The sequence below is a fragment of the Mus caroli genome, unplaced genomic scaffold (genome assembly GCF_978045245.1).
Source record: "Mus caroli unplaced genomic scaffold, Mus_caroli_1 scaffold_13, whole genome shotgun sequence".
Classification (NCBI taxonomy): domain Eukaryota; kingdom Metazoa; phylum Chordata; class Mammalia; order Rodentia; family Muridae; genus Mus; species Mus caroli.
In genome coordinates this window covers 38,589,013-38,726,203 of record NW_028227268.1, presented here as the reverse complement: position 1 = coordinate 38,726,203, position 137,191 = coordinate 38,589,013, and the positions used below count along the sequence as shown (strand labels likewise).

The 137,191-nt window shown below is 46.9% G+C and overlaps 1 protein-coding gene, 1 long non-coding RNA gene and 1 pseudogene across 8 annotated transcripts; 2 read left to right on the top strand and 1 right to left on the bottom strand.

Moving 5' to 3' along the window:
* The first annotated feature begins 10,327 nt into the window (after nucleotides 1-10,327).
* LOC110304537 (COMM domain-containing protein 9-like) lies at nucleotides 10,328-19,065 on the top strand (annotated as a pseudogene).
* A 50,797-nt stretch (nucleotides 19,066-69,862) lies between these two features.
* On the bottom strand, nucleotides 69,863-70,484 carry LOC147001435 (uncharacterized). Its single transcript, XR_015045010.1, has 2 exons — nucleotides 70,401-70,484; nucleotides 69,863-70,172 (listed from the first exon to the last, which is right to left on the bottom strand). It is a non-coding gene; the product is annotated as an uncharacterized LOC147001435 (long non-coding RNA).
* On the top strand, nucleotides 70,123-125,401 carry Hnf1b (HNF1 homeobox B). 7 transcript variants are annotated; one of them, XM_085829734.1, is made up of 10 exons: nucleotides 70,123-70,191; nucleotides 70,954-71,285; nucleotides 75,794-75,993; nucleotides 81,396-81,660; nucleotides 83,409-83,644; nucleotides 102,290-102,450; nucleotides 108,740-108,875; nucleotides 112,984-113,178; nucleotides 115,835-115,953; nucleotides 124,493-125,401. In XM_085829734.1, the coding sequence occupies exons 2-10, from the start codon at nucleotides 71,278-71,280 to the stop codon at nucleotides 124,511-124,513; spliced, it is 1,341 nt and encodes a 446-aa protein (XP_085685860.1). In that variant the 5' UTR covers nucleotides 70,123-70,191; nucleotides 70,954-71,277; the 3' UTR covers nucleotides 124,514-125,401. The 7 variants fall into 7 exon arrangements, with proteins under 7 accessions (XP_085685860.1, XP_021032240.1, XP_021032239.1 ...); XM_021176581.3 differs by lacking the exon at nucleotides 70,123-70,191 and having other exon boundaries at nucleotides 70,612-71,285; nucleotides 81,474-81,660; nucleotides 108,743-108,875; XM_021176580.3 differs by lacking the exon at nucleotides 70,123-70,191 and having other exon boundaries at nucleotides 70,612-71,285; nucleotides 81,474-81,660.
* Nucleotides 125,402-137,191: the final 11,790 nt, after the last annotated feature.

Genomic DNA, 137,191 nt, shown 5'->3' with positions numbered 1-137,191 from the left:
GCATGGCTTCCACACCCTCCTCTGTGCATCCTCAGCTATGGCTTCTTTCACACACTTCCCTAGGCCAGAGGATCTGACAGGCTCTGGTTCTTTGAATTTTCGCCAGTTTGTATCTTGGTGAAATACTTGCAAAACCAGATCTGATGGTTCATTTGCCGATCGGCTCCTGTCCTTTGCTTACCTTGAATAAAACCTGACATTTCTTTGTAACCGTTGGTTTCTGGGTCTCTGGTATGGATGTCAGGGTTCACCTAAAGGGGAAAATACAGAAACACCTCTAGATACTGTAGGTGTCCTGGTCCCCACTTCTGACTTGAGGGGACAGATTCTCATTGAGGCATTCTGGACCTTGCTTTTCTCAGGCTGCCTGGTCAGCAGGGCTACATCTGTAGATTCGCTGTGATATAAAAAACAGCGGAAAGGCGTTGGAGTCAGAATCCTGTTCATGGCACTAAACTCGACTGTGTGCCTGTGTGTATGTGTGTGTGAACATGTGTGTGTCTGTGTGTGTGTGCCTTGGTGTGTATGTGTGTCTGTGTGCATGTGTGTGGTGTCTGTGCATCCATGAGTGTGTGCCTGTGTGTATGTATGTGTGCAAGTGTGTCTGTCTGTGTGCATGTGTGTGGTATCTGCATCTGTGGGTATGTACCTGCAGAGTTCGTTCAGCGAAGGGCATCCACTGTTCTTCTCTCACTTGCTGCATTATTCCTTTGAGACTGGGTCTGTTGCTGAACCTAGAGCTAGGCTGGCTACCAGCAAGCCCCAGTGAACTATCCTTTCTCCAGTCTGAATAGTAATGGGGTTACACGCCCATTATACCCAGCTGTTTTGTTTTGTTTTTTCAAGACAAGGTTTCTCTGTATAGCCCTAGCTGTCCTGGAACTCACTTTGTAGACCAGGCTGGCCTCAAACTCAGAAATCTGCCTGCCTCTGCCTCCCAAGTGCTGGGATTAAAGGCATGTGCCACCACCGCCCGGCATACCCAGCTGTTTTATGTGGGTGCTGGGGATCTGAGCTCAGGTCCTCAAGATAGCATAGGAAGTGTTCTTATTCACTGAGCTATCTCTCCACCACCAAATTAGTTTTTTTTTTTTTCCATTTTACTTTTTACATGTATGGGTGTTCTGCCTATCTATGCCTGTGACCAGTTTTGCAGTACCTGCAGAGGCCAGAAGAGGGCATCAAATTTCTTCCCCCTGGAGCAGAAGTTACAAGGGGTTGCGAGCTGCTTTGGATGGACTAAACCTGGGTCCTCTGCAAGAGCAGCAGGTGCTTTTAACCACTAAGCCATCTCTTCCTGCCCGAAGGCCTGTATTTCCCACCAACCCTCACCACTAAGTGCCCATAGTCAACATCAGGAAAATAGGACTAAATATACTTTGACTAAGTTAAAACAATTCTTTGACAATGAGTCACTGGTACAAAACAGAGGGGTTATAGCTTGTGTTTAGTTATAACAGCAGTAAGTAACACTGGCTGTGTTTTATTTTGCAAATACCCCCCAGGCTCTCACACGCTTTATCCTAATGTATTTAAAACTCTTAGACAACCTCGTCATAGGAAAGGGTATGATTTTTTTAAAAAGATTTACTTATTGCTATATGTACGTACACTGTAGCTGTCCTCAGACACACCAGAAGAGGGCGTCAGATCTCATACGGATGGTTGTGAGCCACCATGTGGTTGCTGGGATTTGAACTTGGGACCTTTGGAAGAGCAGTCAGTGCTTTTACCCACCGAGCCATCTCTCCAGCAGAATATTATTTTTACATGCTCTAACTACTTAATATTTTCATCTCATTGATTCTTTTTTATCCATTTAGCAAACTTTTTTTTTTTTTTTTTTTTTTTGGTTTTTCGAGACAGGGTTTCTCTGTGTAGCCTTGGCTGTCCTGGCACTCACTTTGTAGACCAGGCTGGCCTCGAACTCAGAAATCCGCCTGCCTGTGCCTCCCGAGTGCTGGGATTAAAGGCGTGCGCCACCGCCCGGCTCCATTTAGCAAACTTTAAAAAAAAAAAAAAAAAAAAAAAAAAAAAAAAAGTTGCAAGGTCTTGGATCTACAGATAGCACCGTTGAACTCCTGCAGTTTAGTATAATGGCCAGAAGGTGGAGACAGAGATCACAAAGTCATTTAGACTGGACATGAGTAGGGTGGGGTGAGGTGGGGGTGTATATCCAGTTCTTATTAGAAACAAGGGTGAGGAGCAGGCTTAACGTTGAAGTCACCTGGGACAACTCCAATGATGTATGGCAGTTCACAGATTCTGAGTTAAGTGGTCTGAGGTGTGCTGCCTTTGGGAGTTTTATAATAGTTGTATTACTGTCTCTACTTCCAGCGAAGTCTCAGACGTCAGAACACGCCACAAGGGTTGGTTAGTGTTGCAGAACCTTCTGGAGAATTTATGAACCCCTGATGTAGTCTTTGTTCTGGAAAATCAATATATATCTGCCTGCTTGTATGTACACATGTGTGCAGACACCCGAGGTCAGAAGAGGGTCTTAGATCCCCTGAAACTGGGGATAGCATTGGGACCTATCTGATGTGGGTGCTGGAAACCAAGCCCAGGTTCTCTGTAAGAACAGCAAATGCTCTTAACTGCTGAGCCTCTTCTCTAGCTCCGTTATTTGTGTCTCTTGTTTTTTGTTTGTTTTTAGGGGGGTAGGTTTTGTTTTGAGATGAGCTGTCACCAAATGCACAGGCTGGAGTTCTGTTCTCAACCCTCCTGCCTTAGCCTCCACAGTACTGGGATCACAGGCTCCACACCCAGCATGTAATTCTTCAGTAGGCATTTGGATCTTCCAGCACATGAACTGAGGTTGAAATGGAAGGGAAGCCCTAAGAACTTCACCGATTGTCCGTGGTATTCAAACCATCCTTCCGTCTCCGGAATGCCCCTTGTTCCTAGGTTGCAGCCTTTTCTTCCTGGAGCCTTTTCTGCTTGGCACCATTTGCTGGGGTAGTTACCACTGGATGCTCAGTACTGGCTTGAAAACTCCCAATGGAGGGAAAACGTACTCTCCTTGCTAGCCCCATCTTTCAGAGCACGCTTTATCACTCTGGTATGGTCACCTGCCTGCTTATCTGTGGCCCTCCCTGCTGGATATAAGTCACTTCCTGTCTTGTTGGCCTTTCCTCGCCTGAACAGGTCCTGGCAAGAGTCTGTTGAGTGAATTGGAAAGGAATAAAACACCCCCTTGTATCGACGAACACTGAGGCCTCGGAGGGGAGATGGTAGCCCTCATGACCAAGTTCACCGAGGGGACAGCGGGAATGGAATTCAGGTCTCGGAGGCTTCTCTATCTTATACTGTCTCCTACATGGCTTTGCTACTGTACATATGTGAAACCCAGAAGTGGGGGAAATTAACATATAAAGAACACTCTTTCCAAGCTTGGGACTTTATTTTTGCTTTTACCACATTTGAAATTCCAAACATGGCTATCACTCATAACCCGAGATAAAACTGTCATAAAGGTTAGTACTGAGATAAAGCCCGTGAAGTGGACCACAGCCTTGTCGGTCATCCAATGAGAGGGACTCTCTCTCTCTCTCTCTCTCTCTCTCTCTCTCTCTCTCACACACACACACACACACACACACACACACACACACACATTTTACTTTGTATGTATGGGTGTTTTGCCCATATGCAGTGCAAGGGCATTAGGTCTCCTGGAACTTGAGTTACAGATGGTTGTAAGCTGACAGTCAGTGCTGGGAGCCCAGGCCCTCAGAGATCAGTGGTGAAAGCAGGGAGCCTTCCACTCACAGGTTGGAGCTTTCACCCTGAACTTCAAGAACTGTCCTACCCTGACTTTGCAACACATGCTTGGCACTTGTGCTAATGGCAGGAGTAGTGACAGAGGTACACTCCAGCCCGGGGAAATGCAGGTAGGTGTCTCTGTGGCAGGAAAAAAAGTACAGCTCACAGTCAAGGGAGTGCCTGCCCCACCCTCCCATTATCTTATCACTGAGATTTGGGGCAGCTGGCAAGGTGGCTCTGACGCCCCCTCATCCTCCTTCATCCCTTCATTTATCACCCCACCCCCAACTCACAGCAAGAGTAACCTAAAAACCGGGCAGGTCCAAGTTTTGCAGATTCAAAGGTGAACGTTAAGCCAGTTCAAGCCAAGAGGCGCTCCCAGATGAGGGTGGTGAGGGCTGGACCCAGGCCAGCACGAGAGGAGAGCCAGTCAGGCGGTGTTTCCTGACTAGGGTGGGAAGGGAGGAAATCACATTTGAAGAGGGAGTGGCCTAACCCAAGGCAGGGTGATTTAGCCAAGCAGATGGCCTCTGGTGGGTTAGCTTGTGGCGCTCAGCATGGTGAGCCCATAGAGAGGTCGTGGGCGGTGTGGTAGGCTTACTAGACTTGTAGGTATCTCGGATAGATTTGCTTTAGGGAGCACTCAGGTAGCAGATGGAGCGTGAACAGAAGGGAGGAGGTCAGGATTATCACTCGAGGCTTCATTGTAGTTGCTGCACCTGTAACCTGAGCTATGGGGTATTGAAACTCCTTTCCTTGTGACTGAGGTGTTGGCCAGAGAGGGTGCCCCCTCAGGAGGCACAGAAGCCTCCCAGGTATGCCATGCAGAGGAGGTTAGGTAGAGCCTAAGGTAGCGTGGACCGAAGAAGCTCGGCATAACTCGAGGAAAGACAATGCTGGGTGTGAATCCACAAAGCCAGGAAGAAAGCGCAGCAGGCAGTCCCTCCAAAATTTCCACACAGTCACCACGTGACTCAGCAACTCCAGGTGACACCCCAAACAAATGATGTGAGCAAGTACAGCAGTGCCCACAGCGGCAGCATGCGGGATAGCCCCAAACTAGCAACGGCGGCTCTGCTGGCGACCAGAGAATGGCGTGATGTGTGTCTACTCGGTGGATAATATTGGGCTGTAGAAAAGGTGAAATATCAATATACTCCACATTGTGGGTGAGCCACTAAATGCTATGCTAAGTCAAAGAAGACAGCCATGTATACTGTAGGTTTTCATTTACATGAGATGCTCAGAATAACATTTAAGTGTTTGCCTGAACAGGTGTTGGGGATAATAAGGGAAAGTACCTGAGTTGGGTTCCCAGGACCCACGTCCAATGGCTCACAGCCATCTGTCACTCCAGGGGATCGAGCGCCCTCTTCTGGTCTATGAGGGCAACTGCACTCACATGACACAAGTGTCAGGTCAGCTTGATTTCATAAGAATGGAACAGCTATGGAACAGTAGGATTTTCATTCATTTATTCATTCATCCACTCACTGGAGAAGATACCTGGAGAACTTATCAAATATATAAGATATAATATATAAGAATCAGGCAAGTGCCGGGCGTGGTGGTGCACGCCTTTAATTCCAGCACTTAGGAGACAATGACAGGCAGATTTCTGAGTTCAAAGCCATCCTGGTCTACAGAGTGAGTTTCAGGACAGCCAGAGCTATACAAAGAAATCCTGTTTAAAAAAAAAAAAAAAAAAAAAGAATCAAGCAGAAGAAAATATCAGGGAACAAGAAAAAAGTCCTCCAGATGTCACACTTGATCAGGACGGTAAGCTAATACAGTCAGTGACCTGGGGTCTGGGGGGCCAGAGGCAAGGAAAAACAGATCATGGCCGACAGAAAGCTCTGGTCAGATTATAGCTTGGCACGAGGTGTGAGGGAAGTTCTCCCTGGGAAGACAACCTTTGAGCAGAGGCAGGCAGGGGTGACCCTTGGGGTGACCACAGAAGAGCTCTACAGCAGGTGGCACGTAGGGCACACGGGCTATCTTAGAGGGGCAGGAGGTAACAGAGCAGAACATCAGGTGGGAACAGGAGGAGGGTGAGCATGGTAACTGGGATGTGGGGCCCTCCTGGCCTTGTCCCCCCACCATAAAGAGGAGAGGCTTAGGAGCCATGGGTGGGGAGGGCTGTGAGCAGAGCTTTGCCCTGACCTTATGGAAGGGCCCCTCTAAGTCAAGGTTTTCAACCATGGCACTGTTATTCCTCGGGCAGGCTGGTTCCTTGTAGGTGCACTGCGGGATGTTTGTCAACATCTCAAACCTCTTACCAGATGCCAGGAAGAATCAATCCCTCCCCCTAACTATGACAACCTAACGTATCTCATGCTTTGGAAAATGTGCCCTGGAGGGCTAAGAAGCCCAAAGTGGAGACACATCGCTCTTCTCTGGGCCCTAGCTTGTAGGGGGCATGCGTTCAGGGAGCTCTGGTTCTGAAAGGCTGGATTTGGAGGTGGTCGCGAGACCTGTAGGATAACATGTCTCTCAAGCAGTGAGACAACTTCCACCCTGGAATTTAAAAAAAAAAAAAAAAAAAAAAGCAACACCCTTGGTTACGCTTAATGCTTTGAACAAGAATGGTATGTGAGGTGCCAGAGAAGGTACCAGAAGAATCTCTTGAGCTTTTGGCCCCGCCTCACAAGCATGGCAAGGCAAGAGTATAGAGAAGGGGAGTGGCAAGGGGCTGGAGACAAGGGGACGCGAGCCCCAGTCATCTGGGAAGGGCTCATCGATTCTTGATGCATTTCCTGAGTATCTTCTATACATGAGGCAGTTTCGCTAACATCGTGTCATCTGAGAACAATATTTAACAGTGAGGCAAATGTTATCCTTCCTGTTTTGTGACTCACAGATTACGAAACTTCTGAGTAACATTCTCAGATCACGGTCGGGACGCATGCGCATTCCTGTCAATGCCAGATGCTGGCTCCCTGAAGCATCTAAGTGCAGTTTATGCTAGCTAGCATTGAAGGCAGCACAGATTCAAGTGGGGTTGGGAAGCGGAGCAGATGACACAGCCGCTTGCTGCTTGAATGGAGCTTGGATGGAGAGTAAATTACAGGGATTTGGGACAGGGCTATTTCTTAAAGCATAGAGCTTGTTAATATCAGTTTTGCTTGCGGGAGGGAGAGCTTAAAAGTACGCTTGCGCAGGTCAGAGGACAATGTATAGAGGATAGCTCTCTCCTACCTTGTGAATCCCAGGGATCTAACTCAGGTCATTAGGCTTGGCACAGTTTACCCACAAACTTTTCCAAACAACTCTCTCTCTCTCTCTCTCTCTCTCTCTCTCTCTCTCTCTCTCTCTCTCTCTCTCTCTCTTTCACACACACACACACACACACACACACACACACACACACTGTCTCTCCCTGTGTCTCTGTCTCTCTCTCTCTGCTCTCTCTGCCTCTCTCTCTCTCTCTTCTCCGCCCCCCCCCCCATCCCCCGTGTCCTGTGTAATGGTGCTCTCTGTAACACAGGGCAGGCATGATGCTTGGGGTCTGATATGCTAAGTAGACTGCTGGTAGCATAGTGGGCACCACCTTTTTCCCCAAGCCAGGAAGCTTTTCCAAACCTTCCCTCAATCAGCTGACCCAGAATCATCTTGGGCAATGACAAGTGCTTTTCCGGAAGTCTCTCTTGACCCCTTTACATAAAGGGAAAGTCTCCCAGAATGTGTCTGATGACAGACACTCTCCAAGCCGTAACAGGAGACAAGATAGGACTTCTGAGATGGTTGGTTTTGTGTTGTTGCTTTGTTTTGCGTTGTTTTGCTTTGTGTCAGCATAAAATGATGAAGGTGATGAACTAGCCAAAGCCCTGGAGTCTGAGCCATTTCCAGCCCCAGCCCCAGCCCCAGCCCCAGCCCCAGCCCCAGCCCCAGCCCCAGCCCAACATGAATACAGAATGTATCCTGCCACAACCTTTAGATATGAAGAAACTCAGGTTCCATCCTTCTGAGAAAAGCCTGCCAGCATCCCAATGCAAAATAAATAAATAAATAAATAAATAAATAAATAAATAAAGCCTCCAACCCAGAAATACTTTGTCCAGCCTTCTCCAGGAATGGAGACCAAGACATGTGGGTGAACACACACTTCATTGTGTTTGACAAAATGAAATCAAAGGCAGACCAACAGCTGGGTTAAACTCTTTATATAGGTTTCTCTACTTTAACAATGTTAGAGAATGGTTTAGATATAAAAAACTTTTAAATTGCCAGGCATGATAGTGCACACCTTTAATCCCAGTACTCTGTAGGCAGGAGCAGGCAGGATCTCTGTGAGTTCAAGGCTAGCCTGATTTACATAGAGGGTTCCAGGACTATACAGTGAGATACTGTTTATAAACTTTAAAAAGGGGGGGGAGGAACTATGCTTGGACTATAGTGTTAAGGAAAAAATAATATATATATAATATATATATGTGCGTGTATTAATATAATATAATAATGTATATATACACACATTTATATACATATATATTATAACAACAATTGACAGTTTGCAAAGAGATTTTTTCCATTGTATTAGAAGGTTATTTCTGCAAGCTGAGACAATGGATAATTTTGTCTTTTTTTCTTTTTAATTTTTACATGTCTGGGTGTTCTGAATGTGTATCTATGTGCAAGGCCAGGAAGGCCAGAAGAGGGCATCAGGTCCCCTGGGCTGTGAACCACCATGTGGAAGCTGGGTCCTCTGCAAGAGCAGCCGATGCTCTTGTTTGTCTGTTTGTCCAGACAGGGTCTCACTATGCAGCCTTGGCTGGCCTGGAACTCTATGTGGTGACTTCTTTCAGTCTTCTTTCTTTCTTTCTTTCTTTATTTATTTATTTATTTATTTATTTATTTATTTATTATTATATGTAAGTACACTGTAGCTGTCTTCAGACAGACCAGAAGAGAGTGTCAGATTTCATTACGGATGGTTGTGAGCCACCATGTGGTTGCTGGGATTTGAACTCCAGACCTCCGGAAGAGCAGTCAGGTGCTCTTACCCACTGAGCCATCTCACCAGCCCCCTTTCAGTCTTCTTAACCACCGAGCCAACGCGCCAGCCCCTGCATTTTTTCCCTTACACTAATGTTTTTCTGAATTCCTAAGTGATAAGGAAAAGGTAATTATCTTAAAGGAGCAAGAGCTGAGTTGCTGGGAAGGGTCAGAGCCCGGTGGATCTCACTGCACTACCCATGTCGGGAGGGGCACCACTGGTGTCTTCTACATCCAGGAAGCATCTGCAGGATATTACCAACACTGTGCAGAACCCACATTATTAATATTTTTACATAGAGTCTTCAGGGTTTTTGTTTGTTTGGTTGGTTGGTTGGTTTTGGTTTGGTTTGGTTTGGTTTGGTTTGGTTTGGTTTGGTTTGGTTTGGTTTGGAGGGGCTTGGCAGCAAGTTTTTTTTTCTTTTCTTTTCTTTTTTTCTTTTCTTTTCTTTCTTTCTCCCCCCCCCCTTTTTTTTTTTCTTTTTCTTCTTTTTTGGGACAGGGTTTCTCTATATAGTCGTAGCTGTCCTGGAATTCAGGACACCTATAGACTAGGCTGGCCTCGAAATCTGCCTACCTCTGCCTTCCACGTACTGGGATTAAAGGCGTGTGCCACCACTGCCCAGTCCATTTTAATTTTTTTTACTTTATGTGTATGGGTGTTTTTCCTGCATGTATGTGTGTGTACTAAGTCATGCTGGTGCCTGCAGAGTCTAGCAGAAGGCATTGAATCTCCTGGACCTGGAGTTATAGACCATTGTGAGCCACCATGTGGGTGGCTGGGAATCAAACCTGGGTCCTCTGGAAGAGCAACCAATGTTCTTAACCACTGCGCCATCTCTCCAGCCCCCTTGTCCAATTTTTAACATGTCACAAAATAAATTTTGAGGTCAGGTTATAGTGACCTCTACTTCACTTGAGCAGTTTTAGACTCAGAACTGGCACAGGCCCAGTAATTCCGTAGTTGTACAGGTGTTCACATGTGACCATCACTTGTGCAAGAAAGCTGTCTCTGTGACCTTTGCTGGGCTGTGTCCTCTTAACATGCTGCTGAGCCAGCACTCAACACAAGAGCCTAGACTCCTCCTTCCTCCAGAAGGAGCCTCTGGAACGTGTCAGGGGTCAGTCCAAGGCTCAAGAGCCACTTCTCCGTTTATGCAGCCTTTTTATAGCATCCAGAGCATATGTAAATATCCAGCTTCCTATTTAGATAAAAGCTTTGTTTGTTTTCAAGGCCACCCTGAGTCTTCTCACCCTCTAGGATGGTGAAAAGCACGCTTCTGCTTCCTGCAGGGGTTTTGAAATAGCCAGGGCCATTTGCAACCTTTAACCATGAAAGATGATTGCAGGGGAGGCTGCGATTCACAAGCCACACGGCTTCCCCAGCCTCTGCCCCATCACTTACTCAGAATCTGGCCTTCTTTCCACTCATTGTGGACCCTACGCAGAGGACATGTATCCCTTACTTTTCATTGATGTCAGCAGGGTAGTGGTTAGGACTAGGTGGGAAACACTCTGTCCCATTCAGAGCACCACTGAGAATCCAAGGACCGTGGGCCCCGCTGATATGGATCGTGCTACGGCCATGTCATTTGGATTGTCTACTGGCTCCTCCTCCCTACATGGTGCCTACCGTCGGGAAAGCCCAGAGCAGGTATCTCACCAGATAGCTATGAACGTGAAGACACAGTTGAACCAGAAATATATACATAGCGGGCCAGTGGCCTCCCTGCACAACCCGAATGTCCCTGGCTGGAGGGGCAAAGGATGCGGGAGGCAGCACAGCCAGCACTGCCCCCGCTCCCTGCTGTAAACGGAGGCCCTAAGAGCTTGGTTTACATTTTCAGTTTAACACACATCTTCGAATAGCGCTCTGGATGCCTGATTTGCATTTCCTGAAACCACCAGGTGAGCAGCTGCGGAGCAGATTCCGACGGGATGCTCAAGGCTGACTGCACACAGAGGCTTCCATGTGCCTCGCTCAGCAGGTTCAGGTGTGACCCCTATGGAGGGTGGACTCCGGACCGAACTGGCATTCTCTGAGCTCAGTGACCATTTCGCACACCGAATTCATCTGCGCAATTGTGCTTAGCTGTCCCCGGGTTAACTCCACGTTTGCATGAAGATCAAAATGCTTACTTTTGAAAAGTTTGGTTGTCTTCGTCGTCTGTCTTATCTGGGAAGACATTCCTGCTTGGAATTTCCTGGGCTTTTCTTTTAAATGGAGAACATGGAGAATGTGAGGGCAGGGCTGGGGTGCCTTCTCTCTTATTGGTTTTTGTTTGTTTGCTTGTTTGGTTTTTGTTTTTTGGTTTTTTTTTCTTTTTCCAGAAACAACAGTTGACAAATATTCTTCACTCTCTTGGTCCTCTCTGGACAGTTAGGATCTTACTGTGGCCATTGCTTTCTTGCCTGACCTAACCCAAATCCTATAGATGGCCGTGATTCTGCCTTATTGAATGTTTTTCTTTTCTTTCTTTCTTTCTTCCTTTCTTTCTTTCTTTCGTTCTTTCTCTTTTTCTTTCTTTCTTTCTTTCTTTCTTTGAATTACAGTTTACACACATAAGGAGCTCATGCACACAGCACTCACGTGGATCTCAGAAGGCAACCTTTGGGGGTCAGTTCCTGCCTTCCACCATGCGGGTCCTGAGGATTGAACTCAGGCAGGCCCTAGGGCTCTTTTATTGTCTGATCTACAAAGCAAGTTCCAGGGCACATAGTGAGACCCTGCCCTAAACAAACAAACAAACAAACATACAAAACAAAACAAAATTAAGAAAGATTCTAAGCATACCTGAAATGTATGAAGCTTGGTATCACAAAGGAACTGGACTATGGAAAAGATTCTATCAGCATTCGTAGCCTAGGTCTGTCTGTATAAGAAGAATCTTTAACAGGGACTTGGGCCCAGAGAAGCTAAGCAACCTACTGAATCAAACCCCTTATGCAAGTTTCCTCCCTCCTAGGCTGGAATGCTCCTGCCTGTGCCCTTCAATGTTACACCTCTGCATGTCCATGTCTATGTAGACACTTCAGTAGACTGGAAATATTGCATGCTGGGCTTTAGGGTTCCTTGCTGAAATGAGCCTTGCCTCTTCTCTCAGACCGCTTTGCTGAAAAGAATGTTAGTGGTCTTCACTTGAAGTTGTCCCTCCCTGGGACATACAGTAACCAGGAGACAAGGGAAAGAAGAGGCCCTGGCTACAAGAGACAGGGTCACTGACAGGAAGCAGCCTCACAGAAGAGCCTATGCTGACCCAGTGGTTGTTGTGTGTGGTGCTGGATTGGACTCAGGACCCTGTGCATACAGACAAGAACTCTACCACCAAGCCACTCCCCCAGTCTCTGCACTGACTTCAAAGCATGGCTTACGAAAGGTCCTGGCTCACCAATGGAGCTCAGGCCTACAAAAACAGGATGGTACTGGTGTAAAATAGATGCCTGCATCGATGCTGTCTGACAATACTCCCAGATCACACTGCTTTAGGAAAGCCATTCCCATGTTCAGCATCCTCAAATACTGGAGCCACCTGGGTAACTGTCTCCCTGATCCACACTCCTATCCAAATGCATGCAGGTCCTCTGGGGAGTGGGAAACAGAAGTTGAATCTAAAAGACACTGGCTTGTCCCTGAAGAAATGGCACAGAACCAGGAGAGGCAGGTTGACTTTGGACAGGGGAGACATCCTGTGTGCTCCCCTGTGAGATACGGAAAATAATACTTTTTAAAGCACCTTTGGGAGGATTATTGTTTGTAGCTTCTGCAGCTCCTCTGTCTCTTTCCTTAACAGGGTTTCTGTGGAGAGAGGCTGCTGATAACAAAGCACCCACAGGTGCCGGGTGCTAGTTCATCACTGTAGATGCTTCTCCATACATGATTGGGCTCATGGGTAGGTGCCATCGTGACTCCTCCAAGCCTCCAGCATCCCAGAATCAACCATTACAGTCTCTTGGGAAATGGGGATGGGTGTATCATAGAACTTACAGAATGGGGATGGCTGTATTGCTTAATTCACAGAAGGGGGTTGGGTATATCATAGAACTCACAGACGCTCTTGTGTCTGTGAGAGTAGCCTCTGTCTTCCTCCCCCTCCTTCCCAGAGGGCACTCTGTCCCTGATGTCACAATGAGATTGACAAGCCATCAGTCTGAGCGCCCACCACCCCCATGATGGACAGATATGATGGCCTCTCTCTGAAGAAGCCACCAGCACCTGGTTCAGGTGTAGGAGCAAACACCTGCTAGGCACCAACCTGGTTCTGCCACTCACCCTGTGACCCAAGCCAAGCCCTGTCTCTCTGGGCCACAGATTCTCCACTGTTAGATGGATGGATCTGGAAGAAGTCACTTTAGCAAAGCCTCAGATTTGGTGACAATCTGAAGAGTGTCATCTTTCTCCAGAAAGTGTTTCCTTCTCCATCCCTCCCAAACAGCAACGCCTCTTCTATGCTTTCTGGGTACCATGTTTTAGGTTCTTTTTAACAAAATCTGGTTTTACAAGATCTTTCTTCCCCAGCCCTGTACCTACCACAGAGACCAAGCTGGTCCTAATGCTGGTGACCAAAAGCAACCCTCTTCCTCATCTGAACTCCATTTCCACTTTGAACCTTATGCCAAGTCTAAGGCTTATCAGCCACGGGTGTATGAATTACCATATGAAAGAACTTAGTTGGACCCCATTTAAAAGAATCACCATTTCGACTTAGTGAAGAAAAAAAAAAAAAAACTAGTTCTTCGGAAAAATACATATAAATGCCTCTCTAAATAGCCAAATCAATTTAGGACCATAGAAGACGTAATTATGTCTGTGTAAGATAAAAGCACTCTCCAGTAGTGGCAAAGGGCCAAGAGACAACATGTTATGCAGGGCCACCCCAGAAGCTGGTGCCTGGCCAATGGGAGACCATGAATAGGGTGTGCGATCCACTAGCCAAGCCCTGCACCTAGTAGTTCTGTGCATTCAGAGGGAGGGACTGGTAGAACTCAGCAGGGGCGCTTGTGTGTGCTAGCAGACTGCTCCAGCAAGAAGAAATATGTCTTTGCTTACTAATGTATATGCTGTTTCCCAAAGGCTGAAACCAGAAGCCCAGGCAAAGTGGGGTGTATACGAGATGCTGTTGTAAAAGTAGTCTTGGTTGCCGTGAGATACTTACTCTTCCCAGATGCCTCCAAAAATAGACCCCAAATGGGTCCCTCTCACTCAAAGCTCAGCCTAGCCCTCTGGCCCAGCCTAACTTGGGGTCCTCATTACCGGTTCAAGCCTGACTTAAAAATCCCAAACCCACCAGATGTGATGGCATGCCCTTTTAATCCCAGCACTCAGAAGGCAGACAGAGACAGGCAGATCTCTGTGAGTTCAAGGCCAGCCTGGACTGTATGGTAATGAATCTGAGATGGCCAGTGCTGGCAGTATGGTGGCGGCCATCCCTGACACCCACAGCCTCACAGCTCCAGTGTGGCACGAAGAGTCATTTTATTCAACATGAGAGCAGGCCACAGACAGACCTGCCCATCTGTTCTCACTTCTGTCTTTGGGGAAGCCAGCATAAAACAGACTGGGAGAGAGAGCAGGGAGACCCATGGAAGGGGACACATGGCCTCAGAGACCTGCTGTCCTGGGGAACCCACAAGCTGTCTGCCTCCCATCCCTCCCGCCACATCTTCTAGTCACCTCCTTTCTCTCCACACTCAGTCCCACACAGGTGACCCCTATGTCTGACTAGGCTAGCATGCCAACCTAGCAGTACTGACTGCTGCCTGGACAGGTTTTCTAAGACAAAACAGCTACACTGGGGAGAGGAAGGGAGAGGCCTCAGCAGGTGCCCGTGAGGAAACAGTGAGGACCTGGGAGTTCCCAGCCTCAGCACCGAGCTGCACACCCAGGTGTCTCCTGAGCCATGCCCCGCCACAGTTCAGTGCCGCCCGCTGAGACCTGAACTATCTTGTCTGCTGTCCAGTTATAAATTAATCTTGTGTCATCAGTGATTAACTTACTTGAGCCCCAGGAGTTGCTGAACCAAAACAGCCCCTTAGGGCGAAAGAGTCTCCACTGTGGTGCCCTGTGTGCGTGGATCTGTCTGTGACCCAAGGCACACTGCCCTTTGTGCTCTGTCAGCAGGGGTGTTGGGGACAGCCAAGACACGGGTCCTAATCTGGGTGCTGTTGCCCTGGGATGCTCACTGGGTCCCTGGAGGTGGGGAGCCACATTCTGGGGGTCGTTTCTCTTGTGAAATGAGGGTAGGGTGAAGTTGGAGTCACCTGAATACAACAGCCTGGGTTAACACGGAAGGAAAGGGAACCCCAGCTGTGGTAGCCTCTAGACATGGAAGGGACCTGGGGACATTTCGTAGTACATAAGCTGCATGGTGTGGAAGGGGAATAGGCCTACCTTGAAGGCAACTTCCCAGTTCTATAGAAGACAAGAGAGAGACCTGGACTGGCCTAATATCACCCCAAAGAGACAATGAGAGGAACAAGAATGAATATCAAGTCACATTTGTATGTCAACTAAAGGCTTAGTTGTTTATCTAGTCCACAGCTAGGACTACATAGAAAGACCCCATCTCAAGAAAGAGAGATGGGCAGAGGGAGGGAGGGAGGGGGGGGAGGGAGGGAGGGAGGGAGGGAGGGAGGGAGGGAGGGAGGGAGGGAGGGAGGGAGGGAGGGAGGGGATGTATAAAAACCATCCTGATTGATGTCAGCCAAGTAGGAGACTCAATCTGCTAAGGGTATATTTCTCATCATCATTGCAATTAAAAGGCACATTGTAAGTTTGAATCATTTAAAAACGCATGTCCATGCTGGGTGTTGTGGTACACACCTATAGAAAGATTCTGCATTCAAGATCAGCCTGGGCTGCATAGACTGTCCCAGGTCGGTCTCAGTCACATAGTAAAGTCCTGTTTCCAAACCCAAACCCAAAATAAAAATAAAAATAAATCTTCATCAAAGGAACCCTCCCTGGGGCTGTTGAGACGGCTCAGCAGGCAAGGGCATTGGCCTCCAAGCCTGAGTTCAACCACCAGGACCCACACGCAGGAGAGAGAACTCCCCCAAGTTCTCCTCTGCCCTCCACACAAGCACTGTGACATGTGCATCACACACTCACATGCACATGCACACACACAACCACACACACAAAACTTAAATGAAAACATGGCTTAAAAATTAATTCCCCTCTCCAATTTATTATAAAATCTATTCACATACAGAGAAACCCTGTCTCAAAAAACCAAACCAAAACAAAACAAAACAAAAAAACCTATTCATAGAAGCAATTGAGTTGTTGTGTTTTGTTTTTTGTTGTTTTTTGTTTTTTTTAATTATAAACTAAATGGCAGAGAAGTTTCTGGACTATTAGTACCGAATACATTGAAAGAAAAGCCTAAAACTATCAGCTGAATTTTAGGTGCTAAAACCCCTCTGCCTTTCCCCCTTGTCTATAAAACAAAAGAAGACTGGGAGTGTGGCTCAGTGGGAAGGGTTTGTCCAGTATTCATGAAGACCTGGGTTGGTTCCCACCGCTTCATAAATGAAGGAGTGAACTAGCCGGATAGCTAAGGATGGCTTTGAACTTCTGATCCTCCGCTGCATGGCCAGTTCCAGGGCTACAAGAGACTGTCTCAAAAATTAAATAACTAAGCAAATAAAACAACCCCTGCTGCTCTTGGTAGATATGGTTGGAGTGAGTTATTTTGACCCTCAAATATTTCAAGTTTTAAAGCATAATCTGATATCTATGTTCATTTCTTTTTAAAGTGATTTTTTTAATGATTGATTTATTTTTATTTTATCTGCATCGGTGTTTTGCTTGCATGTATGCCTGTGTGAAGGTGTCAGATGCCCCGGAACTGGAGCTACGGGTAGTGGTGAGCTGCCGTATGGGTGCTGAAATTGAACCCTGGTCCCTGGAAGAGCAGCCAGTGCTCTTCATCACTGAGCCATCTCTCCCGCTCCTCAATGTCCAATTCTTATGTCTTCAACGTTGCATGAAACAACACCTTAAATATGTGGAAATGCACATGGTTTGAACAGAAAGAGAAAGCAAAGAGATGAGTGAGGGCAAGCCCTGGCCTTCCTTTGTGAAGAACATCTATATAATATTGGATGTTCCCAGAAAAATCAAGGGTGATGAGTCACAGGCAGAATTCCAGGAACCAGGTTTGCCAGCTTGGTTTTACCCAAGTCAACCAATTAGCATGCACTTCTCCACAAATCGCCACAGGTTTGAAGTTGTCTTCTGCCTGCCTTCTGGATCTGAGCCATCCTTAAGGAAAAACCCTGTCTTCCCTCATTCTATAGCGGCAGAATACCCATCATGCTTTGGCTTTGCCTAACTCACTCGACAAACCTTGAGGCTAAACTCGGGGAGTAGATGGTTGGTTGTTGTTTCTAACCCACCCTCGTATTTTGCAGAATTCCCACCCCACCTGTGGTCTGCTGCTGAACTGCCCCGTGGTAACTGGGAATGGGTTCCTTAGCAGACTGTTCGCAGATTCTGTTGTTGGCTGGAGAGACCCGCAGGCAAACTCAGTTTCCATGTTACGTCCCCTCTGTCCCAGTTCAGCCTCTTCGCTGCTGCTGCTGCCCTGAAGGCAGATCTCACTTCCGCCTCAGGATGGGGTGGCTTCCTGGAGGAATCTATCCCTCCACTCTTGCGAGTGAAGAGCACAGCCACACTTTCTGAGAATTTGCCCTGTGCTCCGGCTAAACACTGAGCACAGTTTTCACACCAAGGCAGGCTGAGCACCCTGTTCAAAGATCACACCTGTTTTCCAGTCCGTGACACTTCAACTGGTAGAACTGTTCAACCTCGGCTTCATTTTAAAGGCTTCTAGGAAACCCGTTTAAAGAGAAAGACGGAGACGTGGTGGTGAATGGCCGTCATGCAGCATGCCAAGGCAGGCAGGTTTCTGTGAATTTTAGGCAAACTCTGATCTATTGGTTGAGTTTCAGGACAACTGGGGCTGCATAGGGAGACGCTGCCTCAAGGAACAAAACAAAACAAAAAGAGAAAAAGGAAGGAAAAAAAGTAATTTCGGGGCTCCCGCTGTCACGTGACTCCAGAAAGATGGCGGGAGCATTTCGTGGCGCTCCAGAGCCTTCTGAAGGCCTCCTCAAAAGATGCCATCAGACAACTGTGCCAAGAAAGCTTCTCCAGTTCATCCGTTGACTCAAAAAAAACCTCCTAGATAATACATGTTCCAGCTTGTCTTGAAAGACCCACAACGTGAGGACTCCCTCACGTTCTGACTCAGGAGAGGCGACACCCCAAAATCACCCACAAGAAACGATCTTGCTGCAACTGCAAGAGGATTTTTATTCGAGAGCGTTCTCGGGCCCATGGTCATACACCACGCAGGGGTAGAGGACCATGGCGCCCTGAGTAGCTGAGTAAGGGGGTATTTAAAGGAAGAAACCACAATTCATGGAGGTGGGGAGGGCGTTGTTGGAAAATACCAAAAATACCAGTTAAGAGTCACAAGGAAGTATAAAGTCACAAGTGTCAGGTTATCTCTCAAGACAGTTTCTAAGAGCCCCTAACAATCTAAGAGCCCCTAAAGATAGCACATTTGCATTGCAGGTTCCAGTAATGGTCAGGGTGCCATTCTTTGAATTGAACCCAGGAAGCGGGTAGGTGGAGGAATGTCGCTATCTGTTTTATGACCAGTACCTGGAGCACTAAGCCACAAAGGCTACACTCCCAAGCCTGGGCCCAAAAGCCTCGAATTTTGTTTTTACTTTGCTATACTTTTTTAATACTTCTTCAGTCTGTGACCCAGGAGGCAGATCAACTGCTCCAGGCTCTGCACCACTTCACTAGGCTGGTGGCCTTCGGTGACCTGACCTCTGCTGAGGCGATTCTGGCTCTTTTTCCGGAAAATTTCCACCAAAACCTCAAAAACCTGCTGACAAAAATCATCCTGGAGCACATATCGACTTGGAGAGCTGAAGCCCAAGCAAACCAGATCTCTCTGCCACGCCTGGTGGACCTGAACTGGAAAGTGGATATCAAAACCTCCTCTGACAACATCAGCCGCATGGCTGTCCCCACCTGCCTGCTCCAGATGAAGATCCAGGAGGATCCTAGTCTGTGTGGAGAGAAACCCTCCATCTTGGCTATGACCATGGAGCTGAGCAAAGAGACGCTGGACACCATGTTAGGTGGTCTGGGTCGCATTCGGGACCAGCTTCCTGCTGTAGCTAATGAATAAGGCAACCAGCTATTGGCCAGCGAAGGTGTGGTTGTCCGCACAGAGGCTGACCGTGGGCAGACAGTGGGATGGAGGGGCTGCTGCTACTCAGAAGGCTCAGTGGAGAAACGGAAGCCCACGCCCAGCGTTCCTCTCTTCTCTTCCTCCTGTTTTTCCTAAAGATGAGCAGAAGCCTCCATCTCTGAGAAGGCCCTGTGTGGCGCTAAGCTGCCCAGCCATGGCAGTGAGAGGGAATGTGTTCTTTCTCAGCCTGTTCGTGCTGCTGTGGAGAGCTCAGGCCAGCACTGTGGCCTGAGATTACCTCCATCATTAGCTCGGGTGAGCTCACTTCCAGCCCTGGAATACATGGAGGGAATTAGGGATGAGGCCTGCAGCGCCTGCTCCCCGTCAGAGGGAAGTCAGCAGACAGATAGCAGCACGGTCCCCTTAGACCCTTCTCTGAGCTTGCAACCCTGCTGGGCCATAGCTCCAGTTCGGAAAACTGGAACACACCATTTGCCACTATTCCTGGGCTAGAAAGTAGAAAGGATTGGAAATAAATAACAGTGATGATTCTGGAAAAAAAAAAAAAAAAAGGAATTTCGCTCTTACAGTGTGAAGATCAATAATGTCACCACACACCAGGGCTAATTGCCAGCACTTGTTTCCCACTCCAGGTGACAATAACTAGGAGCCAGAGACAAGGCGTTTGACCCCAAACCCCAGCACAGGATAGCAAGACAGTGTACTGGATAGACTTGCTTCTCTGTCTTCCTCCTCACCTCCACAGCTTTAATAAAATCACACCTGCCTGACACTGTATATGACAGCTACATCGGGGATGGCTTGTTCTTCCTGCAAGATAATCGCTAAGAGCCCTAGTAGAACATGGCCCAAGACTGTGTGCCACCCTTTATATGCCAACGGAAGAGCCCAAGGCCTTTGGCTGTTCAAATACTTGGCCCATAACGGATTGACATATTCACTGCTTGAGCTAAGCTGTTGATCTAATCAGCCAAAGCCAGATAAGGAGGTGCATGCCTTTAATCTCAGCTCTCTCAGGAGCCAGAGGCCTCTGAATTCAAGCCCTGCCTGGTCTACCTAGAAAGTTCTAGGCCATATGAAATAAAGAAAGAAAAATATAAATCCAAAGAAGAAAGTAAGGAAAAGTGTTTAGACTTGTTTTCAATTAAGGAGTGTTTTTGTTTTTGTTTTTTTGTTGTTGTTGTTTTCCTGTCATCTTTCTGTTGCTGTTTATAGTTGGGTTTTGATCTCTTGATCAGCTCCTTGCTCCTATAACCTCTAGGTGGCGCACGTTCCAAAAGTTAGCCTTTTGTAGGCCTCCTTTTATCTCTACTAGAAGTCAATCCAAGGGAATGTGGTGGGGGCTGTGCATCAGATTTAGCAAATTAAAGAATACGGCTCCCAGTTAAACTAGAATCTCAAATAGGCAAAATGTAACTTGGAACTTACGTATACTAAAAAATGTACTAGATGTTCACCTGAAATTCGAATTCAGCTGACAACTTATGGCTGAGTGTAAATCGCTATCGGTTTCTCCTACTGCTAGGATTTGAGGATGGTGTGCTTGGAAAAAAAAAGCATTCAGAGTGACATGGGTGAGCCAGCAATTATGACAATATAGTCTCAACTCTTGTGTGACATCTCAAGTGTCCCAAAGCCTTAACACACCCTAACCCTCTACTACCGCCTCATCTCCTGTCACGGTGCTCCCGCCCTGACTCTTGTATAATCAAGGCAAAGGTCTGGAATGCTCCACTGACCTCCTTTGCTTTCTTTGGCAACAGCTTGGTGTAGTTTACCTCACACCTCTTGCACTAGTGTGAGGCCCACAACCTTGCAGTTCAGTCTGACAGAGGACAGCATAGATAGGTCTTGTGTAAGAAAGAGTCTATGTTGATCAAAATGGAAATGGCACCCGAAGTAAATCCTTGTAGCCCATACCTGCCCTTAGCCAGCCTCTTGACCAGCCTCACATTTAACACTTCATGGGGGGAGGGGGAGTAGATAAAGCAGGAAATTGACCTGAAGCCTGGGTTTTTTTCTCCACATGCATTGGCTACTCTCCCTCCTTGACCACAGGATCTCTGCAGCGTCATTAGAAAAGACCAATGCTACAACACAGCCTCATATGCACAGCATCCCACCCAACCCAGGGTCACTCACACTATACTGCCCACACAACCATGTGTCACAAGTGCAACTCTAGCAGGCTCTACCTGTGTGAACCCTGTGTGGCAGGAGAGAAGAGAAGACAGAAGAAGCAAGCTGAGAAAATTCCCCGGGAAGGGGCCCATGGGAAGTCACCCAGTCACGCCAGCTCTGCTACAGGACTACTCTCCTTTAAAGAGGAGGAAAGCTGGAGGGTCAGAAGCCTCAGTCTTAAGCTTCTATGCCTGCCTTCTTACAGGATTCGTGGCAGAACACCCATCCCTTACTGCACACATCTGCTGACACGTTGAGAGTAATCCACTTGCTTGTGTCCTGAAACCCATTCAAAGTAGAACAGCCCTGTAGGACTCTGCTTTCAATATTGGGACAAAAAAGAAAGATAAGCTTCATTTGACAAGGGAGTGGGGCTCTGGTGGCGCAGGGGCCTCTTGGTCGAGTGCTGACAAGCTGTGTAAGGTTTCAGGCTCTCAGGAGTTTAGAGAAGATCACGAGGTTGCCGTCTGTGGAACAGGCACACATTCCTGTGCCTCCCCTGGTTCTTGTTTCCCTTTCCTTATAGAGCTGGGAACCAAACCCAGGGCCTTTCACATGCTGGACAAATGCTCTCCCATTGAGCTATATACTAATCTCCTCTTGGGGGCTGATAATTAATTAGACTCACACTTAGAAAACTTTGGGACCTAAAGGAATATGTTGCTTGCCAGCCTTATAAGAAGGGTCTCTGAGGGAGCCAGCAGGATGTCTCTGCTGCCAAGCCTGAGGACCTGAGGTCAATCCCTAGGACCTATATGGTGGAAGGCGAGAACTGACTCCTCTTGCAAGTTGTCCTCTGACCTTAACAAACACTCTGTGGCAGGCCCCCTCCATACACAAAGACAAATAAACAAATGTAATTAAAAAAAAATAAAATAAAAATCTAAGAATGATCAGTGAGTGTCTGAAGGCCTTAGGGTCAGTAGTTCTCAACCTGTGGGCCGCAACCCCTTCACAGAGGTGTCACCTGAGATAGTCAGAAAACCGGTATTTGCATTTCAATTCATAACAATAGCGAAATTAAAATGAAGTAACAAAAAAATGTATGGTTGAGGGGATTACCACAACGTGAGGAATTAGAGGGTCGCAGCATTTGAACCACTGCCTTAGATGAACACGTGGATCATGAGAGGGAAAACAGCGAGACATTTTCAGACCATCCTCACAACTCTCAAGGCACACAGACGGAGCGGAAGGACCGGACCCCTGCTCCGGAAGTGAATTGAACATCCTGACAGACTGGAGCAGGCTATCCTCACTCCCCTCTGGGAAGTTCCTTCCCTGATCTGCATGGAATCACTCTGCACACATTGTTTGAGGACCTTTTCTATGCCATGTGCCACAGATAAAAATACCAGACAGCAAGTGGGAAAACAGACTGGGGTTCGGAGATAGCGTAGCATGAGAGGCAGAGCCTGGAGCCTGGGCAGTCTGACTGCCACAGCAATTCGAATTCAGATCCACTTTTCAAGGAGATGAGAATCTAGGGAGAACAGATAAACGAGTCAATAATTAAGTGAAGCTGTATCAGCGCTAGAGATGAGGAATACAGACAGGCTGGGGAGGCTCAACCAGCCGGAGATGAAGAGGCAAGCCATGGAGACAGTAACAAAGGGCCTTTTATACACACGGAAGATTAGATTTGATTTTGAAAGCCACAAGGAGCCACTTCGGGATGCTAAACAGAGAGAGCAAGGAAGGTCTTGGAAAACGTGACTGAGTTCATTGGAGCCGCATTGTGGGAAACGGATTGGAGGCTACCGAAGTAGAAACTAATGATAGTATTCAAAAAGGTCTCCCATGCCTGCTCCAGCTGTGTCCCCAACCCCCTCCAGCTGTTCTCCGGGGACATGAGTTGTTGTATGGTGGCATTTGGCTTCACTAGCTCGGCTCCCTGTTCTGCACCTCTCTTCTACTTTATAGGTAAATTTTCTAAATTCTTGAGCTGTCTTTAGCTTGTCCTTTTGCCCTCTCTAAAGCCCAGCCTTCCCTGTGTAGCCTAGGCTCACACTTCTGCCTCCACAACCTGAATACTGGGGTTTCCAGACACGCACCGGCAAGAGACAACCAGACCTTGTCCTTGGGTGATGTGCAGAGTCAGGCTTCCTGCAGGGGCAGGGAGATCCAGAGGACTCAGTGTACAAAGCCTCAAAAGTCAACCCAAGTTGTAAAGAACCCCTGGAAATTCTGGGACCAGGGAAAGTAGCAGGCTCTAAGTGGAACTGGCCTGAGAGGGAGGCCAGGCATGGCTGCAGGTGGCAGAGCCACAGGGGTGAGGCTCCCCAAGCCTGATGGATGTCTCATTCTGCCATCGTGTGCCCCAGAGGGCAGACGACGTGGGACTACAGTATGTGTACCCTGCTGGGTTTCTTTCAGTCTTGCTTTAGTCAGGTCTTTCCTAGATATGCCCCCAGTCTCCATATTTGGGTGCAAAGTGCTTGCTCTGTGCCATTGAATATTAGAATAAGTACCTTGGATTGAGGTGGACTTTTTTTCCCCCCAATTTTAGAGCGACTCACAGCTAAGGTCTTTTAGAAGAGCTTTGAGCGTTGGACTTTTGAACAGTGCTGGGTCCATTTGTGGAGACTCTTTAAGTAGGACTGAATGCATCTTGTGTTAGGAGATGGCCGTGGGTCTACAGGTGCTACAGGCAGAGTGTTCTGGTTTTGAATCTGAAAAAAATTCCCATGGACTCATGCGCCAAACCCTTGTTCCCAGCTGGCGGCACCGTGCACAGAGGGAGGCTGTGAAACCTTTGGTGGCCAAAGGTGATTGGAGGTGATCCTTTGCTGGTGATAGCCCAGCTCTGAATCCCAGTCAGCCAGGAAACAAGCAACTGCTCTACGTCTCCAACCAGCACAGACTGAGGGGCTCCTACTGCGGCCCCTTCTTTATGTCCTTCATGTCAGTGACTTATGTCCCTTCAAACTGGGAGCTAAAATAAGTCCTATTCCCCGAGGTTGCCTCTGTCAGAAGTTTTGTCACAACAAACCCCCTTGTCAATTGAATGTTATTAAGATACCAACTGAGATAAATTAGTCAATGATAGGTGTGAGTTTTAAAACTAATTTAAAATAAAGTTAAATTTAATTAGGATTCTGTGGAAATGATTTAAAAGGAAACTGGTGTTTAGGTTATATCAAATTCACAGCCTCACTGATTTTTCTGCTTTATATTCATATAAAGAAAATAAACCTAAGAGCATAGAGTCTCAAAGCCCTGTCTCACCCTATACGTGATAATGAACTCAAATGCTATATCATTCTAAATGTAAAAGAAACTGTTTTAAATAGTCTAGACTAAAACCATGGGCAATATTCATGACCACATAGGATGGCCAAGTCTTAAGCAGGACACAAAAAAATATAAACTATTAAGACAAAACCTAGTGAGGCAGACTAGATTAAGTTAAAATTTTATGTTGATTTAAAGACTCTAGACAAGTAAAAGGAAGATGCCAAATTATGTAATATACAGCGCACGCACACACACATGTTCTTAAAATATACAAAACATTTTTTCACAATTAATTTGAAAAGGGTAGACAGCAAGCCTGTATCAATTGAAAACCCAATGAGAGACAGTATGGGAGGGGGTATTATAGCACCAAGGAAGCTATCCGAATAAAAGGGTGATGAAGAGCAGGAAGGTAGCTCTGTGTTACTCACTCCGAGTGTTCAAAGTCCTGGGTTCAATCCCCAGTGTTGAAAAGGGAGGGAGGGAGGAAAGAAGTCAAAGGAAGAGAGGGGGGAGAGGACTCAATTTCATTTTTCTTCAAAGCATAGTGCACTACCACTACACATTCCACCAGAATTGCTGTAGTGAGAGGGACAGATGCTATAAAATGTCAGGAAATAGTCAGAGTTTCTAGAATTCTTCTAAAGATAGAATGTATAGTTAACAGTTCCTTTGGAAGTAGGCGTTGAAGTAGAATACACACACACACACACACACACACACATTCTATGACTTAGCAATTCTGCATCTGGGAATACATGTGTTTATCAAAATGTATTTATTAAAAGGACATTCGGGGGAAAGGGATATTCAGGGGCTAGAGAGATGGCTCAGCAGGTAAGATCTCTTGATACTCCTGTAATCCCAGTGTTTGAGGGATGGAAGGACAGCAGAGAGGGTCACTGGGGCTGGCTGGCTGCCACCCTATAGGGAAAATGGCTAACTCCATGTTCAGCCAGAGTCCTGTCTCAAGGGAACAAGGCAGAAAGTGACAGAGCAGGAGACGTGACATCCTCCTCTGGTCTTCACATGTGTCAAGGCGAGTGTACCCACACATGTGCATACACCATGTGCAAACACAGGGCACATCTTTTAAGTTGGTATTTTGATTGGAATCATACTCATCTGGCCAACAATTCCTAGAAGACATAATGCTTTGTGTAGGGCGCCATCCCAAGTACAGAAATGAGAAAATTGAAGCTCAGAAAACGAGGTAACTTGTGTAAGTCACATGATCGAGGTTTGAGCCCAACACTGCTCTTTTCTACGTCTGACCTCAGAGACCTTCACACTGGTAGACTAAAGTATTTCTACTGCTGCTGTCACCTGAAAGACACATTATATTATGCACAGTTATGTCTCCTCTGCTCCTAGCCAGGTCCTAAGACTAAGAAAACTGGCACTACTTAAATGAATTCTTATGTGCTTAACAAAAGGCAGCATTAAACAAAATTCATGCCCCCCCCCCCAAGAACCTAACTCTTACTACCTGACTTTTTGATGTCCTCCAAGCCTCTATGCAGTCCCTCCCCTGCCACCACGGCTGACACGATTGGAATAGCAAACGTGCTGCTAGAAGACCAGTGCTACCGAGCATAAGAGAACTCGGCTGTATTTGGACCAGCTGCCCTGTGTCCTCCTGCCCTCTAAGGACATTCATGTTTAGTTTTTATTCTTCTGAGTGTGTGTATGAGTGTGTGTGTGTGTGTGTGTGTGTGTGTGTGTGTGTGTGTTGCACAGTGTGCACATGGGTATGGGAGCCAGATCTTCTGAATGTGTGTGTGTGTGTGTGTGGGTATGTGTGTGTGTGTGTTGCACAAGTGTGCACACGGGGATGGGAGCCAGAGGTCAATGCCTGTGTTGTCCTTACCCTGACCTTCCTCTCGTTTTGTGATCTAATTTTTTCATTCTTATTTTATGTATATGAGTGTTTTGACTGCAATCATACATGTGTACCTCATGTGTGCCTGGTACCCACAGAGGCCAGAAGAAGGTGTTCCAGAACTGGAGTTACAGAGAGTTGGGAGCCTACATGTGGGTGTTGGGAACTGAACCCAGGTCCTCTGTGAGGTAAGCTATCACCACTGAACTATCACTCCAGCGCCTCCTCCTTAGTTTTTGCGACAGTCTCTCACTGACTCTGGAGCTCACTCTCAGACTGGCTAGCCTGGTTGGCCAGCAACACCCAGGAATCCTCCTGCCTCCGCCTTGCTAGTGCTGGGATTACAGATGATGTGCACTACCACATCTGCTTTTGACATGGGTGCTGGGAACCTGATCTCAGGTCTTCATGTCTATCCATCGCTGACTGAGCCTTATCCCCTCTCCTCCTCTTTGTCCCCTTTACTGTATTTTCCTCCTCTGCACCAGGCAGTCTGGCGGGTCCTCCTGATCTTTGGCTGAGCAGCTGGTGAGGTGACTGATCAATGTAATGCTCTTTACTTGGGTTAGAACTTGAGCAAAGAGAAAGTAAGTACGGATTGTCCGTGGCACTCTGGCGAGCACTGGCAAGCGCAGCCCCTCCCTGGGCCCCTGACGAGATTTCCCAGCCTCATCATCTAGCTTCCTGCTAATGTTTTAAGCTCTTGGTAGCCTGCCATGAAATCCATCCATCCATCCATCCATCCATCCATCCATCCATCCATCCATCTGTTCATCCTTTTTCTTTGTCTGTATCTTAGTTAGGGTTTCTAAGGTTATGCTGTGAAGAGACACTATGACTACAGAATCTCTTAAAAAGGAAAACATTTCATTGGGGATGGCCACAGGTTCAGAGGTTCAGTCCATTATTGTCATGGTGGGAAGCATGGCAGAGTGCAGGCAGATATGGTGCTGCAGAGGTAGCTGAGAGTTCTACATCCAGATCTGCAGGCAGCAGGAAGAGAGAGAGAGAGAGACACTGGGCTTGGCTTGAGTATTTGAAATCTTAAAGCCCACCCTCAGTGACGCACTCCTTCCAACAAGGCCACACCTGCTAGTCCTATCAAATAGTGCCATTCCCTATGAGCCTGTGGGAACCATTTTAATTCAGACCACCACAGTCTCCTTCTCTTTCCTTCCCATCCTCTCTCATCTCCTTCTATTGCCCAAGCTGGCCTCAAATACCCAAGCTCAGGTAAGTCTCTTCCCTCAGCCATCTGAGAAACCACACCACCACAGCTTCTAGGAAAGCTTTTTGCTTGAGTTCATTTGAGTGACAGTTTAAAGACTCCTGATGGATGAGAGTGGGGTGTTACCAGGCTCATCTCTGGTGTCTGAGTGGAAGGATAGGAGCTGATTCATGAGAAGTTGGCCATTCTCTGTTGTGCTGCAATGAACAAATAAAACACTTTGTATTAAGCCTTTCCTGGCTCCCCTGGGCTGTAAGACTGAAGGACACCGTAGGGAAAGTTTTCAATTTCTCTGAAGAGAAGAATAAGAAACAGGTGCCTCTGAAAGCCGGAGAGGAAGAGACACCAGGTACCTGAGAGCTGCCTGTTTGCCAATGGTCAGCAGTTATCTGACAGCTGGTGGGGAGGGGACTGTGTTCTTCACCTTCAGGTTAAAATGGATAGAAGAATTGGAAATGCAGAGCCCTGACAGCCAATCTCTGCTTGTGACTAGTTTCAGAGCCTGCCAGTGCCAACATTTTCCTATCTTGTGGGGTTGTTGTGAGGGTCAAGAGCAGGGATGCCAACACTGAGTGACTGAGGGACTTATAAATGTCATCCTCAGGATTCGTGTGCTTATTGTGGAAAATGGGTGAATTAGCCAACTATTCCCACTCAGGCTATGGTTTTGCCTATTTTTGACTAGAGGCCAAGATAGAAACATGATGCTGGAGGCACAAGGAAATGCCAGGGCACCTGGGCCAATGTTAGCAGGAGGGTGGGGCCAGGAAGGCTCTTCTTTCAAAGCCAGGATTCGATAAGATCTCTGACTCCAGGGATGATCTAGCGTTGGCCAGAAGCCTCAAAAGCCAGAATCTCACGAATGTTTTTAAGAGCGTCATTTGGCCAAAGAAGCCTCAAGCTCTGGGCACAAGGACCTGTGGGAATTATTTCAGAACCCCCACTTCAACTCACATTCACAGGGAGATGCCTCATAGAATAGTGTAATACCCAGATGTTATCCCAGGTGTGCGTGTTGTGTAATCCTATAAAGGACAAGCCACAGGAGAGATTGTCCTAGAAAGAAAAGCTGGGACCACAGGGAAAGTGAAGACTTGAGGAAGAAAGCCATGTCTCACACCCAGAACATGACATCTGTGTGGTTTCCAGCAGAACACAGTAGGCAACCAACCAGGGACCAACAGGAATGACTTCATTTTCCAAATGAGGTTGGGGCTTAGGAGCATCTCTGTGCTATATGTGTTGCATGTGGGCACCCATTGTACAATGTTCAAGTGTGTGTACATGTTACAATGCACATAGAGGCCAGATAATGAGAGAGACCTTGGATGTCTTCCCGGATCATGTTCCACTTTATTTACTGAGAGTCTCTCATTGGAACCCAGAGTTGCTTACTCCATTAGTCTAGCTGTCCAGCTTGTTCTGGGGACCTTCTGTCTCTGCCTCCTGAATGCTGGGACTCTGGGTGGGCCACTCCACCAAACTGGCAGTTATGTGGATGCGAGAAGTCTGAACTCAGGTCCTCATGCTTTATTAACTGAGCCATTCCCCCCCCTCCAGTACCTTTGAGAACCTTTAATCACAATCTCCTTGTGTCTCCTCCACTGCTAGTAATGGAGTGCATTGTTGGTGATGAGATTTAACCATTTAACCTCACAGGACCAATGTTAGGAACGCCTGTCACCCAGATAGTCACAGTTAGATGACGTTATATCCTATGTCTAGCCAAAGAGGTTGACTACAAAAGGTAAGCATTTTTCAAGGATCTGAGCCAGATAAATGGTGGATGGACTGTATGGGACATATGTGAATTTTACAAACCAGCATTACCCTTCTGATAAAGTGCCTCCAAATGCAGATATGTTGGCATCCCCACCCTGCCTGCAACTCCTGGCTAATGAACAGAGCCAGTGAAATCTGAAACAGAAGCTAAGTCTAGAGAAGACATTTCCTCACTTTCTCCATCTCTCCTACAAGGGAATTATTAAAAAGAAGGCTCTCTTCTCCTGATGGCATCCCATGAAGACATGCGACTTACAGTCACTATGGGCATTTGGGACCCTAAGGACATGGTTGAAGTCAGAGGGTAATACCACAGAAGGCAAAGAGATGAGGAGAAGACTGTGGGAGACACTGCTCGAGCTGAGTCTCACCTGAGCATCCCCCATCTCTGATCTTCTCAGTGAGTTAAGTCAAAGGATCTTCTTGCGGAAGGCCAAGCTGGTCTCAAATTCCAGACGCATTACAAGACATTGTAGCAGGAACATTAGTGTTCTAAGTACCTTTTTTTTTTTCCTTTTAACAGCGATCTTTTCATAAAACCTGCTAGCCAGAGGGGTTGAGGACACCTGAAGAGCACAGATAGCAGAGTCAACGAAGCAGCTATCATGGAGCCTGTGTGGGCCTGAGCTAAGTCCTTTGTATATGTGTTATAGTTGTCAGCTTGGTGTGTGGGGAGCACTCCTGACAGAGGGAGTCGAGTGTCTCCAATTCTTTTGCCTTCACTTGAGACCCTTTCCCTCTCACTGGATGGCCTCTTTCAGCCTTGACAGGAGGGCTTATGCCTGGTCTTATTGTATTTTGTCATGCCATATTTGGTTGATGTTCCTGGGAGGACTGCTCTTTTCCAGGGGAAAATGGGAGTGGGGTGGGATGGGAGGGTGGAAGTGGAACTGGGGGAGAAAACTGGTGGGGAGGAGGGACTGGGAGGAATGGAGGAAGGGGAAGCTGGGAGGTTGGGATGTATGAGAGAAGAATAATTTTTTAAAAAATTAAATATCTTAAAATAAATTATCAGGAGACTACAATACAAAAGATGTTTGCATAAACAGATGTCTTTTGATCTCTTTGCCTCTCTAATAAGACAGGATTTAAACAGCTGTTTTCCTCTTACACATGAAATTGAGCTTAGAGAATGTCTGTTTTGCCCTGAAACACTAAATCTGTAGCCTGAACGCAGGCCTTCAAGGCAAGACAAGTATTGCAGTAAGGAGGGATCAAGACCCACCCCTCACAAAACACAGCTTCCACTCTCAGTTCTGCAAGTACAATGAGAATGACATGGGCCAAACCCGCCCGAAGCCCTCACAGCTTAATCTCCACATAGAATGGGCTTCACATCCTAAGCCCCAGCGTATTTGTGTCTTGGGAAGGGGAACGGACTGTCTGAGAGAGCTGTGGGGCAGTCATGCGGGACGCCATTTTCCTTGTGGTTTCATTGATTTCATGGAAAAGGGAGTCTGTGATCAGAGTTGGAAATATCTGTGCTTCAAGGAGAGAAACTCTCGTCTCACTCATGTCATTAGGCCACTTGCTCCCAGCGACCTTCTTAACTCAGCGAGTCATCCCCTGTAGCTTGGGCCTCTGCTGCTCGGCTCGTCCCTTACACAGAGCAGGACTTCGGTGAGGGCCTATATTTATGAACGCAGCCTCTGAAGCAGGAACGAACGGAGGAGTAAATTACCAGTGATGGCATCTTCAAGATGGGGCAGCCTCCCTCTCCCAGAAGATACTTCAAAGCTTGCCAAAAAGTCCCCCATGGAGAAGGGCTGGTTTCAGCAGGAGGTTTCCTTTGGCCTCTCAGACACCTGTCCACATAGTCACCAAGATTTGCAGAGCTCAAATAAGTTGTCCGCGAGCGTGGTACAGTCAGCCGGGGCTCTGGAGAGACAGGAAGGCTCAGTGATATCTAGGTTGTAACTTTAGCTGGATGGGAGCTGAACCCACACGTGGAAATGACCATCTGGAGTTCCACTTGCCAAAGCCACCCTCCCTAAAGGTTAAGACTATATCTTATCTATCTCTGAGTACAGATTATAGCTAGGGGCTTAAGGCATGATACATATTTTTGTGACAATTGCTGATTTATTTTGCTGTCTGGTTCTTTAGGCCAAATTTGATTAAAATCCAAAATTTGAGTTTGCAGTTCCTTCAGGCCTCTGGGAACAAAGGAAGCAAGATGTTCACAGACATTGGATTATATCCCATCTGATCCCCAGTACCCAAATAAAAATTCTTCACATTAGTAAAATTGCTTGGCAATTCTCAAAGCGTTCCTGTTTGATCCAGCTAGTCATCCCTAAAACCACCAACATAGCACAGAGACAAGGAACCTGACACAGAAACGGTGGGATTTGCCCAGAGTCGCACAGCGGAGTCCAGAGTTCTTCTCTCTATAGCAATGGCGCATGTTTATCCATTTTCTCAGGACCAAAGGGAACTATAGGAGATGGGAAAGCTGACATAGGGGGTGGGGGATGACAGTTCTGAGTCTGTGGGAGGTAATGGGACAGGGGAGTGAGGGCTGCCTCCTGTTTCCTGACTCCTTCTTCCAGGCCGCACTGTACTTCCCAGGACAGGGTTGCCAAACTTGACAACAACCTTAACAGTGTGTGTGGCATGATGAGCTGGAGGCTGAGAAAGAAGCTCTCAGTCACACATGCTGCATACGTGTAGGTTAGAGGACAACTTTCCATTAGTCGGTTCTCTCCTTCCACCTGTTTCCAGGCAGGGTCTCTCTCTTCTTTGTGCTACTGTGCTAATGACTCCAGGCTAGCCCATCCTCCAGCTTCTGACCCACTCTCCTGTCCACACCTCCCTTCTCTTTAGGAGTGTTGGGATTAGCAGTGTCTCTGCTCCTTCCAGCTTTTCCCCTGGCGTGCTTGAGTAGAACTCAAGTCATCAGGCTTTTACCCCTTGTTTCTTCTCTTGTACTCAGCCCCACGCATTAGGCAGCCAGGCCTGTTCATTTCACCCATGGAGAACAGTTCCAAATGGTACCAAAGGTTTTTGGTTTTTTTTTTTTTTTTTAACCTGTGAGTTTGAAAGGAATCTCCCCTGTGGTCCCCAGGAAAGAAAGGTGTCTTGGGGTTTCTATTGCCACAATGAAGCACCATGACCAAAAAAGCAAGTTGGAGCGAAAAGATTTATTCAGCTTACACTTCTACATTGCTGTTCATCACTAAAGAAAGTCAGGACAGGGACTCACACAGGGCAGGAACTTGGAGGCAGGAGCTGATGCAGAGGTCATGGAGGAGTGCTGCTTACTGGCTTACATTCCATGTCTTGCTTGGCCTACTGTCTTACAGAACTCAGAACCACTAGCCCAGGGATGGTACCACACACAATCGGCTGGGCCCTCCCCCATCAATACTAGTTAAGAAAATGCCTTACAGCTAGATTTATGGGAGCACTTTCTCAGTCGAGGCTCCTTCCTCTCTGATAACTCTAGCTTGTGTCAAGTTGACATAAAACTAGCCAGTCAAGAGGGAGAGGGCTTCCTTCACTGCTATGTTAGCCTGATGCTCAGGAGTGCGGTGAGAAGCCAAGACCCCAGCCAGCCAGTAGAGAAGCGAGTTGCCCAAGATTGGCCTATGGAAACAACCTTAAGAATCCAGCCTCAAACCCCATAGCCCACATGACTGGGTCTCTCATATGGCCATGAAGGGGATCAGGCAGGGCTCCATTCTCTGTGACCAGAAACTTCTCGTGCAGCCTACCCACTGTGGAAGTCTGAGGACCACATACATGGGAAGGCCCTTGGTGGTCCTGAGAGAAGCAGGCACACAGGTTAGATAGCCATCATGAGTGTGCACAGAGGAACCACTATGTGAAGGGTTTTGTGTTTGCACAGAGACATCTCGGGGCCCCTACCCATACCCAGGAAAACCGAGTGGGTGAAGCGGCTGGAATTTGAGGTGGGGCCCAGAGCCCGACTCAGTCAAAGCAAGGCGCTTCCTGAGAGGGTTCGTAACAGGTGTGGCAGGCCCTTCACATGATCTGTTAGACTCTGTCCTGTTCTTACCTGCCTCCCATTCCCTCATTAAGGACTGAAGCATTCCCCTGCAGGGATACCCTGACTTTGGACTCCAGGAGGCTAGGCCTGCCAAACCTGGATGTTGGGAAAAACACATAGGCTGTTCCCATTGTCTTCCCACCAGAGGCAATGTATGCTTCTGATTTCCAGAGAGAGAGCCTTCTCCATCAATGCCCTCTCCTGGCTCCCCTGGGACTGGCAGGTCCACTGATTGACAGGTAGGGTTGGTCCAGGACATTTGGAGCATCTTAATTTTTCAAGAAGTGGGGATTTTAGTGCTAAGACAGGGACAATTGCCAGGCAAATAGGATAGTGTCCACCATAACGGGGGAGGGGGGTATTTAGATTACTGTGACGTCATGTAAATACAGACTGATTTTATTTTTCAAGTAAAAAAAAAAAAAGAAAGCTAATGAGAAAAAAATCTAAAACACCGCCTGCCTTCAGGAAATCCTAAGTTAACAAGAACCACATCTCTGCACCGAACTCCCTCCCTTTGCCTCCCTGCTCTGTAAACAGGCTTGCAAGTGGCACCTCACCTGAGGACTTGGTTTTCTAGAGAGTGGAGCAGGTGACAGGTACGTTGCCCTGTATATGAACATGCCTAGTAGGGAGAACAGTCAACTGTTCAATTTTAAATGTTAGCAAGGCTCCCCTGGGGACACCAGATTTCCCTAGCAGGCTATGAATATCACACAAAATCAGTTGTGCAAAATTGAGTCAATGTTTTGTTAAAGGGATTAGGAGAGAGACAGCTTAGTAGGTAGAGTGCTGACCACAACTTAGTTTGTTTTCCTGTTACTGTGATAAAAGATCCGGTCGGAAGCAATTTACGAGGGGGGGGGGGTGTTCCTGGCTCAGGGTCCAAGGCAGGGAAGCCAAGGCGGTGGCAGGAACTTGAATCAACTGGTCACACTGAATCCACAAAGGGAAAGCAGAGTGAAGACACACAAGAAGCACCCAGTTGGCTTTCTCCATACAGTCCAGGATCCCCTGCCCAGAGAACAAGTCTTTCCACATCTATTAACATAATAGAGGTCATCCCTCGCCCAGAGAAAGGCCCAGAGCCCTCCTTTCCACTGAGTCTGGATTCTGTCCAGTTGACAATTAACAGCGCATAAGCATGAACTCTTGGGCTCAATCCCCAACACCCTTCCTTAAAAAAAAAAAAAAAAAGAAAAAAAAATCTAGTGATCTCAGCCTTGGGGAGGTGGAGACAGGAGGTTCCCATGGGGCTCATTGGCCAACCATCCTACCCTAATCTGTGAGCCCCAGGTGCCAGTGAGAGTCCCCTTATCAAAAACAAGATGGACACCTCCTGAGTTTGATACCTGAGATTAACTTGTGGACTCTACACTCATAAATGCACACCATACACACACACACAGAGACAAACACACACACACACACACACACACACACAGATGTTAAGCAGATAAAGATACTTGCCACCAAGCCTGAAGTTTAATTCCTGAAACCCACATGGTACAAAGAGAGAACTGGTGCCCTATAGGTGTCCTCTAACTCCTTTGCTTCCTGACATTTGCATACACATGCGCAATGCGGAAGTACTTTAAATCCTTTAGCGTAGTTTCTATCAGGTTCCTGTTGCACTACAGTGAGAGGGGACACCTAAATCTGAAGCAAATAGAGGAGGTGCTGGGCCAAGGTGGAAGCAGCAACACTGACTGATGGTAAGAGCTTGAAGTTCTTCACATACATCCACTTTCAGTAAAAAGTTAGCACCATTTTATCCCCATTTTACAGATGAGGCAAAGAGAAAGTAGAGGGCTGCCTCCGTCTTCACCCTGTGCACCTTATCCAGCTGTGTTTGCCCACAGCATAGTGCCCGATATGCTCATTTTCTCGTAGTAAAAGGTAAGCCTTCCAAGAAGGAAAAGAATGGTCCAAAGGGAAGGAGGGACCACATCCAAAATAGCGAGAGACGCAGTGGAGCCAGAAGAGAGCCTGTTCTGCAGAGCTGGGGACAGACTGACTGGTCTGGAAGGTCCACATTCCTGACCATTGGCTGGCTCCTTTCAAATATTCATTCCAACCGGTGAGCCCAGAGAGACAACCCCCACCCATCCTAGACTTTGGGTGCCTGGAAGTTGGCCCTTGACTGGTGATCATCTGAAGTCACCAGCAGCTCTCAGGTGCATCCATTTGGGTTGTGAATTGGTCCAGCAAAGTGTTAGGGAAATCTGTGGCTCAGAGCTTGGAGGGGTGAGGGGAAAGGGGATGGTTAAATCACCAAGTCTCTTATTTGTGTTGGAAGATGAGGTAAACTACGGGAGCCTTCATCCATAAAACTGTCCGCAGTATTAAAAACACACTTCATAAAAAAATAAAAATAAAATAAAATAAACCTCCCCGGTGACCAGGAATGTACCCCTCTAAGGTGGGAGTGGACTGAAAACCGCTTTAAAAAAAAAAAAATTAAATGACTAGTTCCTGTTGCATTGCGCGGGCGTCCGGTAGAGGGCGCGGTTGATACAAAGTCTATCAGCAACCCCTTGACTCCATTCTAGGGACTAGACTGTTTACAGCGCACAAATCCGGATTCTTCACTCTGAGAAATTAGCAGTTGTTCCAGGAGAAGAACGTGGCTCTCTCGGCTTGAAGGGTGATTATTTTTTCTACCATCCTATTGGCGGAGGTCAGCTGTATTCCTACAAGACTGTCCCACTATTATCTTGAATTTTGCCACACAAGATTTGCCTGTCTCCTGAAGAAGTTACTGATGTTATTTGTCTCAAGAACAGACGTTCGGTGACTTAAGAATCTTTATGCGAAGCCGGGTGTGGTGGCACATGTCTTTTAATCCCAGCACTCAGGAGGCTGAGGCAGGCGGATTTCTGAGTTCGAGGCCAGCCTGGTCTACAGAGTGAGTTCCAGGACAGCCAAGGCTATACGGAGAAACCATATCTCAAAAAAATTTAAAAAAAAAAAAAGAATCTTTATGCGGGAATGTTGAGCTATCTGGAATGAGGGAACCCAATTCCAATTCACTAGCCTGAGACCAAGTGGTTCTCAACTTTCCTAAGGCTGGGACCATTTAATACAGGTGCATCCATTTGGGTTGTGAATTGGTCCAGCAAAGTGTTAGGGAAATGTGTGGCTCAGAGCTTGGAGGGGTGAGGGAAAAGGGGACAGTTAAATCACCAAGTCTCTTATTTGTGTTCCTCAAGTTGTGGTCACCCCCAACCATAAAATTATTTTTTTTGTTGCTATTTCATAAGCTTCACATGAATGAGTTAGTTGGGGGAGGGGCGGCGTTTGATCCCCCGGCACTTTGTAAACCAGATGTGGTAGTACTCAGCTGCAGTCTCAGCACTTCTGAGGTGAAGGCAGGAGTTATCAGAGCTCAAGATATTAAAACTAGGCTCCAGGTTTCTCCTTTTGTTTTGTAGTTCGTTTTCCATTCTAAAGACTAAAGGGTAGCTACCCAGACAGGCTCCAGGCAATAACATTGTATATAACCGGGAGCTCTGTTTCTTACAACCTGAGTAACTAGACAAAAGTTCCTTCCTTCCCTCCAAACCATCACCCCCTCTCCATCAACCAGCCTCGAAGGCTAGCTCAACTTCTCCAGATCCTGCTTGGATTACTTTGGGATGTCCAGGTCATCACAAGGATCAATACCAATTTAGTTGAGGCTACGCAGCTATTTTGATCTTTTCTGGAGCCTAGAACCTTTGCTGTCCTGAGCAGGCTTCTAGTTCTTCTGCAGAGGAGGACAGTAAGTTCCCAGAAAGCTCAGGTACTCATCATGGTTCAGGGTCCTTGAGACCAGGGGATCCAGGCTGAGTCAACACGTCAGGACCCTCACCTCCCCGCACCCAAGAGCATTCGTAGCAGAGAGGCTGGGAGACAAAGATGGCTTTCACCCAGTGCCAGCTGCGAAGGAATGGCTGTGGCATGGTCTGTAGCCCTGAAGCAGGGTGCCGTCCTGTGACTCTGAGCTTAAAAATGTGTGAAATTTCTTTTTGCTGGGCATTTTACATCAAGCGGAACCTGTTCTCAGAGAAACATTCCATTTCACAGACCCTAATGGTTTTCCTCTGTGCCGATGCATTAATGAGGCTCCGGCTCATTCTAATCAGAAGGAAGCCATGCAGATAATTGCCTGAATTTTTAATTCAGAGTTATGATAGGAGAATCAAAGTCACACTGCAGTTGCTGAGGCTGCCTCTGGTTCCAGCCCATTGACTTTTGCAATTTTCTTTGATTTCCCCCTCCCTGTCTCTTTCTCCCACTCCCACCTCTCTCTCTCTCTCTCTCTCTCTCTCTCTCTCTCTCTCTCTCTCTCTCTCTCTCTCTCTCTCTCTCCTCTTTCTCCCCTACCCCCCTTCTCTGTTCCTGGAGGCAGTTTCAAGTTGGGTGGCATAGAGAAAAACAGGGGCAGCCCTTAGGATCTTTCTACCTCCTCTATTTTTTATTCCTCCCTCCCCCACCATTGAAGGAGTTACTCTCTGATACACCTGTCACCCCAGGGCTGGTTCTGGGAGAGTGCTCAGCCACTGGCCTCCCCACTCAGGGTCTCTGTGCTCACAAGCAAAGACAGGAAATCTGCCTTGGGAGAGGACCTCCCTTGGCAATTTACCTTTCATTTCATCTCAGATTTTAGGGCGAGAGAGTGAGACTTAAAGGAGGAGGGGCAGGGAGAGACATCAGGTGGTCAGGGAATTCTCTTTACAGCGACTGTGGACTGAGCTGAGGGTAAGGAGGATGCCAGGGTCCTTTCTGAACAGATTTACCTCCTGACGGTGACTACAGTAGAGAGCTAGAACCTTAAAAGACTTTCAGAACTCTGAGGAAGTTCCAGTGGTAAAATGGGGTGAAGGCAAATTGGTCACACTATACATGCCACCACCCTGCTAAGGTAAACCACCCAGAGGCAGCACGAATGGAGGCTCCCTGACATTGGCCAGTTTCCTCCACAGCCTGAGACAGATTTGGCTTGGGGAGGAGAGTCAGCTTTCTTGGCCCAGGTCCAACAAGGTATTCTGGCTCTTCCAGGACAGTGGCTATTCCTGCAAAGGGAATTTCTTCCCCCAGCATCCCTTACAGCCACACAATACCAACAAATGTTTACATTTGAGGCCATATCAGCAGAGCGAGCCTCAGCTCTGACCTGATGCCCACGTTCACATGACTTCCAGGAACGGACTATATCTCCATACCTGGTTCGGTGAGATGATCCTACTTTCAAGAGACAGAAGGCATCTGCACTGTGTGTGAGCATCTTCTAGCTGCCAAGGGTTTCCCATGCCATTCAGCCATTAAGTCCTCACAAATACCATGGGAAGAAGACATGGCCGTATCTACCCACCAGGAAGTAGGTGAAATCAGCATGAGATAGAAGTCTTGTTGCCACCTGCATCTTACTTCTCAAGAGGAAGGTGGCGTTTGTTTGTCTGGTTTTGGACTTTTGCTTTGGAAGAATACACAAACACCTTTTAAGAGCTTGTACTCCCAGGTCAGAGCCGTATTTCTGCCAACAGTCTTTCCCATTGCAAGATCCCCGAAATGACAAGGGGCAGTTACCTTTATTGCCCCGTGGGGCTTTCCTTTCCTCAGTCAAATGTGGCCTCGTGCTTGAATAACACCCGTGTCTGGAGAATGCTTAAGCAGCTTCAACCATACCCTGTCTTTTCTCAGATGTTAGGGACAAAGGGGAAGAAGACTGCCACCTGTTTGAGACCAGGGGACTTTACCCAGACTCGGCTACTATACAAGTGACGTCTGCAAACCTCCACTGAACTTTTTACTATTGCTGCTGGTTTGTTTGTTTGTTTGTTTGTTTGTTTGGCAGGGTCTCACTGTGCCCCTGGCTGGCCTGGGACTCTCTATGTAGACGAGACTGGCTTTGAACTCACAGAGCTCCACCTGCCTTTGTCTCCTGAGTGTTAGGATAAAAAGAATGATCCACCATGTCCTGCTCTATTGAAGTTTTTTTTTTTTTTTTTTTTAAATAAAATCAGCCATTTGGCTTGATGGTGCAAATGTGTAATCCCAACACTGAAGAAACTGAAGCAGGAGAGTAGCAGGTTTGACTGTAGCCTGGGCATTATAGTGATACTCTGCCTCAAAATAAATAAATAAATAAATAAATAAAAGCAAGTTAGTGTGATGTTTCATCTGTGTGACCCCAGTCTTGTAGAGCTGAAGCAGGTAAGTTGCTATGGGTTCCAAGGCAGCCTGGGCTACAGAGTCAGACTTTATCTCAATAATAATAATAATAATAATTGTAATAGTAACAGTAAAAAATTAGTGCCCATTTTTTTTTAAAGGGGACATTTAAAAACACTTTTAGGCAGAGTTGAGCTTCATTCACTCAGCAAATATTTAATCAGCACTGATCATATTCCAGGCTGTGCCAGGCACTGAGGCTGATGGGAAGAAAGAGTCCTGCTCTCTATGAGCTACATTTAATGCTCATAGAGGTAAATTCTTATCCCATGGGATGAACGCTGCAGCAGACAGAAGTACAACATTCAATGAACATTGAAAGGATGCCCTGAAATCAAGCTTACAAAAAACCACTGTTTAAACTCCAGCAAAATCGACAGTCACAATCAGAACCTTGTCCCTGTGCTCATGGTGTATCCATTCAGGGATGAGCAAGCCCATTCTAAACTTTGCCCCCTTCTTCTCCTCCTGAGCCATCTTTCTCCTGGCTCCTTGGAGACCCAGGCTGCTCCCCAGACCCTGTGCACTCCAGCTTCAGCTCTGTGAACCTGGAGTTAATGATTAAACCCAGCGTCGGTGAGGTGGCTGGAGGCAGAGGCTTCCTTGGGGTGAGCCAGGCAGCTCAGTCTTGAAAACTGCCCGGGTTCCTGGCTCTGCTCCAGCCCGGCACAGGCCAGAGACAGATCCAGCGCCCACACCCACAGGCAGCACCTTCTTAAAGTCTTCTGAAATCTCGACCCCATGCTCTCTAGCCCTTCTGGAGCAAACCTAAGGCACTGGAGGCCTTCTGAGGGGTGTGTGTGTGTGTGTGTGTGTGTGTGTGTGTGTGTGAATAAGTCTTTAGGACAGATTCCAGTTCTGCTACCAATTAGCAGGGCGACCTTTGGGGCAGTCTCCTTACCTTTTTGGAGCTTCAAACTCCTCATCCGTAACAAAAGAAGACAGCGAGCAGACTGGGCCCTGTTCCATGCCTTTGTCACGAGCTGAGCCGTCATGCCGGCCTGGTACGTGCTATTTCTTCTGACTTCTCACTCATCCTTCAGGATGAAGCAAAGGTCTCACCGTCTTCAGAAAGCCATCCCTGGCTTCCTCCCCATGTGCCACCCCCAGCCTCCAGGCACTGCTTGCCCTCTCATGACACATCACTTCTAGTTGTCCCCAGCTAGACTGAGCTTAGGGAAGAAGTTGTTCATCTTTTCTATCCCAGCATAGAGTCTGACACTAAGTGTGAGTTCAGAAATGTCAGGTTTCATCCGATTAGAATTGTCTCCATTAGTGGAATCCATTTTAATATTTTTTTAAAAAAAAAAAGATTGATTGATTGACTGATTGATTGATTTAACATGTATGAGAGCTTTGCTTTGCCTACATGTATATCTGAACACCATATCTGTTCCTGGTTCCCAAGGTTGCCAAAAGAGAGTAGGACTACAGTTAAAGATCTTTGTGAGCCAACATATAGGAGCTGGGAATCAAACTTGGGTCCTCTGGAAGAGCATCCATTGCGCTTAACCACCGAGCCTTCCTTCCAGCCTCTACTTATTTTATCTTTACTTCTTTGGTCCATGTCTCTCTTTCCACTTTAACAATAAAATCTTACTCACTTTATTTCCTTTCAGTTTGGAAGCCCTCCATTCTACTTCTTGTCCCCCTCACTACCTAAGGTAAGAACTCTTGAAATATCAGTGTGATGTTAATATCTCCAACTTCTTTCCCCCAAATGTAGAAACTTCAGTCCTTCCCAAGTTTGTACAGTGTTATAGTTCTTCGGTGTCATCTTATTTTTTTTAATCCAACAAAATATTGTATGAAATAATTTATAGTCAGTATTATTTAAATATGACTATACAATCATGTATTTATTTTTTGTTTGTGTTGGTTCTTAAGTGCCAATTCATATAGGATCAGCTGTCTTCAAAGTACATCCTTTAGTAATTCTCTCATTGAGGGATTATAACAGATAAGCTCTTCTTTATCTGAAAAAAGTCTTTATATTGTTTTCAGTCTTGACTACACCTTAGCTATGAATTTGTATGTTAGTGGCTATTCTTGTGCATTTTAAAGATTACTCCCACTGGGTTCTGGCATCTTTAATAGCTGATAAGAAATCTGCTGTCAGTCTGACATTGCTGTGTAAGAAATGTGTTAGAGGATAGATGTGGTAGGGCACAACTTTTATCCAAGCACTCAGGAAATAGGCAACTGGCTCTCTGAGAGTTCAAGGCCAGGCTGAACTACATGGAGAGTTCGAGGCTAACCAAGGCTAGATAGTGAGACCCTACCTCAAATAAACACACACACACACACACACACACACAACACCCGGTTTTTGTTTTTTGTTTTTTATTTTTGGGGTTTTTTTTGGTTTTTGGTTTTTGGTTTTTTTGTTGTTGTTTTGTTTTTGAGATATGATTTTGTAGCCTAGATTAGCCCATGTTGTGTAACAGTTTCCTTTGAGATTGAAACAACCTATCCTTCAGGGAAGCTCCTTAAACAGGAAGGTAAATAACTCAAAATAACTCCAGGAATTCCCTGAAACTGACCAGATTCACTAGGCTCCTCCCTGCCTGAGTAAACAATTTAAAAAAAATTCAAACTTCCCTTTAAGACCTGGAGAAAGCCTAGCGGTGGTGGTGCATGCCTTTAATCCCAGCACTTGGGAGGCAGAGGCAGGCAGATTTCTGAGTTCGAGGCCAGCCTGGTCTACAAAGTGAGTTCCAGGACAGCCTGGAGTATACAGAGAAACCCTGTCTTGAAAAAAACCAAAAAACAAACAAACAAACAAAAAGACCCAGGGAAAAGAGCAGCCACCAACAAGATTCTCAGACAACCTGAACTGCAGCAAAAGCAAAGAAGACTGCAGAGGAGCCAAGCTAAATGGACTCTGAGACCGGACCAGTTGCCTGGGAGAAGCAGAAGCTGGCATAGCTGCCTGCAAGAGATATAGACCAGAGTCTCTTGGAAAGAACATTCTCCAACCTGTTGAGCTGCCTGCAGACTGTACAGTGTGCTCCAGGTTCTCAGCTTTGTGAGCCGTCATCCATGATAGGGGCGGGGAGGGGGAGGCGATGATGCAGCTGTCTTTGAGTCATTTCTGCATCTGTAAGTAACCCCAATAAAACTCATGGTTTACTAAATAGGACTTTGGTGGTATCTGTACTTGAGTCTGCCATGGGCTCCCTATCTAGGATGAATAGATGGGTGTGTGCTGCATCTCCCTAGAAAAAGTTTTGTCCCACAACAGCCTGGTATTTGAAACCCTCCTGCCTCCTCCTCTGCACTGGGACTATAGGCCTGCCTACCCTAGCCAACAACAAGATGTCACCAAATCTTTCTTCATTTGTAACTGTTCATCATCTTTCTGGTCTCTTAAGTTTGGAGTTTCAGTAACTGTATTTTCTCTTTTAAATGTTCACCTTTTTCCTGTTTTTTCCTTTTTACTATTCCATTCTTGGCTTGCTTTAAATATTTCAAATATATATGTTTCCTAATCTCTTTCAGCGTATTCTGCTACCTGCTGTTCTGTCAATGGTGATCTTCTGCTGACTCTTAGCAACTGCCCATCAGAGTGCTTGTTCCTGAGAGAGAGGAGAGAGAGAGGCAGAGAGAGGGAGAGACAGACACAGACAGAAAGACAGAGAGCCTGGCGGTTGGGGACATGTTCTACCCTTGAGCTACCTTCCCGTTCAGCCCAGCTTGTAATTTTTGGTGAGTTCTTCTTCAGCAGGCACTTTCAGTACAGTTTCACCTCTGCTGGGCCCTGGGGAGTTCAGGCATATGAACCAGCCTGGCTGTTGTGTTTCAAACAGCACACCTTCACTCTAGATAGGTCAGGGTAGACATCTTTGTTCAGTGTCTATTTTTCTACTTGAGTCTCGGGCATGGAGGCTTCTTGCATGTTTCCTATGCAGGAGTGCTTTTTCAGTCCTAACTCCTACATCCTAAGGCCATTTCCACTTTTCTCTGTCCTCAGAGTTTGTCTTCCATGCCTCCACTGACTATTTAAAACAACTTCTAGGGCTGGAGAGATGACTCAGTAGGTAAAGGTATGTCCTAATCTTTCAGGAACCTGAGTTCAGTTCCCAGTACCCATGTCTGTCAGCCCACAGCTTCTCATAACTCCAGTTCCAGGGTGAATCCAACTCCTCTGGCTTACAATGAGCACACATGCATGCACGCGTGCATGCACACACACACACACACACAATTAAAACAATAATCTTACAATTTTAACTCCTGCTACCTGTCGTTGAATCTGAGACCTTTTTTCCTACTTAATAATGTATTTGGAAATAAACAGGTCTTGTGTTATTTTCCTTAATCCAGATTTTTATAGTAGGGATTAGGGCCTATCAGTTCATGTGTTTCATTAACCTGCAGTCTCCAGACATTTGTTCACATACAAGTTTCCTTCAGGTTAGACAGTCTGATTTTTCTTTTTCTTTTTTGTTTTTATGTTTTTTGTTTTTTGAGACAGGTTTTCTCTGTAAAGCCCTGGCTGTCCTGGAACTCACTCTGTAGACCAGGCTGGCCTCAAATTCAGAAATTTGCCTGCCTCTGCCTCCCAAGTGCTGAGATTAAAGGCGTGCACCACCATGCCTGGCCAGTCTGATTTTTCATATGTCCAAAACCAAAACTTCACGTCAGAGCTAGAAGTCCAAGAGCTGCCATCTTTCTGCATTGCTCTTCCAGTGAGAACACGGAAAGCCCACATGAGGGGAAGTCACCACAGACCAAGCTTCTCACCAGCTGTATTTTGAGAGCAATAGACATAGACTGTGCCTAGAAAAACCGAAGGACTTTTTTAAAGAACTCTCCACATGAAAGTTTTGCACCCTGAGATTTCTCTCCAACAATGCTAACAGCCCAGCATCGCCTCATCCCCAGCCCCTGGCAGTCTTCATGGGCTTTAGGAATGCCACAGGCCACCGGAGAGAGACTGAAATATAGTCCCCAGAGAACTCAAGTCCGTTTTGAAGAGACTAAATATGTGCTTCCCAAACTGAGGCTATACCATAGGATTTTGTGTACACTATCCTGAAACTGCCCAAGAAGGACTCACATTCCCTGGGTGCCTAGGGTGTCCTTGGCTTGCCCATGAAAAACATCCCTTGGGATCCATTCTTTGAAGAGACTTTTTTTTCCTTGTTTTTTATGGGTCTAGAGATTGAATGCAGGGCTCCCACGTGCCAGGCAAGCACCCTGCCACCAGAGAGCTACATTTCCATTCCAGTTTGATCCCATTCTGCACACACTGACTGAGTTCTTGCTGGATCCTGTCCCGTGCCACACCCAGGGGGTCATGGAGTTAAGCAAGGATGAAGCCTTTGCCCTCACAGTAGCTGCAGGTTGGATGTGACCAAACATGGGTCAGAAGTGAAAGCTTCCCCAGCCTCTCATCTCTTTTTATTTCCATTTACTCACCGGGTTAGGATCCGTGACATGAACCTAAACGAAGCCTTCCTTCAATGATCAGCCCACCACAACTTCTGTGGCCCTTAGCAATACAGTCTGGGCAGTGGTTGGTGGTCTCAAGCACATGTCCCATGTGAACCTCTTCAGGTTGAGCTGGCAGGGCTACCCCTCCTTGAGTCCTGGCTCCTCCCCGAAGCCACTTTCATCTTGTGCCTTGTAGTGTCATTACTTGCACATTTCCCTTATCTCCACCCCTGGACTGTTAAGTTCCTTGAAGACAGGCTTCCTGCTGGTTCATCTTTCATAGATGCTCAGAAATTACTTTTGTATCCTTTGGTTCAATCCAAATACCCCAAGTCACATGAAAAACCTCAAGGCCTAACACCATTCAGTGGCTTGCTCAGCCTTGTGTGTAGATAGCGGTAGCCAGTGGATGATGACCCTGCCCTGTCAAAGCCACCAAGCATCAACCACCACTCCCCTAGAGAGATTGGTGAAACACCAGCCCTGCATGGGTCTACACGGGGCCTGATGCTCTGCATCTGCAATCTAACATGCTCCCAGATGGTGTTGGGGCCATGATCCCTGACCATACAAGCTGTGGTCCCATACAAGCCAAACTGTGGTTGATGCAGAGTCAGTGAGAGTTAGAAGTGATGGGTAGAAAGAGCGAGACGCTCAAAGCTCAGAATTCAAGAGGCTTCAGGAAAAGACACAGGTCAGACATAGGTACAGAGACAATGGAGACCTCTTTTCCATATATAATATCCTTAACACTCTCCAAAGGGAAGAACAGGCCACCTTTGCCTGGATGAAGCATTGAAAAGGAGTCTTCATCTAGTCCCTTACAGGTCAGTGACTTCCCTCCCTGGTGAATAATGCTAAGATTGAGGACCTCATTCTGAGTCCTCAAATTGAACACACAGAGCCCAGGTGACCTTCCTCATCGTGTGCCCTCCTGGGCCAGGGACTCCATCTCCACGTGCTCTTATAATGCTGCTGTGGCATTCTCAGCCTTAACTGACACCAGATTCTTTGAGCACTTGGCAGTAGCCCAGGCCCTTCAAACTCCCTTGCTCCTAAATAGCTGCCATTCTATGAAAGCTGTGAGCACCTGAATTCTTGGGATGGGGAGGACTTCCAAGGGATCCAGTTGGAAATCCAAGTCTTTACGAATTGTCATGCCTCAAAAGCTGTAGTGGTCCAGTGAAGACCTCTCTCTCGATGTGCTACTCTGACACCGTGAATCTGTTTGCAATTTTTTTTTTAACTTAAAGAATGTTTTACTATAGTTTCATCTGTATTTGACTAGATGGCCCTAGGGGTTTTTCTTTCACTAGCAATAAATGTGGTCTTCAGATTCAGTCTGGGGCTTACAGTCACTTCCTGATTGGTTCCCCTGGGAACGAAGAGCTGTGCAGAGCCCACACTGGCCCCTGATGGCGTGGGCACACCCAGTCTACCGATGAGATCCCCAAATAGCTTCTGGAAGTTGGTCTAAGAGAGAGAACAGAAAGAAGGAAAGTGTCTAGAGAGTTGTCCAGCCAAACTCCATTAGCTCATAAGGCCCAGCTCCAGTTCTGTGTATTTAATGCTTCCTCTCTGAAGATCAATGGAGTAAAGAGTTAAATTAAGTGGAGATTTAATCCATAGATCCTAAGTGCAAAGTCAGAGTCAGATCAGTGGTCACATGGCAGAGCGATAGCAACCTCAACATTAGCATGGGGAGGGGACCGCAGGAAGGAGAGGGCAAGGACACCGTCCTTGAGGGTACCCATAGGGTGCTTCAAGTACATTTATGTGTGTGTGTGTGTGTGTGTGTGTGTGTGTGTGTGTGTGTGTGTGTTCAGAGGACAACTTGTGGAAGTCAGTTCTCGCCTTCAGTCAAATGGGTCCTAGGGACTGATCTCAGGTCCCCAGGGTTGGTGGTAGATGTCTTTATCCAATGAGCCATCTCTCTGGCCCATTAATGCATTGACAGAAAGATGGATTCTTTTATTACAATCTGCTTGGCATGTTATCACAAGAACTTAAGAACTGATTCGTGAATGCTCAAAACTATACCCATCACTAGGAGCACGGCCACTCAGCATGGCTTCCCCCCTCAGAGGACACGTGAAGTGGCGAAAGACCCAGCCCTGAACTCAGATCACGCCAGTCCTCACCAGGTGCTGCCCTACCCACTCGTAGAGATGTGCCATAAAATACCAAGGCATTTGTCAAAATAATACAGTCCCAACTGCACACCCCAAAGAGGAGCACGGGAGTTGTGCACCAAGGCTTACTGACACCTGAAGGAAAACAAGCAAACTGGTGGGCTGGAGAAGCCAAGCTTTGATGGGTTGTAAAGATCAGTATTACACAAGTGTGGTGCCCACCTTTAATCCCAGCACTCAGGAGGCAGAGACAGTCGGATTTCTGTGAGTTTGAGGCCAGCCTAGTCTACATCATAAGTTTCAGGACAGCCAGGGCTATATAGAGAGACCCTGTCTTAAAAAAAAAAAAAGCCGGGCGTGGTGGCGCACGCCTTTAATCCCAGCACTCGGGAGGCAGAGGCAGGCGGATTTCTGAGATCGAGGCCAGCCTGGTCTACAAAGTGAATTCCAGGACAGCCAGGGCTATACAGAGAAACCCTGTCTCAAACAAACAAACAAACAAACAAACAAAAAAAAACAAAAAACAAACAAACAAAAACCACAAAGAATCAAGATTAGATGGGTGGCAGTCTTGGCTGTTTTGTTTTGTTTTGTTTTGTTTTCAGTGCTGGGGTTGAACCCAGAGTGTTCTAGATGAGGGACAAGGGGTTTCCCACCTTATCACATTCCCAGCCTTTCTCTAAGACAGGGGTCACTATGTAGCCTACAATGGCTTTGAACTCGTGATCTTCCTACCTCAACCTCCCAAGTGCTGAGGTCACAGGCTTGACCCACAGTATACTTGATGAGAACCTTGTTTTTACAGCTTAATAAATTCCTCAAGAAAAGAACCAGAGAAACAAATGAATGAAGGGAGAAATTTTACTATAAACTCAAGACTTGGGCAAATTCCGTCATGGGTAAATAGTGGAAATCAGCTTTTGGAAGAGCAAGCCATGTTTTAGTATGAAATCCCTAAAGGCCCAGATGGCTTATATGGACTGACACACACCCAGGACATCTTTTTTTCAGTAGCACTCTGTTCAGCCTCATCTCTGGTTTCCTGCTGCCCTCCAATCCCTGCTTCTACCCCTTGCTTCATCCTTGATCCTGAAGGCCCTGCTTGTCTTCACAAAGTTCTCATGATAATAGGTCTCCTCTCAAGTCTTTTCTGGTTGCTCACTTTGGGTCAAATGCTGTCTACACTGCCAATGATTATCTGAATTCCTGGATGGCATAGGCAATACATCCTAAAATACCACACAAAAATACATCTGCACTTGTGATCTTAACAATACCACTTCCGGGCTTCTTCTCCCAAGAAGAATGTCAAAGGAGGGGAAATGTAAAAAGTGTCCATCATGGTGTTAGAGATGGCTCATCTCCAATAGTAACCATGAGCTGCTCACTGTCTCATCCAGTGTGCATAGATTCTACTTCTAACCCTCTCAATTGCCATCTCATGTCTGCAGCATATCTGCCTCATGGTGGAGAAAGTGAGGTTGCAAACACAAAGGCAGTAACTGTGTCGAGGTCTCCTGGACAGCAAATGGCAGATACAAGGCTTGAGCCAGCCCATAGCTTAATGATCTTTGATGTCCCTGATGATCCCATCACCCCCCTACCCTCAGCCCCTGGGATTGGTTGGGACCAAGACATTGCAAGAGTGGGTCTCCACTGTGGTCTCCACAGGAGACAAGGGTAGAGCAGACCTAGCAGTGCCTAAATATTCAGAGAAAGAGATGGGCGCAGATCAAGCAGTTGTTTGGCATTTTCACGAACTGTCATTTTAAAACTGAAAATACTCACAGAGGGAAATCGCTGGGCAAGCATTTTAGAAGTCAGGGGAAGGGTAGGGGCTTTATTGTACTGTTATTTCCTTAAATGTGGTTGTGTTGAGGTCTCAACAACGAGTCTCTTTTTAAAATCAAAGAAAAAAAGACTGACGTGGCTTCCGTTTACTGAAGCTCGAGCGAGTTTTCTCTCTCCTACCTCTGGATAACTGCTCTGCTCTGCCACCTCTCTCTCGGTTTCATGATGCCTGCACCTTGATGAAACCACAACTTCCCCACTGGGGATTGCTGAGTACCCTGGAGGGAATCACAGCCAGGTTGTTCTCAATATTGACTGGAGGAGATCGAAATAATAAAGTCACAATGCAAATGGTGTAGGATGGGGGCTTGGGGGACTTCACCAGACAGGAGAAAACCCGTGGCTTTGGGGCTCCATGGCGGGGAAGTGCCTGGCTAATTGAGAGGTCAGGTGCTGATGCGCCCACCAGCACTGGAGCATTACAGAGAACTATAAAAGTGGAATCTCATAAAAATTCATAAGCCCATGAAACAAACATCTGACCATATAGGTTAGGGGTACCAAGGTCAAGACTTCATCAGAATCTAGACAAAACGAACATTCTCCTGGTTTAAATATATATATAGATGTAGATGTAGATGTAGATGTAGATAGATAGATAGATAGATAGATAGATAGATAGATAGATAGATAGATAGATAGATAGATAGATAGATACTATTATACAGCGAATGTTTGCTGTATGCCTGCACTGTGGTGCTTCATCTGTAACTGTTAACCCTTCTGGGTAATCCTGGTGGGTACTGTTGTTTTAAAGATGAGAAAATAAGAACTGAAGAGATTTTGAAAACTTGCCAGGCATGGATTCATGTCTGCAGCCTCTCATGATATCAACATGCCCCAAAGGCCAGTTCCTCTCAGTACCACAAGTGACACTTGAGGATGCCTGGTTGACACAGAGGATGCAACCCCATCACTAGTGTTAGCTCTTCTGTCTTAGATAGGTAGATAGATAGATAGATAGAGTTGATAAAGAAATGATAGAAGATAAATGATGATTGTTAGGTAGAGGGTAGAGTGTGTGTGTGTGTGTGTGTGTGTGTGTGTGTGTGTGTTTATGTGGTGTACATATGGTGACTGCATGCACATGTGTAAATACCCTTGAGCATGCATACTGAGGCTAGAGTAGAACATAGAGTATCAGATTCCTCTGTTTCTACTTCCCACTTTGTGACTTTGAGACAGAATCTCCCACTGACCTTGAAGCTGCCCTTATGGCTAACCTGGCTGGCCAGAGAGCCATTGGGTAGCTGCCTGACTGCCTCCAAATTCTGGGCTACAGACACATGGGTGATGGGGATTCAAGCTCAGATCATCATGCTTATACAGCAAGCTCTGGATCCCAGCAAGCCAGCCCTCCCCCACAGCCTTTGTTACCTGGAGAAAGATACACCATGGCCTGTGATAGAGAGCATTTGTTCCTTAGAGGTCAAGCTGTCCAGGTTTGCCTTCTGACTTCTGTATTTAGGGCTTAGGGGAGTCATGGACGGCCTTTGCTTAAGGCTCTCATCTGGGAAGTGGGGGCTGAAAACTGGAGTCCAGCACAGTGCCTGGCTCAGGCAAAAGCCTTGCTCCTGATTTTATTTCTCTAAGGTCTAACCAAGGTGAGTAGCAAAGTAGACCTGAGACATTCCACAACCTCATGGCAACAGGCACTGGGTACCAGGATGCTCCTCCAGGCCACTGCCTTCCCCTTCAGACCACTGCTAGGCTTTGCCTGACCCATTCACTAATCCAACTTCACTTTCCTTTGAAATGAGGGCATTTTCTGTCTTCTGGCCATCCAGTCCTCCAAACCTTTTTTAAAAAAATATTATTTAATTATTTATTTATTTTATGTATATGAGTACACTGGGGCTGTCTTCAGACACACCAGAAGAGGGCATCGGATCCCATTACAGATGGTTGTGAGCCACCATGTGGTTGCTGGAATTGAACTCAGGACCTCTGGAAGAGCAGTCAGGGCTCTTAACAGCTGAGCCATCCATCTCTCCAGCCCATTCCTCCAAATCTTAAGACATTTATCTATGTCTTCATTGTAACCTGCCTTTGACGTCCTGCTTTTGTGTCCCTTTCCAAGTGCACACAATGTGGTGTGCTTTGACTCTGTACACTGCCCCTTGTGTCTAGTACAGATGACAGAAAATGCCATAAGGGTTTCCTACACTCCATAAGGCCACTTTCCTTTCCTTACCTTCTTGTCTCCAGGACAAAGCAATGTAGCCCTTAATTGCTTGAGTTCCAAGGGTCCACTCAGTATGTGTGACATACGATAGGTATTTCATGAATGAGTGAATGGAGGGATGGTTGCTCAGTGGTTAAGGGTGGGTCCCAGTACCTACAGCTCACAGCTCTCTCTCTCTCTCTCTCTCTCTCTCTCTCTCTCTCTCTCTCTCTCTCTCTCTCACACACACACACACACACACACACACAATTCTTTAAAAATATTTTTTAATTCGTGGATAGAGGGCTGGAGAGATGGCCCACTGGTTAACAGCACTTCCAGCTCTTGCAGAGGACCTGCGTTTGGTTCCCAGAACCTACATAGTGACTGACAACGGTACGTAACTCCATTTCCAGGGGGTCCTATGCCCTCTTCTGGCCTCCATGGGCACCATGTACACACATAGTGCACTAAGACAAAACAGCCACACCTGAAATAAAGTGAACACATCTTTAAGAAGTGAATGGCTGGGTAAATGATTAGCAAGTAGCTCCTGAGGTCTGAGTGGAAAGAGGCTCAACCTGTCAGAGGAGGAGGTAGTGGGTCAGCTACCAGGCCTGGAAGCTCGAGGCTGGGGAAATGGCTCAGTCAGTGAAGGCCTTGCTGTGCAAGCATCCCCCAAGCCCAAGTCAAAAGCTGTGGGGTGCACACCTATAACCCCAGGACTGGGGTGGCAGAAACAGGAGAGTTCCAGGGACTTGCTGGCAAGCTCCAAGTTCAGTGAGAGACCCTATCTCAAAGACAAGGGAAGGAGCAATAGAGGGAAACACCGGCCATTGACCTCTGGCTTCCATGTCCATGCACACAAAGAAACATACAGAACTCATACACAGGGAGGGGGCGGGGGGAGGCAGGTAGGCTTCGAGGGAATAAGCAAGGGCCTACTGTGTGCAGCCTTCCCGTCTCATGTTCCTTGGGCATTGTCTCATTTAATATTCAAAAAAGCTTATGTGTGTGTGTGTGGAAACCTCTGTTTTCCAGATAAAACAAACTTGCTTGATTACCTGGATAAATGGAGATGCTAACCCAACGACCCAAAGTCACTGTCACTTGGAATCCATCTCCCAGTCCACTTCTTACCAGCAGTGGGAGCTCTGATGGTTGAGTTCAAGTCTTCATTATCTCATCTCTAAAATGGTAATGATGTTTCCAACTTCCAGGAGTCCAGAATGCAGTGAGATAAAGTAAACTCAGTTGCTACAAGCCGAGCACACAGTAAGACTTCTGTAGCCACAGCAGAAGCAGGGGGATTTGTAGTAGTGCCAGAGTGATGGTCACCTCTAATCTTTCCAGTTTAAATGACTCTATTCCAGGATTCTGAGAACAGGAGTAGGGGCTGGGTTCAAATCTTCAGGATTTACCACTGGTCTCTCGTGTATGGCGGTGGCAATTCCCAGATGCTACCACTAGGTGGGACAGGGCTTTGGCGCTTACAGTACCTGAGTCCTCCAGGGAGAAAATGGCTGCTTTAGGAAGGAAGTGGGATAGGTTCTAAGGAAACAGGAAAGCTGGCTACCAGATCTTCTCAGGAAATGCATCCTTGGCATTTAAGGCGATGCTCAGGAAAGCAAGGTTAGCCACAGAAAGAGCATGTGCATGTGGGTAGAGAGGCACAGGGAATGCCTCCATCCCTATCCACCCAATGTAAGATGCTGGGTTAGAGTTCACTGTTCCCCTCACTTCCAGCTGGGGTGGCAGCAATGGGACACAGATCATGAGAAGGTCCACTTTATCTGTCACTCATCTCATCCCCCCATTATATGGGACGTGTGAACAGAATTTGAGAACCGTTTACCTGGACCCAAACCTGGTGACCAGAGAATGAAAAGAAAAGGTTGAAAAGATAGAGCTGTGCTTTGAGAAATCTTGAACACAGGATTGGAGTGGGGCAAAGGGATGAGCTATGGTTGACAAGAGTCAAAGCTCATGGGGTCGGAGTGGACAAGAGGCTGGCTTCAAATTCTACCTCTACCCCTATAACCACATGACCTTGGGTGATGAATAATGTTAGTACTGAAAGAACTGGTGTGTTGTAAGTTGAACAAGACAGCAGCTGCAAAGGTCTTAGCATGTGGCCATTAGTAACCACAGTAATTGTCCCCAAAGAAGACAAGCATAATGTAGCTGTCCCTTGTCACAGCCCCATGGTAATGAAGAGGGTTTGCTACTGTTTTAGTTCCATCAGGATTAGGGTCTCCTCTGTTGGTCAGTGCGTAGAGTGGGTGATAGCCCTGGGTTCTTGGTGAAATTCCAAGGCCCTTGGGACTAAGACATGGGAACACAGACATGAGTTTAGACAATCTGCACAATTCCAGGTGTAACTCTAGATTGACAGTGGTTGGGCGATCAAGACACCTGTTCGTGGATCTGCAGGGAAACCCATAGCCTAACACCTTCAGTTCGGGGGCGTGGCAAGGCATGCGGGGGGCGTGGCGGGGTGATCCAGTACTCATTCACAGAGCTGCGGCAGGTCTGGACTGGCTGTCTTGGATGACCCTCCTCTCTCGGTCTAAGTCTGGGGGGAGTTCATTGACTCCGACTAAACTGGCCCCTAGCCCTGAACAGAAACACTGGTATGGAACAGAAGGGACAGTACAAGAAACTAACTTGGTTGAGTGCATTTAGGCCATGTGAGTTTGGGTATTTTGGGTGGGTTGTTTTTTTGGTTTTTTTTTTGTTTTTTGTTTTTTTTAGGTTCACAAGACCATTTCCTGAGGGACAGGGTGAACTGGTGTATAAGTGACTATGTCACTGAGGGAGGATGGAGAGAAAGAACCAGAAGCCCCACTTAAACAAACTCGAGAGAGGCAAAGGGCAAAGGTCTGTTTGAAGTATACTCGGTGGCCTCTGGAGTCCACCCCGGCCTCATTGCCCTTTCAGCCGGATGCATCTCTGTTCCTTCATCTGGAACATGAGGGTGGCAGCAGCAGGTCACCAAAGTCTTTTAAGGACCCCAGGAGAGAGAGCCTTATAGAGGCGCCCAGTGAGGATTTTGGCTCCTTTCCAGCTGTACTCCTTGTGTGCCGTGACCCCCGGAGTCATGTGTCCCATCCGTGGCTTAGCTTCTCTGAGAGCAGGTGGCCTCCAGGGTTGCTCTAGATGACCTCTGAGGATTGCTCATCTGGGACACCCATGCCACTGCTGAAGTTCCTCCATCCTGACTCAACATTGTTTGGGGGCGGAGTGGTGGGTGAGTTTCACTTCTCTCTCCCTTTCGTCTCCTCAACGGTGGGAACTTTCATGATGATGTGGCCCTGCTGAGGCGACTGGGAAATTCAGGTGTCTAAAGGCGAACATGACTGTCCCTTATACAAGGGACAGAATCCACTGGGACATTGTACTCCTCGGAAAAACCAGTGTCTTTCTGTGTAGCTCCTTCCACCACAAAGCAGAAGGACACACTTCGTCCTTAGACGGCAGTATTACCTTCTGCCTCTGGAAGTCTCGCCTAACTCAAGCACAGCTAGGAATCCGGCTTGGTGGATAAAGGCAACTGCCACCAAGGTGGCTGACCTGTGGGACCTATGTTTTGAAAGGAGGAGAATTCACTTCCTCAAGATGTCCTCTAATCTCCACAAACATGTGCCACGGTACACATGTGTACACATACACACACACACTAAAGATAGAAGTAGAAATTGTTAGACATCTCAGGCAGAAACTTGGATAACTAACTCTTCTTTGCAAATTACAAAGCGTACCCTGATCCTCTCTTTGTCCTGGTATCTCAGGGTATCTTTCAAAGATCCCCTGCTGCTGGGGGAGGCGGGGATGCAAGGAGATGGGAGTGTTCGCTGGGCTTTCTGTATTGCCACGATTCATCTTCATCTCTTTGAGACTAGGCACTTCTCATACAAGCAGATGTAATGTTTGAATATTAATTATTCAATATAAATTTGAATAATTAATATTTAGTACGCCGGAATGGCTAGCCTGTAATACTTGGGGGACTCCTAAAGCTGAAAGTGAGGTAGGGAGGGTCTCCAGGTGCTGGGGGGCTGGGGCTGATGCTTGTGTGGGGGTCTGTGGAAAATCTCAGAAGGTAGGACACTTGGGAGTTGCCTTTTTTGTCATACACGCTTCTTTGGAGAGTGTTTTTGGTAGGAGGTGGCTCAGAGCAAAGCGTGAGCAGCCTCAGCCTCAGGTGAGTGGCGGTGGAACTGACATAGAATTATCTCTTGCAGGCCTGGAAGAGCAGCCAAAACTCAAATACCTGCCAAGGCAGAGAAGTTTCAATATTCAGTCAACAAACATTTGCTGACCTCTACTAAATGTGGCACTAGGGGTTATAGCAACTCAGGAGTCACAGCACTTTCCCCCTTGAAATAATCCCTGTCTGGGTGGGGCTTATGAACTACAAAGTCAGGAGGACAGACAACAAACAAAATTAGCTGATTCAATTCATACACTGGCTGGTGGTGATCAATGTTTTAAAGATACAAGGGGGGGAAAAGCCAGGCTATAAAGCTAAAGCATTGAGGCAATACGCTGAAATTTAAATAAGGCTAGGAAGGAAGTTCCTCAAGGAGGCAATGACAAATTTGTAGACTTGAAGAGAGGCCTGTGCAGGCAGCTAGGGAACAGTGCTCTGAGAAATGGCAGATGCAAAGGCCCTGGGGCAGGCGTGTGTCCGAGTGTTCTAAGAATAGCAAGGAGTCAGAGAGGCCGGAGTCAGCACATCACACAGGGCTTTTGCTCTGAGTGACTTGGGAGACCATTAGAATATTTATCAGCCAAGCATGATCCAGCATTCATTGAAGACAATCCCTCAGGCTCCTGTGCCTTGCAGGTGGTAAGGAAGAAAGAGACAGACCAGATGTGAGGACAGATGACTGTAGATAAAACTGGCCTGCCTGACTGGGGGTGGGGGGTGGGGATGGGGGCAGGAGGTGGATGAGGTCCTGAGGAGTGGCCAGCCCCTCAGCTTATATCCAAGAAAGAACTGATAGGATTTGCTAATGATTGTCTCCAGGGGGCCTGCAAGATGACTCAATGGATAAAGGTGCTGGCCACCAAGCCTGCCTATCTGTGTTGGCTCCCTAGGAGCAAGGAGGACCCACCTAGTAGAATGAAAGAACCAATTCCTGAAAGAAGACCTGTTCTCTGATCTCCACACGAACACTATGGCATGTGCCCCCCAACCCAAACAAACAAAGTAAAGAATAAACTTAATGAAAACTCTCTGTAAGCAATTGCTTGAGGCCTGAGGATGGATTTCCAACGGGAGAAGACAAGCACGTCGTAAGATGGAATTGTGAACGGAGCCCGCAAAGGCTGCATGCAAGACAAGGGGGTGAGGGTGCATGTTGGCATGTGTGCCCGCCTCGGAGGGTTTCAAAACTGTTACATATAAACACATGCCAGCAGGCTGGGGGTATAGCTCGGTATTAGTGTCCACCTAGTATATGCAGGGCGGGGGGCATGGGTTGGGGTCCGGTCCTGGAGCTTGGGTTCCATCACAAAAATAAATAAGCAAACAAGTAAGAGTCACCCCCAGTGTGCTGTCTAAGCAATGGAGCAAGCGGGGAGGGCGGGGAGTTCTAATTTTTTTGAGTGAGAACACCTGGCATTAAGTCTCACCCACTTCTCTAACCAGGAGAGTCGGTGCACATATCCTAGGGGCTCTGTGTTTCTTCCATCTAGCTCCAAACTCTGCATTGTGGGCATTGAACATGCAAACCCCAGACGCAGAGGCCCAGCAGAGTGGCCTCAGATCCCAGGATGGAAGCACAGGCTGGTCTGGGGTCTCTTGCTAGCTTCGTGGTGTCAGGTAAAATCTGCTACCTCACCAGGTTGTCCTGCGGGCTTCCCAAGCTAGAGCTTCCCGAGTATCTGCTGGACTTTGGTCCACAATAAGAGCTCAGCGCATATGGCACTGTTTTGCTGTGAGATGTGTATTTAAGTATGTAAGCACCTGTACAGGAATTCAGGTGGCCAATAAGCCTGGAGACATAGTGACAGATTTTTAACCCTGCACCATATGGAGCATGAGAAAGTGATTTGTCACACACACCGCCTCTAGCTACCCTCCCCTCTGTAGGTTTTGAGCACCCAAGAAGTTGCTAAAAGATGAACACCATTAAAAGTGTAAACAACCAAGCAAGCATCCTTGAGGTAGGGGACTTCTTCCTTCTCCTTCTCCTTCTCCTTCTCCTTCTCCTTCTCCTTCTCCTTCTCCTTCTCCTTCTCCTTCTCCTTCTCTTTCTCTTTCTTCTCCTGCCTCCCTCCTCCTCCTCCTTCTTTTTAATCTTCCACAGCAAGTTTGGTTTCTTAGTCCTGTCTGAGAGGTACTTAAGGAAGAGATAGATTGGATCAAAGAGAGGGGCCTGAGAGGCCATGTTTTTTTCTCAATGGCTTCATTAAAACCAAGAAAACCAGAGCCTAGAGAGGTCATTTTCATGCCCTAGTGACCTAGTGGGTGGGAGGCAATGGAGAGTTAGGATTCAGGCTCCTGAATCTTAGGTCAATGGCTCTCCAGTATATCTCTCTGGGTTCAGGAATGAATGAAGCAGGCTAGTGGGAAATCAAGATTTGGGGGGAGGGGAGGTAGACTTGGACCCTTTGATGGGCTCCCTGTCCCTGACAAGAAGCTGAGGTTTCCTTGTGATGACTTCAATAGAGCTGGGGTCTTGAATGGCCCCCTCGAGCTTCTGGAACTGCTCTGGGGCCTGCAGTGTTTGCGTTGGTCTAGACATTTTCCACCAAACCTCCCTGCAAATATTTGAAGGCTCCGACACAATGCCACACAAATAACCATATCTAAAGCTCCCCCCATGTAAACAGCCTGAAGTCCTTGGTCAGTCAGCAGGGATCAGAAGAGAAAAACAACTCAAGCTGGCTTTCTTTCTCAAAGCAACCTTCCAAGAAAATCCTCAAAAACAACCTCAAGAAAAAAAAGGTTTTGTTGTGGCTAAAGTCAAGTGTGTGTGTGTCTCTGTATGTGTGTCTCTCTGTGTGTATCTGTGTGTGTCTCTGTATGTGTGTCTCTCTGTGTGTATGTGTGTGTCTCTGTATGTGTATCTCTTTGTGTCTCTCTGTGTGTACCTGTGTGTATGTATCTCTATGTGTGTCTCTGTCTCTCTGTCTCTCTCTGTGTCTCCCCCTCTGTGTGTGCATGTGTATCTCTGTGTGTGTCTGTATGTATTGTGTTATCTATGTGTGTATATCTGTGTGTGTGTCTTTCTCTCTGTGTGTATATGTGTGTATGTATCTATGTGTATGTCTCTCTGTGTGTATATCTCTCTCTGTGTGTGTCTGTATGTGTCTCTCTATCTCTCTCTGTCTCTCTCTGTGTGTGTGCATGGGTATCTGTGTGTGTGTATCTGTGTATGTATTGTGTCTGTATCTGTGTGTATATCTCTGTGGGTGTATCTGTGTATGTATGGTGTGTGTGTGTGTGTGTGTGTGTGTGTGTGTGTGCCTGTGGAGACCAGAGTTGTCAAATTCCCTGGAGTTGGATAGATAGTGTGTTTCCTGACATGAATTCTGGGTCCCCTAGAAGAGGAACAGCAAGAGTCCTAACCATTGAGCTGTCTCTCCAGCCCTACATTTGCCATTTTTGATAAGTTTGGGTGTTTGTTTTGTTTTGTTTTGTTTTGTTTTGTTTTGTTTTATGAGGGCTCCCATCGACTAGAGAAGTATTCTGCAATGGGGCAAGCCCAGAACCATGTCTTTCTTCCCATAGGTCCTAAATGAGCATGAACTAAATCCCATTATCTAAAAGGATTGACTTTACCAGAGCACCTAGGCAAGTGACAGAGCTTCCCAAACGAAGCCAAAGGGACACATAGGAACAGTGCAGCCATGACAACAGATGGGCCGGCACCGAGTAACCACTTTGTGACCACGGTCTTAAGTTCTAGACCCCTATTGCTTCAGTCTCCTTCCCCCCCTTAGAGAAGCACTCTGCCATTAGGGTCATGACTCCAGCTGTTTGCTTATTTGAGACAGTCTCACTAAGTTGCCCAACCTAACCTCAAACTTACCCTGAGCCCAGGCAGGCATTGATCTCATGATTCTCCTGCCTCATTCTCCCAAGTAACCGGGATTATAGGCCTAAGCCACCAGGCCCAGTGACCCTGACCACCTCAAACATCAGGATAGTATTGTAAAGTCTCACCTTTTCCTAATTCAATGCAAATAACTCAGTCCATGTCTCCATCAAATTCTAAATAAATTTTCATCCAATGAACATTGAGTATATTTTCATGTCAATATTTTATTTAGTACTTTTTTGCATTATCTTCTATTTGTAGAGTCATTCTGCATCTATGGGGCCTCTCTTATTGTTTTTTTTAAACAACGATATCAAAGGTCCTAGGATCCTGGACCATGACCCTATAATTCTAGTGAAGTCTCAGGTCCAGCTTCTGGGAACTGAATGCTGCTCCTGTCTCCGCAGACTCTGCCGCTTCTCTGTGCCATCGTGGCCAGCTCCAGGTGCAGAGAAATTAATGAGGTGTGTGGGCCAAGGATGGGAAAGGTCAAGTTCTCCATCGCTGCTGACAACAACTGCCAAGCGAGGTCACTGAGGGGAACTAGCTATAAGGAAAGAGAGGCAGACCAGAAAGCACTGTCCTCTTCATTAACAGATAGTTCTGAGCATGGGGAAAGAGGCCAGGGTGCAGCCTATAGACTGTGACCTGCATTCCTGACAAGATGAGGGCTCTGAGCAAAGGCCGGGCCGAAACTGGACAACTGCCTCTGAACAGTGAGACCTTGGGGCATTTCTCCCTCCCTCTCTGTCCTCCTCTCTCTCCTCTCCTCTCCTCTCCCTCCTCCCCCCTTTCCTCTTCTCTCCTTACCTCTCCCCTCTTTCCTCCCCTCTCCCCTCCCCTCCCCTCCCCTCTTCTCCTCTCCTCTCTTCTCCTCTCTTCTCCTCTTCTCTCCTCTCCTCTCCTCTCCTCTCCTCTCCTCTCCGCTCTGCTACTTCCCTCCCTTCCTCCCCTCCCCTTCCACCTCTCCTCTGCTCCCCTCTCCTCCCCCCTCCTCGATTCTCCTCTTCTTCTCCTCTGCCCTTCTCATTCTCTCCCTCTCTTCCCCTCTCTTCCTTTCTTTTAATCTTTTCTCCTTCTCCTTTATCTCCCACTTTATTTTTTTTAAGTTTATTGCTTTTTCTCTTTTTCTCAGTATCTTCCTCTCACCCACCCCGCTTCTCTTATCCCATACTGTTAAACAATTACACACGCACACACACTCACACATACACTCATGCACACACACATACATGCACACACTTTTTTCTTCAAATCTTTCAATATTATGGAGAAGCAGCTATCTGATAACTTCTATCTAGGTTTCTGTTTATCTAAAAGTAAAATAAGGGGCTAAAGAGATGTCTCAGTGGTTATGAGCATAGGATTCTCTTGCATGGAACCCAGGTTCAGCTCCCAGAGCCCACATAAGCTCCTATAACTACAGTTCCAGGGGATCTGATACCCTTTCTAACCTCCTGGGGGTACCAGGCACTCAGTGATGCGCATGCTCACAAGCAAACACTTATGCACACGATGTAAATAAAATGGAAATCTTATAAAGGAATATGAGAGTTGGCAAAGTGTGATGACATCTGTACATGCAAGGTCCACAAGGAAGCACAGCCCTTCGTGGATAACCTGAAAAGAAGGGGAAAGCTAAGTGTTGCCAGTTTTGTGCATGAATAGAGGAGTCCCCAGGTTGGGATACACAGGGTGATAATGCAGAAGAGATGGGAGGAAATCTTAAGTCTTCTTCATGTTTGTCAGCTCCTTCATTTTTACATTAGTTTTACAATATACATAAGAGCTCAGCACAGTGGCCCGTGACATAAGTTAATTAATACCAATACCAGGAATGGGTGCTCATGTGGTTTTCACTGCATCTGCTCTGCCAACAGACCTTCATCACCTCCTTCCTAGGAAGAGCAGAGGTCCCTGGATAGTCTCTATTAAAGGTACCCCCTGGGTCCTTCTGCCTGTAGATGTGCCATGCTACCTTTGACAGTCTAGATGAGTATCTTCTAATTCTTTTACCTGTGTTGACTCATTTCTTCCTTATAACCTTCCTTTTAGGTGGATCATAATTGCTATTTAGAATTAAAAGAAATTTTAATGTTTTTATTATGACTCTGTGTGTGTGTGTGTGGTGCACTTGTGTGCATGGGTGTGTGTGCATGTGGGGGGTAGTGGTTGGTGTCAGTCAGGCATCTTCCTCTATCACTCTGCAACTTATTTTATTTTTGAGACAAAGTATCTCATTGAACCTGGAGTTCAGCAATTGGCTAGGCTGGCTGACCAGTGAGTGTGTCCCAGTGCCGAGATGACAAATCCATATTCATACTTTTACACAGGTGCTGGGATCAAAATTCGGGCCCTTATGCTTGTAGAGTAGGCACTTTACCAATGAAGCCATTACTCCATCCCCATTTTAAAGATGGAAACACTGAGGTCCAGTGTGGTGGTTTGAATGTAATTGGCCCCCATAGACCCACAAGGAGTAGCACTCTTAGAAAGTAGCCTTGCTGGAATAAGTGTATCACTTTGAGGGTGGACTTTGAAGTCTCCTATGCTCAGGCCATACCCAGTGTGGCTCACAGCCTCCTTCTGCTGCCTGAAGATCAAAATATATAATTCTCAGCTCCTTCTTCAGTTCCATGTCTGGCTACATGCCACCATGCTTCTCACCGTGATGATAATGGACTGAACCTCCGAAACTGTAAGCAGACTCAATTAATGGTTTCCTTTATAAGAGTTACCTTGGTCATAGTGTCTCTTCACAGCTATGGAAACCCTTTACAACAATAAGACACCCACAGGTTAAATGGCATTTCCATGTGTAATTAGTGAATCTGAAGGCTGAATCCTGATGGATTTAACTCCAGAAAAAGAAACAATCGGAAATCACGTCCCTGTTCTGCCATCTAATTTGGTAGGATGGACCACAGGTTCCTAAGGATCTCACAAGATTACCATGTACATGCACCATGTACCATGTACATGAACCATGTACCATGTACATGCACAGTGATGGACGTACATGGCATGCAGTCACCACTACAGTTACTGATGTTATAAGGGTCTTGTATAACCCAGGCTAACCTCAAACTCTATGTAGCCGAGGCTGGCCTTGAACTCCCGATCTTCCAGTCTCCAGCGCTCAAGTGCTGGAATTACAGGTGTGTGCTGCCATGCCCAGCTCCTAATGAGCCATTTCTAACAACACACCTTCATGAAAACTTTCAAAGTTCTCGTTACCCACGGGGAGCGGTTCAGAGACACAGGCCTGGCAGTCAGTGTTGGTTGTCATCAGCTCTGCCCTTAGTTTCCAGTGGTGTCTCCCTGATCCACACTGCCAGCTGGCCCTGTCCCCATTCCCTTCTTGCCTGCTTTCAAAGCTAACCTGTTCAGCTTTTCTTTCTGCCTGAAATGCTGCAGAGATTTCTTGAGTGATCAAATCCTGTTTCATCCTCCAGGAGCCCTGAATCTTTCCAGAACTTTGCTGCTTCCCCCAGTGTGTGTGTGTGTGTGTGTTTGTGTGTGTGTGTGTGTGTGTGTATGCACACGTGTGCGTGTACATAACTATATGTGTGTCCATATGGTGTATGTGTATGCATGGGGTGCATGTGTGTGTGTGTGTTTAAGTGCTTATGTGTGTGCACATGCATACATGTGTGTACATGTGTGTGTGCAGGTGCACTTCCCTGTGTGTGCATGTGAAGGAGCAAGGCTGTTGATTGTCTTTCTCCATTCTCTACAATAAAAGACAGGAATTTTTAAATTTTATTTTTTTTGAAACGGAACCTCTCACTGGACCTAGGGCTCACTCATTAGATAAGACAGGCTGACCAGTGAACCATGGCAACCCCCTGACTCCGTCTTCCCAGCACCAGAATTACAGCACTTGCACTTGCACAGCCATCTCTGCAGCCCCTGCTTTCCCTATTTTTATTAAGATTTGCTTCTCTTTATTGATTGTGCCAGGCAGTTTACAAATAGCATATGCCCTACTGATTTCTATAGTGTACATTTATAGATGAAGGAACTGGGATTCAGTGGGGCAAGCTATTCAAAGGCATGTCTAGGAGGCAGCAGAGACAGGTTTCAAATCCAGGTTTCCCATGGCACCTGCCTCTGGGGAGGAAACCGAAGCCAGAACTGCTTTTGAATCTCAACTCAGTGTGGGAAGCTCCCTGCAACGCAAGTGCTCTGAGCAACTGTTAAGAAAACTAGCCGTCTATGGTGGTGTTTGCCTTAAATTCTAGTACTTGAGAGGCAGAGGCAGGCAGATCTCTGAGTTCAAGGCCAGCCTGGTCTTCAGAGCAAGCTCCAGGACAGCCAGACCTGTGTACAGAGAAACCCTGTCTCAAACATCATCAGCATCACCACCGTCATCACCACCGTCATCACCATCATTGATAAGAAAAGAAAAGAAAACTAGAAAGAAGAAGAATGCTGTCCTGGGGAATAAATGGATACCTGATCCTCACATTGTAAAGCCTGCTTGCTCCCATCTAGCATAAAGAGAGATGCACACATGTCTGTATGTCTCCTCCCAAGTCATTTTACAGAAGGAATTGAATCTAACTTGTCCCAAATGATCGCAGACCCCTAAAGCCCGTGTGCGCTGCCCGGCATGTGACTCACATTCAGGAAATGTTTGCTTGGCTGAGTCAGCACCCTCAGAGGCTCTTTACCCCCAGGCCTGGGAGCTGAGTTTGCATCTGGTCACGAGGGCATAGAAGGGTACCTTGGTCATCCCTTAGTGCAAGGCTGAGTGGCTACACTCATGTACAGGGGACAAGTGGCAGCCAGAACCCTCACAAGACACTGTGGGCAGAGTGTAGAGGTGTGGCCCACTGCTCAGAACTAAGAACTCCAGGGCTAAGGGAGGGAGACATGGGGTAATTCTGATTGATGGGTGGAGATGCCTAGCTTGTAGAACAGGTCCTTTCCGGCCACATTTTCTGAAGAGGAAATGAAAAAGAGCCGTTCTATTTCCAGAGCATGGCATTGGGAGTGAGATGGGCAACTCTTGTGTCTTACTCTGAGACCTTGTTCCTCCAGCTAGGCTGTGCTCTATGCTCAGCCTGGCACTTAGACAGTGTCATTAGAAAATAACGGCTTGGTGGAGCATTGACAGTCTTCAACTCAAATCGCAGGTTCCAATCCTTAGCCTTGTGTAGGCTCTTAGGTCAAATCTTACCTTCTGTTTCCTCCCTTTATAGTGAGAATGGCTTGTCCAGTTTTATAGATTTATGAGAAGAAAAGGTGTAAGAATGACTTAACAATCTATCTCATCAGAACTTTATTATTATGTTTTATTTATTATTTGTGTGTGTGTGTGTGTGTGTGTGTTGGGGTGTAACTTTGTCACAGCCTGAGGGTGGACATCAGAGGACAACCTGCAGGAGTCAGCTTCCTCTTTTCACTTTGTGGGTCCTGGGGATCAAACTCACATTGTCAGGCTCTACAGCAGGTGCCTTTACACACTGAGCTATCTCGACAGCTCAGATCTTACTTCATTTGCTATGTGATTCTGCTTATATGTATTTTTTTATAAACTTTAATATTAAAAAACGTTTTAATGAACATGCGAGTGCACACACACACACACACACACATGATTACATCACATTTGGATGTATGAGGGGTGATCTGCCTGTGACATCTGTCACCAGGGTTAAGTGGCTGATCTGACTGGCTAGGAGGCTATCCCCTTTCTACCTCACCACGCCATGTGCTTCCTCGAAGCAGCTATATGCTGGGTGAAAGAGAAAAACCTTCCCCTAATAGAAAATAAGTCTTGGGTCAAGAGTTTAAGAGTAACAGCGCTTACCTGCTAGAACCTCAAAGTAAACCCTCAAAACTTAATTTAATATTAATCTGAGGACAGATTCCAAGAAATGCCAGTAAAAGTTACAGGTTTTTCCCTGTACACTTTGGCCTATCATATTATTATGAATAAATATTCATGACATACCTACTATATGCAGAGCCCATGATATATTCTATAAACACCCAATGACTTTTCACTGTGTGCCAGGCTCACCACCAGTCTCGATACTCACAGGTGTCGCAGAGGGAGGAAGCAGTGTGGTCTACTGTTCTGCAATGAAGGTTCTCAATGCTAGGTGTAGTATTTATTAGTTTAATATCATACTAGGCTGCTGGATTTTAATTTAATCTTTTACAAGCTACTGGAAACACCTTATTTCTAAACATGACCCAACAGAAGAATGTGGTTTGTTGAATCAGAAGACAAGAAATGTCTGCCCTTAGGAGTTTCCCTGCCTCAGTGATCTTACTGCAGCGGGCTTGGGGAATAGGGGCTTGGAGCTGGAAGTGGTTTTTTTTTTTTTAAAGGTGTGTGTGTGTGTGTGTGTGTCTGTGTGTGTGTGTCTGTGTCTGTGTCTGTGTGTGTGTGTCTGTGTCTCTGTGTGTGTGTGTCTGTGTGTGTGTCTGTGTGTGTGTGTGTGTCTGTGTGTGTGTGTGTCTGTGTGTGTGTGTGTCTGTGTGTGTGTGTGTGTCTGTGTGTGTGTCTGTGTGTGTGTGTGTGTATGTGTGTGTGTGTGTAGGGGGTATAGGTTAGGATTTGCTGACTCATTCAAAGGACTTTACACATAGCGAATATTTAGCAGTGTTTGGTAGTGAGCTTACCTGCATGCTGGATAGTTGGAAAGAAGGGGGAGAAAAGAAGGAAGAGAGAGGGAGAGAGGGAGAGAGGAAGAGAGGGAGAGAGGGAGAGAGGGAGACAGGAAGGGAGGGAACTCCTGAACCATGAGTGACGACTGAGCAAATACTTGATTCAGGTCTTGCTTGTGCTGACCCATTCAAGATATTTCTCTGAGCTACATCATTGAACTCTTCCAACAACCTGATGAGGCACAAATTCCATTGTCATCAACATTTACACCTGTTCATGATATAAAAACAAGAAGAAATAGAATAACTTAGCCAGAGTCAAACTAGGCATTCCCAGGAAGCAGTTGGTCTGCCTGACTCCAAAACCAGGACTTCCTAATGCACTAGGATATATTTCTTGGAAAGTCATTTCTCCTCCTAAATAAGGCTTCTACTTCCTCAGCCTGAGAGGGAGGAAAGGACAGGAGACCACGTGTAAGGTCGATTTGTAGCTAGCGGCCCTGACTTACAGAAGCATCTTACCCAGGTTTAACCAAGTGTGGCCCAGGAGCCAAATATATTGCCAGCCAATGCTGTTATTGTGTAGGGTGTTTTTGTTTTTGTTTTTCTCCCCTGAGACAGGGTTTCTCTATGTAGCCTTGGCTGTCCTGGAACTTACTGTAGCCTCCAACTCAGAGATCCACCTGCTTCTGCCTCTCAAGCATTAGGATCAAGGCATACCCCATCACCACCCGGCAGCCAATGTTTTTTGCTTTTTGTTTTTTGTTTTTTTGGGGGGTTAATTTTTTGTTGTTGGTTTTTTGTTTTGTTTTTGTTTTTGTTTTGTTTTTTTTGTTTTTGTTTTGTTTTTTGTTTTGTTTTTGGTTTTGGTTTTGGTTTTGGTTTTGGTTTTGGTTTTGGTTTTGGTTTTGGTTTTGGTTTTGGTTTTGGTTTTGGTTTTGGTTTTGGTTTTTCGAGACAAGGTTTCTCTGTGTAGCCCTGGCTGTCCTGGAACTCACTTTGTAAACCAGGCTGGCCTCAAACTCAGAAATCCACCTGCCTCTGCCTCCCAAGTGCTGGGATTAACGGCATGCGCCACCACGCCCGGCCAATGTTTTTAGTAAATAAAGTTTTATTGGGACAACTACAGATATTCATTTTTGCATTGTATGTGATAGAATTGAGTAGTTGCCACCACAGAGACTTGAATGCCCACAGAGCCTAAAGCATCGACTATCTATCTAAACAATTGATAAATAAGTTAGTGACCACCACTGTATATGTTGTATGCACTGGAATTCCTTTCATGTTGTTGTTTAAGACAGGGCTTCATAGAGCTCAGGCAAGCCTTGAACTCTCCCAAACTGGGCTTGAATTTTGGATTTTCCTGCTTCAACCTCGAAAGTGCCACCATACACAGCTTTGGAATAAATTTTATCTTTTAATTAAGTTATAATTTATGTACAAGAATGTGCAAAAACACACAGAACAATATGCACAGGTTCTGCTGGTGCATCCTGAGTCCTTCAAAACATGGAACCACCTCTCCTCCCAGCACAGAGGAAGCAGAGGCAGGTGGGTCCCTAGGAGTTCAAGGCCAGCCTGGACTACTTAGTGAGTTTCAGGTCAAAAACAAAAACATGGACTCTTCAGAGGTTCAAGAGATGTCTCAGTAGCTAAAAGCATTTGTTGCTCTTGCAGGTCTGGCTTGCTTCTGAGCACACATATGGTGGTTCACAACTGTTTGTAACTCCTGTTCCGGGGGATTCATTACCATGTCTCTATATAGGCACCAAGCACACGTGTAATACACAGACATACATGCAGTTAAAACACTTTTACACATAAAATAAAAATAAATAATTTTGAGTGGGGGTTGGGGAGATGGTTTAATAGTTAAGAGCACCGGCTGCTCTTGCAGAGAGCCTGGATTCAGTTCCAGCACCCACATAGGGGCTCACAACCACCTGTAATCCCAGTGCCAGTAGCAGACGCCCTCTTCTGGCCTCCCTAGACACTGCATGCACAGACATTCAGACACACTCATACACATTAAAATTAAATACACATAGAAAGATGGCTTGATGGTTAAGAGCACTGGCTATTCTTCCAGAGGACCCACATTCCCAGGTTTTATTTCCAGCACCCACATGACAGCTCACAACAGTCTGTAATTCCAGCTCCAGGGGATCCAACACCCTCTTCTCTCCTCCAAGGGCATCAGACCTACATATGGCACACATACATACATGCTAACAAACCACTCATACAAATAAAAACATAAAAATAAAATGATAAGTACATGTTCATGCGTATCATATCTGCCTACACATCTGTAATTGCAGTTACTTGATAGTATTCTGTATTGCTCTGAGTAAATGAACTATAGGTCTGGGTAGGATAATCGCAGGGTAAGAACAGCTAGGAGACCTACCTGCACACTCTCAAACAGTTCCCTGAACTCTAGGTGCAGCTCTCTGTTCATTCACATCGGTGGCTGGGGGGTGGGGAAGAAGGGGTTAACACCGTAGTTTTTTGAGAGAGGGAGGTGTGGGTATCTGGTGGCACATCACAGTTCCAACTACAAATCAAAGCTGTGTTGATTGGGGGGCAGTGGTGGTGATGGTGGCCTTTCAATGGGTTTTCCCAGCTCAAGACAGAAGCCGATGATCACTATACTTATATCATGATACTGAGTAAGAGACAGGGGAAACAAAAAGACATTTATTCTGAACACTTCATTATCCTGTTTGAGTGGAGCTGTGAAGCAGAAAGAGTCCTCCTACTGGGCACAACCATAAGAATCAAGCATCTGTCACTTATCACAACAAACTAGAAAGCAAGAAGGTGAAAAGAAGGGCCCCCACTTCTGTGAACTTATGACCTCTTTCTCGGATTATAAACCTTGTGTGGAATCCCATGCTTACAACCACCCCCTTCCTTCTCCCACAGTCCTCCCCCCCTTCCTTCTCCCACAGTCCTCCCCCCCTTCCTTCTCCCACAGTCCTCCCCCCCTTCCTTCTCCCACAGTCCTCCCACAGGTGGTCCTGGTACCTAGCATCTGCCACCAGCTCTGTCTTTCAATGAATAGTTGCCAGTAGCAGACTGCATCAAAACCAGGAGAGTCTAGCACCACCAGGAGGTCTGATCCTGTGCCTAGCAGACAAGGGCTGCCCGGCTATATTAATATTAATATTAATATGAATACTCGTTAATATTCATCTCTCTCTCTGACCCAACCACAATTTCCTCCTAACAGGCTGTGTCTCAAAGTGCATGCAGTAAAAGAGTGTACTTAGAAGTTCCTTTACCCTGCTGATGGTTCTGAACGTTTGTCTTTCTTTGTCCAGTTCTTCCAGCCCTAATGCCCGGATGCTGAGAACCTTAAGCTTCCAAACCACTTTTACCACGGGAACAGGCCTGCCATCTTCACAGACGGGGGAAGTGTGTACACAGACGGGGGAAGTGTGTACACAGCCAGCTTTGCACAGGTGGTCTTCTTCCGTGTCTACAGCTTTTCTGTATCCTGGATATTAGGAATATATTTCACAAATGAGAGAACCGAGGTTCAAAACGGCCTCTACCCTGGGGAAATGTGTGCGCGCGCGCGTGTGCGTCCATATTTGTGTGTGTGTGTGTGTGTGTGTGTGTGTGTGTGTGTGTGTGTGTGTGCGTGTGCGTGTGCGTGTGCGTGTGTGTGTGTGTGTGTGTGTGTGTGTGTGTATCTAAGCAGTTTCCTTCCCTGCAGCTCAGGTCCCAGCCTGGAGGTCTGGGTGCGGCCTGCGCCTCCTTCCTTCCTCTCCGGGTCCCAGGGGAGATGTGGCAGAAACTCCTGCCGTGCTGTGCCGAAAGGCTCAGGGCTTCCTTCCGGACCAGACCTGGGTGGGGGAAAAATTTTTTTTTTCTTCAGTGGCTTTGGGGGTGTCTGCTCTAGGTGGCATACAAGACTCTTGCCACCACCACAGTGAACTTGTGTTTATAGAGCGCGATTCGTAACTCCCGGTACAATGGACTTCCTAGAATTAAGAACCAAAACAGTGGTCCTGGGTAACCCAGAGTTGCAACAGTTGGTCCAGCCACAGGTCAATCTACACATTTACTACTAGAAAGGAGAAAGACTCCGTAGCCCTAGTTTTGGGTGCAGAGATCAGGCGCTGTTGGGTTCCGGGTTTAGGCAGAGGGCGAGCCCCAGGTGTCCTGCTCCCCCTTGGCTTGGCGGGGCAGGTAGCTGGTGAGCCCTGCAGCGGCAGAGCTCCACTTTCGCTATTCCCTCTGGCCATAAATGAATCGGCGTCTCCTTTCAAGGGTCCCGCAGGCCTCTAGCACGTTAACAACGCGCGGTCCTGGTCAGGCATCCGGCAAATCCAAACTACCAGGCGAAGCTGAGGAGGACCTGGAGAGCAGTAACCGAGGTAAAAAGAAACGGGGTCCCTCCAATTCGTTCTAACCGCGCCTAAAGCCACTCTTATTCCTGGCGCCCATTCCCAAAGAATCGGATTCGCCACCATCTGACTACATATCCAGGCTTGCTACCTGCAGACAACCTGAAGGCTTTCTGCTCTTCTCACCCTCCCCCAACCCCCCCTTGCCAAGGCACCCCAACTTTGTCCAGCTCTCTCACCTGAACCCCCGAAGCGCAGTTTCTTCTTTCTGGACTAAAGCCGAACCCGTCGCTAGTGGAAAGGCCCCCCACCCCCACCCAGCCTAGGCTGCAAGCCGCTTGCTTTACCAGTCCAAAGGTCACCTAAAGTTTGGCTGATAAACAGAATCGGTAGAGAAGATTTGGAGCCCCCCAGCGTGAGTAGAATGGGCTCTGGCAAGTCCCAATCCCGGCCCAAGTCTCTCGCTCCGTTGGACTGTCCCTTAGGTTCTCCCACTTTCTCGGTTTTTCCCCCTCCCCACCACCATTTGCATCTTGCCGAAAGCTGAGCCCTTCCCACTCATTTGCATATCTTATATGGCCTAATGGTGGAGATCATGGCAAGTTAGAAGTTTTCTGACTCCTCTCGGAGGAGTCTCCGGGACCCCAGAGAGTAACAGGTGTCTGAAAGCTAAAGGGTGGAGGGGTTCCAGGACTTGGAGTTCTCTTGTAAAACTCCCCTCCACCCTCCTCTCTCACACCCACCCATCCCCTCAACCCTTTCTTTTTCCGTCCTTGGAAAATGGTGTCCAAGCTCACGTCGCTCCAGCAAGAACTCCTGAGTGCCCTGCTGAGCTCCGGAGTCACCAAGGAAGTGCTGATCCAGGCCTTGGAGGAGTTACTGCCGTCCCCAAATTTCGGGGTGAAGCTGGAGACACTGCCCCTGTCCCCCGGGAGCGGGGCGGATCTCGACACCAAGCCGGTTTTCCATACTCTCACCAATGGCCACGCCAAGGGCCGCTTGTCTGGGGACGAGGGCTCAGAGGACGGCGACGACTATGACACTCCTCCCATCCTCAAAGAGCTCCAGGCGCTCAACACCGAGGAGGCCGCGGAGCAGCGGGCCGAGGTGGACCGGATGCTCAGGTAGGCAAGCGAGCGAGGTACGCCCCGGAGCCCGCGTAGTCTCTGGAGTCCCCGGCCCCTCGCCGGAGGCATGCGGTGTACACTGCTCTCCCCCAAGCCCCTTTCCCACGGGAAAAATAGCCCGGGGGCACTCCGCTTCTCTGCTAACCATTGAACCTGGCCCTCCACCGGGCGACCTGGAACCCCCAGGCTTCGTCTGCCTCCACCTATGCGGGCAGCCTGGACCCAGGCACCTTGTTGGTGGTACCCAGTCACGAGAACCGAAGGTGCAGAGCTTTAGGTCACATGACCAGAGGGGCTGGTGGGTGCAGCGAAAAGGCTGCGATTGCCCCAGGACCCACCAAACTTCCCAAACCCCAAGCCACGTATTAATCCCTGAGATCCGCAGTTCTCTGCAGAAGACCTGGCAGCATCAGTGGCCGAGGCCTGGGAAGCAAGTTCTCTGATTGTGTCCTTACAGCGCCGACTTTAGAATTATGAAGTGGAAAGTTTGTAGTAGGGTCACCAGTGCCGGGCAAAAGAAACCACGAACAAAGGGAGAGATAATAGGTGCTCCTAAGACCACCATGCCCTTTTGCAGAGGTGGGCGTGTACGCTTCTCACTAACGACACCCCAGCAGGCTTAGGGGAGCCCAGGCTGGCTGGCGGTCCCTCCGGTGGCTGGGAGCACTTGCCGGTCCTCTCGCGCCGGGCCTAAGCTTTGACAGCTAGTTACTAATTATCCAAGGAGCCAAGCGGCTCCCTTAGACTGCGCGTCGCTCCGGGGCCACTTGGCTTCAGAAAGGAGCCCCTCGCGTGGCCTCTGACTCTTAAGCCCTGCGGCTTCAAAGTTTCAGAGTTACGGAGTGACTGTGGCGGCCTCCCCGGCTCGGCTTCCTTCCTCTCCTGCAGCGCGCGCTTGGGGTGGGATATGACCTTGCATTTGAATTTGCGCTTTGGGGACCCGGCCGCTCGCCCTCTAGCCAAGGAAATCTGGAGGACTTCTAAAAGTTTTTTTTAACCCCCTAAAATGATTTTGCTCTAATTTAAAAGCTTGGGTTTCTTTCGTTGCTGTTTCTCCACGTAGCAATGATTTTTTCCCCCCTCTGGCTGAGTTTAGCTGCCTGGATGGTGTCAGGGGTAGAGGGTACAGAGTGAGGTACCGAGCCCCCTCGGAAGGTTTGGGATGGCAGGCTGGCAGAAAATTTATCCTGGGGCCTGGCTCAGGGACCCGACATCCCGTCGCCAGCCCCCTGGGGCCTAGGTCCTTCCTCCTGAGAGCCACTGTCTAGTTCGCCTCGGAGCCGACTTAGGGAAGCCCGGGAGGCCGAGGTCGCCTCTCCACCGTGGTCCCCACCCCGGGCTGGACACAGCGGAGATGTAACATAAACTGCAGCACGTGGAGTTGGGGTGTTATTAATTTATTCCTATAAATCATCAACAGAAAGTACACAAAACGTGATTAGGTTGAAAAGAGAGGCGGGTTATTCATTGGTGAAGTTGTAAACTCGGCTTAGAAAGGGAAGGAAATCAAAACGCAGGAGGGGGTGCTCGCCGGACACACGCGCGGAGGTACGGGACGCACCCCCAGGTCCCCGCGCTGCTCCGGGAAGCCGACACCCGCAGAGCTCTGCGGGCGCAAGTCTCTGAGTCCGGGGTCTTAGGACCTGGGCCTTCTTTCCACCCCCAAGCCATGGGGAGCAGAAGGAGAGGAGTCCAGACTCTAGCTGGGGTGAGGACCCAGGACACACCCTGAAGCTTTGTCCCATTCGCAAGCTGGTGCCGCCTTCCCTCCCCTGGGCCTGGAGCGTCTGACTTTATTAAAGTAATTTTTCAAGAAATTGCTAGCGGCTCGCAGGTCACTGCGCAGCCGACTGCAGGGTACCGGGCACTCTCTTTTGTTTTTCTCTTCCCGCTCCACCCCCTTGTTCCCCTGTAAGTCAGAAAGAAAAGAAAGGTGTGCTGGGGAGGAGGGTCACTCGGTGGCGCGCCTGGTCGCCTTTACCCTGGCTGGAAGAACCTGGCCAGAGTGGAGGGTTGCAAACGGCCGTGTCGCGTGCTCCCCAGCTGCGGGTCGGAGGCTGGTGTGCCCCAGGGGCTTAGGAGACCTGGTGGGCCACCTAGAGACCAAGGCCCCTGGTTCCCCGCGAGCCGGGACCCAGCGATTCTCTGCTCCTGGGCAGCAAAGTCACCCTTGAGGAAGGAGCGGGCTGGACATTGTGGCCACTGTGGGTTTGCATTTGACACCTGCGCGGGCTCTACAAAGGCCGAGCGCTCCTCGCTACCGCGAGTTTCTCCTAGGGAGGAAACTGTATTTCCCAATAACTCTTTACCTGGGCCTCAGAGCTCTCCCCTAGGGAATACGGCGGGGCATTCTGGGATCCGAGAAGTTTTTTTGTTTTTGTTTTTTAGTTTTTCAGTTTTTTTTGGTTTTTAAGGTATAACTACGCCATCTTACCCCCAATTCAAATATTTTTAATTCGGGGCCTGAAGGTTTTGTCTCAACGGTTTTTCTTTTGTTTTTCTTTTTTCTTAATCATCTCGCTGTTAATTCCCCTTTTCACGGAACCACTCACGTTTAGAATACACTATTATGGTAGGGTTTTTTTTTTTTTTTTTTTTTTTTTTTTTTTTTTTTAGGCACGTTGAATAACCGGTAAAGAAGCTAAACAAAGGAAAAATGGCCAAACGATCTGTTAAAGCGATACAGTGGTAATTTTTAAAACCCAAATACTGTTTTCTCTAACTTTTGAAGCTAAGGTTCATATCTGTTAGAAATGTTTTTCCAACCTAAAAATAACTGTGGAAATGTTAACCAACAATGAGCTTTTAGACGACCGCTGTTATTTACATGGTTATGTTTTAAATATTGATTGCCGTGTTTTTCTCCTGCTCAGGATGAATTCTCCAGGTCTGACACTGGAACGCAGTTTCTCTGCTTTTTTTCTTACTATTTCATTATGTTGTTCTGCTTTCTGGGCCTTAATAAATGCTTGAGAAATTCGTTAATTTATGTGCAATTAATGTGAACGTTTACAATTCACAAAAACATCTCGTTCGAAAGCCTGGCTTCTCACGAATCCGATAGCCAAGGCTTGCTGAAATAGCCACAATTCAAATGCCTATACAATATCTCCCTTGATTGCTGGAGATTTTTAACGCGTTAAACAAACTAATTGATTTTTTTTTCAGGCACCATTGAAAAAATAATTGTTTTACCACTGTATCTAATTTGGCCTCAGCTTCAACACCAATTTTTATTGTTTCATCTGAACCCAATTTTCTCTTTGCTTTTTGATGTCTTGTTAAGCTAATATATTGTGTGTATATGTTTGTGTATATTATATATCAACATGTAGTGAAGAATTGTTTCTATAGCTGCATTAAATAACTCATATACGTACTTGTATTGTTCCTTTAATACTTTTGATCTGTGCTGTGCCTTATGAGACTTAGTCTCATGATTCTAAGAGACTTTCTTAGTCTCTTAATTTCAATGACAGTTCTCATTCTAAGTCACCTATTTAACAAGCAAGAAAAAAGTAGCAGTGAAGTTAAAAAACAACAACAACAACAACAACATTGTTTTAAAAGCCTGGGAGATACCCTCATGCCTTGTTTATAATGCAGGCTGTGCTTGCATTTGTGAGAAACCAGAAGTATGTCTATTCTCAGTCCAAACTTGAAATCAGGGAGAACTGCTACCTCCCAGTTGGCCTTTCTATATCAGAAAGATGCAATCTTACAGGCAAACAGAGGACTTGGGATCATTAATGTCTTACTCCCAATACTGAAATTACTCTTCCTTGATGGGTTTAATTTTAGAGGCGGGGCTGTGTTTTTTTTTTTTTTTTTAGCATACCTGCTTTGCAAGTGTCCTGTTCAACTTGAGAGAGAGCATATTTGAGAACACTTTGCTAAAACTCCAAAAACAATGTAATATTTGATCACAAAAGGAATCACAACTATACAAAGTTTGATTGCTGGAGGTTTCTAGATACATCAAACAAAAATAATTTTATTTAATGCCCAGGCAGTTTTTAGAAGACTGACTGTTGCTTGTGTCCCAGGAGGTGTGCACACAGACCCACCCCTGTTTTAACAGACTGGACCTCCTTTTTAGAAGGAAAATAATGTTGGAGAGTTTTTACTAAAACTTTTAACACAGATTTGGCTCCGTGTAGAATCAACTTGGGCTCCAGGCATCTTGGCTCTCTGAGTCTTTTAGTCTCTTGAAATCCAAGGAGAGTGGAATAAAACAAGAGTCTTTTCTTCCACAGCTAGGGGATAGGGTCTGGGGAGTGGGCAGTAAGGGCAGGCTTAAAGCCCTTCTTGGAAGGAAAAGTTATATCTGGAGGGCACAAGGTAGGAGGTGCCTACTCCTCTTGCATATAGTTTGCTTTTAGCCATATACCTCTTGTGAGGCTGGAATTCCAACAGGTGGGAAATGACTTTTTTGCTCCCAGCAGGTGAATACTTTTCTTTGGGCATTTTGAACCAGCATCCTAAAGATCTGTTTCTCTGTCTAGCGAGGACCCGTGGAGGGCTGCCAAAATGATCAAGGGATACATGCAACAGCACAATATCCCCCAGAGGGAGGTGGTCGATGTCACAGGCCTGAACCAATCCCACCTCTCTCAACACCTCAACAAAGGCACCCCCATGAAGACCCAGAAGAGAGCTGCCCTGTACACTTGGTACGTCAGAAAGCAACGGGAGATCCTCCGACGTAAGTGTTTTAACCTTGCCTCTGCTTCAACCTATAGGGGCTTTTGCCCTCACTCTGACCTGGTGGACTGCCTTAGTTTCCCCTCAACCAAGAGGCCTCTTAAAGTAGTTGGCAGATAGATACAGTTGCTACACAGTGGCTTATCTTGTATCATTTCTCTCTCCCACAGCCCCTCACTACATAGCTAGTTACACTGAAAAGGCCTTCAGGGTGTGCAGTGTACTCTGCATCTATCTAGTCCTTCTTTCCAACATCCCTTTCATTGTTTCTTGGTTGACATATGAAGATAGTCTGAGTTTCCAAAGAAGAGATTACATGGTGGTCAACAATATAGATGGTCACTACTGTTATTTTCTTCCCCTCTGGAAAAAGTATATATAGTTAAAGTGTCTGTACAGAACCTGACCCTGTTCTGTGGAACTGGTGGTGGGGGTGGGGTGGGTCAGGGGTGGAGGACTGAGTCCAGAAGCAATTTAAAGCAATTGCTCACATTTACCAAGATTAGAATTTGGGCTCAGCTGAGAGTGACTCCACCTAGTGAAGACCTCCTTTCTGTCTGAGGCAGGACACACTTAAAGTGTATGCACTTAGAGCTCTGACCAATTGGTTTTTTGTTGTTGTTTTTGTTTTGTTTTGCATGTAATTAATTTCAATGAAATGTTTTTAGTTCGGAAGAAGTTATTAAGGAAAAACGGCAAGGGATTCTGAACAATTTTGCAACAAGTTACCTACACAATCCACAAAATCTGTCCCCCTACACTTTGCGTGTCGTACATAGGTTCTTCCACACACTTTTCACACAACTTCCAAATTTACCAGATTACCTTTGAAATGCTACTACCACCATGTAAAACTCAGAATCCCTTAGAAAGCCCTCAGTTATGCCAACAATGGTGCTTATGGGGGATTACATGGTGCAAAGTGACTGATGCTGGTTCACTGATTCAGCTCACATTGCTTCGCTTCAGGGGGATTGGGTTTCTTTCTTTCTTTCTTTCTTTCTTTCTTTTCTTGGTGGTTGTTGATACAGTTTTATGGATTTTTTCCTTTGGCTTTTGTTTTGTTGTTGATGTTGTTGTTGTTTTGTTTTTGTGTTTGGTTTGGTTTGGTTTGGTTTGGTTTGGTTTGGGTTTTTTTGTTTGTTTGTTTTGAGACAGGATCTCCCTGTGTAGCCCTGTGCTGGAACCCACTCTGTAGACCAGGCTAGCTTTGAACTTAGACATCTGCCTGCCTCTGTCTTCCAAGTGCTGAGATTAAAGGCATGCACCTCTATACCCAGTTTATACCCAGGTTATTTCAGTTCTTAACCCAAGGTCTTCCTTCTGTCCCAAGATTCCTTCCATGCAAGAATTCTGAGAAGTTTGGGTCCTTACACGGAGGGGAATTTGAACCTTGAGCTGTTTTTATTTGGAGAGATCATCTCTTGCCATCGCACTTGATCTCTTTGGACCCAGCCCCCCCCCCCTCTCTCTCTGCTGTGAGCCTCTGTGTCTTTGCCAACACATTCATTTCCATCATTTTCTGGGTAGGAATCTTTTTTTCCTCTTTCTGGGACAGTCACTTTTAAAATTGCTCTTGGATTTTTTTGTTTTCTACACATTGCTCCGAAATGACTGTGACTGTGTTTATTATGTCCGTGGGCAGGAAGGATATCAGTGGAAGGAAAGGTTCAGGACACTTGTCTCCGTCTGAGGTTAACTCTTGAATTGGAACATTATGTGGACAAAGTAGATGACTGTGGAGCTGTCTGCTGTGTAGAGAAATCAATCCTTTAAAGTCTGGATTGGCTTCCCTCCATGGTAGTCGTACGCAGGGAGTTGACCTCCTGACATGAAGTTCCTGCATAGCCCCAAAACATTCTCAGGAGCCCCAGTTTGCAAAGGCCAGACAGCTCTGAGGGAGAACTAGCTCAGAAGTCAGGGTGGTATTCACCCAGCAACCCCAGGACAGACAGAGAGACACAGGAGACACTGGACCGTCTAACAAGACTCAAGTCCCAGAAAAAGCCTCAGCATGCTCAAGAAGGGATAATTGACCAAGTGGATGGCAAGCTGCAAGGGACATTTTTGTTCAGTGTTATTATTGGTTGTTACTGGTTTATAGTTACAGGAGACAGAACTTAAGGACATATTCCTCCCCCTGTAATTAATCGTACATACACCTGCCACGCCCCAAGCACTATGCTAGTCTGTGGGGTTCAGACTTCCACTCTCCTGAACAAGTTGAGAAACCCAAATAATTCATGAGACCAGATTTCCAGGCCCTCTAAAAGGCATGCACTGGGCAGCAGGGCTGCTGCTGTAGCACCTGGAGAAATCCTGGACGACTTACTGGAGGAGGTAGCATTTGTAGCAAGCCTTAAAGAATAAAGAAGACACCCTAGCATGGAACAAAAATTGGGGCGATAAATAAAAGAAAGTCCAAAGAAATGAGTTGAGTGGAAATAGAAAGAGGAGATGAAAAATAAAATTATACAAAAAGGTTTCATGAAAAAAACAAAACCTAATAAACGGTACTTACTATTCAAGGGCTTGCCTATGCACATAGAACTTTTTTGTCTAGCTCCTAAGCCCTGGATAAGGCTGCTAAAGTAAACGTTCCAATGTCATTTTTATGGGCATCAAATGTTTTCTGTTGCATAGCATTTGAGAGCAAGTGGAGGGAAGTTGGTGGTAGCGGCAGGACCTGTGGTAGTCGAGTTCTTCAAACACTGGGTGTGGCTAGGCCAGGTCCTTTAGGGCTGTAGGCTCTGAGTGGTCTACAAAAGCTCCGGGTTCCCACCTCCAGTCCCTGTCCTGCGGGATTCATGCGGCAAAAGCGTCCTCCACCAAAGTCAGATTCGGGGAGCCTGGGGGTTGTTTTGCACTGATTCATAAGCTAGTGGTTAGGAGCGTTCGAACATTCTAGGCTCATCTGACTTTGAATGAGACCCACGGAGACCTCCAGTTGTCTGCTCCTGGGAATCATTCTGGGCTGTGAGAATTAGGTGGAGGGTTAGGTGTAGCGGGTGTTGTGCTGTAGAGATGGACTGTTACCCGTAAGACTAGTGACACCTGCTTACTTCAAGTGAAAAAAATCTCAAAAGAATCCCAGACAGTTGGGGTTATCCTCACTGGCTTTGGCTATTATTCATAGGGGATTCTATAGATGCCTTGCAGGGCCCACGGGGCAGGGGGTGGGAGATGAGAAGGAGAAGGAGGAGGAAGAGGAGTAGATATTAGATAGTCCCCTCCCCACTGAACAGGGGACTTCTATCTCTACCTTCACCCTCAAGTAACAGTATTTAAAGAGTTGCTGTAGAGAACAAGCAATATAAAAGGTGAAGAAAACACCTGGAAAAATATCTGACTGTGGGAGGAGCTATCTGACTGTGGGAGGAATTATCTGACTGTGGGAGGAGCTATCTGACTGTGGGAGGAATTATCTGATTGTGGGAGGAGCTATCTGACTGAGGGAGGAGTGTCATTTTGCGCACATTGTCCCAGGGAAGCTGGTGACAGTCTGCTTTTACATTTAGCAGAGGCCATTTCTGGTTTCTAAAATGACCATGGGCTGCCATGCACACAGAACCCTAGGTGGCCAGAGGACCATTCTAAATCAAAGACTCCAGTGACAGCAGTCATTTATCCACCTGGGACACTGCTTCTGATTTGGCCATTGGTCACTGGTTAAACAAAGCCAGCCATACCCACAACTGGGATCTTAAGTTCAGGCTGAGAAGAAGCTACCATTTTCTTGTAATGGGCCAAAATGGAAAGAGAGTCCAAGACAGGTCATAAAATCCCAGGTATACAGACTGGAGACACTAGGAAGGGTTTGTGGATGGGGTTCACACGTTAAGTAGTGAGAATCAGTGATCCAGTTGTCTCAGATAGCATTTAAAACTTCTGCCATGTCCAGAGGCATTGCTGGAGTGCTCTGGAGGTTGTGGCTGAACACTGAGAACAACAGGACTGAGAAAGGATACCAAGGTCCAGAACAAGGGCAGCAGGGACTGGGACATGGATGTATGTGTCCTGCACCCTCAGGAACACTGCTCTGTGCACACGTGGGAAGAGAAGAACTTTGCTCCCTTCTTAATAAAGTGGGTACCAAACCTCAATCCAACCATATGAGCCAACATGTGGCCACTGGGCCAGGCTTCTGCCTTTCATTCACTTGATGAGAGTGAGTTGAAGATCGGTCTGCCTGGGCCTGAAAGTCAGACAGGTGTCTCCTGCCTCTCTCCAGCTCCTGTACTGTCGTTCCTGGCAAGGTCTTCTGTTTCAGACTCTATACTTGCCATCTTTCAAATTATGTGGGCAGATCATGAGCCAGCTTCCCCATAAAAGGTTTCCTGGGGCACACCACACATACATACATACATACATACATACATACATACATACACACACACACACACACATACATACATACATACATAACACACATATTACATATATTCCACACAAACCATACATATCACACACATACATGCACACACATGGAACACATGTCGCATATATATCATACAGACACCTCACACACACACACATGCATATACATAACACACATATTGCATATATACCACATACACCACATATAGCACACATATTACACACATATCACACACACACACACACACACACACACACTATTGCCTTTATAATCATACCAGAAGTCTAAGAAGCATCTTCTCTTTCAGATACAAAGCTCTTGGTATTTATTTCAAAGCACAATTTTAAAGGTTTGGGATTTCATGGTTTTTCAAAGAACCTAGAATTAGAATGCAGGTGCCCAGAAGAGGAAGAGCGGGGGGCAGGGAGGGCTACACATCCTCTAAATATGATGGATAAGTGTAACATGCACCTTTGAACAATTTCCCCCAGCCTGATACTTGACTGGGCTCATCCCCCTGTCATCAAAATACAAGCATTCAGAGCCAGGAGGTGGTGGCTCTTGTGTCACTAATCCTAGTACTCAGGAGGCAGAGAGACAGGCAGACCTTTGAGTTCTAAGCCAGCCAGATCTACAAAGCGAGTTTCAGGACAGCCAGGGACACACAGGAACCCTGTCTCAAAATAAATACTTAAATAACAAGCATTTGGGATCCAGAGTGTGACTTCAATGTCAGAAGGTCACCAAGACAAAGGAAAATAATTAATTTTCTCAAAACATTGACTTGGCGACCTCTGTCCAAGAAAGAAAAGGGTGGCTTTGCTGGGGACACAAGATGAGCAGGGAGGGGCCTGTTGTGAGGTGTACCCCTTTGTATCCCCACATAAAACTGGAGCGCACTGTAAAGCTTAAGGGAGAGGAATTAAGGTGTCTTTGTCCATTGGTCCGTCCGTCTGTCTGTCTGTCTGTCTGTCTATAGCGTGAAGGCTACAGGCTCTATCAAGTCTACTCCTTTCTCTTTTCAGAGTTCAACCAGACAGTCCAGAGCTCTGGAAACATGACAGACAAAAGCAGTCAGGATCAGCTGCTGTTTCTCTTTCCAGAGTTCAGTCAACAGAACCAGGGGCCTGGGCAGTCGGAGGACGCCTGCTCCGAGCCCACCAACAAGAAGATGCGCCGCAACCGGTTTAAATGGGGGCCCGCATCCCAGCAAATTTTGTACCAGGCCTACGACCGGCAAAAGAACCCCAGCAAGGAAGAGAGGGAGGCCTTAGTGGAGGAGTGTAACAGGTAATGCCAGGAGCCCCCTGGAGCAGGAAGGCAAAGGTTCAGCTCTTTTGGTCCTGTGCTGTTGGGATATGGATTATCCAGCTAAGTGTGGCTAAATCAGGACCTCCTAAAGTGTATTCTACAGAACCCCAAATTTAATTTACTAATAAATAGATTTGAGACACATCACAGGAGTACTTCAGGAGTCATGGCATATTTTAATATTTTAAAAGCTCCGGGGAAGACTGACAAGGTGATTCCGAGGGCTAAGGAAGGCAGTTACTGCCAAGCCTGACTGCCTGGCTTTGATCCCCAGATCTACATGATGGAGAGAGAGAACCAAATCTTGCAAGCTGTCCTCTAAGCTCAGCATATTTGCTATAACACACACACACACACACACACACACACACACACACACACACACGAATGTTCAAAAGAAGAAAAAGAACCAAGAAGCCTGCATTTAAGAAGCCTAGTTAGCGCTGTCGTTTTTCAATCACGGGGTTTCACCTCTGTGGTATACTAAATCATTATTTCTATGAGTGTTTATTTTAGGAGAGATACTCTAGAAGTTCTGACATAAACTATGGTGCCAGAGAGATGTTTCCACTCTACACAGGCAACACCAAACTGTTCCTTAACTCGGGCCTCCATTAATCGTATCCCCATAAGACCAGAAAGAATCTGGGGCCTGGCACAGGTTTTACAAGAATGCTTGGCACATTGGCACACACCTATAATCCCAGAACTCAGAAGGCAGAGGGAGGGGAAAGATCAAGAATTTGAGGCTATCTGGGCTACTTCGTCATGAGACCTTGTCTCAAGCAAAAAGCCAAGAAAATTTGGCAGGCGAGTAAGCCTTGGTTGGATCTGTTTGGTCCGCTCTGTGCACACTGACTGAACAGACTCCTTTTTGTATCTTAACTACACACACACACACACACACACACACACACACACACACACACACACATATTTAAAGCAAGCACTAGAAGTCCTTGGAGAATCCTTTAGCTTTCTTCTTTCTCTATTTTCTTTCATTCTTATATCGACTTTCTAAAACGTTTACTCCTTGCTCTGGTGGAAGCCTGTGGAGTCCTTGCAAAGTCTCCCAGCTGAGCAGTCTTGGCAGTGAAAAGATAAAGCCAGGAAGGGCAGGTGGGGAAACAGGCCAGGTTTGACACAAGGTCTTCAGGCTGAGGAAAAAGCCTCCATCAGCAAGTGGGGTGTCCAAGAACAGAGCTCATGGTGGTCTGGGGATTTCATTGGTGCTTATATATACCCAGAGACACCCCTCCCCTTCTTAATACCCTGCTCCTCTCTGCTAGTTCTTTGCCCCAGGCAAGAACGTGGGATTTGGATTCCCTGAACCCTTTTAGGATGTCAAACTCCCAAAGTTCAGATGTCTCTCACAATGCCTGGAAGAGACTCAGTCAGAGCCAGGCAAAGGACTGCCTTTCGTGAAGCTGTAAAGGAGGTGCCAGGAGGCAAATCATGGGGCTGTCTCTTGAAACTGCAGATCCTTGTCTTGCCCTCATTTAATTGGAGCCACATAGGGGCCCATGCTCTGCCTTTCGGGCAACATAGCTTGCTCAGGGCCTGCACCACAGCTTCTGCTGAGCCTCCTCAAGTACTGTGAGGATGGCCTCTCTCCCCACCTCCACCCCACTGACATTCAGCTTCTACTATGATTTTGTGTTTGGGGCCCAGCACACACAATCCCCAGGCACCCTCATTCACGGTCTCTCCCCCTCTGTCCTTTGTAGGGCAGAATGTTTGCAGCGAGGGGTCTCCCCTTCCAAAGCCCACGGCCTAGGCTCCAACCTGGTCACGGAGGTCCGTGTCTACAACTGGTTCGCAAACCGCCGGAAGGAAGAGGCGTTCAGGCAGAAGCTGGCCATGGATGCCTATAGCTCCAATCAGACGCACAACCTGAACCCCCTGCTCACCCATGGCTCCCCTCACCATCAGCCAAGCTCCTCTCCACCCAACAAGATGTCAGGTGAGAGGAGGCCAGCCTCTCGCTGCCTCGGAACCGACTGCCGCTGTCCTTGCCGGTCTCACGTTGCTTCCGAGGAGCGGATGCACTGGGATGGTGACAGACATGCTTTCTTCCCATTGCCAGAACAAGCTCATGAAAGAGTGTGTGCCTCTGGTCGGGTTTCCTCCCATTCCTTGCTCATCTGCTTGGCTCTCAAAGGAGCCCTTTGCCCTTTTCTTCTCTATCACCATTCTCTCTGTGTGGTTGCTGATTCAGCCACACTGATTATCTCCAGAGAAAAAGCTGCCTTTTGGGGATGCTAGGTTCCAAGCTGCAGGCAGAGAGATCACAGTGATGTATCACTGGTCACGATGACCCCTCTGCGTGTGGGACCATATCCTATCCGCCACTCTCCTGTTTCAGCAGGAGTCAAATGGTTGTTAGGGGAAGGCCACTTGGGTGGCAGCCTCAGCTATGCTGAGCCAGGGTTAACGTGGAGTCCGTTACTTGAGGTGGTGTGTGATGGGTTGGCTAAAGAGTCTGTGGCGTGTTGGCCTGGATCACAATGTCTCTGCTATAGGATTTGAATATGTCAAGATAAATGCTTATATCCTCATGTGAAAAAAAGAACCCTATGTGCTAGCTATGTCTTCTCCTAGGTCTTAATTCTCCTAAGAAAGATGGCTTACCAGAAATGAGGAGGGTTTTGGTACCCATGAATGTTTGGTACCTGTGTATACCAAACACAACACAGCTTTCTGATCTGGAGGAAAGCCTGAGAAAGGAAAGGCAGCTGTTGCTATAATCTATAGTCCTCTGAGGTCCCTTCCTCCCCTCCCATGAAAGTTACCTTTTTTGGTGGAAAAGGCCCAAGAGCCAGGTCATCAAGACAGGATCTGAGCCAGCAGATGGGCAATGTGCAGACATTTGTTCCATGCCTGCCACTCATAGTCAGTATGATTGGTATGATCGTTGAGACCTAAAATTGACCAGCAGGAAGCCTAGGACCAGGCTGGGGTTTCTCTGAGTCCTGCCCTGAGAGTAAGGAAGGGTTCAGACAGCCCAGCAGAAAGCTGGCTTATTCATAAAAGGCAAAGAAGCTGCGGGTAGTGAGGCAAGGAAGTGTTGGCCTGACCGAAGAGTCGCTGAACCCCCTTACAGCGATACAAAGCAAGGTTCAGCAGGTAGGTGGCGGATGGCCTATGGCTGGTACTGAGCAGGGCTGGAGAATTTGCCCACCATGGTGATCTGTGGAACTGAATCTGGAAGCTGTGAGGGCGTGGTTGGGGCAAGGAGCATTGTTGAGAAGACAATAGCCATTGTACTGGAACCTGTGATCTCCACACCAAAGTCAGGGAGCCCTGCAAGCCAAACAAAGGCCCAGCAGCTTTCTGACAAGCTGGGGTTGTGCTGAGGTCACTGCAGGGTCGCTAGTTTAGGCTCTCTGAGCCCTGACTGGAGAGCCAGAGAGCTAAGGCGGCAGGGCCAGGTATTAGAAACAGAGCAGAGGCAAGGGACAAGGGCCAGAGACGTCTGAGAAGAGTGTGGTCCATTGAAAGTGGAATCTTTGTGCTGCTCTGAAACTCTGGATCTTTATGAAATTAAAAAAAAAAAAAAGATGATAGAACCCAGAAGGCCTTCAGAGAAAGAAATTAAGGCCCAGAAAGAGATAATTTGTTGAAACTCACATGATGGTGAGTAGACATCAGGTCTGCTGATTGTTACCACACGAGTATATATTAAATGCTCACCAAGTCCTGGCAATGTAAACTGGGATGCAGTTCAGTGATGGAGTGTGTGCCTAGCCAGTGTGAAAAACGAGAAGGAAGATGCCAGAGACACGTAGCCCTGCATCCTCAGGATTTATATTCTGTAGGGAGCCTCCAGAGCTATCAGGACCAAGATTACCTCTGGGAGCATCACCATCTTTCCTAGGCAGAGAAAGATGCTACAGAGAAAGGTCACCGTAGGATTCTTCTGGGACACTGGATATTTTCAGTGGTTTTTTAGACCTTCCTCTTCACTCAGAGCCTATCAGGGGATTCATGCCCAGGGACTTGATTCTCTGGGTGTGATTTTGGCCGGTGGTGAGTGTGAGTAATTCACATACAATTCTGAGTTCCTTATGTGTCAGATGGATGCTGGGTGCATGCAAGGGTTAAAGGGGTGGACCCTGTAAGCACCACCTTTCCCAGCAAACCCCAGTGAGACCCCTCCCATCCTCTCGGTTCTGAAGAGGATTGATGGTGCTTTGACATTAATCCTAACAGGCAGTGAGATGAGTTCTCATCCTGGGACTGACAAAGAAGTGACCACTGTGCTTTACAGTGCTGAAATTAGAACCCTAGATGTCCTAAGCAGGCTGCCAAGATGGCTCTTAGGACTGTCCCTAGGGCTAGGCAGACAGACATGCTCAAGAAAGGTTTTGGAATACAGAGCCTCACTGTACCCTCCCTGTAGTAGGACCTCTCCAGTCTCATGCCAAAAACATAGCTGACTCAGAACCTGGAACTTGGAACTAACACCCAAAGACAGCACTGACTATCTGTCTATCCATCTATCCATCTATCCATCTATCTATCATCTATGTCTTGCTTATTCTCTCTTGCTCTCCATATACAAGTATGTATATTGGTGTATATATATATGTATGTGTACCTACATTTTGTGTGTGTGTGTGTGTGTGTGTGTGTGTGTGTGTGTGTGTGTGTGTGTGTGAGAGAGAGAGAGAGAGAGAGAGAGAGAGAGAGAGAGAGAGAGAGATGTCTAAGCCACAGGTTTAGATATTGCTGCAAGCCACTGAGGATGCAATACAAAGGAAGCTAAGAGAGAAGAAGCAAGCTGTGCTCAGCATCTTTCTACCTGACTTACTAAGGCAGGGTCTCTTACTTGAACCCATTGCTCACTGATTTGATTACTCTGGGTAGCTGTCTTAACTCTGACGATCCCCTGTATCCATTCATCCCCCAGTGTGCCAGAATCACAGACAAACCCTTTGCCTATTCAGCATTTATATGGCTGTGGTGCTCTGAATGCTGGTCTTTATGCTTATATAGGACACTTTTTCCCTCTGAGATAGTCCCCAGCCCCAAACACTGGCAGTCTCTAAGGCTGAGCTGGGGAGGGACACCACCCCAAGATTTAAGCTCCCCTCTCTACCATTCCTTCTCCAAACCCCAGCACCTGAGCCAGGAGCTCTGGCAACCCCAAAGAGAAGACGCTCCCCCAGAGCCCTCTTCCAGGAGAGTTGCACCTCCGTTTCCTATGCAAGCCCCCCTCCTTCTCAGCCATGCTTACTGCATGTACCCCACTTGCCCACGATGACCACAATGTGACCCTGGTCCTGGAATGTCCCACACAATAGGGATGGCAGGAGAAGCACTTTGCCTCTGTCAGCGGCTAGTTGGTTACAAGGTAGCCTACAAACTCACTCAGCAGAATCAGCTGTTTTCAGCCTTGCCCCTCTCTGCCTTTACAATCACACACCAGCATGCAGCCAAGGGTTGTCATGGCTTTGTTCCCCCCCCCCTTATGCATGCTTAATTGACAATTAAGCTGGGGCTTTGAACCAGCCTGGCTGCTGCTGCTGGGCCTTCATCTTTCCAGTGTGTGTCACAGGGGCACCCTTTGTCTCTTCTTCTTGGGGGCCTAAAGTTACTGTAGCAGGACTGCAGGCGGCCATTTATCTTCAGACTGGAAGGCCTTTATCTGCTGCCCTCCCTACTCCAGCTCTGGCCAGCAGGAGCTGTCCCTGGTTATAGGGCCCCGTGACAACCCATTCTGGGGCCATTGAGCAGGCCTCGAGTGATGGCCTTTACCTCCATTCTGGAGCTGAATCAAGGAAAAGGCCCCCAAAAGGTCAGAGGGCAGGGCTGTGGCAAGAAAAAGGAGCAGGTCGGAGACTGGTGCTTGTATTGATTGCCTCAGAGGAGGAGGAGGAAGCTGGGGATGGGAGCTGGGCTAGCCTTGGCCCAAGGCTGCTATCTGCAGCCTGATCTGGGTGGCCTTGCTCCTTGTACACCTCGATCCAGTTTAAGTCACCTGGCTGCCTCCCTATGGAGGCAGGGAGGGACATGAGGTTCCCATCAGCCTTTGCTTTCCCACACATGTCCTCACTCTTAAATGATCTTTTCATAAGGAAATGGGGACTTGTTCTTCAGCAAAGTCAGTGAGTCACAGAAGGGAGAAGACACCTCCCCAGGATAACTTTTAGACCTCTGGGCCACAGCCTAAAAGGACGTATTGTTCCTGTGGCTGCTGCTTTCCCCTGCCTTTGAACTCTAGCCCTCCCTTTCCCAGCCCAGCAGACCTGGCTTGCTTGACATGTGTCAGAACTTGAAAACACAGAGTCCTGCCTCCTACTTCTTCCTTAGCCTCTGTTGCCCTGCATCCTTGGTGGCTGCAGAAATCTAACCCTGTGGCTTAGACAAAGCAGATTTGTTCCTGGCCCGGATACTAATGGCTTATATAGATGCACTTCTCCATGGCACAAAATATATATTGTACCCAGGGAGCCCTCAAACATACCTAGAAATGAGAAATGAGGACGTTCCGTGTTGACTTGATGCCTCCCTGGTATCAGGCCCTGGACTGGTCACTTCTGTGCTTGTCTCATTTAAACCCTTCCCAAGACTTAGGAAGATGGGTGCTGTCAGTATTGACATCCCCATTTGTCAACTAAGGGAAGTTAAGATGTTTAGATGTGGAGTGATTTACCCGAGTTCACAGAGCTAGTCAGCAGTGGGACAGGTTTTGACCTGTAATATACTGCCCATCTGCCTTTAGTTGTAAACTAACAACTTTTAAGCTTGAGAACTAATACAGTGAGAGACAGACAGACAGAAAGAAAGAGACAGACAGACAGACAGACAGACAGACTCCCATCTGAATAGCAGAGCTAAACTAGGAAGAAGACTCAGAAGCTAGCTAGTTCTTCCCCAGCTGCTGCCCCTGGGCAAGGTGAATTCTGTGGAAAGAAATGAAGGCCTCTCTTTCCCAAGCCCATCCCTATCTGTGGGGATTTGAACTGCCCTTGCATTGGGCCCTGTCTGGGGCACTTAAAAGCTTTAACAACTTAATGGGGCCTGTGAGACAGGGTAGGCACCTCGGCTCACCTCTGGTAGCCCCACCCCCTCCTTGGGCAGCAGACAAGAGGAGGGGTTTATGAGGGCAGCTGTAAAAAAATATTCATCTCAGCAGCAAGGGTTCCCAGAGTAAATGAGTCAGTCCTATTGTCCCTTAGGAGGAGAAACAAAATTGCCTGGGATCCTGGCTTGCTCTAGTGGTTCCGAGGCGGTATCAGCTCCAGTGTTCTGCTTCTTAGGGGACTTAATCTGACTGTCATTTTATCTCCTGAAGGTGGAGGTCATTTTATCTTGTGAGTACCACCCCATCAACTCCCACTAGATTGGGGAAGACAATCAGGGTATTAATGAGATTAAGAGGTCCAGTCTTCAAGGTATTCTGCTGCCAGCCCCATAGGGGGCCAGCCCTGGTCTGCATACAAAGACACTGGGCAGGGCTGGTGGGCTCAGGCCTCAGCACAAAGGGACCCCCAGCTGATAACAAACTCCTATCACCTGAGGCAGCCCACTTGCTATGCCTAGTCCTTCTGAAGGATCCTTAGAGGATCTGAGGACTCCTTGCGACCACAGTCCCTTCTGAAGAGGAAGGAAGCTGCCAGGAAGCACGGAGTGCAACCTGCAGCTTATGGGAGAAGTGCTCTTGGAATCTGTTTGTAGAATGTTTGATAGGAAGTAACAGGAACTTGGAGAGAATGAAGCACTAAAGGGGCAGAGACAGTCAGAGGTCTGGGCAAAGTGCCTTTGAAGCCGCCTGCTTAACAGATGCACAAGAGCTTGCCCTATCCTCTACCCACTTTTCAACAGGAAGTAAAAACACAAATGTGGAAGCAAGGAGAGGAGCGTGTGTGTGTGTGTGTGTGTGTGTGTGTGTGTGTGTACATGTGCTCGTGCACACGTGCCCGTGTGTGTGCATGTATGTATGTATATGGAAGTGTGTATCTCTGTGTGTGCCTATGTGTGTATGTATGTGAGTGTGTATCTATGTGTGTGGTTGTGTGTATCCCTGTGTGTCTGTGTATGTATGTGTGCATGCTCAAGTGTGTTTGTGTGTGTGCACACACATGTGTTTGTGTATGTATGTATGTATGTGTATGCAAGTGTATCTGTGTGTGTGCTTGTATGTCTGTGTGTATGTGCACATGTGTGCATGTGTGCATGTATGTGTGTATATCTACAATATAATATGTATATATATTAACTTACATGTGTACATTTTATATATATTTATATTATATACTAATAAACATATCTTCACAATAAAGTCAAATAAAGCATTCACTCCTAATTATCTATAGAACAGAGTCAGGTAAATTTTTGACTAAAGAGCCAAAAATGGAATAGTTCAGGCTTTTCAACCTATACGGTCTCAGTCACAGCCCTTCAAGCCTGTCTCTGTAGCACAAATGCAGCCATAGACTATGCATTCATGAGTGTGTGGCTGTCTCCCAACACGGCCTTATTTATGGCACCTGAAATTCGAATTCATGTCATTTTCATATATCATGACATATTTTCCTTCGGATTTTTTCCAACTAAATAAAATTAAAAATATAAAAACCAGGGCTAAAGTGATGGCTCGGCGGTTAAGAGTGAGACCTGCTCTTCCAGAGGTCATGAGTTCAGTTCCCACCGCTCATGTCAGGCAGCTCAAGACCACCTGCAACCCCAGCTCCGGGGCATCAATACTTCCGGTGGGCACTCTGTGGGCATGTTCACAAACTTACACACATAATTAATAATACATGTATATATGCATGTATATAATGTACATAATCACATACACACATACATGTGTCTATATAATTCTTGATTCACACATCCAGGCTGCTTGGGTCAGCAAAACTTTCAAATACAGCCCATCTCCAAGTCCAACCCTATTATGTTAGACTCTCTAGGGAGTTAGGCCAGGCATCAGTAACTACTAAAACTTTCCAGGGCAGCCCCATGGGCTACCATGAGTTGAAAACTACCTCTAAGCTTCTCCATGTTAAAGTGCATCTCCATTGCCTGGGTATGTGTAGAAATGCATATTCTGGTTAAAGGCCGAAGGGCTTGAGTTTCTGTATTTTGGTATTGGCAAAGGAGATGATGGCCCAGGGGCCTCACTGCTAGTAGGGAGTCTCTTGGGCAACTCCACGAGTAACTAATCTCCCTCTGTCCCCCAACCTTCCCTTGACTGACAATCCTGCTTAACATGCCTTTATAAAGTTCCAAATCCAGTGGGTGCACAACAGAACCATTGGGTCATGGAGGAGACCTCAATTCCAGCCTCGCCTTAGTCAGTTATTTCTGTGTGACCCAAGACAAGCTTCTGGAATCGGAGACTCAGTTTCTCAGTGTATGGGCACACCCACTTGCGCAAAAGCTTGAGGAGGAAATGGTATGATGCCTATGTATACAGGGGAAACACCCAGACATGGCAGCCTCTCATAAACAAGGGCTATTGTTATTTGGTGTTGTGTGATGTTTGGAAGAGGGTTTGTTGGTTGCTGTTATTTGTGTTATTTGTTATATGATGAGGGGACCCCTTAGTTCCCTGTCTCTGTTGGAGTCTCACTCAATCTTGACTTTTAGAGAACTTGGGTATTTCCAGCTAGATGCTCATCTTGGTGTCTGCAGTAGACTCAGGCTGGCTTCTAGTCACACAGTGGATGCGAGGCAGTTTCTCATCTTCCCTAGGACTGCTCAGTGACACCCATAAGGTGTATTCAGTGTCATGGGCATTTAGTGTCATGTGGGGTGCATGGACTGATGCTGGGAGTAGGGTTCAAAAGGTCAGGTCAGCCGATGACCAAGAATGTCCTGTGCCTAGCCAGTGTGTTTTTCTCCTGTAATGGAAGTAGGTGTGAATACCTCGAGTATCTGAATTGCTCGTATATAACTGGGCCACAGAAGCTGCCCAATTAGAGGGAGGTTGGATGCTTTCCTAGTGGACGGTCCATCTGAGAAGCTGTCTGTCCTTTGTTCTGAGAAAGGGAGCTGACCCCCAACTTCAGGCAGAGTGTGCACACAAAAGGAAGGTGGGCCCTAGCCTGTGGTGAGCACAGGAGGCCTCAAGGCTCCCAAGACGCCACTATAGCATCTTCACTCCCCCTTAGCATGTTCCTACTTCCCTTACTTCCCCAGGGCTCTGACTCAGCAGCTTCAACAGTAGCACTGTGGGTAGCTCTGGCCTCTACAGACTAGCTTCAGCCTCATGGGAGAAGACTTTATCCTTTTAGCTCTCTGGAGGCATCAAGAGCAAAGTTTCCTGGTAGCATACTCTGGATGCTGGAGGTACATCTTGGAGATGGGCTTGGAAACTTAATGACTTTTCCAAGAGGAATCTATGTAATAGGGGGGGTGCCGTGAGATTTGCTGCTCCAGATATCCCTTCCTCTCACTTAGGTCCACATTGAGATAGACATATTTGGAAGCAGGGAGTAGCACTCAAAACATAGTGCATTGGAACTGAGGTTCTGTCACCACCTGGCAGCATGTTCTCAAATAAGTTCCTTGACTTTGTCGGCTCAGTAGGGGTCCTGATGCATACATGGGGTTGTCACAAGGCTTTAAAGTGATAACATATTCTCCAAGACATCTTATTGCTTGGCAAGGAAGATTCACTGCCTTTGTAGAGCTCCTGAACTCCCCAAGGAAGGGCCTTGGGTCTCCTTGGGTTCTTGATAAGGGTGTGGCTTTACAGTTTCCATGAACTTTGATCATCTCTTGAGACAACCAGGACCATGAAACTGATGCACTGCCAACATCTGGGGTTCTCCAATCTCTTTCCTAGAGTGCATCAGAGACATCTGGGGATCTCGTTAAAAGTGGGCATGGTAGCGCCACACACACCTCCTATAGGGTCGAAATTGCTGTTAGGTGATGCCGAGCGTGGCAGCACATGTCCCAAGATCCGTGGATGCACAGCCAGGAGTTACCTGTCACTCAGCTAGACAGAGCACGAGAGCATTCTGAAGAGGTGACAATGAGTGGTTCTCTATTCAGATGGAAAAGGGGAGGCAGCTGGAGTTGGGGAGCCCTGGACCCCAGAAGCAACACTGGACAAATCATTAAGCTAATTGAGGCTTCTGAGCTTTCGTTACTTGGAGAGTGTGTGCTGCTTCCAGTCTTGAGGCCCCAGACTCTGCTGCTCTAAGCACAGAGAGAGGTTTGCCATTGTGGTACTTTATTGTTAAGCTCATCATCTATCTCCCTCCCTCTTCTTTTTATTTTTCCCTCTCCCTCACTCCATCCCTGTTTCAGGAACTCTGTGCTGTTAGAAGCCTTCCACCTTTATTAGGGACCATTAGGGCTTTACAACTCTGGCAGATTGGGTGGGGCCAGTCACAATAAACAGATTTATACTGGGTATAAACAAGACACCTATAACTGCCAGAGGTTAACACTTCCGGGGCTTTTGAGTGGCAGTCTGCATGCCCGTGCCTTAGAACCTTGTCCCTGGCAGAATGCCACCATGGTGGCCATGAAGCCCAATTGAGTACTTGTGCAGCAAGGACAGAAACTCTCCAAACAGCACCTGCAGAGTTTGCGTAGTGAGCGAGAAGCAAGTGCTTCGTTGATCTCTAGGTATTTCACGGATGGGAGCAGAGGCGTGTGGCCTATCTTCTTTATGACCTAGAATTCTACTCCAGGACTCGCATCCCTTCCTGTCAAAGAAAAACAAAACAAAACTGGTCTGCCTTGTTTCCATAGTGAAGCGGGGCCTTCAGACACCTGGCTCGATGTGCATGCATTTGGAGGATAGAACCCTGAGTTGAGCTGTGACCAAGTCCCTGCTGGATTCTTCAATGGTATCTCCTGCTAGGCCTGGCACAGCGGTAGTCACTCTCCTTGGTTATGGAATGAATGTATCTGGTTATGGAGAGGTTCCTGACCAAAGAGCTTAAGGCCTAAGTGCTCTGAATTGTAGGTTTGTTATTCCATTTTATAGTTAAACTGAGCACAGCAGCCATTTCTCAATGGCATCTGTAAATATTATTTGGAGTCTAGCTTCCCTTTTCTGGAAACAATGTCCTGATGTACCATCTCTTATCTCAAATTACAGTTCATAAACTGGTGGCGACATTAAATGCTCCCAGAAACCTCTCCAAGATTGCACAGCCTGGCTTTCTCCCTAATGTTCTCCTAGCTTTAGATTTAGACTACAGATTTAGACTGTTCACCTAGTTTAGTCGTACTAGTTAGTATCATGGTCACCACTTCAGACCCTTTTATAATCTCTTACTAATCGATACTCTTTGGACGAGAAAAGTGTTAAGACTATGTTGTTATTCTGAGTTTCCACTGAGTGCCTGAGATCTAGACTCTCGGTACTTCTGAGCTGCCAAGAGGCAGAAGAAAGTCCGCCAGATTCTGAGCATCTCTGATGGTCCTCCCCAAACACTCACCTAGTGCTCCTAACAGACAAGAAGCCCATATTCATCCACCTGCCAAAGGCTCAGTGTCTGATACCTGGGGCTCCCTGGAGTGAGCATCTACTCATAAGCCTGCTGGGTGATCAGCAGTGATTTGTCATGATGATGATGCTGATGATGATAGTGATGATGATGGTGATGATGCTGATGGAGCTGTCCCAGTGATAGTGATGAAGAGGTTGGGGTTTGACCAGGCCCCATAGGGAGACAGCTCTAATACTTGTCAGACCTCAAAAGATCTTGTCTCTGGGCATCCCCTCCCAGTGGGGGAATGACTTAAGAATAGGTCACAGTGGAAGACCCTCTCTTTTCTAAGGCAACTTTATTAGCCCTTCAGTCACAATACAGATGTCTGTTTATAGGTCCTTACTTTGTGTGGACACCCAGTGGTTCAGTCTTCTGATGGCTTTATAGCCTTCCTCACATTGCCCAGCCCGCTAGGGATGTCACCATTCTCCTTGTCAGCAAAGCCTGAGCGCCTTTGTTGCAGCCATATTACCCCTGCCTGCAAAGGCAAGCTCTCAGAAAAGATGAGACCCCAGAAGCCAGACTGCAGCAGGACACTGTCTGCATCCACAGGCATTGGACTGACATGTCCAGCATTAACCCTTCTGAGGTTTTTACCTTGGTTTCTTTCTTTCTTTTTTTTTTTTTTTTAAAGCATGTTTAGATTACTTAGGTTGCCACAGTAAATGCCCTACTAGCACATTCTTTTCCTCACCTTAAAAGTCAACCCAGTGGACCACAAACTGGCTTCTAATTTGCTAAGTATAAACATAGGCATCTCATTTATACATCTACAGGGGCAGCAAGCCTTCCTTACCAAGCAATAAGATGGTGTGGGCTGTGTGCCATCACTTATAAACCTCACTTCAGGAACAGTCAGCTTATATTAATGAAAGTGCTTGCTCCTAAAGAGTTCTGGAGCAGATGATACGCTTGGGCAGCAAGACTAGAGAATTAAACACACACAGCCCACACACCCACACTCCCGCACACACAACCCACAACCCACACAGCCCCACACAGCCCCCCCCCACACATACACACACACACACCCATACCACACACCACACATATACACACACACCCTACACACCACACACCCACACACCACACACACACTATTTCAGCACAGGATGAGATCTCAGGTGCAGAAAGCAGCCTGCTACATCCCACACACTTCTCTACACCCTTGTCTGATGTCTGATGCTTCTTGACATGAAACTGCTCAGACCTGTCAGTAACAATTCTTCCATTTTTTTTTTTTTTTGAGACAGGGTTTCTCTGTGTAGCCCTGGCTATCCTGGAACTCATTCTGTAGACCAAGCTAGCCTCGAACTCAGATATCTGCCTGCCTCTGCCCTCCAAGTGTTGGGATTAAAGGTGTGCGCCACCACTGCCCAGCTGTTTCTTCCATTTTGATTGTGTTTTAATTTCCTCTACCATTTTCTCTTTGTCCTTAAAAAAAAATGTATCTCTCCTTACTACAGAAAGAAGCAGGAGGGGAGAAAGAGAGAGAGAGAGAGAGAGAGAGATCTCTATATCCCACTGTTGCTTCTCATGGAGCCTTCAGTCAAGCCAGTCTTTCTTATTGATTCATTCTGCAAATCCTTGGGTACCTGATAGAGTCCAGGCACTATATAAAAGTTGCCGAGGAGGGGGCTGGAGGGATGGCTCAGCGGTTAAATGGACTGTTCTTCCAGAGGTCCTGAGTTCAATTCCCAGCACTCACATGGTTGCTCACAACCATCTGTGATGGGATCTGATGCCCTCCTTTGTTATGCATGAAAACAGAACACTCATATAAATAAATAAATACATAAATAAATAAATAAATAATATTTGAAAAGAAGTTGCTGAGGGGACTATAGCCTGCCTCAGGATATATATATATATATATATATATATATTCTCACGATAGATGCAGCCAAGAAACAAGGGTGAAAACCTATAAAATTGTTTCCATCTATCTGTGGGTCATGGTAAAGTGGTTTATCATATCAAGAGTCTATTTGGGGATTGTAGGATAGAGGAAAAGGGGGTCAATTTCAGAATGTGAGACTTGCTGGGTAGTCCCCGGCAAGGGGTAATTTTAATCACTTCAGAACTTCTGCTGTCCAGTGTGTCACATGGGCCTGTGGCAGTACAGAAACCAGTACAGACACTCGTCTGGATGAGGCCTGCCAGAGTTCTCCAATGCCAGGTAGGCTCTTTAGGCTGTGGCCTTGGGCTCCAGGCTGAAGTGATCTTACAAACCACCTGATGTTTGCTTGCAGAAACCAGCTCTCTGGCAAGGACATGAGGACATAGTCCTAAGACCAGCTCTGTGGAAGGAAGGCTATGGGTGTCCGTCCCACCTCCCTCCCTGCCTGGAGGTTATGGCTGAAGGCACCATACACGCTAGCACTTGCTCTTTTCTTTCTTTCTTTTCTTTCTTTCTTTCTTTCTTTCTTTCTTTCTTTCTTTCTTTCTTTCTTTCTTTCTTTCTTTCTTTCTTTCCTTCCTTCCTTCCTTCCTTCCTTCCTTCCTTCCTTCCTTCCTTCCTTTCTTTCTTTCTTTCTTTCTTTCTTTCTTTCTTTCTTTCTTTCCCGGCTGCTCGTGTTTACATCGATTTCTATAAGAAAACCAGTTTGTGGGCCTCCCTGAAGTGTCATTCAATGCTTTACCCCTTGAATCAAGAGTGTTTGCCCTCCTCTGGGGCCTGTCTGTGTCTCTCCTGTCGTGAATGGGGTTCCCACCTGAGGTCTTTGGGATCTAGAACTGAGACCCACCTAGTATTTAAATTGCTTTCATTTTTCATCAGTTTTTTTTTTTTCCTTCCTAGGCTTTAGGCTTTCAATCTGCTAAACCCCATGCAAACATGGATCTTTATCCTTAGGGAGAAACAGTATGCAGAATGGCAAGAAGGCCTGTGCTTCCCATGGAGAAACTGAGGGAGCTGTGCTAATTCATTAGGAAGCTTTGGTTTCTTGAGTCCCCAATTTGAAGCCAAGGGATTGTTCACATTCTTTCAATGATAAATGGGGATCTTAGGAATTCACCAGACTGCAGTCTCTCTGCCTCTGTTCTCAATAGAAGTGACCGGTGTTTAGGTGGGGAAGGTGGGGGGTTCTGAGGACATATGGCTAGGCCACCAAGACCAGTTTAATGCCCCCCACCTCCACTTCCCAGAACAAGGTTGGGGTTTCTTAGAAAACAGTTCTGTCTGCCCATGGTTAATGGGCACAATGGCTTCATTTTAGAAGACCTTTCTCCTTCCATGCTCCCTCCCACCCCAGTTCAGATATCTAGTTTTCAGACCCAATGGGTTTGGGGCTGTGCTCTGCATGAGGTTAGGAACACAGAGGAAGAATGTGTGTGACAGAGCCCTGACTAGTTGAGTAATGTTTACTCTGCCGGTGGCTGGGGCGCTCACTCGAGCTGGCATAGGTCCACTAACTGGAGGAACATTCCTTCACTATCACGAATACGAGCTGGCTTCAAAATGAAGTGTCGGGGCTGAAGGCAACCCACCAGGTTCTGGGTCAGCTTACAGATCCCAGTCAAGAAAGCCCCTTCCCCAGGCTTCAGTGCCAAAAGCCATGTGAGGGACAGGCCGAGCCAATATTACCCAAGAGTCCACACTCTCCTCTCTCTCCCTATATGAGAGGAATTCCAGACACGATTTCCTGGTTGCCTTGCTCTTCTGTTCACCTAACATTTTGCCTCCCAGGAAAGCCAGTGCTTCTTTTAACATTATTTTATTATTAATCGAACATCTATCACCGGAGGTAGGAAATCTATATGTCCTTCAGAGGAAAAAAAGGACCAAAGCCTAAAGAGTCATAATCATAATGGACTTAAAGGGAAGACAGACAGACAGAGTTTTAAATGTCTAGGGTCTGGTGCTTTGCTGGTTTCCAGAATTGAAGTCTTTGCTGTTTTTTGAGCATCTTAGAGAGGTGGACTACATAGCTAGGTCTGTGAGCTGTAGGTTTAAGCCCCTGAAACAGACTTGTGACACTTGAGCAGGCCTTCTCTGGAGTCCTCCTGTGAGGTGATCATGGTTGTCTTTGAACACGGGAGACACAGCTGGCCTTGTATAAACCAACACATGCATTTAAATAAACACACACACACACTCACACACACTCACACACACACACACACTCTCACACACACACTCACACACACACACACACTCACACTCACACACACACACTCACACACACACTCACACAGACACACACGTACCTAAGTTGCATAAGAATAGTCACAGGGCTGTTGGAGAAAATTGCACCATCAGTGACATGTAATTAAAAAGGAAAACTTTCCATCCAAACATTAGCAGAGTCTGCAGCTGCTTGGTGGCTAAAAGCATGAATGCTGTCCAACAGTAAACATGGCAGTTGGGCCTGATAGGGTCCTGAAGTTTGCCTAAGGAAGTAGGTGTCGGGAGGTCACGGGTCATTATTGTGACATGGAGGACAGAGGATTGTCTGCAGTCAGAAGGAATTATGATTCCTGATGGGCACAGGCGTGGCATATAGCTCTTGAGTGATTGGGGCAGCTGGCTGATATTCAGGCAGTATGTGTGCATGCACAGGAATGTTCATTATATTTTGTGTGCTCCTATTCAGCTTTGTGCAAATTTTTTAATTCATCCAGTGCTTCTCAACTGTGAGATCTGTGTGACTTCCCAGTGATCCCCTGGGAACAGGTCCAGAGCAGATTCACACTTTCAATACAGAACTGACCATAATTTCTCTTTCTGCCTGTTCCTTGATCAAAGCAGCTGTGGTCTTCTTCCTTCGGTCTGTAAATGGGCGCAATGCCAGGTGCTCTGTTAGCAGCAATAACTAAGGCATCTCTTCCCTTTGAGAGGAAGAGAAAAGTAAACACATCAGAGAATAGGGAGACTCCTGATGGTGAGTCTCTAGAGCCCCAGATCTCACCCTGTGGGTCACGGCCCTTTTGGGGGATCCAATGACCTTTTCACAGGAGTTGAATATCAGATATCCTTCATATCAGATATTTTTATTCTGATTCATAACAGTAGCAAAGTTACCGCTATGAATTAGCAACAAAGGTAATTTTGTGGTTGTGGGATCACCACAACATGAAGAACCGCATTAAAGGGTTGCGTCATTAGGAAGGGTGAGAACCACTGCTCTAGGGTCTTCAAAGCCTAGAGGACAGGACCATTAAAGAACAGGGTGAATGAAGAACACGTTCCCAGAGATACTGCAGGGGAAAGAACTGTCAACACAGAGGGAGCAGGGAACCGCATCGGCAGGGCACAGAAGCAGTGGCAGAGCCATCTGATCTGAGATGGCCGCCTGGACTGTAGTGAGGGATGATACATTTAAATAAGGCAGAATGGAGATGTAAGGCCCCCATTCTGTCAGTCACAGGTATTTGGGGTCCTTCAGAAAGCATCAAGGGGTCATCAGAGCAGAGAGGAGAGAGAGAGAACAATCTGTGAAGTACTTGCCTTGCAAGACTAAGGACCTGAGTTTTATCCCCAATTACCTCCCCTGGCCTCACGAAAAATCTGGGCATGGTGACTGAGTTCTATAATCCCAGGGCTAGGGAAGCAGAGGCAGGCAGATTCCTGGGGCTTGCTGGCTCGCTACCTTAGCATATTTGATGTGTTCCAGGCTAGTGAGAGATCTTCTCAGAAAAGAAACATAATTATGGGATGGTACACATACACACAGAAATCCCAGGGCACAGCTTGGTGAAGAGTCCCCTCGACATGGTACTGGCATAGGAAGGCAAGGCCAGCGTTGCTGTCTCTCGGGACCATACATTCCCTATGTTCTTTGGGTACTTCCGGTTAGTCTTGCTGAGTGGAAATCACTCTGTTTCATGCGTTGCTGGGAATTCAGTAATAACCCAAGGTCCCCAATACCCAGAGAACAGCAGCATTCAGCACCTTGGGGAGGTCTTTGGATTGTATTTGAATGTCTTTTTGTGGCTCACAGGGTCTATGATAGGAGCATGACCAAATAATGACTTGAGCCAAGTAGTGAGTGGAGGGCTTATGGCCATGATTTATTACAGCCATTTCTTCCATAGGTCTTTTGTGACAGATAACCTGGTATCATCAGTAAATCAAGGTCAACCCACGGGCCTTATCACCTACCTCCAGGACCAGAGCTAGGAATGGCGATTGAAGAAAGAAAGAGCATTCACTTCTTAATGAAGTTTCCAAATGTTTGGATGAAGATAGTCTGGGTTGGGGGAACTTGGCACAGCTGATATATGTCCTTTGAAAAGCAAACACCCTGCGTATTTGTACATCCACTAATTCATTGTGACCTAAGGGTGGACACTGTTAACAATAAGGAAACTGAAGCCCAAGGGAGGCTAATAACTTCTTCAAGCTTGCATGGCTATGGTGTGGTGGCGCCAGGATTTAAGCCCTGGTCACTTAGCTCCAGAGCCTACACGTTCTATTTTCCTCGTGCTTACCACTTCAAGTGTTCTGAATTTGTTAAATATATAAAGACTTGGCCTCTCTTTTCTCTAATAAGAGCATCTCTTCCCTGTGTGTGGCCTTGGACAATCTCATAATATCTGTCCATCCCTATTCCTAGAAGATCACTCCAGTGCCTGTTACATCTATGAGAGAAGCATCAGTGGGCAAGGATGCAAGTGGACCTAGAGCTGACAAGCCCTATGCCTAGTTCTCTCCACACGGCACTGATAAGTCCCCTTGCCATAGCACAAAATTCTTCAGCTTCTAGATAAGGAAACTGGAACTCACCCAGTACTAGAATGCAAAACTGTGATCAAAACAGGGATCCTCCAGCTCCCAGCCAGAAATCATAAAGGAGAAGTTTCTGAGACCCATCTGTGCTTGGTACAAATGCTAGGACACAACAAATGGATTCTGCCGCCTAGTTTCTTAGGAGAGACTCTGGACTCTTACCATACCACCTTGGGAGGGCTTTTGTTTCCCATGGGTATCCTTAGTTAATTATTTTAAAATAAAAAATTGTGTAGCCTGTGGTAGGGGAGAAGCCTCCCTGTGACCAATATTTGATCATCAGAGGGCTGGTTCTTTTCCTTCAGCCAAATTAAATAGGCTAAGTCCAGAGACTGTTTGACTTGAGACCGAATCGATGGTGAGGACAGGCTGGGAGGTGAGCACACACCTGACTCCCAGTGTTATCACTGCTCTCTCGGGAACAGGGTATCTTGGGAAGGTAAATAGCTAGTCGGGGAGTCAAAACATGCAGGTGAAATCAGAGTGAAGTCCAGATACTTCCAAAGGAAAGAGCAGCAGGGCAGCAGCCAGGCCTCCTGCTAAGTTGCTTCCTGGGCAATGCAGCACTCAGTCTGCCAGAGCAGGAGCTTCTAGAAATTGCTCTCTCCCAGAACATTCCATCCGTGCTAAGAATCTGATCTTGGGAGTCCTAGAATTTGAGAATCTTCATATCCATGTGTTGAGGTCTACCCTACTACCAGCTCACCCTGCCGAGCATCTTCACTCGCAGACCTGGGGTATTTGGCATAATGCTGGGAGCTGGAGAGAGATTGCCTCCAATCCTTGAAGCCCCAGAGAGGCAGTACTCTCTCTGCTTCATGGGAGAAGGCAGAGGTGCAGAGCCAAGGAAGGATTCGAACCCTGTTCATTTATAAATCGCCAAGTCTGTCCATTGCCCCTTCTTGCTAGAAAATTCTTCCTTATCCTGATTGGAAATCTGCCTCACCCTTGTGGGTTGGTCTGCCTCTGCCTTCAGAGAAACCCATGCCTTCAGAAGGTTCAACTCTTTCTCCTGCTTCCCATCCATCCTTTCAGTCCCTCCGTCCTTCAATAGAAGTTGGCTGAATGACTATCAAGTGCCAAAACCCTGGCAATACAACAAAGAACAAACCAAAATAGACCAAAGTCTCTTACACGGGGCTGGAGAGGTGGCTTAGCTAGTACAGGCTAAGGCTCCCAACCAAAAAGGCAAAACAGATTTGTATATGATATTTATATATAATCTTTTAAAGTAGAGACCACGCCACCCTCACCCCAGGGAAGATGGCTGATCATTCTTTCGCGTGGACGTGGAGGAGAAAACAGTGTTGTTTTCTTGTCACCCACCATTGAAAACAGGAGGCACTGAGTCAGTGTCCAGGAGCCCTGGTGACACTAATTTTCCTATTGGGTTCATGTTGTTTTTCAGGAGTGCGCTACAACCAGCCGGGAAACAATGAGGTCACTTCCTCTTCGACAATCAGTCACCATGGTAACAGTGCCATGGTGACCAGCCAGTCGGTTTTACAGCAAGTCTCCCCAGCCAGCCTGGACCCAGGCCATAGTCTCCTCTCACCTGACAGTAAAATGGTGAGTACTCCTGGGCCACTGGAGCTGATAAGATAAGAGGCAAGACAAACACAACTTCTCACAAGGCCTGCCTTAAACAATGAACCATTGTAGCCCCACCGGGGAAAATGGGGGCTGTCCAGAGCAGGAACCAAAAGGTAGGCTGGTGACCCAGCCTTTGGCGGGTAGAAGAGGTGTTCAGTTTGAACCCAGCCAATAAATCTGACAGAGCCCTGCTCCCATTTTATTGATTGAATGCCTCATAAAGGAGCAAGCCGGGTGGGACGCTGTTTGTTTTGGGGCTGCCAATGACATTTGTGTTGATAAAATGTTCATTCATCCTTCCCGTCCAAGGCCTCCAAAACCAGACTTTTTTTTTTAACCCAGAAAGCACCTCACTCTGAAACAATCCCCCCCGACTCCTTTCCTGACTCCCTTGGTCCTGATGAGGACAGCGTCAGGATGTAGAGGATGGCAGGAGATGAGGGACTCCTGAACTGGGAGGGAGGACATAAGGGCAGGTGCGCTGGGTGGGGTGGTGGCTGGAGTAAGAAACAGTGACTTCAAAGGCTCAGTTACCAACTCTCAACTCTCAGCTCTGGCACCTCAGAGTGGTACAGCCTTGGGCAAATTATTACTTTGATTCTCTTTCCTCATCTATAAAATGGGAGTAGCCTCAATAGGGTTGTTGGGGAAGTGTGATAGCATATACGAAAACACTCAGTACAGTGACTATTTCATGAATGGCTGTGGTGTCCCTTCAGTGTCAATGACAATTTTTACTGAAATTTTCTGGGCCTCTAACCACAGCCCCACAACTGGATAAACCCTTATCTTACTCAGTAAGGCTCGTCTGAGTATGCAAAGTTCAGAGTCACACACACACACATACACACACACAGAGCTCACTTTTGTCAAATTTGTCCTTTGACAGTTTCACACATGTATATAGGACATTGTGATTCCTGTCACCCCGAGTCTCTCTGAACCCCTCTTTAGCCCCTCTCACTTCCATCCTAGACTCCAATTTGTGGCTTTGGCAACACAAGGGCATGGGAGAGGGCTTTTGAGACAACAAGAACATTACGACACCAACCGTGAGGGTAGGAAATGGAAAACTTTATTCTCTGGGTCATGCTCTGTTTCATGGAAGGGAGGAGCTGAGGGTTCCTGACTTCCACGCCGAAGGCGGAGCTGCACACATTCCCGCAAGGTGTCTGACCCCCACCTGTGACCGTGGCTGGTGGGGGCTGGATGGCGGAGGGAGGATTTGCCATTTTAGACCTTGACGTGGGAACTGTGTAGGCAACACAGGAGAAGTGAGTCACAGGTGATCAAGTCTCCAGTTCCTAGGAAGAAAAACAACGGGTAGGTCTTGAGGGGAAACCTGTTCTGGACAACTCCAGTTTCAGGAGACCTGAGCTGGCCTCCTTCATGGGAGTCTTTGTAAACAAACCAGATGGGGCAACCAAGTAGGAACCATTTCTCAGTCCTCTGTGCTCTCCCCAACCCCCTGAGAGCCCCTTCTTCCCTGACAGCAATATGTGTGCACTGCCTTTATAGTTTCTTTTGGTTTTTTTCCTATAGTGTTTTTTAACCATTATTTTTATTTTATGTGAATGCATATTCTGCCTACCTATGTGTCTGTACACTGTGTGGGTTGGACCCCCTGGGCCTAGAGTTACAAAGTGTTGTAGACTGTCGTGCAGGTGTTGGGAATTTAACCCAAGTCCTCTAGAAAAGTAACCAATGCTCCAGAGCCATCTCTCTAGCTCTGTGGCCCTGGAGCCATCTCTCTAGCTCTGTGACCCCAGAGCCATCTCTCTAGCACCTCAGTCTTAATGATTTCTTGACAGTCAAAACACAAACAAGTTAGAGTTGAAGCATTATTCGGGCTACCCTGGGAAAGAGACCCTTTCTTCTCAGTGGGTTAAAAACTCCTTGATGGGTCCGGGAAGGTGGTTCAATGGTTAGGACAACTGGTTATTCTTTCAGAGGACCAGAGTTCAATTCTCAGCACCCACATGCTGGCTCACAATTGTATGGAACCCCAGTTCTATGGGATGTAATGCCATCTCCATGGGCACACATGTGATGCACAGACATATGTCCAGGCAAAACATTAATACACACAATAAAATAAGAATAATAAACTCCCAGGCTCTGGGTTAGGGATGTAGCTCAGTGGTAGAGGTCCTTTGCCTGGAAGAATAAGGCTCCAAGCACCAAAATAAAATAAAAATAAAAAGAAGATATAATTCCAAGTCTTAGCTCTTACTTCTTAAAAGGTCCCTGGAGTCTCTCTTTATGCTCTCTTGATCTTCCTTCTAAGGTACAAGCTACATCACCCACGTCCAGGCTGTCCCACACACAGTCTGCAGACTCACTCTTATGCTTTTCTTAGCATTACCCTCGCTAGGCCATGTGCTAGATTGATGATTGACCAAGACAGCACACCTCGGTGTTAGCAAACATCTGGAAGTTTGTTTGCAGGGCCCAGCTTTTCACTCGTCTCCAACACCTTGTTCATATGTTATGTCACTAGTGCCTGATGCCCAAAGTCAAGAGTCTGTTCCCTGTTAATGTATAACAAGTGCATCCCAGGTCCACCAATGTGAGAGTGGAATATAGTTTAAAAAGGACATGGTGGGACTGGGGAGACGGCCTTGCTGGATGAGCATCAGGACTGAGTGTGGATCCCTAGAAGACACAGAAACTGGACACAGTGGGGCGGAAGGGAGATGAAAGGCCAAGGGAGTTCCTGGAAGTTTGGAGACGAGCTCATCCAGGTAGCCTGGTGTTAGAATGGCAAACTGTGGGAGGGCCTACTCAAACAAGGTAGAAGGTGGAGACCACACAAAGTCATACACACATGCACGCACACACACACACACCACCATACAACACATCACACAACCACACCAAACATACACACCATATCACACATCACACAAACACACCACAAATACATATCCACAAACACACACACACACACATATATATATATATATATATATATATATATATATATATATATATATATACATACCACACACACACAATACCACACATCACACAATCACACCACATATTACAGGAACACACTACACATGCATATACACACACGTAACACACATACATATACACACCACACAGACCAAATCACAATCACACAAACATATCACACACACACACACACACCACATATACCATAGCATACACAACACACACAGACCACATACACCATACCACATACATACATACATACCACATATGCACACATATACCATAGCACACACAGACCACACACACCATACCACCTACATACATACATACCACACACCACATATGCACACATATACTATAGCACACACAGACCACACACACCATACCACCTACATACATACATACACACCACATACACACACACATATATATACACACACACATATCATAGCACACACACACACACAGAGACCACACAGACCATACATACATACATACATACATCACAACACATACATACACACACACACACACACACACCCCCCACACATATATATTTAAAACAAATAAATAGGAGAGTGGGCAAGAGAACCCAAATGTGTAGTCTTGGCTCTGAAATTTACCAGCATAGGGTCAAAGAATTGCTTAGCTTCAGCATCTTCACCTGTAAACTGAGAGAAGTAATGTCCATGTGACAGGCTTGGTTAGAGATTGCTTACAGCTCTGTGTGGGAGTAAGCCCTCCCTGCCACCCTGTGCCAAAAAAGGTATAGCTACTTTAAGGTTGTAATTTGTGTATGCTGACCTTTTTTTTTTTTTAACTCCTGCAATACTTTCCCAGTGTAAAGTCGGACCTTAAGAGCAGATAAGCTGCTTTCAGCTACCACTTGAGGTCTTTCTTTTTTTTCTTTTTATTGAAAAAAATCAAGTTTAGAGACATGTCTTAACCTCTCTAGACTATCTTCTTTCTCCGCAAGATAGGGCTAATAGCACCAACCTTACATGTTATAGCCACATAAAGAAGTCACCGTATCAAAGGCTTTACAGAATCCAAGCTCTCCAAACTGTTGTGTTAAGGGTCATCATGGTATCTGTGGCAACTCTCTGACTTCCATCCATCCTGGAAGCAAGCAGGATGTAATGGCTACTTCTTCAAGTGGGAAGTCACTTGACCAAGGTTGCCAAGTACAGTAAGCGGATGAGACTGAAAACTCCAGCAGACCTCAGCTTGAGCTCAACCCCCCTCCTTACTGTCAAATGACAGACAGCTCTTCTGTTTCTCTCTTACTATGTAACACAGGGACAACAGTCCTAATGTTTGCTCTGTTTGTGTCACTATGGACTGAGGACTTCTGGGAAAGTGGCTTACAAACAGTAAAGCTACCTCTACATCGTGTTTTATCCACACTTTGGTGGCACCGTCAAACTGAAGTACTGCAGAAGTGAACTGCGCTGACCTGACTTTCCCTAAAACGACCATATTACCCAAGTCTGAAGGCAGGTCGCAGATTTTTTTTTTTTTAATGACTCTGACATTCTGAAAAACAAGTTCAGCAAACAGGCTGGTTCTCTCTTGTTTGATGTGGCCAAAATTCCTTATTGGTCATGTGACCTCTAACTCATTTCTCCATGTTCATTTTAAAAACACAAACAAACCTATTCAAGATCCCACCCCCCTTCCTTTTTTTTTTTCAAGTTAACCTTGGAAAGTGTGGAGTTGACCAGAAGGACAGGGTAGGTAGAATCTATCATCTTTCCAGGTAGAAGTGAGAGACCTAGAGTCTGAAGAACTCTAGGTAGCTGTGTGTATGACAGACCCTAATGCCATAGCCCCTCTCCCATGTTCCTGACACTCTCGGCAATGCTTGGGTCTGCTTAGGAGGAGAGGTGGTCTTTTCTTAGGAAAAAACTTAAGAGTTAGATGGTGATAGCCCATGCCTTTAATCCCAGCACTAAGGAGGCAGAGGCAGAGCTCCTGAGTTTGTGGTCTACAGAGTGAGTTCAAGGACAGGCAGGACTATACAGGAAAACCCTGTCTTCAAAAAACAAACAACAAAAAATAAGGGGGGGGGAGGGAAAGAGAAAAAGAAAAAAATAGCAGTTATTTCAAAACTGTGACTAACAAACTATTATGAAAATGTGTGCATATAAAACTGATTTTTATATTATTATAACTAGTACGAGGACATTAGAAATATTTCTGATAATGTTAGAATCAAATCCACACGTTTTTTACAGTAATTTTTTGTTTAGTGCTGTTGAGAAAGTTTCCATCAGTGGGCATATACACAGTCCCCGATAGGATTTGATGCTTGGAGAGATGGAGAATAGGACAATGTATGAGTAGAGACATGAAAGAATGAACTAGAGTAGCCATGTGCAAACACGTCTGCGAGAACTGGCTGCTTTCAACTCTGAGTCTGTCACTAAGATGGAATGGTGAATCGAAGTGAAGATTTAATTGGTTCTATCATTAGCAATGTCAGCTCCTTGACTGAAGGAGGAGGGAGGAAGGAAGGAAGGAAGGAAGGAAGGAAGGAAGGAAGGAAGGAAGGAAGGAAGGAAGGAGAGAGGGAGGGAGTAAGGAGGGAGGGAGGGAGTAAGGAGGGAAGGAGGGAGGGAGGGAGAAAGGAGGGAGGGAGAAAGGAGGGAGGGAGAAAGGAGGGAGAACAATTGTAAAGGATCGTGAGGATTTGGAAAAACAGAAAAGCCTTAGCTTCTCCAACCCTTAGTCGGAGACTTTCTTCTAAAAATAGATTTATAAATGGAACCTAGGCTAGACTGACCAAGACTCAAGTATCAGGTGTACCATTTCCTAGCTTCAGGATCTCAGGCAAGGTGCAAATCTACTCTTGGCCTCGGTTTTTCCTCTGGGAAATGGGCATATCAGAACTCTTGAGGCTGCGCTGATGTGTGAGCGGGGCTCAGGGAGAGCTCCGGACGCCGTCTGCCCTCACGGGGGATCCTAGGGCATTTCTTCAGTCTGATTTTTAGCAGTCACCTATGTATAGCATCAATAATATAAAAGATGGGAGATCAGAACACAAGGCACATGAATTGTGAGCAAGTGACGGTCGTGCAACACATGAACAGACGAACTCCTGAAGTCAGTCGGCAACTCTTAGAACGGGCAAATACAAGCATCGTGAGGACAGGGTCCCTCCTGTCACTGCTCTCACTTCAGTGTCTCAAACAGAGTCTGCCCCCCTGTTTAACTTTTGTTGTTGTGTGAACAAAGTTGAAAGGCCATAGCATCCTGAAAGCAGCCCTTGTTGGTTTAATCCACTTTTTTTTTCTCTCTCCAGCAGATCACAGTGTCGGGAGGAGGACTGCCCCCCGTCAGCACCTTGACGAATATCCACAGCCTCTCCCACCACAATCCCCAGCAATCTCAGAACCTCATCATGACCCCCCTGTCTGGAGTCATGGCCATTGCACAGAGTAAGTGCTGCCCTTGGTCAGTAAAGCAGGGAGCGGGGAGAAAAAAATGAAAATTAAATCATTGTGACGGGAAGAGGTACAGGGGGCCCCTGCGAGATCCCCTTCTGCTCCTAGACATTTGTCAAGGTAGGGTGATCGAGATCAAGCTACCCTCGGATTTGCAGCCTTTGCCTCTGTGTTGGGATCACAGGCATGCTCAATCGAGCCCAGCACACTTGGAGATTTAATGTTTACTTCTCTGGCTCTTTTTGTCTCCTCTACAGTCTTTAGAGCATGTATCCCACAAAAGACATCGTTCTAATGGCTTTGAATCCCGGTCACAACTTTCTAGTTGTGTAGCCAGGTCAAATCACTCAACCTCTCTGGGATTTAAACTTCCTCATCTATAAAATGCATTGTTAACACAATCCAGTGATAAGGAAGACAGACATGCTTATAAATCTAGACAGCAAGACCTCTCATAACTGTGGCTTATCCATATGTTTCCTGTTTATTCCTATCCCTTTGTGTTCTCTAGAAAATTCTTGAGGTAGATCCTTAGGATAGAGCAAGGTTTTGATGGGTTTCTGAAGAAGTCATTTCATGTCAGAAGACAACTCTTGTTTGGGTTTGAGAAGGAGAAGTTTGTTTATTTTTAACATAAAAATACAGAGAGGACCCAGAAAGAGCCACTGACTTAGTATCTCTGAGCTTTCAGATCTTTTAAGTGAAGTAGGTTGTTTAACGCACATCTGGAAAGCTCAAGGAGGCCCTTGTTCTGCGGCCGGTCTTGCCCCATCAGAGGTGGGCCATTGTTGGCCATGGGAAGGCTGAAGTTGGTGAGGCAGGCTGGAAACGGATGGTTATCTGAGGGTGTGGACATATCTTAGCTTCGCTGTCACAGGTTATCTGAGTCTTTGGATGTTTTCGGCTCTGCTGTGACCACTCAGGCAAAGTCATTGTAGTCAGAACCATGTTTCTTACTCCGATGGAGCCAGAGATAGCCAACGGTGGCACGTTGGTCATCATTTTTCAGCTTTGCACTGCCCCATGGTCCTCTTGGCATCCCTGTGTCAGGACTCTATGCTGCTTGCTTCCTTGTCTTGTTGCCGCATTCTGCTTCCCTCCCCTTCTGTCTTCTAAGAACAGAAATCATGTAAGAGAACAATGTATGCCTTCTTTGAGGGCAGAACAAATTAGGGACCATTGAAAGCACACAGATTTATTGAACGACTATGTGCAGCTCTTACCCTGTCCTTATCTCCTGGGATGGAAAGATGCTCGACATTTATATCAGCAAAAGGGAAGTGGAAATAAAGAAGTTGTTAAAGATTTCCAAAGTTAAAAATTTACTTCAAATTCACTTCCGTTTCACTGGCCCTTGGACTATAGCAACCAAATGAATACTCAGAGTTAGAGAAAGAGTGAGATGCCTAAAACAAGCTTGCTTACCTTCTAAAAGATTTCATGGGGTTGGAAGATATGGCCCAGCAGGTAAAAGTGCTGGCTTTTTGATGACCTGAGTTTAATCCTCAGACCCCACATATAGGTGGAAGGAGAGAACTGACTCCTGCAAGTTATCCTCTGATCTATACATTTGTGTAGGTCTCTCTCTCTCCCTCTCTCTCTCTCTCTCTCTCTCTCTCTCTCTCTCACACACACACACACACACACACACACACACACACACACATACACACACAGAATGAGAGACAGAGACAGAGAGAAAGAGAGAGACAGAGACAGAAACAGAGACAGACAGATAGACAAAGGTCTATGGGTAAGATATCTACTTCCTATTTTCTTCAAATAAAGTAACACACAAACTACACGACTTCTTTCTTCCCATACTAAATTTGACTAACACACACACTTAACTGTATTATTTTAGGTGCTATCTAAAGCTAAACTAAAGCTTTCCCTAGGCCATTCTGTATTTTCCAAGTTTGCTCTTCCCATCATGTGCACCCATGTGTCTCAGCTTCCTCACAGCATCTCTTGAAGCATGTAAGCAGGGTGCACACTGACCTTAGGCGCATGTGCACATGTGCACTGGGGTAGACAGAGCATAAAGAAGGGTGAGGATCATCAGGAAGTTCAGCTGAGACCCAGTGCCCTCCTTTAAGGGAGAGTTGATTAGAGAGTGGTATTTTTGTTTTCCGGTTTGTACAAAGGAACTCCCTCAGCACCGCAAGACCCTGGATAAGTGACTTGCCACTGCCAAATCCTCACTATCTTTATTTCTTCCAGATAAAAAGGCCAAGAGTCACACACACACACACACACACACACACACACACACACACCCCGGGGGAGCTAGGATGACTCAGAGGTGCTCAGTCCTGGGACAGAAGCACACCAGGGTCTCAGGCTGTTGAGAATGAGATTCCTCAGCCCCACCTTTGCAGGCTTTGACTCACTGAGTTCTTGGGCGGGGCTCAAGAATGTATATTTCTTAAAGAGGTCTTCTGGGTGGCTCTAAGGCTCAACCCTGTTTCCAAACTATGCCTTCTATTTTATCCAGTCTAGACAGGCTAAAATTCTTTTCTGGGCAAAGATTTCCCTAAGTGAGCAGTGGGCATGGGCTCCTGTATACACATAAATTCATAGCGTTTCTTGGGAGCCAGAGGCTGGCAGTAAGAGGAGGTGTACTGGGCAGTGATGGCGCACACCTTTAATTCCAGCACTTGGGAGGCAAAGGCAGGCAGATTTCTGAGTTCGAGGCCAGCCTGGTCTACAGAGTGAACTCCAGGACAGCCAGGGCTATACAGAGAAACCCTGTCTTGGGAGTTGGAGGATGGGGGGAGGAAAATTGAAATAGATATTCAGCATATCTGAGTCCCCTGAGGGGGTGATATTCTAGTGATATTCTGAGGGTGATCAGAAGACACCCCCCTCAAGTCCCACCGGAGGGAGTCAGGAAGAGAGTTATCTGTTCTTCCTTTCTGTTCAAGGGTCTCACCTTTTAAGTTTCTGATAATGATATCTTCTAGAGCTCCAAGTGGGCAATTGTTAAAGACTTTGCACTATCTCCCTGGAGGACTTCCCACAAATCCTTGCTTTCGAGGTGTTATGCCTTTCAGAAAGGTGCTCTCTCTCTCTCTCTCTCTCTCTCTCTCTCTCTCTCACACACACACACACACACACACACACACACACACACACACACTGCCACCCTGCACTTACCTACAACAGTCTTTTCTCTGGATCTCCTCTTCATCACATCCCTCAACTTCCCAGAAAGCAAGGTCTAAGGAATATTGGCCGCTCCAGGGTAGAGACTGGCCAGATACCTCTGACCTCAACCTCTGACCTCTACTCTGATCTTGTCTCACCTCCCCAGGATCATGTCAGGAAACAGCGAGAGTATGGAAACAAAAAGAAGTCTCAGGATATAGTCATGGTACCAAAGCTCAGGTTTTGCATGCCCCCAGAGCAGAAGGATAGCCGGACCTCCTGCCATGTCTTACTGTCTTTACTGCTTCCTCTTCCTCAAACCTGGTTCTTCAGGTACCAAAATCCCTAGTATATATCCACTTCACAGACAGGCCGAGTTCTTCTTATATTTTCTTCCTTTCTCTGCTACGATGCACAGAGTCAGTCCCTGACCTCTCCCAGGGGCTTTGTGAGCTCTACTGTGTATCCTCAGACCTCCTCCTTCCAGGATTGTAGAGGAAGATTTGGTTTCCTTTGATTGGAGAGACCAGCAGGCAGTTGGAGTAGGGGATGGGAGGGGTGGAGGACAAGGAGCTGCTGCAGACTGCTGCTCACTTCTAGAAAGACAGATCTGGGTAATAAGCCATACCCTAAAGAAGAGTTCCGTAACTAAGCCAGAGGACACCAGAGCAGGCTTCTCATAATCCACCATGGATGGAGACAGCAAATTACATTCCCAAGGCTCTGATGACCTCAAGGGAGCTGAATTTGGGAAGTCATAGGATGATTTGGGGAGAGTCTTGGGCTTCAGAAATACATCTTTCCAGGTTTTAGTTCCCTTATTTAGTCACTTTTCATGCAACCTCTTCTATGACAGACATGCTGAGCAAGGGCTCCATCTGTGACTGACACTGCCCTGTCACCTCCGTACACCCCTGCCACCACTCTGACGTTTCTCTTTTTGCCCCCACAGGCCTCAACACCTCCCAAGCCCAGGGTGTCCCAGTCATTAACAGTGTGGCTAGCAGCCTGGCAGCCCTACAGCCCGTCCAGTTCTCTCAACAGCTGCACAGCCCTCACCAGCAGCCCCTCATGCAGCAGAGCCCAGGCAGTCACATGGCCCAGCAGCCCTTCATGGCCGCAGTGACTCAGCTACAGAACTCCCACAGTAAGGACACGTATGCCGCTGGGGTTGCAAGTTTCCTGGAAGATTAATTGGTTTCCTTTTCCCAATTTAACAGCAACCGGGGCCACTTCTCAAGCTCAACTCTTGAGAGTTGTTCTTGCTTTTCTGTCCTCTTCCCCAGCCCCAAGACTCCAAGGGGTGGGGGGAGTTTGCAGAGGAAAATGTAGGCCTATAAGCAAAGGATTGGCCAAGCACAGGGAGCACACAGCACTTTCCCAGCCCAGCCCAGTGAAGATCTCAGCAGTCAGTCAGCATCTTCCCGTAAGCATCACCTTAGCAGCCATCCCTAGCCAGTCAGAGTTGGCACGCTGGTTGGGATCTATTTGACTCTCTAAAACAGATGAATCTTCCGGAGCCCTCATGCCCATCGTCTATGCACACTAAAACTCTCCAATCACAAAACGTGAAGCTTGTGCTGCAAATAGAGCTCCTCGCTAAAGCGCTTGCCAAACAGCATTAGGTCCTAGGTTCAACCCTGGCACCGAGGAGAAAACAAACAGAGCTAGAGAGAGAGACCTCTGTTAGGAATGTGCTTGATATGCAAGCATGAGAACCTAAGTTTGGATCTCCAACATCCACATAAACAATCTTGGTATGCTGACGCGTACCTATATACGCCCAAGCTCTGGGGAGACAGGGCCAGGTAGGTCCCTGAGGTTCACTGGCCAATAGCTTAGCATACTTGGTGAGTTTAAATCAGTGAAAGACCCTGTCTCGAAAAGTAACATGGATCACACCAGAGGACCAATAACTGAGGTCATCCTCTGCCACACATATACATGCATGCAGACAGGCACACACACATACATACATGTGCACCCACACATACATGAACCTAAAAACCAAACAAATTAAAGCCATCAAGGTGACCACCTCCCCTCTACCAAGTCAAGAAGCAGCAGAGTCTTTGCCCTTACAGAGGGTCCACACAGTTGGCTTTTACGCCTCCCCTACATTTACCTATCCCTGCCTTCCATCCTGAGCCCGGGCCTCCACTGTTCTGGCTAAGCCTGGCTGTAGTCTTAATTTCCAAGTTTGGGAATGAATTATAGAAGGGATGCCCATCTTGCCTGCTTCAGGAAGCATCCAGTCTAGACTAGTCTTAAACAGCTATGTAGCCCCTGGCTACTCTGATACTCATTTGCTTCATGCATACAATAGGAACAGTCGGCTTATGAGGTCATTATGAACATGAAATTAAAATATGGGTGATCAGCCTGGAGAAACGGGTCAGTGATTAAGAGCACTGAACGCTCTTCCAGAGGACCTGGGTTCAATTCCCATCACCCACAGTTACATGTCTGTAACTCCAATATCTGACACCCTCACACAGGCCAAACACCCATGCACATAAAATAAAAAAAAATAAATTATTAAAAAAGATATAGATTATCTACCTTTCATAAGCATAAAGTATTACAGAAACACAAGTGTGTTTCCTCAGTCACTTTTAAAAGACAAGGCGGGCAAGGGGTTTGAGTTGCTCCTCCAGATGCCTTGGACAAACAACATGTCTGAAGTTGGTCAGCCACATTCATCCTTCTATCCTCAGGGCTCAGTCCTGACTCGGCCCCTGCAGAGCTGCTTTCTAAGCAGCACCTCACACTCCAGTTACACATATCTTTGGCTTTTAAAACTCTGTCACAGCCTGCAGCAGAGTCTGGGACCCACATGGGCCTCATTCTTCTTCCTGTGGAGTCTGTGGCCCCCACCTCTCCTACCTCACAGGCCTGGGTGGAACAGTATTACAGCAGTCACCACGATCCATGGGATTGCCCAGACCTAGTAGACCTGACTAGCCACAAAAAGAGAGCCCAGAGGGACCAGACCAGGAAATAACCAGCAGCCAGTGACCTTCACCTCCACTTTGTACTGGAGGCCTCCTTGGTAGGGTCCATGTTTTGGGAACATGCTGGTCCCTCCCTCGTGGCTAAGCATCCACATGCTTTCATTAGTGAGGTGACCTGGAATCAACATGATCCTTCTGGATAGCTAACATGAGTCACGGGACTCCAGATGTGGTAGGCAGGTATTAAAACAACTAAATAATTGAGTCACATGCTCCTGGAGGTCTTATCTGAGTTGTCTTCTCTTGTTTATTCTTCATATTTATGTGATATCATAAGGCTTTGATATCACTGTAGTGAAAATTGGAATAGCCCAGAACTATACAGTTGATTACATGTACATCTAATTATGATTGTTAACCAGTCTACAACTCCAAGAGGACACAAGGAGTTTGAATTGTGTCAGAAACAGTAAGCACACACCTGGGCAGATGCTTCGTGTTGGCCAGGAGGTGCTCTCCATATGCATAATGTCACTTGTTGACACTTAGGCTCCTAATATTTTACCCAGCGTCAGGGAAACAGAACTGTGCAGAGGGCTATATATTTAGTTCAAAGCATTGATATTTCCCTACAAGAGATATCCTTATTTTACAAGGAAAGAAACCAAAGTAAGATCAAGTACCTTTATTAAGGAACCATTAATACACTGCCTTCCCAAATATAACCACCACCCCAGGGAAGTGAGCACTACAGGGTGGTTTATGTGGGTATTGTGACAGTGTGTGTGTATGTGTATATATATATATATATATATATATACTGAGTTTGTTTTCTCTCTGTCTCTCCAGTGTATGCACATAAGCAGGAACCCCCTCAGTATTCCCACACCTCCCGGTTCCCATCTGCAATGGTGGTCACAGATACCAGTAGCATCAACACTCTCACCAGCATGTCTTCCAGTAAACAGGTAATGCCAGCAGGAGGGGGCCAGGGTGTGTGCATGTGTGTGTACATGTATGTGCTCATAATTCAGACTCTCAAAGTACCAACGAGTGGGCACATACTCAGCCATGATTTTATTCTTAGGAGATTCTTCTTCAGTTAGCTACTAAAAAGAACTCCTGAGGTTAGAGGGCAAAACAGATGGGCAACTGACCAAAAGAGCTTATTGATTCCCAACAAGAGTCTTAAGTGAAGACTGAGGTTGGATGGGTCACTGGAGTCTGGATGACATAATGCGGTTAGACACTGGAACTGAGCATTCCTGACGGGGAGGATTGATGACCCATGCGAAGGGTTTTTCCAGGATGGGATGGGAAGACCAGGATGTCTGGTAAGCTGCCAGCTTTGTAAAGGTGGTCAGTGGGGGAAGAGAAAAGGAGAATCAGGGTTCCTGGGACTGATTCTCTTAGTCTAGGACCCATACCACCCTCAGGCACTAGAAGCCCGAGGAATAGCCTTATTGTGCTAACCCTTTGAGGACTCGTCAGTAGACAGTGTGACCTTTTCAGAGGCCTATGCCCTTCTGATGGTTTATCAAGAAACTTAAATTCAACTTCCTGGTGCAGAGAGCATGGGAGAATCCACAGTAGCTTAGTCACTGCTTCAGTGGATGAGTAATTCCCACCTCCCAAAGAGGTGCTGGAGTAATAAAGACCGCTACCCAACAGGGAGGGCCACAGCTCAGAGATCTCCCTACAACCGGACACCAAGAGCTAGAAAACAGGACAAGATGTCTGAACATGGTTGTGGATTCCAGAGTAACACAATGAGACCTTTCAGCAGCTGGGGTCTATGTACTGTGGGAACTGTTTGGCCTCTATCGATTGCTAGATAAAGAGGCAACAACCTTGAACTTTGTGTCAGAAGCACTCGTCAAGGTTTGATCATGTTGATCGTGCCCCACCTCCACCCCAGGCACCCCCGTAAGTCACACCTCACCCATCCCATCCGCCACTAGCTTCTGATCAGATTCTTTCACAGGCTCAGGAATCTCATCTCTCTCCTTGACTCATCTTCTTCAGGCCCTAGCGTGAAGGAGGGCAGGTTCTACCATGGACTTTGAACATTTGTTTCATCTTGAAAAGGACAGTTGAAACATCTACTTGTTTCGAGGATTTGGAGCAGTTGTGTATGTTAGGTGTCTGGCGTATCTTGAGTGCTAAATGCTTAGCTTGTGTTGCTGGGCTCAGAAATCCGGGAGGTAGAAGGAGAGGTGTGTGGGACCCAGTCGGCCAGTCTTCTCTCACCCAATAGAAAATTAAAAGACAACCCTCCATTGCCCTGCCCTTCGACTCCTAACTCCCATTTCCCACTCTTTGTAGCCATCAGGGAAAACATTTATCTATGCTCACCAATCTCAATCAGGGGGTTAGCCAGGCGTAGCAGCCCTCCTTGGGAATACCTTCCTCTTTTAAAGTTTTATCAATCCATCTGCTGCTTGGGCAGCCCTCGACAGGGCAGTGATTAATTATCGCTGTCTTTCCCACATTGACTTTGATGCCTGCTTGTTGAAACGAGTCCTCCGGGTTCGGGAAATGGTCCCTTAACCTGCTTCAAGAAGCTCCCAGAGATGTTGCTATCAACCCCCATGTGGCTTCTGCCCTCCACTGGGCAGAGTGGCTAGCCAACCTTGAAGTTGAATGAACAGCTTCCTTGACATATTATGAAGGTGTCTCTGTATTCCAGGACATCTCATGAGTAACCAGACCCTCATTTCTGCAACATTGAAGATGATGACTATACTAGTAAGATTAAAAAAAAAAAAAAAAAACCTCAGGTGGGCATGATGCTACACGCTTGTGATAGCAGACACAGAAGGCTGAGGCAGGAGGAGCACTGTCTCACAAGACAAACGGGATGCTTTATAGTTTGGCTCTGTCGTTTTCATTCCATTTGCAAGCTTCTAAGTTCAAAGACATGAACTGAAACCCAAAATGGAAAGTGACCTACCCAAGGTCATGCAGACGAACTTGGCCTCCAGACTTTGACCTTTGACTTCTAATCCTGAACTCTTTCCATTTAAACACCTTGCCCCTCTCTTGATAATGCCCATGGTTTTGTTGTTGGAAGTGGTTAGGAACCAGAGCCAACATTACACATGTGTGCTAAGTTTCAAACAGAAAACTTCTGTCCTACAAACCAGTGCAGAAGGAAGAACAGGAAAGGGTGAGCTGAAGTGAAAATTATCTACAAACTCTCTGTTCCTGAGGCACCAGGAACATGGGCAGCTGTGGTTTTGTTTTTTGTTTTTGTTTTTGTTTTTTTCCCTTCATTTTAAAGCATTGTTTTCCACGGGGTACTTCAAAACCATTGCCGGGTGTCAGGACCGATGAGATATGTTAGAGAGAATGGGTCCTTGGCCAAGTAAGTTAGGGGAATTTCTAGGCTAAACAGAGCCTTATGGAAAGGGCCTCCCAGGACAGTCCATGTGCTGATGATGTGTGTGAAACCAGCAGCTAGTGTGTGCCATGCTTGGGTCACAGGGACACACCCTGGGGACACACCCTAGATAGTGCTATTCTGCAGGCTTTGAGTAGAGGTGGAAAGAGCCAGGACACCTGAGTGAATTCTGACTCCACCAGCTTCTACTGTACAACCTTGGGCAGTTTCTCCCCACTGAGATTGTTGCTTTCTTTATAACTGGGAGAAGCCCTTCCCTGGCTCACCAGGGCCTAACAGTCGTCAGGGCCATAGTTAGATGCCCCCTTTATATTCCTCCTCCTGCCTGTGCTCCTTTACGAGGCCATCCTCTCCTCTTCTGCCTTCCTCACTATCCACCTCAGTGCTTGGTCTACATGTGGTCAGAGGAGGCCCTGGCAACAAAATATCCCAAAATTCGGGCTATTGCTCCTGAAGGCTCACCATCTTGTGTGCGTGCTCCCAATCACTGTTTCCCTTGCTGCTACCAGACAGGTACTCACCTTCCCACTTTTACCCCCAAAATCAAGTGAATCAGGAACCACCTACAGTACCAAAGCTGCTTGTCCAGTGAGTAAGTGGGTGGGTGGGTGGGTGGATGGATGGATAGATGGATAAATGGATTCAGAACTGCTTTTTTTTTTAGTACCTCCAATTTTCCAACAAGCATTCAAGCTGCTGTTCTACCATATATTACCTGGCTAACTCTCTTCCTCCTTCAGCTAAGTAGATAGGTTTATGCAGAAAACTAAGGCTCTAAGATGAAGAGGGAGATGAGTAATTTTACACAACAATAAACCCCACAGCCAGACTTCTACCAGACTTTAATCTTCTTGCTCCAGATTCATTAACAGCCTTCACTTCCCAATATCTTTTTCTTTCTTTTTAACTTTATTGTAATTTTTTTTGAGATAATGGTTTGGGGTCCTTTGGTTAGCCTCTGGAAGGTGGGAGAGAGTGTGCTATGTGCAGAAAGGAAACTGAAAACTTAGATCCAAGAGGAATGATCCCTGGCTGGCTTGGACCTCACTGTACAAACAAGGCTGGCATCAATTTTGCATTGATCTTCCTGTCTCTGCCTCCCACATGCTGGGATTTGCAGGCATGTGTCGCCATACTTGGCTTCTGATAGCTATGCATGCCTAAGAACCGTAATAATGATGCAGAGTTGTGCAGGTACACAGCTAAATCTAGATTGTGAACTTGTAGCTGTCTGATCCCAGTACTTACCTGTTGCTACCACAGACCTGCCTCAGGGTCTTATAGAATTAAGTTTCAGGATTCCTAGGCTGCCAAGAGTCCTCTGTATCTCCTTTCACCTGTCCTTTCTGGAGAATTTGCCTCTTCTTCTTCAACACTTGGGTGTCATGAGTGACATTCTGAGGGGGTTTGTGTCTGAGCTCCTGTGTAGTGACATCCTGCAGATCTGGGAATAAGACTATACCCAGCAATGACTTCAGTAAGTGCCAGAGTGGGTGGGCTGTAAGCTGACCCCTGTTCCCATAACACACTCTATCCACTGTTTCACGTCCTAGTTTACAGAAAGGTCAAGAGAAACCTCCAGAGGTACTAACAAGGGGAGGTGAGGGGCTTCATCATGAGCCTCCTGCAGCTGCACCTCCTTGTCAAACTTTCTTCATTGTTGAGGTTAGGGAAGCTAGGTCTGATGGTTGGGAACACCAAGCCCGGGAGCTGGCCATATCCAGACTTAAAATTCCACTGCCTTCTACCCATATACCCTCTGGGAAATCTGTCAAGCCTCAGTTTTCTTCTGTATACAATGAAATCTCTTTCATGGGATCATTGCATGACCGCAAAAAGATCCTGGTACAACCTATCTCTCCATGCTTGACCCGGGGGAACATCTAGTCCATGGAAGCCAGGGGAACATCTAGTCCATGGAAGCTGGGTCACATCTGGTTTCTGCTGCTAGGAACCCTGAGTGTCTTTCAGGTATGAGAAAGAGGTTTATAAATGACCAAGAACATTTTTCCCTAAACTCAGATTATTTTATAGAGATGTATTTTTCATGTGTGTTTGTGTTGCACTTGTGTGTATCTCTGTGAATCATTTACATGTGTGCCCAAGGAGGCCAGAAAGTGCTGTTGAATTGCTTGGAGCTGGAGTTATGGATGGTTATGAGTGCTGGATAAATCCTGGGAACTGAACTCCAGTCCTCTGCAAGAGCAGCAAGTGCTGCTAACCTCTGAGCTATCTCTCCAGCCCCATGGCTAAGTGTGCAAGCTTGGCCATCGTAGGTCCCATTGGGTTTTACTTATAGTCTGTATAGACTGTAGTTCCTGCATCTCTAAAATTATAAATATAATCATTACCTTCACATACTTGAGCTACAGTTAGCCCAACAAATTAACAGTAGAAGTGAGTTGGTTTACACACCCATCTTCTCTCTCTCCTTCCTCCCAGTTCAGTCTCGAGGCCAGCACAGGCTTGTTTCTAGTCTCACACTCCACTGTGTCCTCATCATCACCACCTCCATGCTGCAGATTCAGTAGCTGCTTTCTGATACTGTGCCACAGCCCATCCCTCCTTTGCCCCTTGGATTTTAAGGCACCACCTCATTCTGTAGCACTCAACACTCCTCCTGCCCTTAGCTGGCAATTCATCTCCTCAATGTTGGAGCTCTGAGGGGCCCAAGGATCATTCCTTGGCCTCTTCTCATTGGGTCACACACCAATCCTGTGACTTTGGGCCAAGTGCACAGGCTGATGACACGTGGGATCTGTCCCTGAGGTGGTCCTGCCCACGACAGCGTTATCATTAGTGAGACATACGCATACCCAATTTATACAGCGCACCTCTCAAGCTGAGCCCACCTAAAACAGAAACTCTTCGTTTGCCCGGGTTTCTCCTTACCCAGATCACTTCCTTGTTCTGTAATTCCACTTTTAAAACCCCCTGCCCTCCCTTCTCACTAGAGACCTTTGTTCTTTTCTCCATTACCCCACGTCCTGTCTATCGGTTAAGTTCTGCTAGGAGACCTTTAGAATTCACTTCAAATCTGACATTCCTCACCACACCCCTGGACACCATTATATATATTATATATATGCTCTTGTCTCTACTTGATTTCGTTCAGTGGCCCTTGACTCCCCCTTCTGCTCTTCCATGCAACATTGTGGTCTGGTTGCAGCCGCCAGAGAGACCTCAAGAGAGAAACAAGCCTGTCCTTCCCCTGTCAAAATTCCCCAATAGCTTTCCATTGCTACCAAATGAAGAAGGAGACTTACAAGGCTCTGGGTGATCAGGCTGCTATCTCCATACTTCTTTCTGCCCCTCCTTCAATCACTGGGCTTAAAGCAGAACCAAGAACTTACAACAGCCAGCAAGTGACTATGCATTTGGCCTCTTCTACCGGGAACATATTTTGTGAGGTTTTCCATGCTTGCTTCTTCATCTCATTCAGTTCACATATCATGACCTCCCTAAATTACCCCCCTTTCCCTCAAGTCAGCCTAAGTTACCATGCTTGCTTTCCAAGAGTATTCACCTCTACCTAAAAGATGTTTACATATGATATGTGCATGTGACATTTGGTGGCATATTGTACAAACTCTCTAGAATGTACACTGTGTAAAATTATAGCCAGGTCATATTCACAATTGCATGCCCTGGACACCTTGCAGGCACCCAGTTATGGGTTAAATTAATAACAGCCGTGACCTGAGTTGGATTCCCAACATGATGGAAAGAAAGAACTAACTTCTGCAAGGTGTCCTCTGACTTCCACACACAAGCTAGGGCATGCGAATGCCTGCACACTTGCAATAAATAAATGTAAAGAGAAATAATGATAGAGAGGGGTTGTGTGTGCAGAGCCCTACACACCGTATCTGCACACAATGGAACTTCAGTATGTTCCATTATGTACTACCATTCAGTGCCACCATTATGTAACACGTCCTCCAGGGATTAGGTTCACAGTTACCACACCTTACAGAGGGTCACCCAGTGAGCCTCTGGAACCCCCATGAAGCTGGGAGTCCTGGGACCCCAGTGTATACCTTATCAGTTGTTTATGTTTAGACTCTAAAAGGAGCAAATAATTCCAGGTCCCTTGACAACATTTAGGGCTCTGCCCCCATTTTATTATGTGAGCAAACACCTGATAGCTGGGAAGCCCATCCCTAATGACAGGTCATAGAATCTCACTGGCGTCTCCTTATCGGCCCTTCTTGTTTGCTCTCCTATTGAAAGCTGAGAGGTCACAAGCCATTTTCTCTCTCTTCCACCTGAAATCTGAAAATTGGAAGGAAAAGGGGGGAGGAGGGGCTGATAGTGGGGAGTTAAGAGACCGGAGAGTGGGGGGTGAGCAGAGGCAGGAAGAGGAGGCAAAGGGTATCTGAGAGCCCTGACCAACACCTCAAGAATGTAGGAGGACCAGAAACCCAGGTCCTCACACAAATGCGTAGCTCGGGGTCAGCCTTAGGAGAGCCCTCAACAGCATCAAGAACAGAGGAAGGAGCCTCAGGCTGGACATTATTAAGAATGACAGAATGGCCACACGGATGCCTTTGAGGCAAGGTCACCTGTACTAATGCACCCAAGCCCGCTGCAGCCTCCCTTTCTGTAGAGGAGGAAACTGAAGCACAAAGAATAATTTGACTGAAGACAAAGCTAAGTAGAAAGAATGCTCTCAGTCCCTGACACAGACTGGAGGTCACCTAAAGCCAGCCGGAGACTCTGGTTTCACAGTTTTCCCTGGTTCTGAACGGCTGGCCCACCCCAGCTCACTCTGAATCTTGCTTTCTTAATCTGTCAAATGGACGTGTGGCGATCTCATGGGATGGTGAGTGAGAGCCCTGATTAGTAAGAAAATAATGGAAGAATATGCCTGTGTTTGTATGAGTACATGTGTGTTTGAGGGGAGAGCCTTGAGAGAACAAGCCTCTAGGCTCAAAGGAAAACCTTCAGCACTGACAAAAGGAAAAGGGGTGAAGAGAAAGACATGTGGGGGTGGGGTGGGGGATGGGGGTGGGGTGGGGGGATGGGGGCAATTAAAAGGAGAGTCATGATTTTCTGAAATGTCACTTGAAGCCTGGGGCTCTGGAAAAGGGAAGGAGGCTGTCCCACATGGGTCCTGTGGCTCCTCCCAGAGGGTGGCTGCAGATACTCTGAGGTCTCCTTCCCTGGCCCACCGAGATGTATGGCATCAAACACCTTTAACCTTTGACTTCTTTTCTTGGAATCTTTGCCCAATGATAACAACCCTTGAGAAAGTTCCGTATGATTTCCAAAGCCCTCCTCTCCCTGATGGAAACTTTGAGTCAAGGGACATTCCCTCACTTACTTGGTGGCCTTGCTGCTCCTGATAGATCAGCAGTGTCAGCAGAGCCTGAGAAATCCTTAGAGATGCACAGTCCTGGGGCAAGCGAGGTGGCTCAGGACATGGAAGAGTCTTTCGGCCAAGCCCAATAACAGGAGTTTGATAGTGGAACTCACATGGTGGGAGGCGTGATCCCAACAAACTGCCATCTGACCTCCACTGTGCGCATGTGCACACATAAACACACAGACACACACACACACACACACACACACACACACACATACAGACACACACAAATGCAAATATTTTTTTAAACTACAAATACCAACTCCTAGGCCTAACCCAGGCCTGAGAACCAGAGATGGATCTATGTTTTAGCAGGATCCTTGTTCTTGGCCATTCCATCCAAGTTTGGGAAGTAGTGGCCCAGGACCCTTAGAGATCTTAGGAGGAGACCAAAAGAGGCCTAGAACTCCTACCCTGCTGTTTTGTGATCACCCTGAGCACTGTATAAATGCCATTCTCACAAAACCCCACTTCAGGGTTAAACTATTAACCTGATAAATCAGGACTATTTCAGGCTCCCCGGCAACACTTTTTTTCCCTGGGAAGTTCCCAGGGAAGTTCTCTTGAAAGGAAGACTTCAGCACCCACAGTGCAGTTGAGTGCCCACCATATTCCAGCCCTCCACCTCCAGAACTCTGCTGGCCATGTTGGGTATCAGCTCCCTTGGAGAAACTAAACTAATGGCCTACGTGCACACAGCTAAGCTCTTTCTCCTCTCTCTCTTCCCCCACAGTGTCCACTGCAAGCCTGGTGATCCTCACATAACCCACTCACTCTGTGCACAGCAACAAGGACCCCATTTTCCACACCATCAGTCTCTGGGGAAGTCCAGCAACCAGACAGGCACCTGGGAGCCCAGGAGAGGGCCCTGCTCACCTGACATCCTGCCGGGCACCTCAGATAAGCCGCTCCAGAGAGCTGCAGCCCGAAGCCCAGCTTCCCTTCTTTGCAGTATTGTCATGATGCCTCTCCTAAGATGCCAAGTGCTCTTGTGTCCCCCAGAGGCGGCCGCTGCGGAATGGTGCAACGAGAAGGGAGAAACCTGTGGAGTCTCCCCTGCAACCCGTCATCGAACAAACTGATGCAAAAACTTGAATCTGTTACTGAAATAAGATGAGGACCAAGGAGGGTGTGTGCTAATGAACTGAGCCAGACACTGTATATACTGACAGACCCCCCCCCTCCCATCCCAGATGATCTCAAGATTTCTTCTAAAGAAGTAAATTTGTCCAATGGGTGTAAACTATAAACTACTGTAATTAAGTGCAATTTTCCTTCCACGTATCTACCCCTGCCCTGTATATAATACTAAAGTGTCTATCACTTTTCTTTGTAAAGGTCAGAGTTGAAATTTCAAGAGTGACTTGCTTCCTCCCCCTCCCTTTCCCCCACCCGAAACCACCGAAAGTGGGAAATGAATCTCTTCACCAGCATCCCTCTGGCCACAGGGATAGCATACTTTGGACCGACTGCCAGCTAACACTCCCCACCCCCATGTTAAGACACATCTCTGGATTCCTAGAGGGATGGGACATAATGGCAGCAAGATGGCCCTAGCTCCCTGTGGGCCTGGGCAGGGACACTGACTGGCTGACAGCCATCTCAGGAAGCCTCCCATTAAAGCAATTTATTTTGTCACTGCTTCGAGTCTCATATATCTTCCCTGGCTGTGGCTTCACCAAGAATCCCCAGGCCTGGTCTCGTTGAGATTTTCCAGTGAATACACATGTTATCCTCTCCGGTGGCCTGTGCTCACGTCTTCTTGGAACATTCACATTAGCTTTGTCACGCTTCAATCTGGGAAACAGTTGATTGCATCATTAGACACAAGGACAAGGTCATGGCGCCAATTCTGGGTCACTTATGGTCACAGAGACAAAAAGTATAAGTGGGGTAAAAGTATAAATGCAGTGGGGGACTTCTGAAATCTCATTTTTTTTGTTTTTGTTTTGTTTTGTTTTGTTTTTGTTTTTGTTTTTCAAGACAGGGTTTCTCTGTATAGCCCTGGCTGTCCTGGAACTCACTTTGTAGACCAGGCTGGCCTCAAACTCAGAAATCCGCCTGCCTCTGCCTCCCGAGTGCTGGGATTAAAGGTGTGCACCACCACCGCCCGGCTTGAAATCTCATTTTTAAGCATTAATTCCAGGCTCTTTCCTTCCTTGCCTCCCTGAGGGACTCTTGAGGCCTAGGGGAGGGGGCTCTCATGGTTGCTTCCACTTCCTTGGTCCTCCCTCTGTTGAGGATGCTAATGAATCCAGTGCTGACTTGGGAGGAAGGACCTTGCCCTGGCCTCATCAGTACTGCCACCTCTTCCATAAGGGCTTTTCTATGCTCCAATGGAGTATTCCAGAGAAAGTAAAGCCAAGAAAATCATAGAGAACCAGTCCCTGGGTGGCTGGGTTTTCATATTCCCAATAGAGTGGAAGATGGCCATTCTCAGAGAGCTGGAAAATTTGCTGAGGGCCTACTGTGTGCCCAAAGCAGGGGCAGATAGTATAAAAATACTGGTCCCTGCTGGTTCTTAGGTTGCTCAGATAGTGGGTATCATTTGAGGCTAAAGTAGTCAAGAGGAAAGTTCATAGCTAGGCTGAGGTGAATCCAGCATGAGGGCAAGCACCACAAACACACAGACAGCAAAGATGCCTTTGGACTATTTGAGGTGACCTACAGGTATACAAGGCCTGGAGAGACGGCTCAGCTGTTAAGAGCCCACACAGAGGGCCCAGCTTTATTTCCTATCACCCACATCAGTCTGCTCACAGCAGCCTGGAAGTACAAGTCCACGAGATCAAACGTTCTCTTTTCACCTCAGAGGGCGAGCTGCTGAACACACAGACAGGCAGGCACACATATAAGTTAACTCCTCATTAAAAGAGTTTAAAGGGCATGTCTATTTCCAGAAAGTACATGCCAGGGAGTAAACGCACGAAGCCTACACCTCAGCTGGAGCTCTATAGCCGGATCCCTCTTTGGGGAACAGCCAGCAGCATTTGGCAGGGTTTAGATTAGTGGTCTTCAACCTCCCTAATACTATGACCCTTTAATACAGTTCCTCGTGTTGTGGTGACAACCCCCCACCCCAACCATAGAACTAGTTTGTTGCTACTTCATAACTGTAATGCTGCTACTATCATGAATTGTAATGTTAAGTGTCTGTGTTTTCTAATGGTCTTAGGTGTCCCCTGTGAAAGGGTTGTTTGGGCGCCCCCCTCCCCCAACACCCAAGGGTTTACACCCTACAGGTTGAGAGCTGCTGGTTTGAACTGTTTGGTCTTGTTGCAATAGCTTCGAGAACCTAGAGGTCCTGATGATCCAAGAGGTCATCCGAACACAGGCACAGGTAGAGAGGGTTGGGGGGAGAGTGGATTAGACATAGTCTTAAGGAACTTTTCTTAACCAAGCCCTATTTGACCCCAGCTATATAGAACGGAGACCCAGGCAACTGACAAGTCTCTGGAGCACTGGCAGGCCCTTCCTAACATACCTTCCCCAGCGGAAAGAGGCAGAAAGGTACCCACTGTGTGGGAGTCCAGATGTAAACTGCCCGTTCTGAAGGTTTGTTTGCAACTAAGAACCCTCATCCACTCCGTCCTTACACACGTCCTTGAAGGGAGCCTCCTTCAAGCTCCCTTCCTTAGCCACAGAGCACACACTTTTCTGTCAGGACCCACTCATGTTCCGGGGAGAGTCCAGGGTTAGCCGCTCTTCCTTTTACCATCCATGAAATGAAATGAGATCCTTACTGATCTGCCTCAGACTGTGGAATCTCCCCTCCAAATCTTCAGATAGTTTGTCCTGTTTGCTGAGGAATCCAGGTGGATAAGAATACAATGGAGCTGAGCGTCCTGAGTTCTTTGCTCACAGTTGGGGGCAGGCCTTTGGTAAGCTTCTTGGAGTCCAGAGACCTTGATTAGGATCAGCACCACTGTCATATGTAAAAACTTCGATGGTAATAATCATGCCTGATTCTTAAGGCCCTTCGAAGAATGACAGGGCTAATGCCAATGGCAGAGAGCCAATGGCAGTGAGCTGTGCACACTGTGTTGGTGTTCATTCTTGCATCATAGAGCTTCCTGGACCGGGCTGATGTTTCCAGACGTCAATCAAGACTTTCCTTATCAATTGTGTGGTGCTGGGCGTTTGGTCAAATGCTTTTGTTTCTATGATATAAGGCAAATGAAGTGGTAAACTGAGGCTTGGGAAGAGCCAACCCAAGGAGAGAACGTTTGACTGGGGAGGTTTGGTCTTGGCTACGGAGAGCTCTGGGAAACTGGAACCTGTTCTTATTCCTTAAGTGGGGTGGGGCTAGGGAACAGGGGTCTCAGGAAGACTCCTGGAGCCTGGAAAGACAAAGTCAGGAGGAGGCAGGAGCCAGCTGTGCTGGAGGTAAAGCTGAGCTGATCGCTCCCTTTGAACCAGGGATTAGATGCATCAAAAGCCACTGTGGAAAAGGAGTAATTGTCAGTAGCAGACTACACAGGGTGCACCTTGCTTCCTCAACCCATCACACAAGCCGCATGTTGATAACAAGTAGCAATCAGCTGAACCTGTAAGCCTGTAAGTCTCCTCCCTCCCCCTTTTTGTCTCTCCCTCCTCTCTCTTCCCTCTCCTCTGCCTCCTGGGTACAGGGGTCATTCCACTGTGCAAACACTGAATTGTCTGCAGGGACTTCCAGCGTGACCGTTTATTACTGAATCCTTGGCGTGTGCAGAACTTCACACACACCTGGATGAACTCTTTCTAGGGTGTAGAGAGAAGGAACACTTTCTAAGGGAGAGTAAGCTGAGCAAACACAGAGGGAGCTACATCAAAGGCAGGGTCACTAAAGCCAGTCTCCTGAGGCATACATACATACATACATGTCAACACACCACAGAAGAACATTGAAAATTTTTTTGTATCTTTATATATATATATATATATATATATATATATATATGGAGATTTCTTTCCTGTGTCCTATTGTCTTGACACCTGTAATAAAACAATACAATCTACTCCAAATTCTTTATGATAAGGATATACAAAGGTTTTTGGGGGGGTTGTTTGTTTGTTTTTGTTCTTTGAGACAGGGCTTCTCTGTGTAGCCCTAGCTGTCCTGGAACTCGCTCTGTAGACCAGGCTGGCCTCAAACTCAGTGACCTGCCTGCCTCTGCTTCCTGAGTGCTGGGATTAAAGATTTGCACCAGCATTCTTGGTACAAAGTTTATTTTTTTTTTTAAGACTAAAAACAACCCAACATAAGGGAAGGGGGTGTGAGTCTTGAGCCAGCCCAGGGCATTTCACGTATTTGCTTTTGAAAACATATAGTTCAAAATAATCTTCCCCTTTCATTTATTCAAGAAACATTTCCTGGGCTGGGGAGATGGCTCAGTTGCTAAAGTTCTTGCCACATAAGTTTGAGGTCCTAAAATTGAAATTCTAGCACTCATGTAAAAATCCAGGTGCTAGGGAGTCAGAGACAGGAGGATCTCTGGAGCTTGTTTGGTCCAGCCAATCAATGAACTCCAGGCTCAGTGAATGACTCTTTCTCAACAATTAAAATGGGAGCTAAAAAGATGGCTCAGCAATTAAGAGTACTGGCTGGGGGCCCAAAGAGGATAAAGATTCCACAGGAAGACCAACAGAATCAACTAGCCTGAACCCTTTGAGGCTCCCAGAGACTGAGCCATGAACATAAGTGCAAGATGGACCTAGGTCCCCCCCACACATATATAGCAGATGTGCAGCTTGGTCTTCATGAGGGTCCCCCAACAACTGGAGCAATCTAAATCTGTTGCCTGCCTGTGGATCCTGTTTCCCCAACTGGGCTACTTTGTCTGGCCTCAGTGGGAGAAGATGTGCCTAGTCCTGTAGTGACTTGACGGGCCAGGGTAAGGTGATACTGGGTGGCTCCCCCTTCTCAGAGAAGAAGTCAGGAGAGGAGCTGTGTGAGGGGGAACTGAGAGAAGAGGGGGTCTAATATTGTGATATAAAGTGAATAAATAAATTAATGCGGGGGAGCACTGACTATTCTTCCAGAGGACCCAAGCTTAATGAGGAGTACCCACCTGGCAGCCCACAACCACCTTTACATCCAGTGCCAGGGAATCCAACATTCTCTTCTGGCTCCTGTTGGCATGCCGCAAACACAGACATCTGCAGGCAAGCTACATACATAAAGCAAAAGTAAATAAATCTTTTTTTAATTAGTAGAACCCAGAGTGATGGCACACATCCTTAATCCCAACACATGGGAGGCAGAGGCAGGTGGATCTCTGAGTTCGAGGCCAGCCTGGTCTACAGAGTGAATTCCAGAACAAGCCAGGGCTACAAAAACAAACAAACAAACAAAAAAAAAACAAAACAAACAAAAAAAAACTACCTAAAAAAAACAAAAACAAAAAGTGGGGAAAAGACTCATTGTCAACCTCTGGCACCTGACATGGGTCCCGCAAACACACTCAAAGGCCACTTCTCCCTGGAGCTTCCATTTGACTGGGATGGAAGGCAACAATAACTGGCTAAGCAACATAATAAACATATGAAGAGGGTGAACATGTCAGGTGCTCATGCAGCTGGGAAGAAGAAAGGAGACTGAGAAAGAAAAGGAAGGAGAGGGATGGAGAGGATCCACTGCTGAGGCACTCTCTTTACCTTTGTGTTCCAACACAGGCTTCATCCCACCAGGGAGAGATCTGAGTGTGTGTCTCACAATCTCGTGCAGAGCTGGCCAGTAAGGGTGCTTGCCGCCAAGCCTGATGACCTGAGTTCAAATCCCTAGAACCCCCGTGGTGGAAGGAGGGAGCCAACTCCTGAAAGTTTCCCTCTGACCATAATGCATACCCATGCAATAATAAATCATTTAAATAATAATTAATGATCACCTGAAGGGGCAGCTGAAGAAGACATGGCCCTTCCCCTTTCTCCTCAAAGGGGCTGGAATGGTGGCTTCAGGCAAAAGATGAAGCAATGGCTTGAAACAAAAGAGAGTTTTGCTCTCCCATTGGGGGTGGGTGGGGTTGCGGATTTTAGGTGGAAGAGTACTCAGCTGCGATTCCAACCTAGGGCCCTGTGCACTCTGCACTGAGTTATAGTCCCCAGCCCTGTAGTTTGGGGGTTTTGGTATTGTCTGTTGCTGAGATGGACTCTCACAGTGTCGCCTAAGATGGCCCAAATTGGTGATCTTACTGCTGTTGCCTCCTGAGCAGCTGGGATTATAAGCACATACCCCTGTGCCCCATCTCTCAGGGGAGCGAGCCATGAGGAGACAGAAAGCCCAACATCAGCGCTGCTTCAGTGGGGCTGCATGCCTCCCCTCCAGTAGCTCTGTAGCTCTGTGCCCTTCCATGCCCTTCTGGGGCCTAGTGGTTTGTTGGCATTCCTTGGCTTGGGGTCACATAACTCCAATATCTACCCCCACATCCCCCCGCACCCTATCCCGCCCCGGTGATTACCTTGCCTTCTCCCTTGTGTCAAATCTCCCTCCTTTCATGTTTTCTTTCTTCCTTCCTTCCTTTCTTTTTTTTTAGATGAATTTATTGTATTATGTATGTATTTTGCCTGCATGAATGATTGTCTACACAGCATGTGCTACCTGGTGCCTTGGAAGGTCAGAGGAAGGACTCGGAGCCCCTAGAACTAGAGTTACAGATAATTATGAACCACCATGTGGGTGCTGGGAACTGGACCCAGGTCCTCTGCAAGAACAACAAGTGCTCTTAGCCACTGAGCCACTGAACCACTGAGCCACTTCTCCAGGTTCATCCTTCCACATTTTAAAGGTATATATGAGAGGTACATATCCCCAAGTATAACCTGAGATAAGATTTCTTAACCACATTCTCAAAGACCCCCTTTCTTCTTAACATTTAGGGGTTCTAGGGTTTGCAAGTCACTGCTTCCGGGGGTCACAGGGTCACCGTTCAGCCCCATTCAGAGACTTTAATTCCAGTCTCAGAAGAAGTAGAATCTAAGGAGCCCATTTCATTTCTTTTGTACAAGGTTTCCCATTACGATTTATCTTTTTTGTTTTCTTTTTCTTTTGGCTCAGGAAACATGGTTGATAAGGAGAAAAGTACTTGTTTCTTAATCTTTATGAGATCTTTCAGAAGCCAAAAATACTTGAGAATGGCTCAAATCAGTAAGTAAATGAAAAACTCAAGGATGTTGCTCATATTCGTATCACGAAGATAGAACAACAGGCTGCCATGGGAGTTAGGGTTAACCATTCATCCCCTCATTTGTTCACCTAGTAAACATTTACTGCCACCACATAGAGTGCAGTGGTTAGCGCTGGCCTAACATGCACCAGACCCTGGGCCTGATCTCTAACCCTTCCAAAGTTATAAATAACTAATCCCAGGCTTGGGGGGAATTACTCAATCTTGGTTCTACACTTATTAGCCGAGGGATCCCTGGAAGGCAGCTGAACGTCTGAAAATGAAGTTGGCTGTAGAATACATGAGAGACAGGTGCATAAAACCCTTTGCCAGGCTCACAGGAAGGTGCCCTGTAATGTAAGCTCTTAGCATCATCGTTGCACTTGGAGGACCAAGGGAGGTGTCGTGATAGCTAGGCCCTATCCCTCTCCCCCGTCCCCATGTCATTCCCTGCTAGAATGCAAGCTCAGTGAGGCAGAGACCTGGTGCTTTGTTCACTTTTGTCCCCAGCAGCTGGCACCTGGAACATAATAGGCACACAGTCATAATGTGTGCATGTAAGTATGCCATGGAGTTTGACTCAGACACACGTGTCACCACTGCCAATGCTCCCATTCTCTGGAGGCGTCCAAGGGTCAGAGGCAGGAACTTGTCACTGCTGTTCCCTCTGTAGATGGGGATAGGAGACAGGGAAGAGGAAAATGGTGGTTCTGGGTGGTGCTTGATGGCTACTGTACTGGTGTGGCAGCTGTGGTTTATTTAGAATGGTCCAACAGTGAAAGTTTACGAGCATAAGGAGAATAAAGAGAAAATCTGGCCTCTCTCAGATCCACATCAGCTTCTAAGCCTGAGGTTCAGGCTACTCGGAAGGGGGTAGGACAGGGAGGAGTAGGGGGAGGGAAAAAGAGGGAAAGGAGGGGAGAAGAAGGAGAAGCCTCCACCTACTCTCAGGTCCAATCTTTGAATCCCATCTAATATTGCTGCCATTTACAGAAAGATGATTGGCTCTCGGGCCTCCTTAAAAAGTATTGTTGGAGGATATTTATTTAACCTCTATATGAGTGCTGTGCCTACATGTTTAAATGTGCGTTGGAAGGTGAGTCACCATGTGGGTGCCGAGAACCAAACCCAGGTCCCCTGGAAGAGCAGCAAGCACTCTTAACTAATGAGCCATTTCTCCAGCCCCTAGACCTCAGACTTCTTAAAAACAGACAACTTGTTATACCTTGTTTTACAAGCCTAACCCAGGTCTCAACTCCTCCGACTACAGCGTATTCTTCCTACTTTTCCAATATGCAAATTACCTAGGTGTAGAGAGTCGACATGCAGTAGGAACTCATTCCCACACTCAGGGCTCAGTGACCTTCTTATGCCCACTGACTTTGAATCAGGTTCTAAGTAGAAGCAGAGGATTCCATGATGCTCTGAAGGAGGTCCTAGCCTGGCAGGAGAACAAGCAAGTGCACAAGTGTGCAGACCTCCTCCAGAGGTAAGTGGCAGCATACTGGAGGAAACCCCGCCTGGGTGGAAGCAAAGGTTCCTTGGTACACTATGGGCTGTGTCATATAGAATGAGGGACAGCCCATCAGGAAGACAGGGGATGGAGGAGACATTATAGATTGAGGAATCTCATAGCCTACAAAATGAATGTCCAAACTAAGGGGTTCCTGAAATTGTTTTGACCTGTTTTCTTATTGACACCCACCCCCACTAGCCCAGTACTCCAACGTGAACTTCTCTTGTAAATCATGATCTAACACAGTGAAATGTGTTCTCCCAGCTGTGGGATCCTCCGGTCAAGGTAACGGGCCACTAGCCAGCCAGTGCCTTGGTGGAGTGAAGGAAAGAGCTGAGAATCAAATCCAGGGGCCCCACATCTCAAATGAGCAGAGAGGCAGGCATGGGGTAAGGCACACGATGTTTACCCTCAGAAACTGCAAAGCCATTACTTGTGCAGGTGGAGAGGTAATTTGCCTGCTACTCAAGGACTCTCGATCAGGCTCTGATTGGTTTGAGGGGAATTGTTTTATGACCCTGAGCCAGGCAGTGATAGATAGGAGATGTGGTTTGGTGGGCAGAAGTTTACAAGGCAGGAAATTGCTTCACTGGGCACAGCCATTCATAAGAAACACCTCTGGGAAAAGTAGCGGCCGGCCCTGGGTGAGTCTGCCCTGGCCACTTGTTTACATCAGCAACAGCTGGTGTTCCTGATTGCACAATGTGGCAGCATCATTTTGAGTGGGGGAATCTTTGCCCCTTAGAAGAATAAACACATTCCTTGCTTGCAGTAGAATTAGCAGACCGCACAGGCTACGGTGGCCTTCCTGGAGGCCTTAATGTCATAGGAAGGTGACTTTCCACATAAGTAGCCAAACAACCAAATTCAGTTCAAATTCTATTGAATTTTCCTTGAGTGCATCAAGGGCTCAGATGAAAGTAAAGGGTGCCAAAGTTGGCAATTCTTTGTCAGGCAGATACAAGAGCCATGCTAGCCCCTGGTTTGGAGGTCGTTGGTCAGCTTGATAGCTCCAGGGGCGTCAGGGGTGTGTGTGTGTGTGTGTGTGTGTGTGTGTGTGTGTGTGTGTGTGTGAATTACTTGGAAATGTTCCAAATCCCCTGTTTCCATTGTCTCACCAGCCTTGTCCATAGCTGAGTTCTAGAGTCCAGAGGTTTCAGCACCTAAAGTTGTCTAATCTGCATCGCTACAGGGAGGAGAGATAAGAGGTCATGGCTGGAGTCTCCTGAACTACAGGGGTCTGTCTGGCAGGTCCTTGGCAGCTGGCAGCCCATCATCCTTCAGTGGAATCGAGGATCACGCCCTCAACCTTTCCTCCTCGCCTTGTTGGCAGACCTCATCTCAGTCCTATCCGGGCTCTGAGCTACAGCAGTATGCCTCCGCTCTCTTGGACCTTGTGTCTGTGTATACACTGTGGATGGCACTGTGCTGATTTTCAGCTCTGACATGAGAAAGAAATGCAAAGACAAATCTCATTTGTAAGGACGCAGGCACACTGAGGGTCTCTGGGGCAGCTGAGGCAGCAGGGGAACGTGGAGGAGAATTCTGCTTTAAGGTTTTTATCTTTGTATGGTTAATCATGGACAACTTATCACTATCCTTGACGTAGTCTGGGCCCTACTATCTGTACATCCATGCTATTGAGAAGAATACCCAGAAGCAGGAAGAGCTGCCTGAAGAAGAACTGGAGATGGTTCTCAACTGAAATTTTGTTCATTTCCCTGGAGAGCACCCATCTTATTCTGCCTCTCCCTTACAAGTTATAAAGAAACACAGGCCATACGGGTTGGGTTCTTGTTTGGTTTGTTTGTTTGTTTGTTTTGTTGTTGTTCTTGTTTAGATTTGTTTATTTTTATCTTATATGTGTGAGTGTTTTGCCTGCAGATATGTGTGAGCATCACGTGTGCTCCTGGCATCTAGAGAAGTCAGAAAAGGGCATTTGATCCCCTGGAACTGGAATTAGGGAGAGTTGTGAGCCGCCATGTGGGTGCTGGGAATTCAACCTGGCTTCTCTACAAGAGGAAAAAGTGTTCTTAATGGCTGGGCCCTCAGCCCAGCAACGAGCTCTATTGTCTCTCCAACCCCATGGCGCCTGCTGCACAGGAGGTTCTCTGCAAAGACTTGTATGTATTAATGCATGAATGAATAAACAAATGGGTTTTATACATATATACATACATACATAAGTTAATATTTTTAAAGCACTGATCTATTAAATTCATAGCCAACTTCTACAGACTCAAACGAGTGGGTTGTTTGGATTCCTATTTTCCTTCTGTATCTAAAGCTGTCATGTCAGGCAAAACAAAGCATGAAGAAGGCCACCAAGGAGCCAGGTGTGGTGGCAACACACCATTTATCCCAGCGTTCAGGAGGCAGAGGCTACACAGAGAAACCCTGTCTCAAAAATCAAAACAAAAAACAACAGGAAAAAAGAAAGCGCACCAAAAGTAGCTCTAAAGCAATCCGCAGCCCAGGACCCTTTGATAAGTAGCCATTTAGAATCCATGTCAGCTGCTTCCACTCTTCAGATCCCAGACTTGCTGTTGACCTGCCCTGCTCGTTCCCTGTGACGGACCCACAAAAAGATTCATTCATACTGTGTATTGAGGAGGGTTTTGTGATGTTGCCTAAGCTGGTGTTGAACTCTTGAACTCAAGGAATCCTCCTGTCTCTGCTTCCTGAATAAATGGCAATATGATCAATCATATACCACCAAACCCAGCCAGATTAGAGCCAGTGTCCCAGGCATTTGAAGAGTAGAGTTCCTGGACACAAGACTCTTATACCCTGCTAAAAGTACCAGGATAAACCCACGGGTAAAGGGACAATCCTGTGGTTTTCAGCTGGAGGAGTGCAGAGTCACGATGACACACAACACATTAAGTCACTAGGTGGTCTGAAAGCAAAGGCGTGGGCCATACAAGTTGTTAGAGGCCCACTCTTGCACATAGTACATGTGGCTTGGCCAAATGTCACTAATACTAAGCTTCTCAAGGGAGGGTACAGGACAGTGAGCTAAGGTCTCCAAGAAACCACAGAAATCAATCCCAGCACTCGGGAGGCAGAAGCAGGCAGATTTCTGTTTGAAGTCAGCCTGGTCTACAGAGTGAATTCCAGGACAGCCAGGGCTACACAGAGAAACCCTGTCTGGAAAACCAATACAAGTTAAAACAAAACAATCAAAAAGAAGCCACAGGAAACGCTGCTTCTCTTCCTGGAGTATCCATTTGATCCAGAGCAAAATAATCCTTTGCTGTGTCTTTTAAGTCAAAGCAAGCTGATAGGTCATGGTATAGGTCATGGTAGAAGACATAAAGTTTAAATTCACCTTAAAGATAAATTACAAAGCTTCAAAGAAATTTCCTTTTTGTACTGCTCTGGGTCCATTGAGAAGCGGGCATTCCCTCAGAAGCCCTGGCTCAAAGGAGCCACACAGAAAATGAGATGTGCCACTAGCCTCTCCTCACACTGTAAAGGTCCCCTCAGTGCACTGATGTCATTGGTAGAGCAAGAGCCCCCTCCATCATCTGGGCTGACTATCCTGTCGCTTTCCTTTGCCTCCCAGATTCTCATCTGGAATGTTGTGGACACCCTTGTGTTAGTCCCTGTCTCAGTGACCACAGCAGCTCTCCATATGGATGAGACACTGGGTAAGCATGCCTTGGGAGGAGCTCCGGACAGACAGGACAGACAACTCCCCTTTTCTTGCCGCCTCCAGGTAACAGGAAGCCCAGACAAAGCAACATGGGTACAGATGACAAGGACAGGGCAA

Coding starts and splice junctions, on each gene's coding strand:
- Hnf1b (XM_021176578.3), top strand. CDS start 70,942: ATGGTGTCCAAGCTCACGTCGCTCCAGCAAGAACTCCTGAGTGCCCTG. Junction 71,286..75,793: donor GAGGTGGACCGGATGCTCAG/GTAGGCAAGCGA, acceptor TTCTCTGTCTAG/CGAGGACCCGTGGAGGGCTG. Junction 81,661..83,408: donor TTAGTGGAGGAGTGTAACAG/GTAATGCCAGGA, acceptor TGTCCTTTGTAG/GGCAGAATGTTTGCAGCGAG.